Below are 140019 nucleotides of genomic sequence, written 5' to 3'. Positions count from 1 at the left end.
GACAACTTTCTATAGCCTTTTATGAATGAGTCGAGGATTTTTACTTAATAAAGAAAATTTTATTCTCATTAATACACCGAAATTTAAAATTAGATATCATTAAGGTGATTGAATTTCTCATTTATCATGTCCTATTAAGTGGGGAGAGGTTATTATATGTTTAACAATTCAGGATCCTTTCCTTTCACCTGGATGATAATAATACTAAATCTCCCCTGAGAAAACAAGATTTTGAATATATTTTTAAAATTTGACTCTTAAATAAAATCTTACAAAATACCTAAAAAATCTTTTCAAATGCTCTTATTAAGTATATTGTCTGCATTGAAAGTTTGCCTCAAAACAAATGTTAACACGGGAAAACAGGGTCGAATTAGAAATAATGATGGTTAATAATAATTCAAAATTTAATTTTCTATTTTATAATACATGTAATCATGTGTTACTTTACTTCAAATGATCAGATGTCAGAGCTTCATTGCAATAAAAAAAAATACATTCTACGTAAATAAAAATGAATTAAATGTTATGTTAGTAAAAATATCATCAAATTTTTAAACGATATTTATATCTTAATAAATATTCCAGATACAGACAGTGATTATGTAATAGCCCTTGGCTTTCTTTTTAAATATCTGAATATTGCAATAAGAGAATCATTTGTAGCATGTGAATGAGGTATTGAAGTGAATCAATAATTTGTTAACTCTCCCTTTGCTCAGATATAACTTCATCTAATAAAGATTTCTACCCCAAAACGCAGCTAGATTTCATTAAAGAAGATATACCAGAACAGAGAGCAGTCTGGAGAAGTTCTTTTACGGGACTTCATTAATGAAAGGCCAAAGATTCAGCTCAACGTTTACCGTCACGACACCTGAATTTCCTCAAACTCATTTAAGGTGAAAGGCCAAGGTAATTGTTTTGTATGAGACAAAATCCGTATCAGAATGTAGTCCGCCATCAAGATCGAGGCAGTTTCTATTCATGTGTATAAAGTTCTTTGTTTCATTGTATTTGTTAGAGCAAAGTCAATGCAAGACGTTTCTTAAAATATATGAATAACTTGTCTTTAAGACTAGTTTGGTTTTACTGAAATAAGTCATTTTTCAAAGGTTTTGTAGAGGTTGCGAATTTGTATCATGAAAGGCAATGATGTGGTTAATTCATCGAAATTTATCTTTAATACTGGAGAAAATTTGCAGTCTTAAAAATAAAAAAAAATTAATTATTGTATATGTGTATTCTTCAAGGATTGCTTACATTTAGGGAATCACTGTCTAGTTAGTATAGTATGCCAGGGCATCAACGATAGTGGGAAACATGGGATAATTTGCATAACGGACGAAGCCCGTTTTGCGTAAAGAAGAAGGTATGGTTTTAGCTTTATTGCGCCCTAAAAATGTAATGACATCAAAAAGTTTTGAAACTGGCTTAAATATTAGTTAAATAAATGACTCTGATAAATCAGGAAAGAATATGGCATGAAGGTTTACCATTTCAAATTTTAATGTGAAGCATTTCTCTATTTTCAACAGAAAAAGCCTCAAAATGGCACATTTCAAGGGTGATTTTCCTTTAGAAAAGAGTGTCCACAGCCGTCGCCCACGTTAATTTTTTGATATTTTGTGTAAAATTCAATAACAAATCACATATCTCAAGATCTTTGTGGGCGATGCCTGTGGACAATGTTATCTGAACGAAAATTCCATTGAAAATTGGTGTCTTCTGCAACTTTTTAAGAAAATACGGGAAAATGCACATGTTTATGACGTCATAATTAGCATTTAAAAACACATGTGAGAAAAATGACTTGTATGATTTTTCTGCATTGAATTTCAATTATTCAAAAAGCATGAGTTTTTATTTTTTAGAAAATCACAGGGCAAAATTTGTATGGAAACCATACCTTCTTCTAACCCCATGTTTCTTTGGGTTCTTAACAAGTTTTACAGCAGCTTGAATGAAGCGTTTAATTTCACTCTAGTTTACTGATTCTTTACCATTCATTTTATGCAGTGTCTCGAATAGCCCTTGTTTTCCAGCTTCTCACAATGAAATTATGTGATGAAAAGTGGTCACATAAATTGTTATCAATCCAATAAAGATTCAATAATGCGAAAAAGTCAAACTTAATGTCATATGATATATCTGTATTGTATGTCATACAGTTCAGGACATTATTTATTGAACAGCCCTCGTATAGCTCTGTGCACATTGATTCCTCAATTTTAATCTTATAAGCCACTTTTAATTTCTTATTATGGAGTTTGAAATAAAAGATGCCACAGAGTTTGACACAGATCATATTTGGATATTTTACTCAATAAAAAAGTTTATTGTAACGCGTAACAACAAAGATATATGAAACTTGATGACTTCAACTTTTCAATCGTCACATCCACTACTTATATTGCGAAATATTTCCATTTCTAATTTTTTTTTCTCTGTGATAACTCTTTGAAAGTTAGCGGAGTTGATTTCTTGATAAGTCTACCGGAATGTAAATTAGGCTAGTGCTGTGCGATATTACCAGTTAACCGGTGTATCCCGATTTTGTTCTTCACAATACGTATCGCGGTATTCTTTTGTGAATACCGGTTTGGGTTCGATATGTTATAAATTGTTATAAAAAGAGTTATTTGCCCCTTTTCAAGGTAAAATATGGTGGCAAGCGACGTGAAGTGTGATCAGAGACCAGAGACATGTCTCTTTCAAAAACGAAATGACGACAACTGTTACATGAAACCCCTTCATGTTAAAGCTGATTTCTAATATTACAACTTGATTTATTTCAACAAGTTGTGTCACAAGAAACTTAGCTTGCCACTTGCGCCGACATAACCCAATCAGGATATCAACTTGAGAATACATGTAATTTGAGTTTGTGTTTTCATTTAACCTTGACGAAAAGCAAAAATTATTAAATATTTTATATCGTGATATATTGCAATACAAAATGTAATATTGCAATATATCGCGATACGATTTTTCAGCCGCGATACCCAGCACTAAATTAGGCAAGTCGATAGGTCAGGAGCTAAGGAGACCTAATATGCATGCAAATCCCGTGCGCATCTGTCTCTGTGTCTGACGCTAAGGAAGCCAAATATGCATGTAAATCTCGTGCGGCTGCCTAAATGTGTTTGACGTCAGTGGACGAGGACTATTGAAATTGGCATGGGAGTCCTCGTTTAATTTAAATCTAAGTCGACATTTTTAAGGTCTAACTCTACAATTTTATTTCACATTGAAATGGAAATATAAGGAATCACTGTCTAGTTAGCAAAGTACGCCAGGGACATCAATGATAGTGGGAAACATGGGATAATTTATGCATAACGGGCTTCGCAAATGCAAATTATTGGGGTTTATCCAATATGGATCAACCTGGTTATTTCGTGCAGCTTAATGTTTTACATGCAAAGATAGATAACTCTTAGTTTCTTAACATTGAACGTCATAAATCATCGGGCTCGGTGCTTAAAAAATTCTTGATAATTCTTGTATGCGCATGTCTTCTAGAATATTCCTTTTGAATCTGTAAATTGAACGAAGCAGACGCAAAGATTTTTTAAAAAGAATCAATCGATCATCATCTGCTGATTATTGTCAAATACAAGTAAATATGTTACGTGTATCAAGAGCTTCGAAGGCCAGGAGACCTTATTCCAGAGAAATCACAAGAAGTTCCGTATCCAGACCTAAAACATAGAGTAGGCCTAGCTGTAGCAACTCATGCACCGCCACGTTCTGAATATGATGTCGCTATTGTCGAACAGGCACCTGACTCAGAGTCACTGTAACTTCCTTAGTTTCCCTGTTACCTGCTATTCCAGCTCAACATAATCGAGGTACAGTTCAATTTGACCCAAATCCTTTTATTAATTATCATATTTTTAATTTTTACGAATTTCCACACAATGCGAGATTCAAATGACGTCATACTTGTTATCAAGGGGAACCCTATGCATGTTTTCTGACGAAATATGACCCCTTTTTCCACCACTGCCATTTGCCAAAACCAATATCGAGTGAGTTGTGTATATATATTTCTGCACAATTGGGAATTTGCCTAAATCTAACACACGTGTATCCGTCGTGGTTTAAACCAGAATTACAAACTTGCTTTCCAAAAACCAAGACCCTGCATAATGCCATTTTTATATAATTTTCAAAGAAAATATCGGGGTTTGTTAAAAAAAAAAATCGTCCCATTACATGTACATAAACATTCAATTTCTTTAAATATACATGTACATGTACATAGAATTTATTTTTAAAAAATTGAATTAATCGAATAATTAATCGTTTAACAATTTTTTTTTTTAAACGACTCCCAAAATAATTAAATAAATAAATAAAAATAAGTTATCTAGACTTATTGATGTGTAATTAATATTAATTTTATTTCTTGGGAATTTTAATTGTAGGACATGTCGCACCATTTCCTAGTCGTGTATGGCAGGAATAATCTATATAATTAATGCACTTCAATTTTATTTAGATAGTTCACTTCAATGGTTACGGTGTGGTGTTTAGTAAACATTGGTGTTGCCCACATTGACCTGTTGACTGGCCTGAGGAGTATTACAGGGATATCGCCTTCCTAGAACTTGTATCTGTTGTATTAAGGATTATGATCTGGGCTGAAATTTTAAATTAAATTTAAAAAAAAAAAAAAAAAAACCTTCATATTGTCAATTTTTTCTTTGGTTTACAGCAATTTAATCACAAATCATCTAAAAACAAAAGAATTATGGCATTTGTCGGGATGTTAGTTATGCAGAATTTTTAAGTTTAATGTACATTTAAAAGCTCAACATATACAAGGTATATTATAAAAATGATAATAATAAATGAATTCCAGATGCTATTTCTCGGTTTCTGTGGACCAGGTTTCATTACAGAACCTTTTTCCCTCCATGTACATGAATCTATTCAGTTTTGCAGAGCTATTCAGGAGCTAACTGTAGCCAGTCTCCTTCAAACCGGTGAATCTCAAAATACAGAAAGTAAAAGTTTGTTTTTTTTCAATTTCAGTCAACAGGTATCATTTCAGCAGATCTGGTCCCCTCCTTTTGATCATATGATTAATTTTATAGCATATATGTCAGAGAGTATTATGGCTTTTTCTACCGTCAAATGTTATTTATCAGGAATCAGTTTTGTCATCAACTTACATGGTTGGCAGAATCCAATCGATTCATTTATTATAAAGAAGTTATGGGCTGGTTTCAAGAGATGTAACTAATGCGTCTCAGGATATAAGAAAACCATTATATTACCTATGTTGGATAACATTGTCAGTGTTTTGCCATATTTGTGTTCTGATTTTGAAGCGGCTTTATTTAAGTCTGCTTTTACATGATTTTGAAGTGGTTTTATTTAAGTTTGCTTTTACATGATTTTGAAGCGGCTTTATCTAAGCCTGCTTTTACATGAGCTTTCTTTGCATTACTATTAAAGAGTGAGTAAAATAGTGGCTTTGGGTATCAAGCATATAATTGTCTCTTGTGATACTATTCAAGTGTTTGTTACAACATTTTAGACTGGCCAAACTGGTTCGGGGACATGTTTGCATGTTGAAAAATATTACAATGTGATTGTTTCAATCTTTGCAGATTTTTGCTGTATTATGTACAAATATTAAAAGGGCGTCTCAATTTTCACATTTAAACTCAAAACCCTTATCCCAATATCAGTTTCCGTCCATTTTAAGGTATTCAATGTATAATGAAGGAATTTTCGACGATTTTAGATAAAGATAAAAGTGAAATGAACCAAAATTCGAAAGACTAATAACATGTACAGAGACGGTCATTTTGCACATTGAAAGTTTCTAAGAGTTATCTGGCCTTGATTAAAAAAAAAAATTAATTTATCTAAATTTCTTCGGTATAAAGTTCATTTTATATCATATTTTAATAAACAAACAAACGCATATTTTCACCAAGAGATAATACTTGGATTAGTTTGAAATTCAGACTACTTCTTAAAATATCTTACAAAAACATGCGCTGTCCATAGACTTGAATATTAAAATCAAGGTGCAATTAATTGGTTAGTAATCAACAAGTAAATTCCTTGTTGGAACATTTTTGTTTTACAACATCTTCAAATTATGACTAAAATATTGCTGACTTGGCGTAGAACAATAATAATTAATCAATCAAAATATTTTGCTACCATGATTTAAAATATCGGACTATTCATTTCTTAGGTACAAAATATGGTCGTTATACATTGAATAAACTTTAAACAAAGCTTTGCAGTTTTGAATATTCAGTCAACTGAAGTTAAGACGCACTGATTTTTCAGACTGGGGTTGCAACCCACTTGTATACAAAAGTATATTACGCAGATGGGAAGGTGGCAGTCGGGCGCCAGGGCTGTGTATTGAGCAAAAAATTTAGATACGATACAATAATTTTTTTTTTTTTCTTAAGATATATGCGATATATTGGATTCTATAACAAGTCAATCATAAAAGGCTTATAAATCATTTAACGTATGAATTTAAAAAAAAAAAATAAGTGTTTCATTGTCATTATAACTTACACCTCAAATTAAAACTTTTAATGACTATCAAATCAAGACTTTTAATGACTGTAAAATCAACATTTTAAATTAAAATTGCCTATGCTTTAGTAATAATTCTAAAAACTGTGTTGTTGCCTTAAAAAATTGAATGATTATTGAACAGATTTAATTCAAAAAAGTGAAATATGATCTTTGGTGATTGAAGTTCCCATCTTTTTAACAGAATTAGAAGAAAAAATGCCTGTCCGATACGTATTGGAAGTTAATTTTCGATACTATATTCTTCTTGTATATTGATACGTATCGATAAATTGATAAAACCCAACAGTCAGCAGCCTACAAATCTTACATAAGACCATTGTCGTAAATTTACCTTCTGTTTATATATTGTTTTATATTATGACACAACGTTGCAATTCAAATATTGCTTTGACATTTACTGAGTATTCCCACAAACTTTTATTACATATATGGTCACATATTTTGCCTCAAAATAATTGATAAATTGCCTTGCAAATGCAGAATGACAGAAGTGTAGACATAGGGTTAATAGTGCATCAATCAGTTATCCACATATTAGGACGCATTGCAAGGGAGATAATGGAGTTCAATTTTCAGATTTGGGAAACAGAATTTTTATTTGTACTTTGAGAAATTATATCAATTGTGTAATTTTGTTTTGTGAACATTTTTGCGATGCTTGTCATGAGCCCCATTGTGTGCGAGTTGCACATTTATCATTTTCAATGCAATTTGCATTTATTTTAAAATTTCAATCTTAAGGCGCAATTTGTGCCTTTCACTTACCAATTTGGTTATTTGGCGCAATTTGTACCTAATTTGTGCACGATTTGTGCTTTTATTGTTGATCTGGGCGGCAAAATCGCCGACCCAATTTTAGTTTGAGACGGATGGGTCATGCGACTATGTCCCTTGACCCATTTGGCTTAATACATATATTTTGGTGCGATTTGTAATTTGTGAATTTGTGCTGTTGTTACTTTGGGCAGCAAAATTGCCGATAATTTTAGTTTGTGGCGGAACACAATTCACGTGACTTTGTCAATTGACCCATTTGGCATAATTTTGCAAAGAATGCTGTCTCCGGGGGGTACTGTTTTTTCCAGACTCCTTGGACAATATGGTATTTCTTTGCTCATCATCTATATTCATTTACCTATGCTGCCATATAATCATAATGATCGGCGCATACATTGTGTTATATCTCATTTATTATTAAATGGCCATGACAAGCACGCCAAAACAAATAAAGTCTTCTTTTTATTGACTGTATTTTCAGATTTCTTAAACCTTTTACTGGGGTTAGTCTGATCAAGTGTGTTTCTGTTATTGTCTTAGTCCAATGTCACGAAATAATGGGGTTTATCCAATATGGATCAACCTGGTTATTTAGCTTAATGTTTTAATGCAAAGATAGATAACTCTTAGTTTCTTAACATTGAACGTCATAAATCATCGGGCTCAAATGCTTAAAAAATTCTTGATAATTCTTGTATGCGCATGTCTTCTAGAATATTCCTTTTGAATCTGTAAATTGAACGAAGCAGATAAAGATTTTTTAAAACCCACCCTCCCTCCCCTTAATTTTATATTTTATCCCCCTTTAGCACCTCTGCCATTTTTTCTAATGCATTTTCATTATAACGGTTTTTTCCGGTTGTTTTTCTCGTTTTCTTTTAATTTCTCGTTTCAGCGTCATGGCATGGATGAATCTTGAATAGGATCCAAGCTTGTTGATGTGCTTTGCGGACCTTCGATGTTGATGTGCTTTGCGGACCTTCAATGTTCCAGTTGCGTGTGGCTATTGACTTTGTTAGGCATAATTTTGCAAAGAATGCTTTACGGGGGCTACTGTTTTAAAGAATCCTTGGATCAAGGTAAAGTATTTCTCTTGCTCATCATCTATATTCATTTACCTATGCTGCCATATAATCATAATGATCGGCGCATACATTGTGTTATATCTCATTTATTATTAAATGGCCACGACAAGCACGCCAAAACAAATAAAGTCTTCTTTTTATTGACTGTATTTTCAGATTTCTTAAACCTTTTACTGGGGTTAGTCTGATCAAGTGTGTTTCTGTTATTGTCTTAGTCCAATGTCACGAAATAACCCATGTTTCCCACTATCGTGCCCTGGCATACTATACTAACTAGACAGTGATTCCTTAAATACCCTTAGCCTCTGCATACCGGGTTAATTTATGTCTCTTTAGTTAATTCGATACGCAAGAACATGTTTTATGTACGAACAATTTCTAAAATATAAGTAAGTTAGTGACACACAGGTTGATGACACAATAATATCAACAGTCTTGTTAAGTTCGACTTATCATTTTGCATGTTCTAGGCTCGAAATTTTTCAATATCTTTAATAAATTTTTCATACTAATTGTTAGGCCATTTTTCCACACTGTATTTTGTCTACGAATTTTTCGGGTTTTTTCGACCGTGACAAGGGACACACGGAGGGTGCAACAGGTCTGCATGGGATGCTTACTCCTCCTTGGCACCTGATCCCCCTGTGAGTTTCAGAGATCCGTATTTGCTCTGCTTCTGATTTAAAGTTGCCATAATGGACTTTTGGGCTTGATTTCTGTTTATTATCTCCAAATCTCATTCTTTGTAGTAATAAATTGGCGATAATTAATTCGATTATTAAGTTTCCACGGAAGACCAGAGTTTTTAAAGAGAAGTTTTTCTCTTGTTTATCACAGATAATACAGCTGGTAGCAATGGTAATACAGTATGGCAGTGAACATCTGGTGGTGGTTTAACAGGTACTAGTATTCATCCTGTTGAATTTCTATACTAATGGGTGTATTTTAACACCTGATGATGTAGAGCGAGAAAAGAACAGAAATATTTTCAGTTATTTATTTTTGCTTATATTGAACAAGTTTATCCTTTTATTTACTTACTTGCCACATTAACAAACATGTTAACAAAAACTTTAACAAATTTGATACAATTTTTTATAAATACCCTGTATATTCGATCTGTCTTGAAGCCTAATATGTCATAGAAATACAAAACCATTTTAAACTGCTTTAAGTTCATTGTCAACCATCCAAGTTCGTTGACCCTTGTTGATTATAAACGTAACATCCTGTATAGTAAGTAAAATCCTTTGCTTTATAATAGAAGTAAGGTATGCATGACAGTTAAATTAAAAACAAAAATGATCCCTCCATGTCATACAAGGAAGAGAGAGCTGTTCTGTATGGCTTTAAGATACTCTCATGTCGTTTATTTCTAATTGCTGAGTTCTATTTTTATGTCGTATTTTTGCACATTTCTCTTCACTTTTTATCCTTGAGGGACATCATTTTATTGGGAAAAGTTTGTCCTTCTACGAATCAATTTTGACCTCTGAGTTAATAAGTCGTACTGTGTCATTGTGGACACGAATTTTATTTTATGGCATGAGATTTTTTTTTCTCTTCAAGTATAAATATTCATCGTGGTGAATCAGTTAATATCCAAATTGACAAAAAATGGATGAATTATCGTTTTTAGTCCTGTACGTGACAAAACTGAGAAGGTAAACATCCTGAAGATGACACTAGTATATAAAAAATCAGCTTTATTATCAACTTTAAGGCTAAGTTTAGTTGATTGCAGAATTAAAGTTTACATTAGAGGACAAAAGCAAGTGCATCAGTGTTAAAAAAATTATCAGATGACTTTTTATGTCATGCCGAATAAAATTTAGGAAATTCAATTTGCTTAAAATAATCAATTTTCATTTATTTGCACTTTAAACAAATGGTCAAAATTTTAACAGAAAAATTTAAATTCTTACAGAGGCGTAATTTTATTGTCTTGAATTTCTAATCAGTCTATAGGTTATCAGTACTAAAACTAGTGTGAATCATGTTTGTAATATGAACTCAAAAATATCATGCTTTGTGCTTTCTATAATTATTTCTTCCCACTTTCAGGAATTTTTATATATTGTGATAATCGTTTATACTTTTTATTCCCTTTTACGGAGTAAATCTTCCATGACATGCTAAAAAGATTAAAACCTACTCAGGAAGCTGGATCACGAGCCTTGACTATGTTTTGTGTATTTGTTCTTAGTAATGGTGACCTGATGTAGAGCTCTTAGTATTCTACTTCGGTCAGTGTGAAAAATTGCAATTGGCTTTTTTGAAAGTAAAAATGTACTCTATGGCACATTTTCTACGAAAATAATATACTGTCGCGAATTCAGCTGTGAAATATCAGGATTTGGACCAAAATGCTACATTTATTTTATTTTTGTTTATAAACTTTCTCATTACTGAACCAAAAAAATGATAATCTGTATTGTCAGTGCTCGTTGAAATAATTAGGAATAAACCCTTAGTTCACACTTTTCACATTTATTTAAAGTTTTGGGCAATTTTTTTTCAATAAAAGTATTTAAATACAGGATATTATTCCTCTAAATTGTGGAACCATGCTTAGCTACTTTCACTTGGCTACACGAAGTTCCCCAATCTTGAGCCAGCAAACTAGATTTTATCTATAAAGTTATCATTTTCTTTAGAGTCTATATATCATCATTTTTTTTCTCTTCCCGGACATAATCGACCAAAATTACGTTTTTATTAAACGAAAATTTCAAATGATTAGACCGTCAATTCATCGAAAAAAAAATTATATCAGGTGACTTTTGTATTTCCCGATTCGTCAGAACAAAACATACATTGACTTTCGTTGGTGACTTAGGAGTGGAACCTAAAAATTTGAAGGAGAACGCATAAAAACTGAAAATTTAACATTTTTTCACTCCTGGCTACGTAAAGAAAACTCTGGTTTAATCTTTAAGGCGCCATTTTATTGTTTTTTAATTAACCGCTTTTTGTCACTAGGTTCCGAAATATATATAAATGTGCTGGTGACAGATTCTGAAACCAGAGCCATATTTAAATCTGGGGACTAGAATTCTAGTCTTTTGCTGTCTTGCTTATCCCGTTAATAGTTCCCTCAGCCCAGGAACAAGACCACACTGACTAGAACGTGTACAAGTTTAGAACTAATGATTGTAAATGATGTTAAATATTCCGTTGCTCATCCATTAAAATAATGTAAGAAAGATTGTTTTATGTGTTATCATGAATGTCGGCCTAAATATTTATGAATTATTTTAACCTAGTCTTTTCTAAATGTAGGTCGGAGCAGCGCAGTATCTTAAAGTGTTTTCTTGCAGTTTATGCTAAATTACACAACTTAAGTTGGAAGTTATTATTGTAAAAAACTAAATACAGGATTTAAAATTGGAGGGTCTTATTTGTGAAATCAAGTTTCTCCCACAAATATTTTTTTTTAATTTCTAAAATTCATTTCATTTCAATCCAAAAAAGTATATTTAAAAATTAATATTGTTATAAGTTTTTAAGAAACAAGAAAATTTATTCCAGTAAACTTGAAATGAAAGATAAAACAGAGTCTAAAAATCTGTTTCAAATTTCAATATTTTTTTCTTCAAAAAGATATGTTTAATGTGATTACTTTTCTATTGTCATTTTTCTCAACTTATGTAACAATAATATACCTTATAGTCTGCGTATAGGGGGTTTATGTTTACGAGTTGATACAATACGCAAGAGCTTTTCTACACACGAACATTTCCGAAAATGAGCCAGGCTATCGACAAACATGTTGATAAAACGAGAAATCAATAGCCTCGTTCAAAACCAGGATTTTGTTAGCTCTGTTGGTTGATAAAATGACCTTGTTAGCAAATATCATCTATCATTAAAACATTTTTTGACAGAAGTCAGTATTTTTTATTTCCTATCTAACAAGCCTTTTTGCATTCTTCCAAAACTTGTAATTTTTTGTATCAACATTGAATTTCAATACAAAAAAGCGAAAAAATGTATTTGTGCCATAAATTAGCTCAAACTCTTCCATGTATTAAAATCATCTTAATATAAAAACAACGAAAAACGGTAGAAAATGAACCAGCATCTAAATCAAATGCGTTTATGTGCATCTCTGGATAAGTCCCCTATGCAAGTTGACATCATCTGAAGCAAGTCTGGTAGTGTCCATAATCAAAAGCATCGTCCATGAAGTTTTCATTCACCATAGGACTTATGGTTACTTTGGAATGAGCCCTCCCCTGAACCTGTTCATTTAGCTGGAAAAATCTCAAATATGGTTAGCATTCGTTGCAAGCCTTGTAGTATGCATGCCGGATCCATCACATAGAGTTAACTGTAAATGAAACCTGCTGCTAAAATCCTCTCCAAAAACATTAACTTGGTCATCATGAAATATATATCGGCTGAAAATGCAGCGTCTGACACCTAATACATTGAAATATACTAGATGCACCTTCCATGCTACTCTGATCAATATGGAAAATATAGATAAAATTCAAAAACTTAAACCTGAGACACCTAAAAAATGCTTGTGCGAATACCTATATGCATATACTATAACGTGTACAAAAGGTCAATTAAAGCGGAAGGTAATCTGACTATATTTCTGACTGTTTATAAAATAATCCGATTAATGCAAATATATGACAAAGAAAAAGAAAGACAACTTAGTTTCGGAGCATGCATTTGCATATTGCTGAGTCTGATCTGAACATTTTCATAACATTCAAATTAGTAGAATAGGAATTACTGAGTATATAAATATTAGTTATGGTTCTCATCTTCGTGGTAAAATACAATGTATTTTAGCTTAACAGTATCAATAAATTGTTTTATTGTGAATATTTGGAGCAAACACAGCAGCACAGCAAACAAGGACCTCTAAAACATCAAAGATGGGATCAGGTGCCATGGAGGAGTGAGCATCCCCTACTGACCGGTCACACCGCCATGTGCTCCTTGTCATGATCGAGAAATAACGGGAAAATCCGTAATGGATTCATTGTATAAATAATGGACAAACAATAAGTATGAAAAACGTCAGTAAGCTTTTTGACTCAATGATAAACTGTATTTGCTGACAAGGTCATTGTATCGACCAAACAACTTACGAAATGATGACTTTAAACGAGACTGCTGATATTCTTGTTTCATTAACTTGTTTGTCAGTAATTTACCTCGTTTTAGAAATTGTTCATAAGTAGAGCATGGTCTTGCGTATCGAATCAACTTAAAAAATAAGATAACATTTTTAGAGTTTAATTGGGATGTGACATGAAGTCGGTCACGTGATCAAATTCTATAACGCCCGAAGGGCGATATAGTAGATTTGATCACGTACCGACTTCATGTCACAACCCAATGAAACTCTAAAAAAATGATATTTTATTTCTTATATTTATATTTTTATATATTATATTCGTGTTACAAGGAAAAATAGGCGCTATTTGGACATTGTTATAGAAATGTTATAACATTTGTTTTGACTTATTTGTTTTGAATTTTTTGGTTAGTTCGTCATATGACTATTCACGATTAATTGTAGTTTTGTAGTTAAACGTACAGTACTGATGTGATTACTGAATTTTTATCTGTTAACTGCATGTCATTGAAAATTGAATGTCAAATTTATTTATATTGTGTGTTTGACTTATTTCATTTGTTTAAATGTAAATAATTTGTTATATAAACTTCACAAAAAATGCAGTGATGAAGGTATATTGATGCACAAGTAAGGGAAGCATGACAGTTTCAGAAAAGTTAAATTTATTTATATTTTATCATATAGTTTCATGATCTGTTCAATCGTTATGCAAACTGGAAGTTTTAAAGAATTTCCAAGTAATAACTTTTAGGAAATCAGAATTAGGTTATAACAACAAAAATAAGATTTACTTTAGAAATCACAACTGTGCTGTACGGAAGCCCTGGAGGGACATTGACTTACTTGTTATGACTTACTTGTTATAACTTTTTTGTTTTGACCTATTTGTTGTGAATGTTTCTAAATGTTAAGTGTAAGAAAGCTATTGAAAACCTGTTGCTTGGCTTACTTTTATGATAAAAATGATATTTAGTCACAATTTTAACTGTGGTTTTTGATTACAAATTGTAGTTTAACTCCAGTAAGTTGTGATTTTTAAAGTAAATATTCTTATTTGTTATAAAACATTCTTATTGCATTATTACAATTTTATATGTAACTTCCAGTTTGATGAAGAAAATAAAAATCACTGCATTTCATTTTTATTGAAATATATATCTATGATGTTTTCTGAACATAATTCTCACTTTATAACTTTTTAAATTAATATTGTCATAACAAATTCAAAATACAAGAATTTAGTTAATTCATAAGAAATAACAAAACACATAAGAAATAAGTCAAAACACATAAGAAATAAGTCAAAACACATAAGAAATAAGTCAATATCTCTCAAGGGCGTGTAATTAACAGTAAAAATTTCAATCACCTTTTGATTTATTCAATAAAACATGTTCAAAGCAAAACACTTTTATAATCAAAAAAAAATTCAAAACAAATGTCATTATAACAAATAAGTCATAACAAGTAAGTCAATGTCCCTCCAGGGCTTCCGTAGTGCTGGACGTTAAACTACAATTCGTCAATCAAAAATCACAGTTAAAATAGGACTAAACATTATTTTTTATTTAAAAAGTACGCTAAAATAATTATTTAGCTACGAAACATTCATCAAATAAGTCAAAACAAAAAATTATAACAATAAGTCATAACCATACAATGTCCCTTTTAATTTGGACATTGTTATAGAAATGCAACATAACGTAACTACGGCGTCATATGACGTCACAACAACTTTACAATAGATTGACTTTGGTTGCATGTTTTGAAAATTGAATGTCAAATTTATTTATATTATTTCACAATTTTCAAAAATTTAGGCTCCATTGCTAATCATTACTATACACTAAGCATGTTTAGTTTGGTTACTTAATAAAAGTGCATAGCACTTTTATGTTAATTTGGGAAAAATGTCAAATAAATGCATTTTTCAAAAAGACTTTAATCAGTAATAATTCAGAATTTTTAAAAATATTCAAATATATTTCTCTTTACCACACATACAATCCGTTACCCTTGGTCCAGGAATAATTTTACCGCAAAGGAACGTATCATAGAATATATAGGTAGTTCATCTGTCAAAACAATCGATAAATAAACTTATAAAGACTTAGAATGTTGTTTAAGAAACAAACATTTTAAACAATTTCTGCATTTTCTCTATATAACCAATAGAGTAAACGACAACTCTAACAACAGAACCCCTGACCCTGGGGTCATTTGCACTTGGTTTGTTCAACATCATAACTATGTACTTAGTTATTTGACTAAATACCCAAGAACAGAGAAGAAGATTTTTAAAGAAATAATCTATTTTCACTATATAATCAATAGAGCCCAGCCCTTTTTAAAATTCACACTCGTGATCGAACAGTGACATTAACATTTTCATGGCTTCCATAAAATTCACAATTTTGTTTTAATTAATTAAATTTGAAGTCATCATAACTATATACTTACAGTTAAATAACTTTTCGTTGTTTATAATAAAGCAGCAGAGAAGAAGATTTTCAAACAATTTCTGCATTTTCTCTATATAAAAAATTATCGAGCCCCGTAAAAACACCAGAACCCCTGACCCTGGGGCCACAAAATTCACAATTTTGGAAGAAGCATTCTTGTCATATAACTATATACTTAGTAAGTAAATAATACTTATATATACACGGATGCAGGATGAAGATTTTTAAAGAAATAATGCATTTTCACAATATAAAAGTTAAAGTCATCACGTTTATCATATAGTTTGGTTGTTACCATTAACGTCTTTTTAAAATTCACAAATTTGAAAAGGCATTCTTCTTCATCATAACCATGTCCTTACTTAGTTTATTTAATACCCAGGAGTAGAGAAGAAGATTTTTAAAGAAATAATGCATTTTATATATAATCGCATAAGATTGTGCACAAATTCTGCTTCATATGAATACAAAAATAGGTCTGATAACACTTCTTACACAACTTCGTATTTGTTATAAAACATTCTGATTGCATACACAATTTTAGTACTTCAAACTTGATAAGAAAATAAAAAAGATGCATGAGTTTCTTATTGAAAATATATATCTATGATTTAGAACATAATTCTCCCTTGTATAAGTTTTTAAATTGATATTTCTATGTACTACATGTTTTTCCATTGCATGACATATACTTAGTAGTTATATTTAAGGAGAGGAACTCGTAAGTTGTAAGAACTTGTTTTCAATCCCTTTGATTTATTCCATAAAACATGTTCAAAGCAAAACCCCTTTATAATCAGACCTTTTTGTATTCATATGAAGCAAAATTCATTTGCAAATCTACATGAAAAGAAAGGATACGTCTGTGGCTTTTAATTCTAAAATAGATATTTAGATGGCGGTTTATCAATTAGAATTCATTGATATTTCTATATTGATTCGATACATCCCTTTTAACTGAAATAAAAGATACCACAGATTCTTGTATATTTGTTTCATTTTTGAATACTAGTATTTGCCTCGAAAAAAAACTCATGGAAACATAACAATAAAACAATGATAAACATGAAGGTTTCAACTTTCTATCGTGAACTTTTCTTGTTTATGGAGCAAAAAACCATTGACACAGGAACTGCATAGAGTTTACATCTCCCAGTTGATTCGATACGCAAAAGCTTGGCATGGCCTACTCGCGAACAATTTCTGAAAAATCAAGCTCGGGATTTGAAGAAAAAAAATTATGAAACAAGGATATCAAAAGTCTCGTATAAAGTCAACATTTCGCAAAATGGTCGATACAATAATCTTGTCTGAGTTATAATTTATCATAAGTCAAATGTTGACTGACGTTTTTTAAATAATTGTTATGCCATTATTTTAATACTAGCTACGGATTATTCCGTATACACGATCATGACAAGAAGCACACAAAGGGTGTGACGGTCCACAGGGAATGCTTACTCCTCCATAGCACGTGATCCAACCTTTGAGGTTTTAGAGGTCCGTGTTTACTTAATTTGCTCCCGATTTGTGTTGTTTCGATAGACTTGAGCCTGATTTCTGTTCATTATCTTTTTACATCAAGCATTATTTTTAGGTTTTTAAAATCATTGCTGTTTATTTCCGTTTAGTTCAACAAATTTGGCCGGCAAAAATATTTTTCTTTTGTATCTACAATATCAGTGCATCAGCTAGTGTTTTCTCTACATTAACAATATTTTATGTATCTCGTTTATAATTTTATGAACATAAAATGCTACCAGGTATTAAATTTCCATGCCATTTATGTCATTTAGAATGGTATTGTTTTACATGGATTCGATTTTCACCTTTTAAGCTACTAGTATAGTAAGTTATAAAGCTGAAAAAATGAAATAAACCATTTTTTGTGCGACAAAACCGGCCGAAAGCGTGGTCAAAGAGAGGACGGACTTCATATTTCTTTCTTTTTTTTTTTACCTCCGCAGTTTGCAGGCGATGTCAATAATTCGCTCCTCATATTGAGATAGTAACTATGTTGTGGTACTTCAGAAAAAGGGATTAAAAATTTCTTTGTTTCTTTACTTTCAACGACTGAGTTCTACTTACATTTCATTGAATTGATCCACTTGTCTGTAACATTAGCATGAATATTTCATTACATATGCTATTAAATCTGAAGAAGTGCTACGATGCTAGGCAAGGCCGTGATCCATTTCTGATAAAAGCATCACAAACTAAGAAACCCATACAACCGCAGAATTATTACAATTTACAATTGATTTGTGTGAATTCTTTGATTTGGAATTTTTCGGTCTGTTTAAACGATAAAAAGATTTCAACGGAGTCTTGCAAGTTGCAAAAGTTTGAGTATATGAATTTTAAAAGACCTCGCTGCATTTTTTTTAAAATCAATTTTCCTTTAAAGTTATTTAAATTTAATTTTTATTCTCATTGAAAAAAAAATTCTATGGTTATAAGATTAGGGAAATCTACAGAGTATTTAATTTTAAAAATCAATAGAGATTATTGTGGGACGAATAATAGAAAACGGGTTAAGCTACCTCAAGTAGAGTTACATAACAATTAATTTAAAAGAACTAGCAAACATATTTGATCCGTGTTCCAAGTCAATGAACTGTAACGTAAACTCAATCGATCACTTGTATCCAAGCATACAGGAAGTGACAAACGATGCTAGCTTTTTAATGAAGGTAAGTCTATTTAACACCTTTATTTGCACACACCGATTTCTATATGCACATTTGTGTAATCTTGCGTGAGGTTATTTTTAAATAAGCTACAATTTTTGCGATCTTATAAAAAAAAAATATTAAGCGCTGTATATACAATGACATTTACGGTGGTATATTTAGGACACGCAATTATTTTATTTTCAAATACCAGAAAAAAATTATCTTGTGAAAACGACATAATCATCTTGTGAAAACGAGATATTATCTTGTGAAAATGAGATAATATCTTGTGAAAACGACATAATATCTTGTGAAAACGAGATAATATCTTGTGAAAACGAGATATTATCTTGTGAAAACGAGATATTATCTTGTGAAAACGACATAATATCTTGTGAAAACGAGATATAATCTTGTGAAAACGAGATATTATCTTGTGAAAACGAGATAATATCTTGTGAAAACGAGATATTATCTTGTGAAAACGAGATATTATCTTGTGAAAACGATATAATAATATTTTTATTATATTATGTCTTTTTCACAAGATAATATCTCTTTTACACAAGATAATAAGTCGTTTTCACAAGATAATCGTTTTCACAAGATATTATCTCGTTTTCACAAGATAATATCTCGTTTTCACAAGATAATTTCTCGTTTTCACAAGATATTATCTCGTTTTCACAAGATAATAAGTCGTTTTCACAAGATAATTATGTCGTTTTCACAAGATAATTTTTTTCTGGTATTTAAAAAAAATAATTGCGTGTCCTAAATATACCACCGTAGACATGAATGGACTGCATTTAATCATTTTCATTATTATTCGATTCTAATAAATGCAACGGACTGTTCAGCAGAGAACAATATATATTCTGAAGCATAAACCATCATATACGGACTGCTTTAAAAGTCAACACTCTACACATACAAAAAGTCTAAGTAAACCTCTTAAATCAAAATCTTTTTGGCATTGTTGAATGGATGAAACAAACATTGACGCTCTCTTAAACATGCACATCTTTGATATAAACACCTTACTCACTTTTATAAAAGGAACATCGTTTATTCTATGATGTAGGCGAGCCTTAATTTTATCCACCATTTAATCTTCTTTATAATATTTTAATATCATTGAATGTAAATATTATAATTTAAACATTATCATATATTCTAATTTCAGGCAGAACATCTGGCTTAAGCTAAAAGCATGATAAAAGTAAGTATATACATTTTTTCACCTACCATTAACTGCATGGTAGAATTTTTTTCCTTCTCTTCACTTATTCAGGCTGTCAAATTCAAACGATCGATGATATATATTATAACTGATTTAAGAACTATGTGACATTTACAGAGAAAGGTTTATGTACGTGTTGTATTTCTGAAAGTCGGCGAAATCGACACAGTGAAGGAAAAATACTGTGCAGACGTTTTTGTCCAAGCAAGATGGAGGGAACCATCTCTGGATTTCTGTCAAGTATGTGTTTGTGGAGGAGGGGGGGTCTTTTAAAAGAGGTTTGAGATTAAAAGAAGAAAACAAAGCATAGGAAATTATGTCTTATATATTCCTAATGAATGTGCTTGTTAGCATTGTCTCTATGAAATGTATACAAACAGGTTTATTTTTTGGTAGCATCTTCGGAACACAAAATTGGACAATTACTGGGATCCTAAAATGTCAATTCAGAACGTGATCGACTCAAAAAAGAAGAAAGTGTTAAAAGAGTTGACGTTCGGTCCCAATGAGGAGGCATATATCGTAGAGAAGATAAAACTAAGCGGAAACTTCTCCGAGAAACTGGAGCTTGTGGATTTTCCTTTTGATCATCAGGTACAGCAGATTTGCAAACTATTATTCATGTGTGAAATAAAATTTATAATGCAAGAAGCTGAGATATCTTTTGATTTTGTGTTTTTCTAAAAGAAGCAGCGCAAAAATCAACTAGCTGCAGCTAGGTCCTCTTGTCCTTTGCACTCTCTCGTCTACTTTTGATGTCTGTATTATCTAATTTTGTTTCATTCCTAAATATGAAAGAGGGGATGTTTTCTTTAACAGATGTTATGAGCTGAGTTGATTTATCAGTATTACTTACAAACGTTATCATTTTTTACAGTATTTGAACCTGATTATAACGTCAGAAATTCCCGCCAGTGAGTTAGAATTTGTGGAAGACACAGAGGAACTGAGTACGATTAATGTGTCTTGCTTTGTGGATGTCCAGGAGTGGTCACTTTATGACTATGTAGACTTTGTTCCTTATACAGAAACTAAATTGTTCTCACAGAAACGAAATGTCAACGCCAAGTTCCCGGGCATTTCTGTCGGCTGCTGCGCGGTCAGACGCGCGGGATTCTTCGTATGGAACGTTATCGTGATTATGGTGAGGCAAAAAACTACTCACGTGTCTTTCTGTTGTGAAATACAATGTATCATTATATAACCATTCTATTTTGATGTACATTCTATCTTTGAAATTTGTTTTATTGTTACAGACACTCATATGTGCCACTTCTCTCGCGACGTTTGCCGTTAGTCGTAAACTACCTCAAAACCGATTGCAGTTATCCATAACATTGATGCTGACGGCAGTTACATTTAGGTTGATGACAAATGCTAATCTCCCAAAGATATCATATCATACCCGCCTTGTAAGTGCAATAAATGCAAGTCTGCTTAATTAAAATATATCAGTACGGTACATATATGTATGATTTAAGTGCTTTTGAGATGGCAAAGTAAAAAAAATTCTTTGTTTAGAAATTATTGAAAAGCAAATATTTTTGTAGTTTTATTCCCTTCGGGAAATTTGTCGTCTAGGTACTAAAATTTGAGCGTTCTAATGAAATTGCAACAGTTTCAATAAATGTAACAGTAACTTACGGTATATTTTTTTAGGAATCGAATATCATTTTAATACATGACGACGTTTTCAAATTCAGTGTAATTCTGATATTCAGATGTTTAATCTTATTAGAGGTTTTAAAATGGGGAACGAATATTAATATTCATAAAATAAGTTTTGCCACTTATATTAATTAATCTAATTGAAAGTTTGAATTTTATTTGATTTCACAAGTACTAATTATTAATTAAAACATATTAAGTCAATCGTTCATGATAGTACATGTTTGAATTCTGGGTGAAAGTATTAATTTGTTTTGACACCTGCTGAGTACCCTTCTTTTTATAATGTACAAGTCAAACACATGGTAAAGAGGTGGGGGGGGGAGGAGGAAAAGTGGTACTCTTGTGAATAACATTCACATACTTTAAGGCAAAATAGCACTAGTTTTAGTATATAAAAAAGCGCATATAGTCCAAATCAATTTTAACTATCTATATTCTATAATTCTTAAAACAAGCAACAAACAATTGTAAATTAGCACAAAATTGAGTAAGACCACATACACATGTGGCAACACACTTTGAAAAAATTACGCATCTTGAAAAAGATTTTTAAAATGCGTTAAAATTATGACAAAATCAACGCACTTTGACAAAAGTGCGTTAAATTTGGGACAAAATCAACGCAATTTGCACCAAGTCTGACTAGATTTTGCAAGGGGGGATAAAAAATACCCCTCCCCCCAATGATATGCGCTAAAATACACCCATGTGTAAACTTTTAATATATATCATAAAAATTGTTTACAGTGTGTAAATAGGCACATGTGAATGTAGCTTAAATTAATTAGTGTAATCAACTGAAAAACTATGTCTAGATCTTGTTTAGTGAATTTGGTATGTAATATATACATGTACATGAAGATATTTTCTTAAAATTTTGTATTGGTGCCATTTACACTGTATCTCTTTGACTGTAGGATAAGTTCATTCTTACCAATATGTTCTTTAACTGGTTGGTGACGGCATGGCACGCACTTGTTACAAGATTTGAGTACGATGAATCTCTTCAGGAGACCATGGATAACTGGGCTTTTGTGGTCTTCCTCATCTCTTACGGTGTATTCCTACTCGTCTTCGGTATCCTAGTTCTAGTAACTGTAAGTCCGAACAATCCATTAGAAACAAGTACATGTACATAAAATAATTAGATTGAATATAAGTGTTAATTTCAGCTAAATGAAAAAAAAGTGGTAAAGATTCTTTTTTCTTGTATATTTTTCAGTATGTTATAAGAAATAATGAATTAGAAACCAAACTACACAAGTATGAGGTAAGTATCACTGTACACATATCAATATTTTTTTAATAATATATGACAGAACAGTTTTCAGAGTATAATCCTCGTTAAATCTGAATAAATTTAACTTACAGGAAAAAGCTGAGAAATTGATGGGTGGACATTGGAAGGACTCCCGGGAAAAAGACCACGAAAAAGTCGTCGTCAAGGTATAACAATACCAGTAGAAATAGAATATTAATGTAAACATACAAATTTTATAATTATTGTATATCAGATTTATGATATATTTTAAAACGTAAATGTTTTTAAGGGGAATACTGTATGATTTCTAGAAAGCCTTGCTGAAAATCTATATTAATTATGTTGAATAATTATTGAATAGGTAAAATGTCTAAAGTAAGACATCTATTCGGTCTAGAAATGTAGATGTTCGTATATTAACCAAGCCTTGGATACATGTGTAAGACTTGTTTTTAAACAAACATATTGATTTATTTCTCATGTTAGCATATGCGTTTTCAATACTATATATAACCAAGTGTGATACTATTTTAGAGACGAGCCGGGTTATCCTACACAACCCCTGGTACGGCAGCAACTGTGTCCCCAATGCATGCCTGATGCCCCAGCGATGTCATCCCAAAAGCTTTACAGGATACATATTAATTCATTCCATCCTTACCAATAGAACATAAGGTTTCATTGATAGAAACATGGACTGACTTCTTTAGTGCTCAATATTTCGTCATTGTTGTGAATATGCTCATGTTTTATGTGATATGCAATAAAAAAACTGAAACTTCTGTTCAGAGGTAGTGAAAAATTCAACTTGAACTGGAAGTCTTGTGTTGCGGAAATTGAAATAAACCCAAGTTTACTGTTAGCGAAAAAAAAAGTGGTCACTTTCCCGTTCCGGTTTTTTGAAACATTTTTAAAAAAATTCCAAATAAAATATTGATATTATGAGACAAAACAAGATGCTAAAGAGCTTTGTCACCCAGGTATGATTTTGATGGAAATTATGACTTACCCTCTGTCATTAGCAGCACAGAGAATATTAGTTGTCTTCATTTACATGTACCTGTATTGTATTTGTCTCATGAGGCAAAAAAACTTTATTTTCTTTGAAAGTAGACATAGGTATCACTCTTATACATACTTTTCTAAAGGCTTAATTTTAAGATTTATTAAACATAATAGAAAAGCAAAAAAATAACAATACAATGGAACAAGTACCGTAAATATAAGAAAACAAAGTAAAAAAAAAAAACACTAGATTCTTATAACACGTATTAATACAATTTTGAGACAATGGTCATATTCAAAAGATGTATATATCATATATGGTACTATTTCAAAATATGTAAATTGATAAGAAATATGTTTTTAAAAAAACAGCTTCTCATAAAAAGCACAGAATAATATACAATAAAATAAGGTTGACTAGGGTTAATAAATCACATGCAGCATTTTTGATATGTTACCTCAGCTCTACATTGAAAATGCATGATGTGCTGATTTGTGAAACATATATGACAAGGAATTTTAAACATTTTTTTAAATACATGTACTCTTTTTCTAGAAAAATCATCATTTAAATTGATGTTTATTTTCTATATAACAACTAATAAACACTGTTGAAAACTTTTAGCATTCAATTAAACTTCTATTTTTTTTTTTACATGCATTGTGTCATTACATGGACAAATGTGCTAAAAATTAAAATTATGACAGAATACAAATCAAAATTATTGATTATATATTTTTATATTCTCAGAAAATATCTTCAAGGCTCAACATTGTCCTATTTAATAATAAAATTGAACTGCCACATGTCGACTTGTTTACAAACTGCAAGGAGCAGCAAAGAATGGGATACTGATACCAGGCAGTAAGCATAATTTTTATTGAAAATACAATTTTGGCGATATTGATAACATATTGAGATCACTACTGTTGAATAATCCTGACAATTCATTCACTATCAATGGTAACAGGTATTTATCTCCAAATCACAAAAATTAGTGATAATTCTATCATTACAAACCAAACCTCTATAAGCTGTCTAGTATTCCTCCCTGCTAATAATTCTGACTTTAAAGGGTTTAGGCTGGACGGCCTGTTGATAGGTAGACTCCAGGTAATGGGTGGTCCCCTCTGGTCTGACAAACAGCTGATGCATGATGTGTGTGAAAAAAATAAATACCTCCACCTCAACCAGGCTTTCCCCGGGGCACCGCCTGTCCCCCAGTCCAAAGGGAATAAAAAACTCAGGAATGTGAAGTCCACCACTGGAATCTAGAAATCTTAAAAAAAAAATAAAAGATCACATTGATTATTTTTTTCTCAGGCCAGATTTTTCAATGCATCAATATTCATTAAATATTTAAGAGGAAAAAATCAGCAAATTTATGCTGAAACAAAGAATTAAATTCTACATTATGTAATATAATATGGATTTTCAAACTTCTATTTTCCTTATTAAACCTTAAACTTTATCCAGTTGATATTACATACCGCTCAATATGAATGTGTGTTCTACCTTGATGGATTAAATTTGGAGGGATTTTTCCAGAGCTTTTTATCATGATGTAGACTCCAAACACTGAACATCATAATGGTGTTTTTAGGAATGTTGTACCCTTCAATAAAAAACAAAATTAAAGTTTAATAAAATGATTTAAGGCCACACCAATTTAATTTCTTGTTCATTTTAAAAAAAAAAGTTGTAAAAATAATGATATTTTTTTTGTGGGCTTTTTGAAAAAATCAGATTTGCAGAGTTGTTAAAAGTCTGGAATTTCAGGTGCAATTTTAAATTAATATTATTTGTGTAGTTTAGTTTAAAATCACTTTTATTGGTGTGGCCTAAGTCAGTTTAATTGTACAACATACTTCTTTATAATCAGATTTTGTTATTTAACATCCTATGTCTAAAAGTGGTAAATACCTTGAAATAAACAGTTTTTTACGGCTCTGTGTGGATGAAGAAATGGAAACAGAGTGACAATCCTTTGTACTTCTAGTATAACAGCCATTGTGTAGGGTAGGAAAGGTTGATCAGCTAATGTTGGAAACCTTTCCCTACCAACAACTTCATCCATTTCTTTCTGCATTTGTGTTTGAACATCAGGAAAAGCTGCCATGTATCCCATCAGCCAGGTCAGTAAGGCTGGCACAGAAGAAAAGCCACCACCTGCCAACTCCAGGAGGATGCAGTCCATGTCATCCGAATCTAACAGTTCTCTGTCCTCGCCAGCCTCAATAAAAATCAGAAGCTGGTCAACAAAGTCTCGTAAATCATTCGGGTTGTACGAGTCCTTGTGCTGATTCAGAAGAATTCGTTGAAATTTAGTCAACAAAGCAGCTCTCTCTTGAACTTGTGTAATCTGTTGTTTGAAAAAGGGTTTCAAAAAAGGAAAGTAATTATATAACTGAATTTTCATAGCTTCTTTTCTGTCCTCCAAAGAATCATAGATTTCATGTGTTATAGGGTCATCTACATTATATGCATCCTCAAATAGCAGTGTCATCATGATGTGCAAGTGGGCAAATTTGAAGCACTCTGCAGGATCAAAGGCTCCCCCTTCATTCAGGAAGAAACACATCAGACTGAGAGTCTCCTTCACTACAACTTTCTCTATAGAATAAGACAGGTGCCCTCTATCGGGATGATTGCTCCAGTGGCTGTTGACACTGTTTATCACAAAGTCTCTCTTAATTTGAGTTTTCAGATCAAAGTCTGCTGTAGAAATGCCTAAAAATAAACTTTGCCATTCAATTACTCTACATGAACTTCAATCTGTAAAGTCTCTAAAAGTTGGGATCCAATTTTTACAAATATATGAAGAATTTTAGAAGTATATAAATATCAGTTTAATGGATAATTTGATAATGCTGATCATGTGTTACCTGTAACTGCAAACATTATTTATAACATGCATATATTAATCTTATTATTATTATGTATTTTACTGTTAATTTTTCTGCTAAAAGTAAACACCTATTTTAACTTTGAAAATGTCCATACCTTTTTGTCTGTTTCCCATAAACAAATTATGGAAAACCATAAAATTTGGTCTACCATCAAAGTTGTTATCAGGATCTGTCAATCCTTCTAGAATTCCTTCCTGAGAACACACAACAACTAGGTTCCATTTCCCTGCTTTAATACTGAAAATATCTCCATACAATTCTCTTAGATTTGCTACCCGTATATGGGATTTTGATTTAAAGAATTCTAAATTTCCAATAAATGGTAAAGATACTGGACCTGGAGGATAATTAGTTCGTTGCTTTCTCCACAGATACACAAGGCTAACACAAAATGTCAATAATAGAAAGACAACGTTTGGGGCTCTGAAGCTATATCTTGTCACATACGACTGGAAAATCTCATCTGATGAAAGTATCAAGTTCGTAACAGACTCAATAAGGGTTTCGTTCATTTCCATGCGAATTTCAGGACGTTTGACAGGAACAGAGAAAATTCGAGCTGCAAATAAATACACTGTTAAACGATCTCTCGAAGTTATTGGATAAACATCTTTCCCACAAAAAATAGTCAACTTTTACTTCCATATAATTGCAAAAACTCGTTGAATGACCTTTGCAAAGTTACGGATAAAGGCTCATATTGATTTTTGCAGAGACAAGGAACGCCGCTTTTTGTTTACATTGTTTACAAACGCTTCAAAGACAAATCAACGTTGGTTAAACGCATAGTTCCTTGCACCATTAAAATAAAAATGATTTTAAAAATAATTTAGTATCGATGCCCAATAGTTTTTGACTTAAAAATCTTAGCAATTTAAACGAACTCAGGATTTTATAATAAATATGATTATGTAAATTGAGAACAAGCAATGCCCTTTAACAACGAGGACCGCTTATAACACTACAAGGGTAAAGTGTAAACATTTTCTGCACACTGCATGTTCCTAGGATGTTTCCCAAGTTGAAGCTTTGCACCAGGTATGGCATCACATAAATCATAATGCATTTGTTTGTAATTATTTTTACACTGCTTTTATGAGTTTGATTTTGTTGAGAAATCTATGAATATCGAGGAAAATATTAGATCAACAGATTTTAAAACTTTAATTAATTCTTAGCTATATGCTGACATGCACTGCAAGTATATCATGCAGTCTTGATTAATAGTGACATTTATATCATGCAGTTTTGATTCATTAATTGGATAAATATTAGATGGGAATAAATGATTAATTAATTTTTTAATTTTCTTTTCAACAGGTTTTCACCAACTGTTAACCAGTTAAGAAAACTTAGCAGTAAAGGTCAGCTCTTCTAATTTATTGCATTAAATTACATTGTACCAATTTAGTATTCAATGAGACAGAAAAAAATAGCATAATAATTTATTAATTTCAAAATATAAAGTTTTACATAATTTCAGTTGACACAATCAAATGGTGTACAAACTGTCCAGTGAAAGTTCACTAGAAATCTTTCAAAAATCCGCTCCTCCAGCAGTTTTTGTCTTGTTTCACTTTCTAGTATTTTCTACACAAATAGAATAATTCTTACTATTAATTTTTAATGCCTCTGGCCCACTGGCCCATTGTGAAAATAGTGCCAAATCACTTATTAGATATCTTTGTAATGTCTTTCTGTCCTTCTGTCCTCCTATCAAACTTTGTTTTTAGCTTAATTTCAATTAAAATGTTCAAGATGTTTTTATTTAGCTGATATTATCTGGTGCATTTATTACTGTGTGACTGGCATGATAGGTGTGTGCAAAAAGTACTTATATGCTAATATATAGTGACTTATTTGATGCAATTGCTGAATAAAGAAAATTATAATATTATACATGTAAGAGAATCATAAAAGTGCTCACAACAGGGAACTGATATAATGAAGCATTTTCTTCAATGAAATTTTAATTAATTCATACATTTTTTTGATTTCAGATGTAACCCCAATCAACAAAATTCTGATTGCTAATCGTGGAGAAATAGCGTGTCGTGTAATTCGGACTGCTCGTCGTCTTGGTATTCAGACAGTAGCAGTCTACAGTGATGCTGACAGGGAGTCACTCCATGTGGCTATGGTAAATAAAACAAAAATGATATTTCCAAGTCAAACTTTTATTTTATTTGATCCAAAAATGTATATTATCAACCCATATCTTACAGTTTAACCAGTGTTTTATCGGATTAAAATTTTGAGACATACGTGTACTTTGGCATAACAAGATTTTACACTGTAAATGTGAGGTTGGTATTCCTTCTATTTTAGGCAGATGAGGCCTTCCACATAGGACCTCCAGCAGCTGCTCAGAGTTATCTCCAACAGAAGAAGATCATCCAAGTAGCTAAAGAATCAGGGGCTCAGGTAAGCTTTACATTAGAGTTCTAAGTTATCTAAGCAATCAGGGCCACAGGTGAGCTTTACATTAGAGTTCTAAGTTATCTAAGCAATCAAGGGCATAGGTGAGCTTTACATTTAGAGATTTAAGTTCTGTTAGTAATACACAGCTAAACAGTCTAGTTCACTTTAAGGTAGACGGTGATAGCTTTGTTTAAGTATTAAGCAAATATTGAAGGGAGTTGATCCTTCAAAACTCAGGTTAGCATATAGAGGCTAATGTGGTTTCCAAGTAACATACTGTACAACTTAGTAATGGTTGTCTGTCAAGTTTGTACTAGGCCATATGCCTAGCTGTGTTTTTTTTTGGTTCTGATTTTCTTATCATTTTTAACAGGCCATACACCCTGGATATGGTTTTCTGTCAGAGAACACAGAATTTGCTGAGCTGTGTAGTAAGGAAGGGGTGTTGTTTGTGGGACCCCCAGCTTCAGCTATCAGGGATATGGGAATTAAAAGGTAATCCCAGATTTACTCAAATATTGCCCTAAAATGTACATTTATAATGTGTTCAAAGGATTAAAAATATTTCTGAACTCCATAGTATGTAGCATTTATAACTTCTATCTGCAAAATCTATGGGAGTGAGAGCCATTCATTACCCTTTAATTCATGAACTTTTTATTTGCAATATACATTGTACTTAAAAAAAATAATATTTTGTTTAAACTCTGACATTTTCATTAAATTTTCTGGCATTTTGAGTTGTATGTAAGATTTAATATTGTTTACTTTTTGTACATTTTTTCACCCACTTCCAACGAGGGCGAAAATTGCAACTTTTAATTTTTTTGTAAATTTCAGTATACATCAAAAAACCAAAAGGATCATATTTTTGTTCAAACTCTGGCATTTTCATTTAATTTTCTGGCATTTTGAGTTGTATGTACAGGAAATTCTAATAGGTATCTATTTTGTACATTTTTCTTATAAAATTGCAAATTTTAATTTTTTACAAATTTCAGTACATCAAAGTCAATCATGGCTGGAGCAGGAGTTCCTGTCATAGAAGGTTACCATGGTGAGGACCAATCAAATGAAACACTTAAACAAGAAGCAGCAATGATTGGTTACCCTGTAATGATAAAAGCAGTAAGAGGAGGAGGTGGAAAGGTATTAAACAGGACAGCTCAAGTTTTTTTTAAATAAAAAATTAGATTTTTCTTTTGGCTATGAATATTATGAATGCTAAAAGGTGACAACTTTTGGTTTATAAGTTTTATGTTTCCCCAATGTTTAAGAGATTGATCCATTGAAAGATCGTTAACTTCTTGGGGATCATCTCATACTGTTTTCTCAAACTGTATAGCTGAAAAGACTTACCAATTGTTATTGCATTTAGTATATATTTATGAAGATTATGATATTTATAGACAATTGAAAGAAAAATTTCCTTTTTTGCTCAGTAAATTTCTTTCTCTTGTGGATTAATATTTTCAAATAGGGCTATTTTATCCCATTTGGCAACTGATCCCAATCTGACTGAGACTCTTTTGAGATACCTTTGTGTAAGAATTGAGGTCTTGGAGGATTATAATCATCTTCCTATAACATAAATGAGAGAGAAAAAGAAATGAGAACTTTACTTTGATGCAGGGAATTTCAATGAGAATTCTAATCATAAGTATAAAAAGTTAGTGATGTCTTTGACATTGTTATAGGGGATGAGGATTGCTATGAATGCTGAGGAATTTGAGAGCCAGCTGGAGTCGGCCAGAACTGAAGGCAGAAAGTCCTTTGGTGATGACGTTATGCTACTGGAGAAGTTTGTACAGACACCGAGGTATGACACTCAACTTTATTCTGAGGATATATTCTTTACATTTTCATGCCTTTACATGTAGTTGAAACTTAAATGATTTGCTTTGTTCATCAATATTTGTGGTTATTTCCAAAACTGTTTAGTGGAAGGCTTTGAAACATGAAACTGAAAGTCAAAGGTGGTGTTTTTTCTTTTAAAAATGTGCTTTGGTTCTGAGGTTTAAAATAACATTTTTTTTAAAGTTTATTTTTTTTAAATCATTTCCTTTGAAAAATTTTCCTTCTTTGATTAGTAAGCACATGAATACATTTACAAGGTCTTTTAAATATAAGATGAATAGGTTTGTCAAAGAGTTGTATGGATTACTTTACTGAACAGAATTTCCTCTGATTACAGGCATGTAGAGGTTCAGGTATTTGGGGATAAGCATGGGAATTATGTGTACTTGTTTGAGAGAGACTGCAGTGTACAGAGAAGACATCAGAAGATTATTGAAGAGGCACCAGCGGTATAATTTATGTCATTGTGTACTTCTAATGGTATACCTTTTAGAATTGACATACTGTATTGTATTATCAGCTGTAGATTCCTAAACATATTCAAGGAAATAATTATTGCAAAATTGCACAAGAGGCACCACTTAGGAAATAAAATTACTTTCTTTTATTTATATGATGTTGAAATCCATGTAAAATCTCTTGACTAAGCATCTACTTGCGAATTATTGTTCTCATGATTTTATATCGAAAACCATTTCAAGATAATAAGTACTCATGAAAAATTAATATAAATCCACAGTATTCTTTCCTTCCAACAGCCTGGTCTGACAGAGGAAGTGAGAAGAGCCATTGGAGAGGCTGCAGTCCGGGCTGCTCGTGCTGTGGATTATGTGGGGGCTGGTAAGTTATATAGCTCTGTCTGTCTCTCTGGGGAATCGATTTCCACCAAATACCGTACACGCCAAATAAAACACATTTACAATATAATATATAGATGCTAATTTCTGAGCGATTCACATGTTCACAGGTATGTTTTATGCTATTTAAGGTACTGTTGAATTCATCATGGACAAAGATCAGAAATTCTATTTCATGGAAATGAACACAAGACTACAGGTGGAGCACCCAGTAACAGAGATGGTCACAGGCACGGATCTAGTGGAGTGGCAGATCAAGGTCAGAGCTAGGGTCTAGGGAGAACAGGGCAGTGTAGTTTCTGAATCAAGATTACACAGAAATTCAGTGATACATGTATATACATGTCACAGAGTGAACAGATTGTAAATATCAGTCAATATATCTGGTCTTCAGTGGAAAGAATGCTTACTGTCAGAGGCCTAGGGTTCAAAACCCAGTTGAGACCTTATTTTTCATCATTTCTGGCATTTGACACCCAGTGTATATGTATCACAAGCTGTTGTAGAATCTTCCTTCCTTGATTTGATATATTGTTTATTTTGATTGTCATCTCCCTCGGGAGATGACACATTAAGATTGTATGCCGGAAGTGAAGTCTTAGTGTAAGCCTCCATTAATCTTTCGGGAGTCCTTGATGTTTTACAGAGTTCCAAGTAGCCTGTAAACTGGTTTTCTTTTAGAAGAACTAGCTTAGGAGTGAGTGATCTACTTTCGGTTTAGGCCTATTTGAAAGCCAAGGAAAATTTAGAAAAGAAGTACGATGCTTATAAATATCTATAGTTTATTGATCCTCAGTACTATGCCTTATTAAATGGGTAAGCCACACAAGGAGAATTGACAATGACGTGATTTCTATATATAGATTTGTTGACGGGAAGGGAAAACTGGTTCTCGCACAAAAGAACAAGCTTACAAGTAGATTCTGCAAAAAGTGAATGAAGAGTGGTCAACGCTAATTTTATGTTAATTTTTTAGTCTGTAATTGGATGTATTAAATTAATTCCTGTCAAACTTTAATGATTAGCTGCTTTTAATGAATTATAATTATTGCTGATAATTCCGTATTGTGTTAAGAAAATATAGTTCAAGGAAAGTATTTGAATTTAAGTAAATTGTAAACACCCAGAACCACAAAGACCGCTAGAATGAAATTTCACGAAAAATCGCCTTGGGTGCTCTCGCAGACGTCCATGCTTTCCATATATATACTGCGGCCAAGAGAAACTGCGTCATTTAGGAACTTCAGGTGTAATAATCCATATATTCATTGCATTAAAATATCTCCCATTCTGTTTTATTTCTTTGATATATTGACATTTCAGGCTTTCTGGAAAGCCAAACTTGTCAATGTTATCTTTGATTTTGTTGCATCTGACCCATGTACATTAAACTACATTTTAATATGAACTTGTATGCAAGTATTGTGCAAAATGCAGATTATGTTACTGAATAAAGAATCTAACACTGATTGATTAACTGTAAATATTAGGTGGCTGGTGGAGAGCCTTTACCAATCACACAGGAAGAAATCAAACTTAAAGGGCATGCGTTTGAAGCTAGAATTTATGCTGAAGATCCAAACAATGCATTCATGCCTGGAGCTGGTCCCCTTGACTATCTAAGAACACCTAAACCTGATAAAGATACTCGCATTGAAACAGGTGTAAGGGAAGGTAGGTGTGTGTATCAGTAGTGAATTCAAAGCTTTGTACAACAAGTCTGTTCTGTCCAATGTATTCTGAGAAATGACATTGACTGATTTGACAAAGCTGTTTTATTTGACAGGAGATGAGGTTTCTGTTCACTATGATCCAATGATTGCTAAACTAGTGGTCTGGTCTGACGATCGATCATCTGCACTCAGACGAATTCACTCTGCACTGTCTCAGTATCATGTGGGTATTAGATTTTTTAATGTGTGTACATAGATATGTCCAATACATGTATTTTGACAAATGTTAAACTGGGTAACACAGATGTAGCATTTGTACTAGATTGCAAGAAAATTGTATATTATATGAATTCATGATATAAAGAGTGTACACTTGTGAACAATTTCAATAGAAGTGAACATATAAAATTGATGATATGTATGCTTAATTGGCCACTTTTCCACAACAGGTTCTTGGACTAAGTACAAACATCCAGTTTTTGATGGACCTGGCCAGCCACCCTGAATTTGAAGCTGGCAATGTCCACACGGACTTCATACCTCAGTTTAATGATCAGCTGTTTCCTGTCCGCACGTTATCAGACAAAACCGTCTGCCAGGCAGCTATTGCACTGATGTTAATAGAACAGGAAAAAATCCATCAACATGCTTGTAGCACTCTAGGTACTCTATACTGTATCAAGTTCAGTCATGGGGGGGGGGAGGGGAGCAAAAACATTGATTTATAGGAATTTATATTAACAAACGTATTACATTAAATGGTTGATTTCAAGAGTATATACAGTACATGTAGGCGTATTTATGTATTTCAGATCCATTCTCTCCATTTTCTGCCTTGTCATCAGTGAGAGTGAATTCCTCAGCTGTACACAAAATGTCGCTGCAGGACGGAGATAAAAGTAAGCTTGGTTGTAATCTCTCTACTGATTTAATAAAAACATGTAATATAAAAAAATGAATTACCAGTATTGTTAAGCTTTTGTGATTTGACGTTGTTGTGTTGCTTATGAATAGGTACTTTGTCAACATGCTTGTTTTCATTTTAGAACTGGATATAGTCATTCAGGCAAACATTGACAGGAGCTTCAGTGTGACATTTGGAGGGAAAACTTACCATGTGACTGGGGAGATACATGGGGAGGAGGCAGGTGTTAAACTTACCTGTAGTATTGATGGCGTCTTCTCCAAAGCTGATGTGGTCGTCAACAATAATACAGTCCATGTCTTTACCATTGTAAGTCTTATTGATGATAAATACTTCGTAATATGTTCCATATTTTTGTAATATTTTGAATGAAAAATGTGGAATTATTTTTACTTGAAGGAAGGGAAACATGATTTACACTTGCCACTTCCATCATATCTCAAGTCAAAGGATGAATCAGGCTTTTCTGAGGATGTGCTCGCTCCCATGCCAGGAGTGATAGAAAAAGTACTGGTGTCCCCTGGTACAGAAGTTCAGAAGGGTGACCCACTGCTTGTCATGATAGCCATGAAAATGGAGGTAGGAATCTTCTTTTATGATATAAGGCAGCACTTTATTTCATATTTTCTTTTATTCTATGTATAATATACATTTAAGTTTAAGACTACATGTAATATAATTTTATTTGTTTGCTTTGACTTGTAGTATATCATCAGAGCACCAAAAGATGCCAAAGTACAGACCATTCTGTATAATGAAGGAGAGACAGTAGCCAAGGGAACTACTCTGGTTCATTTTGAGGAGGAACAAGCCACAAAGGACGATGAGTCAGAATAAATCTCAAGAGCATTTTTATTGGCATTAACTGATGTTCAAATAATTATTATAGATTGTGAATAATACTCTGTGAAATAAAATGTATATAAAATCCTGTGACTGGCCATTTTTCATGTTGATAGAAACTTTCTATTCTAAAAACTGGAAGAGGTGACATCCTGGCAATATGACCCTACTGTACATAAAAGACTACAGTAAAACTCGGTTATAGCGAAGTCCTGGGGACCTGTGAATTTAATTCGCTATATCCGTAATTCGTTATATCCGTATAATGAATTCGTATAACCATTATAGAGAATTCGCAATATGCATGTTTTCCTTCGAGTATTACTACCAAATATGTTAGGGAGGCAAATATTACAAAACATACCTTCGATAACGAAGGTTTTATTATGAATTGAATTTGATATAAAAATGATAAAAGGAAAAAAAGTCAGTTCAATTTATCATTTTTTAGCTCACCTGAGCCGAAGGCTCAAGTGAGCTTTTCTGATCACATTTTGTCCGTCGTCCGTCCGTCTGTCTGTCCGTCCGTCCGTCCGTCTGTCCGTCTGTCTGTCCGTCTGTAAACTTTTCACATTTTCGACTTCTTCTCAAGAACCACTGGGCCAATTTTGACCAAACTTGGTACAAAGCATCCTTGGATAAAGGGGAATTTAAATTGTTAAAATGAAGGGACATATCCCCTCGCAAGGGGAGATAATCAAGAAAAGACAGAAATAGGGTGGGGTCATTAAAAAATCTTCTTCTCAAGAACCACTGGGCCAGTAAAGCTGAAATTTATGTGGAAGCATCCAGGGGTAGTGTAGATTCTAAATTGTTCAAATCATGACCCCCGGGGGAAGGGCGGGGCCACAATGGGGAATCAAAGTTTTACATAGAAATATATAGGAAAAATCTTTGAAAATCTTCTTCTCAAGAACCACTGGGCCAGAAAAGCTGAAACTTATGTGGAAGCATCCTGGTATAGTGTAGATTCTAAATTGTTCAAATCATGACCCCCGGGGGAAGGGCGGGGCCACAATTGGGAATCAAAGTTTTACATAGAAATATATAGGACAAATCTTTGAAAATCTTCTTCTCAAGAACCACTGGGCCAGAAAAGCTGAAACTTATGTGGAAGCATCCTGGGGTAGTGTAGATTCTAAATTGTTCAAATCATGACCCCCGGGGGATGGATGGGGCCACAATGGGGAATCAAAGTTTTATATAGAAATATATAGGAAAAATCTTTGAAAATCTTCTTCTCAAGAACCACTGGGCCAGAAAAGCTGAAACTTATGTGGAAGCATCCTGGTATAGTGTAGATTCTAAATTGTTCAAATCATGACCCCCAGGGGAAGGGCGGGGCCACAATGGGGTATCAAAGTTTTACATAGAAATATATAGGAAAAATCTTTGAAAATCTTCTACTCAAGAACCACTGGGCCAGAAAAGCTGAAACTTATGTGGAAGCTTCCTGGTATAATGTAGATTCTAAATTGTTCAAATAATGACCCCCGGGGGAAGGGCGGGGCCACAATGGGGAATCAAAGTTTTATATAGAAATACATAGGAAAAATCTTTCAAAATTTTCTTCTCAAGAACCACTGGGCCAGAAAAAGTGAAGCTTATGTGGAAGCATTCTGGGGTAGTGTAAATTCTAAATTGTAGGAATCATGACCCCCGGGGGAAGGGTGGGGCCATTTTAGGGAATCAAAGTTTTACATAGAAATATATAGGAAAAATCTTTGAAAATCTTCTTCTCAGGAACCACTGGGCCAAAAAGTTGAAACATATGTGCCCATGGAAGGATCATGGGGTAGTGTAGATTTCAAAATGTCTAAATTTTGATCAGTGGGGTAGGGTGGGGATGCATTATGTATAACAAGGGTGAAATCTGGTAAAGAACAGAATGGTCAAAGCTTCTCAGGTGAGCGATGTGGCCCATGGGCCTCTTGTTTTAATAATCTTTCAAAGTTAGTTATAAAAGATGTAAATTTCATTATATTTAACCTCAACGGGAGTCAAAATCAGTTCGCTATATCCATAAATTCGTTATATCCAAGTTCGTTATAAGCGTAACATTTTACAAAGATTTGTCAAGAATTTTGCCGAGGACCCAGGAAAACTTCGCTATATCCATGAATTCGCTATATCCGTGTTCGTACTAAACGAGTTTTACTGTATGATTAAAAACTGGTATTTGCCGCATTAATTATCATAAACGAAATTCCAAGTACTACAGTAAAACTCTTTTAGTATGAACACAGATATTATAAATTCATGGATATAGCAAAGTTATCTTTGATCCCCAACTATATAAATTAAACGAATTCCTTTGGATATAACAAAATATGATACATTGAAGTAATTTCATAGGTCCCAGTGACTTCATTATAACCCAGTTTTACTGTATGCACATCTCTGAAATATGCATAATTGATCAGCAAAATAGAAACATTCTTGAAGGAGGAGTTATCTGGACAAAAGATTGACTCTATATATTAAAAATATTTTGCACACCTTTTTTTGGATAATGGCGACCTCTTGCAATCTGTTTTTGTCTGTCATGGTTCATGCAGTTTTGAACATTTTCACCTTTCTCTTGGAACCACTGATCCAATAATAATTTATGACATAGAGCATCTTTGGGAAAAGGGGTACAAACATTACAAATTTCATAATCCCTATCATTTTTGGGCCTGAGGGGTCGAGCCAAAGCCATCAAATTAATGCGATTTCAATTACTTCTGTATACAGGGCTATTCTTACCCCATTTTATTTTAAGCCCTTTCACACTTGCAGACAATTGTGCCCGTTTAAAATTAATTCACCCAGTCATACTTTTGTTTAAGAAATTATACCGCATTCTTTGAATTCGTCCCGTGTTAAATTCGCCCAAAGAGAGGAAGAAAGAAAATAAAATGAGGGTGAAAATTTCCCTCTATACAGTAATTAAACTTTTTTTTTTTTTATAGAAAACCCAGTTAATAAAATTTCACAAAGTGTTTATTCACAAATGTGTTAACATAAGAACCAAAAATACATACAGAGTAAAACAGTATGTATTTAAAAGGTTGTTTATATGTCCCTGGTATTTGTTGATAGCCATAACCTTTAGTTGACCTTTGAGCATCTCCAGGTGTCTTTTAATAATATTGTTACAAGTTTCTGATAGTCCTCATTGACATTCTCATGATTGTCCCTAATAACTTGGCACTGAAGTCTCCCATGTGAGTTTGCATGAAATACTCCTCAACTTTGTCAATTTTTTTTTATTATAAATCCCCACAAAGCTTTTAAAATTGATTACAAATTTGATTTTATAAAACTTTCTGCCTCATTCAAAACTTGTTGAAAGTCTTTGTATTTTTCCACATATTTTAATGCAGAAGGAAGATTGAGCCACTTGTAGTCAATGTGTTCTTCAGATAACTTGATTGGTATACTTGGGTTCTTCAGTTCCGAGAGCCAATACACTACTCGCTTAGGCTTCCCCCGCACTTCATAGTTCAAAGTCCTTTGGAAATTTTCATACATATTGAAGTCCTCTTTTTTTAACCCTGCCTCTTCTTCTGTTTCTCTAAGTGCAGTCTGTAATTCTGATTCCCCAGGGTCTACATGACCTGAAATGTATTGAGTAGTAAATTCTAAATTGCAAAATACAGTACAACATGCTTATAACTAAGTGCCAGGGACACATGATTTTTCCCTCATTATAAACATTATATTTATTGAATTCACTATTAATTTTAAAGGCATGGTCGTATATAAATCACTTTGCTATAAGGTTAAAATTACTAAAATTGTGTGTTAGCGTACATGTTTAACCAGGTATTTGCATTGAAACTATGTATTTGGTTATGAGATTGGGTTTGTGGTTGCATGGACTTGGGTCACCATCAGTGATGGAGTTAATTTAGAGTAGACAGAGCACCTTTTTAAAGTAAAGCATGCTACTTACTGAAAAGTTGATTTTACAGGAATTTCTACAACCTTGTTGAAAGTCAGAATTTCTTAATTCTTTAGTCATTATAATGACCTTGTTAGAAAATATATATCCTGATTCCTATCTTCAGGCTGTCTTTTGTTTGACTTGTTTCATACCAGTTGCTGGGCCTTTGTGTTTACACTGAATTGACTGTGGAAAGTTCTGTCTTCCTGATCAATAATATAGTCAGAGTATTTATCCAAAATCTTTAAACATTGCAATTTTTTTTAAATAAAGGAGGCTTCCAAAAATTTATATACTTCAGAAAAATAATGATTTCTAATTCAAAATAGCAAAAATAAAAATTTTTATTGGTTGAACAATAAATATCATAAATCCGCATTTGGACACTCCAGTAAAGGGCCATTACTTTTGGTTGAAAGTTTTCTCTATGCCTATTGTTTAGGAGATTGATCCCTGAAATTCCTATTCTTGGGGATGTCTTACAAACGTTTGACTTGTTTCAAAAGTTGCTGGTGCTTTGTGTTTATGATATTTATTGCAAAAATAAAAATTTTCAATTTTTGCACTGATCAATAATAGCCCATTTGGAGTTTTATCCATACAGCAATTTAAACACTGCATATTGTTTACAGTGTTACTTTGATGAATCCTGTGATCAAATTACAGCTTGCAATAGGGCTTCTGGCGGGTGTGATCGGTCAAAAGGGATGCTCTCTCCACCTAGGCGCCCGATCCCATCTCTAGAATTTCCAGTGGTGTGTTTCATTTCCTTTTTACATATAATTATGTATTGTTTACAGTTTTTTTTTTAGATCAATCGCTGTTCGTTATGAATGATAAAATTGGAGGCATTTAAATAAATTAAATATTCATTTACTATGATTACACGTACCTTTAGGTGGCGTCCAGTGATGTTCGCCATACGATGTTTGAAGCAATAAATACTGTACTTCTTTCTCAATTCGCCTGAAAATAATAAAACCTGCAGCTACTTTCTGTTTGGGATTCATTTTTTGTCCTTCCTCGACAGAAGAGGGAATATTTAAAGGGCGGTAATCGGCAATGAAAGAACCCAATATATATTTTTTTAAAACTGATAATGTTTCAAATGTTTGATCAAATAAAACTTTCTAGATCAATTATTTTTATTCCAATAATGAAGCTGAAGTGGTAATTTTAACATATTTTATAGCTAAAGTGTACTCAAATCAATATAGCGGTGCATCTGTCTTAAGGTTTAAGGTGCATTAGCACCAGTTTAAGGACAACAGCACCCATGTCGGGACGGTGCGTTCGCTTGTCCTTGTGTTTAGTTGCCCTGCACTAGCGCCAAGTACATTGAATTGAGGATACATCGCAAAAAATAAACTCCATCAGCAACGATTATCATTTTCAAAAGTATGATTACATGTACACAGGTGAAAAAAAAATTTTTGTTTGTGAGTATGTCTGTGTTTGTTTGATTTTCAATAGGAAGGTTGTGTGCAGTGATATTTGTCTAGTATTAGACTAATCTATTATTTCATATAAAACAGGCCCGTAACAACAGTTTTTAAAGGGATGGGCTTGAAAAAATCCCAGAGGAAATAAAAATATTAAAACTGTTCAAACTCAAATATCCTTTTTTTTTAGGAGGAGGGTTGGGCCTTTCCTTTTAATAATTTTTTAAAATCATTTTTATGCTCCTTAATTGAAGATCGGAGGTATATAGTTTTTTCCCCTGTCCGTCTGTCTTTTTGTCCGCATAAATATTAACCTTACCAACATAAAGCTTTATTGGTTGGAGCTATGGTTTTCATATTTCACAAATTTAGAGGCGTCGGAAGGGGGAAGGGCTTAGCCCCCCCCTTTTAAATTAATATAGACATAATAAAGGCTTTGAACGTTGGGACGTAGGTCTAGTCCCCCACCCCCTTCAACATGCACAGGTTGAAGTGTAAAGAAGGGTATACCACAGACACTTGTTTCAGAAATAATTTTTTCCCCATAGTATAATGATAACTCAATGTATCTAACTCCGAATTACACATAGTACCCCCTTCCCTAAAACCACACTCCTTTCAGGGTGAGTGTTTTGGCAATATGTTTATTTCCATTGTCTTGTACGATAATTGATCTTCACAACCATATATATGGGATGAATATCTCTTTTTCTTTTATCTCCGTAAACAGCGTCAAAACGCTGTGACTCCGACCAAAAACTGCCCCACCTCTCTAAGACACTGGGATCCGTCACTGATCCTGAAACCAAGTGCCTATGTGGTCCTTGTCAACTATAAAGAAAATATTATAAGTTGATGACTTTAATTGGTTAAACAGGATACCCCGTACGTATGACAGCTTATAACGAAGACTGTTCAGTTTTTAAGGAGGCTGGTGGGTCAACAATTTAATCCCAAATTAACCACCAGATTTAACTTATTTTTTTAGATACGGTATCTTTAGCTGTCAACTATCATTTGGCAAAGAAAAAATTCATATATTTTAGTTTTAAAATTTGATCATTTTGTATATCTTTATATGGAGCTCTCCTTTTAAAGGAGATTGAAATAGTCTAAAAATGGCTGCCACCCCCTAGCCTCGTTAAATCCCCAAGTCAAAATCCGAGGTCAAGATCAAAATTAAGGTCAAAATTGTTGGTATCCAGAAAAGGTCTTATCCAGGAAAACACTGTGAAATGCGAAAGTCTTAGTATTAACTGTTCAAAAGTTATGGCCAAGATTAAAGTTTTTTTAAGTTGGCCAAACTCTGAAGTTCAAAAGGTAAAAAAAAAATTAAATTCATTGAAAGGTCTTGTCACAACGATTACCCATGTGACTAAGTATGAAAGTCCTAGTACCAACTGTTCAAAAGTTATGGGCAAGGTTAAAGTTTGGGGGATGAGGGTAGAGGCCAACTTTTTTCATTGCCAACTTTTTCCAATACCAACTTTTTTTTTGCATACAGTACTACATTTCCCATATATCACTTTACTATAGTAAAAAAGGGGGAAGGGGGCAACCAGTCTTTCAATGAAAGGGGCAGTCCCCCCCCCCCCCCCGTTGGTACGTGCCTGACATAAAAAGGCTACTGTGTTTTTAAACAGGCACTATTTATTCTCAAGAGCACAGGTATGCCTATATAATGCAAATGAGAACGAAAATTCTATAGGAGATTTTTTCTGATGTTTTTTTAAAAACATGCACGGACCTAATGCTGATAAGAACGAATTCTATTGGAGTTGCAGTTTTTCCGGATATAAAATTTCTGCCCGTCACTGACTTCGATGTATATTTCATCTGGCGGGTTGAAAAGTGAGAAGTTTAGAAATTTATTAAAAGAAAGCAAAATATAATGGCAAATGTGGAAGAGGTTTGTTGGAATTGTTAGTCAAAAGTGCAATGGTGTGTGAATAACTAGATTTCCTTTAGGCCTAAATGAAAGCAGCTGGAGTTTTTTTTATTATTGCACAGAAGTAGACTAAACGGCAAGCGGTATATCTAGTCTTCCCGACTCCCGACGCCCGACTCCCGACGGTCCCGGATTTGGGATTTTTAGCGATTTCTTTTTTACCGGTGCACAGATTTTATTCAAACTTTTCAGGCACAATTTCTGCGTTTATATGAATTCATTAGTGCATAAAAAAAATTTAGGAAATTTGTCTTTTTATTACTGAATCAGCAGTATCACCTGCCAAAAAGGCGGTAAATCTAGTACTCTGTTATAAATGTTAAAACCAAAAACGAACCGATTTTTCTAAAATCGCGATTAAAACAACAAAATGAAGAATATATTTTTTTAACAAATAACTGGAAAACCTCATTTAAATGCTAAATAATTTGTTTTATTTTATTTTTGTACGCACTGAAACTCACATATTTTACTTTTTTTAATTAAGAGTTATGCTTATTAATTATCGATACATAGCGATGAGCGGAGACCGTAGATCATAATACTGATATTATTTGGGAAGATATTTCTTCTTTTAAAAAGATGGAATTAGTGTTTCAGTGAAATTGAAGGTGTTAGAAAAGTATGAACAATTTAATTTCATAGATTCCAGCATCAAAAGGACTTTTAAAGTCGGGTTCCTTTTAAACCTGTTAATGAAGAAGATAATCACTTATTATAAAAGCTTTATCAAAGCAGTGTTAGCTTGGGTAAAATAATTAATTTCCTAATCACTTGGCTGATACAATGAAAGTGGAGAGATATATTCTGTCAAATTAAAAAAAAGTAATTATGTATTGTAAACTGCTTCTAAATCAAAGCTATTAGCTATTAGTATTAACCATGACTTGTTAACATAACATGTAACCGGGGACAAACCATGGTCCTTAAAATATTACTGGTAATCTGATAACGATTTTGTCATTGTGTAGGTTTTCATACGATAAGTGGAATTTAGAGTTATAACTTAAAATCAGTCAACAAAAAGTAAAGTCAAATAAAAATAAATTAATTAATAAAGGGGGGGGGGCTCCGACGTATATATGTCAATGTCGTACGTAGAGCCTGTGAACATAATGTGGCAATGGACGATTTATACACGGAAAAAAAGAAATTATATGGGTGTTTTTATGCGTACAAATTATGTGGTATGTAAATGAGGTTTTCCGCTTATTTGTTGAAAAAATTATTATTCATTTTGTTGTTTTTAATCGCGAGGTGTCCGTTTTTGGTTTTAACATTTATAACAGAGTACTAGATTTACCGCTTTTTGGCAGGTGAAACATTTTCAGTAATAAAAAGACAAGTTACCTAAAGTTTTTATGCACTAATGAATTCATATAAACCCAGAAAATGTGCCTGAAAAGTTTGAATAAAATCTGTGCGCCGGTAAAAAAGAAATCGCTAAAAATCCGAAATCCGGGACCGTCGGGAGTAAGAAATATAATTATATAAACTAAGAAATATAATTATATAGTGCATCAGTTTTTCATTTTGATAATTTACCATGGTTACAAAATATAGAATTTTCTATGACATTCCTTTGACAAATAATCCTCATTTTAAGAGTGACTATTATTTACTCTCACCTTTGACTACTGACAAATCAAATTTCATCTCTTTTTTTTTATAATGGTCATCTTAATTGCAGTCTGGAGACATTCCACCTTTAAAGAAACAGCCGTCACACTGTAGACGTGGTCTAGCTGCCAGATTAGCTGCTAAAAATAAAAATGTCACGGAAGACAAGTCGTCAACAGAGATCTCGGGGGAATCGGCTGTATACTCCACACAGGTGGCACGGATGTTAAACAAGAGAGGACTCCCAGATGTTGAACATTTTCATTGTGTTTTGTCAGGTAAACTGGAAGAGATATGGAATGATATTATCTTAGTAATATACATGTAGATTTATTATTATGGCTGTATGGTGCAATCTTTTTACAGAAAAATTATGAGAAATCTTTCACATGCAGACCATACAGCTTTAAGTCTTGAACTCTTCAAAGACAACCTCAAAGCTTGTGCTATTGTCATATGTACAGCTTGTTTAAAGTATTTGTTTTATGTTAGGTGAAGATAGTAATGATGAAGATGAAGATGATTGTATCACTCCCAGCAAGAAAGCCAAACCAAAATCTGATACAAGGAACACAGCAGAGGTCTGTAGTCTTCTGTCAGACGATGAAGAGGAAATCCACTGGTATGTGAAATGGACGGGAAATTTTCTTTTTCAGTTGTTACACAGTGCTCCAAGTTGCACTTACTTTTAGGTCGCTAAATGGCGACCTAAAACATTTTTTGGTCGCCATTTCAGAATTTCTGGTCGCCATTAACAAATTTTTCACTCACCATGATGAAAACATGTGAATAACACATGAATTTAAACAATGATCTAACATCCACATGTGTTATGTTTTTATTAAATCAAAGATTATTGATTACTGTGACTAGAAATCTTTTGCTAGTTGAAGGATATATTTTTATTAAATACAACCACCGTTTGTATGGTACACAGAAGAACACACATAATCTGATCCTAGAATTAAAGTTTAATCAAAAGAAAATAAAACTTTGACAGTTGTTGAGACAGGACTTTGCCAATTGTTTATCATTTTTACCTGTTTACTTACTACTATGTATCTTACACATAGCGCAGTCGTTATCAATGCTGCCAAAATAATTAATTGTGATATGCAAGCCATTGACCAAATACTTTAATAACCAGGTCAGAGAAACTCTAAAAAGTTTACGACATTTGGATGCCATTCTCTCAGAGACGTTATGTATATACGTTTCTGGTTCAATCAAACTTTACTATTACAGTATGCTGTCATAACATTACGTGATCCAATTCCATACGACGCTTTGTAAAGTGTGTTAAAGTGTATATCTTCAAACATTGTCTTGATAGAGAATCTTGAAAACGTAAATCTCGATCCCGATCATAAAAAGATGGACGTTGCCAGCCCAAATTTTCTCAGTCACGAAAATGCGACTTAGTTTTAATTTCTAGAAGCAAAACCAATTTTTTGGTCGCAAATGCGACCATTTTAGTCGCAACTTGGAGCACTGTTACAGTAGATATTTTCAGTTTTCTTTGAAATACTGACAGTTAAGCGGTCAATGTAAATTTTTGATTTTTAAAATTTCATTCACTCTTATTCCATCTTATAAGTTTCAGTTAGAAAAGTTCCTTTTTATCTTGATTTACTTAATTGTATTGGTTGTGAACTGTGTTTGTCGGCAGATCATCAAAGAATGTCTTGCATTTTTGAAAAAAAGGCCTTGAAAAATACATTTGATTTAAAAACATTTTTTAAAAACAACTTGCCTTTACAGGTTGATAGTTAAGACATTTTAAGAATGCACATTTTACATTTCATTACACTTGAACCAATAGTAATATTTTAGAAATAAAACACTGTTGAAGGAAATCCCTTTACCAAATAAAGCTACTCTGTATCTGATGTATAATATCCACCACATATATGAGATATAGATGTGGTACTTACTGCCAGTTTTTCTATGTTATAGCACACCTCCGGACAGACAACCGATTGTGGTTGACTCGTTGAGATCTCCCTCTCCACCCCCACCCCCTGAACCCCTAGATGTAATACCAGTTCTCACCAAACAACCGTCAATGACTAGAGCCATGAAGAAGGCCATGAAGTAAGTGTTTATTGGGGAAAGATCCAGTAAGATAGTGCCAAATCAACAGAATGAGATATATTGATGAATTGCTAATCAGTACAACATAAAATGTGCACCAAAAAGTATTAATTCTACACAAATTATATCAAATCTATTTTACACACTTAAAAAAATCGGTGCTTACATTTTCTCTGACAATATTGTAGATAAAGGGAGATAAATATTGAGTCATTTCAAAGTACAAGTAATGCTCAGGCTCTTTGCAAAATATTTTCAAATATTTATCTGAATAGTCATATAAAAGGTATATGGATTTATGATGTGAGAACAATATGTTTAATTTAATTTATGCATGTCAGTGGGTAGGAGAGTATTATTATTTCATTGTGTTTCTTTTAGACAGCTATCAGAAGCCAAGTCCTACCTCCAGAGGGACACTACGGCCTTAAACATGTCCTATGGAGATGATGTCATTTGTCTAGACGACTCTCTGGATGAAAACTCTGTGTTCTTCTTTGTCCAGTGTAATGCTGAGTTACAAAAGCATCGAATGGGAAAGGTGACATCTCATGTTTATTGCTTTTACTCTTTCGTAACTACATTGTCAGTTCTGTACAATTTTATTTGTGGGGGGTCAATGTTTATGGGCAAGCAAGTTTTACTGGTTTGTGGGAAGGTCATTTAATGGAGTAACTCATTTATGTGGTAGATTCAATAAATCAATACCTTGGTAAATTAATGGTTCATTGGGATGTAAATTTGTGGATATGAATGATCCAGGAAATCCACAAGCTTGGTCCTCCCTGAACAATAATGGATTCCACAGTTAGCATAATTTTATTTTCAGAACAGGAGGAACAAGAGATTTTAAATTTTTTTGTTTTTACTATTTTGCAGTTGGAGCCTTTTAAGAATTTAGTGGACCATTTGGCTGTGGAACAGAATATTTCTGCTGCTGACGTAATGCTATCACTGAATGATGTAACAATTCGCCCCTCAGATACACCTCTCTCTGTCAATCTCAAGTCTGCCAATATCATAAGTGGGTACCACACAGAAACGATATTATAAGTTGGTACCACACAGAAACAATATTATAAGTGGGTACCACCCAGAAACAGTTGGTTGCAATTCCTTTCATTTACAGAGTAAGGGTACCAACCACAGATGTTATGACAACCTAAATGTTAAGATTGGATATATCCTTAAACTTTTTTTAATGTTCTTTACAGGCCATGAATAGGCCATATAATCTCTATTAGGACTTTCTTTCCATTCGTTTATTATTTTTCAACCACCACTTCCATTTCAATAAAAAAAAATTCCTGAACTCAAATACAATATTTTCAGCAAATTTCATGTACAAGCACGTATTCTTAAGAGAAATTCAACTGAATAATTTTATAACCTTGGCCTTCCAAAGCATTGGCCTTAATTATTATAATCAAAGAAAATGTATTAAATATTTTAATCAAACTACACAACGGTACCAACACACATTCTGTACAAATACATGAATTTTTTTAAAGCGTATTCTGTACTTTTAAATTTTATACATGTGAATTTATATAAATGACTTCAGAGGTATGTAGACACAGAAGCCTATATACATTGTACATGTATACTTCAAACTATTTTTATTTTTCAGTGATGTACAAGAAATCTGTAAAAGATAGTTGTGAACCAGACAGCTCAGATCTCTCAGGAATTCAACTGTTTGTTCAAAGTCGAAACTCCAAAAAGAAGCTAGATTTTAAAATTGATCCAGTAATTTTTTTTCATTGTTGAAAGAGTTTCTTAACATTGATATTGTAGATGTCAGTTAAAAATTTTACAACAAATTATATGAATAAAATCAATTGGCCATAATGATCATGGCTTAATGTAGCTTCGATTGTAAGATTATTAAAAGTCCCTTTGATGAATTAATTTATTTTCCCTTCAGCTGGCCCCTCTACAGTTACTTATCAACAAATACTGCATAAAAACTAAGAATGATCCCGGGAAATATCGCCTGCAGTTTGATGGAGAAGACGTCCACCCACAAGACACAGCCACGGACCTAGAACTAGAGGAGGGATATTGTCTGGATATTATAGAGATCACGTGATATTTAACCCCATTGGTATGCTAATTTCTAAATCTGGGCATTGTTCAAGAAACTGACTTGTCAAAGAGAAGGCAGTGTTGTTACTTGTTTTTGAACCCAAACAGCCATTCCTTTGTCCAAGGTAATGGGTACTTGAACCAGATCACTTCAGGTTTTAATGACTGTGCCAAAGCAGTATGAATATTGTGTTGGTATGATACATGTATGTTTCCGTAATGCTACCATTAAAATTGCATTAAATGCATGTACATTGTATTTCATGTTTATGCAATCTACTGTTTTCACTGTTAACTGAAAGACACTCCTACTTTCAACAGAAAGCGTCTTAATATCAATATCTGTGCAAGCCTTTAAATAATTTCTATTGTCATATGTATGGCCTGTTTTAAGTGCATTTGAAAGGGAAGACAAAACATCTTTTTTATAATGAGAAAATGAATACACTGAAAAACTGTAATTTTACTTGCCTTGACCCCAGAAACTTTGCTAACATCATATTCTTATCAGTATGTATAAGTGGTGTACATTTGAATTTTTAATTGTTATGTAAAGAATCTGTAATCAATTGCATTTGCTGCATGTGATCAGGAAAAATCTTTATGAAAGAAAATCAAGAAATGGTTATCATTTTCAATGTTACATGTAGTTACCTTTATTTTGTGAAAATTCTGTGGTAATCTGAAGAAATCATCATAAAATTTTATGTAACTTTAATTTATTCACTCATATTATGTCTTATAGTGTGAATAGATTTTGGTTATGCATTGAAAAACAAAGAGAACTAACAAAAGAAAGCTATAAAAAAATTGTACTTTAATATTTAAATATTTTCAATGTTAGCCATAATACATGTACTCTCAAATTAGCTTATATAAATGTTTTGCAAATTTATTGAATTTGATACATGATTTATTGCAAATGATTGTTCCTGATACAAATTGTTCCTATTATGGAAATTGAAATTACATGGCACTTACATGTTCATGTTAAGGTTTTTAATAAAGTCAAATTTACAATACTTAGCCTACATTATTTTGGTCATCATTTCTTATTGACTCAAGGCTTGTTTCTCAAAATAAAAGTGATAAGGTTGATAATTATTTGCTGTTTTCTTGCATATAAAACTGCTTTGTGTGTGTTGTGAAATTAATTTCTTACACAGCTCACCAGATTAAAACAGCATTTTCTCTATTCATCCATATACTTTTTTGTTGCAAAATTATCAATTTTGACATGCCTGAGCTGAAAAGCTCAAGTGAGCTAAAAGAATTTTTCTTTTCACATTTTGTCCTTTTTCTTTAAGGTTCCACATTTCTCACTCCTTATCCTGTTCCTCTGGTCCAGAATTTGCTTTAAAGCATTCTTGGTTGAAGAGATTCAAGTTTGTTCATATGCACCCTTGCAATGCCAGGGTCCTGAGTCAACATGTTGCCATTGGACCTCTAGCAAATTTCATTCAATAAAAAATTGCATCAATCTTGATTGTTTTTATCTCTCAACCGATCACATTAAGCCATTTTGTGATTAACAACTTGTAACACATGTATCCTTTTTGTTTACATTATCTAACTATTTATGAAAGCTTAAATTTGATTGGTGTTTCTCAATAAAAGAAGCAAGCCCACAAATATTGAATGAAATTTGCCATGGATCCAACTGCAACATGTTGACTCAGGAACCCTGGGATTGTTAGGATGGTTCTAATGGAGGGCCACACCTTGCATGCCGAGATAATAACGAATATGTGAACATTTAGCAACATCTAAAATCTTTCAGAACTACTAGGCCAGAATTAAGCTTGTGTAGTTGGAAAATAGCTCTTCAGAGCTAACGTTTTTTGCTAGTTTACCCGACTTTAAAAGCTTATAATAGAATAAAAATGTTTCTCCTCAAGAACCACTGAGCTAGAGAAACCTGAAGCTTGTGTGAATGCATTTTATTGAGTAGATTTAAATTCTGTTAAAACTAAGTTTGTTAAGCCCTTCATCATATTCTGAATGGATCCCAACTTCAGTATGTTGTTGCACCTTGCTTAGAACCGAGACTTGATACAAGATGTAAAGTTCAATATTACTTTGAAAGGGTATTTAATTTTGAAGGAGTATAATACACAGTCTCTTGATCCAACTGATCTGACTGAATCAAGTTCATTTACATCAGAATATCATGGATCTTTTTAAATCTAATTTTGCTTCTAACCTATGTCAGAATGTTTTATATCAACAAATACATGCAGATGTTTACAGAGGCTTAACTTTAAACTACTTGACTACTTTTTAGGACACCTGAGCCGAAGGCTCAAGTGAGCTTTTCTGATCGAAATTTGTCCGTTGTCTGTCGTCGGCGTCGTCGTCATAGTTGTTGTAGTCGTAAACCCTTCACGTTTTCATCTTCTTCTCAAGAGCCACTGGGCCAATTTCAACCAAACTTGCCACAAAGTATCCTTAGGTGAAGAGGATTCAAGTTTGTTCAAATGAAGGGCCACGCCTTCTTCCAAGGGGAGATAATTATGAATTATTGAAAATTAATGGCATTTTTAAAAAATCTTCTTCTCAAAAACCGCTGGGTCAAGAAAGATGAAACTCATGTGGAATCATCCTCAGGTAGTGTAGATTCAAGTTTGTTCAAATCATGACCCCCGGGACTAGGGCGGGGCTACAATGGCCGATCAAAGTTTTACATAGGAGTACCGGTATATAGGGAAAATCTTTAAAAATCTTCTTCTCAAGAACCACTGGGCCAGGAAAGATGAAACTCATGTGGAAGCATCCTCAGGTAGTGAAGATTCAAGTTTCTTCAAATCATGACCCCCGGGGTAGGGTGGGGCCACAATGGCTGATCGAAGTTTTACATAGGAGTATATAGGGAAAATCTTTAAAAATCTTCTTCTCAAGAACCACTGGGTCAGGAAAGATGAAACTCATGTGAAATCATCTTCAGGTGGTGTAGATTCAAATTTATTCAAATCACGACCCCCGGGGGTAGGGTGGAGCCAAAATGGCTGATCAAAGTTTTACATAGGACTAGATAGGGAAATCTTTAAAAATTGTCTTCTCAAGTACTTCAAAGCCATGATTAGTGAAATTTATATGCATTATGGAATCAATCTCAGGTAGCGAAGATTCTAGTTTGTTCAAATTATAACCCCCAGGGGGTAGGGTGGGGCCACAATGGCTGATTTTTAACCTAAAATATATTAAAAAATCTTCTTCTCAAGAATAGCAAAGCCTTGATTAGTGATACTAGTATTTATATGGAAGCATTTTTGGGTAGTGTAGAATTAAGTTTGTTCAAATCCTGATTTAAATTTATTCAAATCATGGCCCTTTGGGGTAGGGAGGGAAACAAAGGGGAATCAAATTCAAATTTTTATGAAGTTAATATAGGAAGAAAATGTTTTTAACAAATCTTTTGTATCAAGAACAGCAAAGTAATATGCTGTATTAATATGAAGGCATTCTCAAGTACAGGTGACTCTCGAAGTTCAAGGGACTATAAGAAAAGTTCGAGAGATCGAGGGGTTGGAGAGATAGGAAGTAAATAAAATCTTTACATCATCAATGTTCTACTATTATAGATACCGGAAATATATGTAATAAAGTCATTGCACGTTTTCAATTGATTTACTTGAAGTCAACAACAATGATCGTATTTTGAATAAATAAAGCGATTTCCTAAGGGTTTAATATTTATTTGTCCTTATTTCATGATTACATGAAACCTTAATAGCAATTGTCGGTTTGTAGATTCTAGTGTTGATTTCTCACAATCAGTATCAATCCTCAGGGATTTTCTGGGTTTGACATACTGGAATTTTTTTAAAAGTTAAACTGTAATAAAAGATTGTAGTCTACGGGAACTTATTGACAAGTACGTTTTCAAATTATTTTCTAAAAATAGCAAAGCCATAAGTTAGTGATAGCGATATAATTTACCAATTATAAGCAATTAATTATACCTACACGGACAACCCACAGGTGTAGTGTCAGTTTGTAAACACCCAATCCACCTCCATGCCAGCCCCTGGCATTAAATTTATTCAAATACAAGCTGCATTAATTTCCTTTGGCGTGTATACACGCGCAATCTAAACTTCGAGAGATAGGGGAAAACACAATGAAATGTGTGTATGAAGTTACAGAGATAGGAAGAAAGATATGTTTTTAGATCAAAGTCTTTTGCTTAGTTATATAGAGCAAATTAATATGCTGTATTAGATATGAAGAGATCATTCTCACCTGTAGTATTAAATTCACCCCCCCCCCCCTCCTTCAGTAAACTTTTCAGTTCTGATCGGATTTGTGCTTTTTCCCAGCCAATTTGCTCAGGTGAGCGATGTGGCCCCTGGGCGTCTTGTTGCACTTTGTTGCTTATTAGTTATAAAGACATTCTGACCAAAAACAAGTGAATGTCATTGTATGAATTGCTTGGCCTATAATATTGTCACAGTTAACCAGTGATTAAAATGCACCACTATGAAATGAAAACACTTCACTGTATCATTTTTATTAATTTTACCCATCACAACATTTACACTTCCTCTCTCCTTCCTCAACATCAATGATGACAGATGAATGAAATAAATGTATATATACACTGCATGGAATGATGTCAAAATTGCCTTATAGCACCACTTGAAACAAAAAAATTCTTTTGGTAATCCAACAAAAAATGTTCCATTCACTCCTTCTCGCATACAACACGTAAACAAAGAATTGTAAATCAGCCGAGACGTGGACAGGAATCTCTACCAGGAGGGTGCTGTGTTGGCCAAACGCCTCATCCTCCTGAAAACAGAAAAGGGTCCAATACATTGTCTTAGCCAAAATAATATTTTTAATGTTAATACAAGTACATCACAGTCACTTTTATTTAGATTTCTAACATCATTCAAGAAATGATTTTTATAACTAATCTGTTAATTTTTTTTCTTTTTTTCTTTTAAATACAAAAGGGCTTCCTTACATGTAAAAATTATTTTATTATATATGTACCTTGTGTTTCTATCTTGATCTCGGATCTTCTTTTCCATTTCTGCGTCTGTAAGTGTTTCTAAGAATGGACACCAAGTATCTGCCTCATTCTGGTTTCTAATTGCTACTTCAACAATGGGCAAAGGCTGCTCACTGCAGAAAACATGAGTATTAACTGATTAAAGTGTTATACATGAAGATCTTAGTAAACTTCTTGTAGCCAGATAATTCATTTAGCCAATATAAACTGATTTTTAACCATCAAAATTTTTAAACTCTCATTGGCAAGTTATTTTGAGTTTACCTAAAGGCATAAGTTCTTTGGTGCCAACTTAATTGGCCTCTGATGCTGTAAGCTATACATGTAATGAATTCTCCACCAAGGCCTGAAATGTCAAATTTAGTTTAAATGAAAGCCATGCATTGTTTTACGCATCAAAAGGTATCGGTAAAATATTTTTTCCCTTAATGCATGTACCTAATTCTGCACACAAGGTCTTGGCAAAATCTTCTGGTGAGTTATCTGGTTCAGACATGTCCCACTCAAACTGGTCAACCAAAGATATGTTGCCTACATGGATATTTAACTGAAAAAGAGCATTTACATGTTCAGTCTTGTACTTTAATATTGGATATAAATCACTGAGTCAATGACACACCATTTGGCACTTTCAACAAATTTCAGCATCAGAGTACATAATGTATAGGAATATAAAATTTCTGAAATATTTTAATGTTTTGACAACATTATCCAAATGTGTCAGATTTAAGTGTCGTACAACATTTTTGAGGTGTTAACAAACCTTGAGTATCACTCGTTGGTCTTTTTGTTCGTCTAACAAGTTTTCCTGTGGGTAGGCCTCTATTTGTTGTCTGATGGCTTGTGAAATGGCTGGGATGAAGTTGATTGGGTTCAGATCTAAATCATCACACAGTATCTCTGCAAACTGTTCAGGAGTAATCAGGCTCTCTGAAATATCAAAAAGATGAAAAATGTTGTGATTCTGATAACAGGTTTATGATAATAAGAGTTGTTAATACTAAAGTGAAGGCTGGTATCAAGCACACTGATATTTGAGTACCACGGATATGTTGAAACGAGTTCATTATTTTTTGGTCCCATCAAGTTCAAGATATCAAAATTTGACTGAAAGTTACACTGAAAATGTTGCTAGCACACTGGCATGTTGGGCAGTAGTACCGTTTTTATTCCACGTGAAACAGTCTCTGAGTTTCTGGCCCTCGTATTCCATGTCTAGTCGGATAGGGACCAGCTGCTCCTGTAGGTTGGCATTATCATGAATGCTGGCAGGATCCGTGTCATCAAAACTGAAAAGAATAAAATAGATAAACCTATAGTATAGTGAACGAGTAATTCCTAGACACTTTAACCTTATACAAATTATCCCATGTTTCCAATTATCACTGAAGTCCTGGCATTCCTGACAAACTGAATAGTGATTCCTTATATTAACCTTGGCAAATGCAGTATGTTCTTATTCTTTACAAGGGAGGTTCAGACCTACTACATTGTAAATAAGTAAGTTATTGATTTCAAGTCCAGAATATACTTACCACATAGGAAAGGTCCGCACTTGCTTTTTCCCCAGTCTGTTCCTGTTTATTGGGGTGGCACACGGAACAGCATCTAGATGATGTGAACTGCTAGGAACTGTTGGAACCCAATTGTTTCTCTTGGATTTATAATCCCTGTTCCTATAAAGGTCAAATGACTTCCTATAAAACTCAGCTTGAGGAGTAAAATGTATCAATTTACAATTATCTATTGCTTAGAACTCTGAATTATGTAGAATTTAATTTGGCCTTACATTTGGTAAGAAGAGTCACTGTTGATGGAGACAGTTTTAAACATATCATCATTTCCTTCAAAGATGGCATCCACTTCACTGGCCTTCAGGAGTGTAATGTTTGTAGCTAAGGATGGGGCTCCAGTGTCTGAAAGTAATTGTCAGGAAAATTAATTACTATATTTGTAAACAAACCTCTAAAAATACATGTTTACATCCAGAATACTTGTAATTATTTTAAAATAAGGTCTAATGATTTTGAACTATTGACTCTTACAGGTTTCACTTATGAATTACTCATCCAAACTGATGTAAAATAATGTCATCCCATACACATTTCTCATAATAATGGGTCACTTTTGTCCATCACACAGTTTTGAAGTTATTATTTACAAGTTGTGTTTTGCACTGGTGAGTTGAATGCTTTACACAGAAAATTCTCACACCTCATTTCTATTTTGCTCCCTCATTACAAGTAAATTGTTTCTCTTTCCAGATACACAAATAATCTGGTAAATCCCAGTGTGTCTGCCAGGCTATACTGGCAACACATAGGCCTAATAAAAAATACGATATCACATACTGCTCAAAGAAATAAGAACATGTAATATTTACAAGTAACTCACCTTTAACTAACATGACTTTGAAATATATGAACTTTGTATAAAGTCTAACATAATGTCTTTATATATATATTAACTTACTAAGCTCCGAGATCCTCTTCCTCTCTTCCACAGTCAGCAGTCTCCTCCACATGGACGGATACTTCTTGTATAGAGACCCTCGGAACATCCGCAGATAATTCCCCACCTTTGTAAATAAAACAGTCAGCATTATTTACTAGTAAAATAGATACAGTAATCAAAGATTACAATGTTTACTTCAATAATTATACAAAGTCTCAATAACTATGTAAGATCCACTAGAAACAAGTTTCCAACCAGACCTTTCATTTAAATGTACATACAACTGCTTTCACATTGATTTACCGTCATATTCTGAGAATGACAACACGCAGAAAACTACCATAATAATTAACATAACAGATATATATTTGTTTTAGTAGGAATGTATGTTCATTTGCCCTAAAACGTATTTTACCTTGATGCCTTTCACCCTTATTCTCATTCACCCAGTCTGTTGGCTATAAAACTCATTTGCGCAAGTTCTATTCACCTTCAATATTTCAGTTATTTAATTTTCTTAATCTGTATTAATTATTTAGAAAATTAAATAACGAAAATATCTTCACTGATGAATTGTTATATTAATGAATTTTGACAGGGTTCAAAAGATAAATGGTGAACAGGTTAAAGGGAGAACAGGATTTACAGCAAATGAACTTTGAATGGACTCATGTGAACAGGTAAATGGGGCAAACGGACCTGATATGATTTTGCAGATTAATTATGTACTGGTGGTAGATTGAATCGATGTTGTTTTATGTCCCATTCCAGAATTTTACTATTTTATTACACACTTAGTAATAAATACAGGTTTTTTGCATATGCGATATGGCTGACGTCACAATAGCCGTATCAACCCTGCAGGGCTGATATGGATTTGCGGGGCTGATATCCGTATCAGCCCTGCAAATCCATATCAGCCCTGCACTGATACGGCTATTGTGACGTCAATATCACACCCTTAGTAAATTAAACCACAATAACAGTACTTGTGATCATATTTTTGGTGGGTTCATAAATTTTAACTTTTTGAAAATAAGGTTAATCTTAATTTACAAATACATGTAATGCTATAGAATTTTTCAAATTAAGGATCAAATGCATTGAAATTATATGAGACATGGTACATGGTAAGAAATTGAATTATTTACTTATTTTCTTCTCAACTGAATGTGTTCTGTATTTTATGTATGTAATAAATATAATAAAACATACCACATCACATCCTGTATCAGAATTTTATATTGGTGTCATACTGTGATATGGAAAAGGGTATGTATTATTCTCTATATAAAGAGACTTCACCATAATATACTGGTGAAGGGTTTAAAATTTTTGAAATTTACATGGCACTCATGGCCATTGAACAGTGAGGTATTTTAATGTGCCAACATCTATCCTGACAAGAAGCCTCTGTTTTCAAAGTCTTATCCAAATGACCTGCAACTATGAGTATGACTTCAAAGTGCATGTCTAATGCATGGCATATCACATAGGAACAGTTGCTACCATCATCAGTCAAGATTCGAACCCAATACCTTCCAATCATTAAGCCCAGTCACTTTATTTAAGCAATCACTATTCCGACTGAGCTACCACGGTGGTTATTTATATAGTGGAGGAAAAATTTTGCTATGAAACACTTATACATTCATTTTCCTAGAATTTTTTGTTCAACACATTTTAAATTTCATGATTGGTAGTTTTAAACTTTTGAATGATGCATTCTAACAGGTCTGGTACAATCACTAGATTTAGCTACGTAGCTTGATTTACCTACTTAGCTTGATTTACCTACCTGAGGTAGCTTTATTTAGCTACCAAATCAATTTATTTCTATAAAAAGCATTTTTCTCAGGATGTGAAGAAAATTTCATTTTGATGCAGTGATCATTTTCAACTTTGAACTCATCTGAAAACAATTCATGAAAAAATCACTCTTGAAGAAACGTCTTTTTCTGCGCAACTGCAATCAAAGTTCTAAAAGTTTTGGGGCTATGTATGACAGTTAGAACAGTTACTCCCTGAATGAAATGACAAAGAAGTCCAGTTCTGGTTAACATGATAATAGGTTGGTAATTATTCAGCACAATGAAGTCATCATACTCAGTCATGCCTCACCACACCCAAGAGAGAGGACAGTTACCCAAACAATGGAATTACATGTTTCACTCTAAATTGTCCAAACACAGCAATTTATAAACTATCTCTGCTTTGAATTGTTCTTTTTTAAACCTCCCTAGTATAAATATTAGCGAGCGCAACGAGCGCCGCAATGCGACGCTCGTCACTGCAAGCTCTTAAAGCACCGCCTGTGCGAAGAGAAAATTCGGACTACTGCACATTCATTCGATAGAATTTTTTGATGCAGTAATTTGGACCCACAATGCATCACTTGTTAAAGCTACGTTCTCACGAGAATAGCAGCAAAAGTTCAACTTAAAGTAAAGATGCCGTGATTTAATGGATAAATATTGAAGATAAATAGTAATTAACGAAACGTTCTTCATTTACTTTCAGCATTGTTCAGGCTTCTTTTTGGAAAAGTAACTTACATACGATGTCATGTGACGTCAGAGTCTAGATGCACCAAATATTTGCATTGAAATAGCTAAACAAAGCTACCTGAGGGACGTAGGTAACTCTACCCAGGTAGCTAAATCTAGTGATTGTACTGGACCTGTCTACATTTCATATTTGTACAAAGAGCCATTACCAGGTCCAGTACAATCAGTACATTTAGCTACGTAGGTAGAATTACCTACGTAGCTTTATTTACCTACCTCAGGTAGTTTGATTTAGCTACCAAATGAATTAATTTCTATAAAAAAGTATTTTTCTCAGGATGTGCAAAAACTCTCATTTTGATACAGTGATCATTTTCAACTTTGAACTCATCTGAAAACAATTCATGAAAAAATCCCACTTAAAGAAATGTCTTTTTCTGCACAATGGCAAAGTTCTGAAAGTTTTGGGGCTATGTATGACAGTTAGAACAGTTACTCCTTGAATGAAATGACAAAGAAGTCCAGTTCTGGCTAACATGATAATAGGTCGGTAATTATTCAGCACAATGTGAAGTAATCATACTCAGTCATGCCTCACCGCACGGACAGATAACCAAACAATGGAATTACATGTTTTGCTCTAAATTGACCAAACACAGCGATGTTTAAACTATCTCTGCTTTGGAATGTATTTTAAAGTCTCCCTAGTATAAATATCAATAGTCATTTAACTGCGATTTTTTGTCTCTTTTCCATAAAAAGAAAAGTTACATTGAAATAGCTAAATAAAGCTACCTGAGGTAGGTAAATAAAGCTACGTAGGTAATTCTACCTACGTAGCTAAATGTACTGATTGTACTGGACCTGATTACATATGCAAGGGTCTTAGGTGGAGATTTTATTGATAATTATGGAAACGTACTATGTGTCCCTGATTCAGTGATTGTTTTGATCAGAGACCTATATCTATATACTAACTATACTTAGACTAGTATATAAGTCCCCGTTTTAATATTGAAAAATTTCAGATGTCTGCGAGTATACGCACACATTTCTTACCCAAGTTACCGTCCAAAAGATAGTGTAAATTGATTTTTAATTAAATGCATAATTACAGCTTTTATTTACCTCCGATCCAATGTAATAAAACTCGCCATCTTCCTCTATTTGAAAGGGTCTCGGTTTTTCTCCAAAGGTCTTTGTGCCGAACACCGCCATGTTGAACGCAAATCTGTGAGCGCCCTCTGTTGGATATTATTTAAATTAACTCGTCCCAAAATTCATTCAACTTAACACGTTATACGCCTAATTTTGTCTTTTTACGAATCTAATGCTTTCAAAAGTAATGTTTGTTTCAGTTTCAGAGTGAATATGACATAGGCCTACAAAGCAAAGGATTATTGAACAGCAAGAATCGCACATATTAGAGAGAGCAGACAAATCTTCTTTCACTTTCACTCTTACGAAATGTCAATAAATGACATGGAATGCAAGGTTTATTTTTTAAAGAAACTTCACACAGAGGGTCAAGGTCGGAGTTGTATGAGAAGAACATGTTCAGCCCGTGATATTTTGTACATTTCTACGTACATCTTTTGATCAGTAGATTAAGCTGGAAAATTACAGTAGTGGACTGTGGAGTGTAGACAAACTAAATAGTGCACGGGAATATCAAAAACCAGCAGGTAAGATAATACAGTCATTCTAATCGAATATCATATTCGTCTCCAAACTTCCAAAAACAGATTTTAATTAGTTATCTCTTGACTCTGCTAATGAATTATTCTTAAATGAAGCTATAGTATAAAAGAGCAAGAGCCATCTTTTGCATAAAATGGCCCTGTACTTATATCAATTAATTATCTATCACCCTCTTTCCATTTACATATATCAAAATAAAGTAGACACTTGGTGCTTTCATGTTCTATAATGAAATTTCGTTTTGAGAATCCAAATATTTGAAAACAGGCTTTGAGAAATTGCAATGTTCTTGAAATTTGCAGAAAACATGCATATTTGACTACCTTCAGCAAAGAATTTAAATATGAGCACAGCCCACGATCCAAAAAATAAAACATGTTTTTTGATCTTCAGAAATAGGCCTTTCATTATGTATTGGCATATTTTGGATCAGAGGTTGTGCTCTATATGAAATATTGAAAAAACGCTTCATCTTTAGGTCATTTTCAAAGGAATTTACAGGATATGAGGAAAATGACGCATTTTATGACGTCATAATGCATTGACTAGATGTGAAATTACGTCACAATTAACAGATATGTGGTCACCAACAGTCCAAGTGATAAATACTGCATTTGCAACCTAAACTGAGCGGTTTTGAATTTTCAGAAATTCTCAGGGCCAAATATAGCCCAAAGTGGCTCTACCTCTTTGATATTGCAGTATCATACTATAAGTTAATTTCAAAAATCAAAATTCTAAAAAGACAAATGCATTGGCTTGATCTTAATAAATTCACAATCCCCATAAATAAAATATATAAACAGTATACCAAATAACAATCTTTTTGAAAGAATGATACCTTTACAATTTAGTTTTAACAGATTTGAAATGTTGAAAAGGAATTATACATGTACATTTAATATATTGATTGCTTTTAGTAAATAATCCATTTGTATTTTGGGGTTATTTCCCCTAACTCTTGAAATAAGCAGAATCCAGTCAGAACTAGTTACTTTGGTAATCTAGAGACTGTATTGATTTCATTTATTATAATATTAACCTGCATCAGCGTTTAAGATTGCAAGAACTCCTCTCAGCCAGCAACTACACGCATGGAAATATCAAGAACGTGACAAGCCTAGCAATGATTAGTGAAATTGAGTGAGGGAATTCATTCTCTTCTATTAAATACAATTTTTATGGAAAAAAGGATGAGTATAAGGCTTGTGTAAAATTTACAGAGAATGAGAGAAAAGAAATTGAATTTCCAACCCACTAAACACTCAATAGTATAGCCCCCAATTTTTTTAGGACAATGTCCACTCCTAAGAAGCTCCGCCTGATCACTTACCTGTCCCCGGGGATCCCCATTGAGGTGTTTGAGCTCCTCCTGCACTACCTGGAGGAGGTGACAGGGCTGGAGGGGTACCTGATGACTGAGTCTCGCTGGCAAGGTCCGCCCCCTGACAGGAGGGACCCCTTCACAGAGGACGACGCCGATATCGGTAAAATCATCTGAACTTTAGAACCTATGTATTCAACTCACAGATACAGTTTTATTAGAACCAACACATTTTATTAAATCAGGATTTATGAGCAGTTCAGCCTACTTGCGTTTGAAACAAGAAGGGAACAAATATCTAGAACTGTGTTCCGCAGCTCCTGTACACCCACACACTAAGGGAGGTAATGAGCCAGTGTACTACTCTGATGTGGTGGTCAGTGGTAGTAAAAAGTAAGTACACAACTTTAAGAACTCCAATTGAAGTTTTTTGTTTTGTTTTTAGCTCACCTCGATGAAGTCGAGAGGAGCTTATGCTATACCCCCGGCGTCGGCGTTAGCGTCGGCGTCCCGGTTAAAGTTTTAGGAGCAGGTCCATTCCCAAGTAACTATAAGCCCTACCTGGACCAAACTTGCATGGATGATGCATCTAGGGATGGACACTACCAGACTTGCTTTGGATGCTGGATCTGACCTACATTTTCCAGATGAGTGACCAGTTAAAGTTTTTGGAGCAGGTCCATTCCCAAGGAACTATAAGCCGTACCCGGACCAAACTTGCATGGATGATGCATCTAGGGATGGACACTACCAATAGTAACCATACTTGCTTCGGATGCTGGATGTGACCTAAATTTTCCAGATGAGTGACCAGGTTATAGTTTTTGGAGCAGGTCCATTCCCAAGTAACTATAAGCCCTACCCGGACCAAACTTGCATGGATGATGCATCTAGGGATGGACACTACCAGACTTGCTTCGGATGCTGGATGTGACCTACAATTACCAGATTAGTGACTAGATTATTCCCAAGTAGCTATAAGCCCTACCGGGACCAAACTTGCATGGATAATGCATCTAGGGATGGACACTATGAGACTTGCTTCGGATGCTGGATGTGACGTACAATTACCAGATTAGTGACTAGATTATTCCTAAGTAACTGTAAGCCCTACCCATACCAAACTTGCATGGATGATGCATCTAGGGATGGACAATCGAAACTTGCTTTGGATGCTGGATCTGATTAACAATTTCCAAACGAGTGACGAGGTTAAAGTTTTTGGAACAGGACCATCCCCAATGAATTTTAAGACCTATTTAAACAGAACTTGCTTGAATATTGTCAGAATAAAAACCAACTGTTAAGAAAATATGATGTGAGATTTGCATTACCTAAACTGATAACATTCGTCGAGGTGATCTTCATAATCTTTGATTACCTATGTTTCTAGTTTTGTTATGCCCCTCAAAGAAGGTAGGGCAAATTGTTTTTTTGCTGCTGTTTGTAGGTCAGTCTGTTCACTTAGTTTCTGTTCATTTTCTTCACAACCGTTGCACATACTGAAATGAAACTTGGTATACAGATTTATCACCAGAATATATTTAGGTCAAGTCTGGTTTTGGGTACGATTGGCACATTTTGGACAGAGTTATGCCCCTTGGACTTAGAAAAATTCCAATAATTTGCAGTTTCCCATTTTTGACAGAGTTATGCCCCTTGGATTTAGAAATGGGGGATAGAAAGGGGCGGCCATGTACAAAGGAATAGATAAGAATCCGTTAAAAATCTTTGTCTCGAGAACAACAAATCCATGATAAGTCATATTATACAAGAGCATCCTCAGGTATTGTAGAATCAAGTTTGTTTAAATCAAGACTCCAGGGTAGGGCGGGACCACAATAGTATATGGGGGAAAATGCATAATGAACATCAGAACCATATAAACTCAGGTGAGCATTAAGGCCTTTGGGCTATTTATTTTACAAGGTACCATGCACAAAGTTTCATTAAAATTTTCATTTGGAAGAAAAAAAAACAAACAAATTAAAAAAAGGCATGAAATTTGATCGATTTTGTTTTAAATATGTAGGGCAAGTTACACCACATTTGTGGACCTAAAAGGACAGACCTTTGCTTTCAATGATCCAGTCTCATTGAGTGGAAGTCTGATAGTTCTAGGCAATCTCAAAAAAATGGGCTACAATTCCAATTTCTTTGGCAACATGCTGCATTCAGGTATGTCAGATGGAACTGTTGATTTGTTAAGGGTTCATTCTCTGTTGTCATCTATGATTACCAAACTTAATGATCTTTCTGGATTGGTGTGTATTACTTTAAAGCTTTCAGCCTTTGTTTTACAGGTTCCCATTTGAACTCCATACGGATGATACTCGACAGTAAGGCGGATGTGGCAGCCGTTGACTCTAATGTTCTGCAGTATTATCTCAAACAAAATCCACAAAACAGTGAAAACTTGTCAGTCTTAACTTCATTTGGACCATTGCCAGTTTATCCTATCATCTTCAATTCGCGACTTAGCAGTAAGCTTTCTATTTATATCTTAACTTTATTCTATAATTACACAGAACAAAGGTTACTACTTCTTTAAAAAATCATATTTCACATATTCTAAAAATAATAGCGAATTATGCAGGCATATAAACAAATACCAGAGAATGAAAAAAACTGTTTTTTTAAAGAGGAACTACACGTATAATTGAAATGGAAGCTCCTCTCCTCATTTTATGCAAAAATTCATTTCTTGAACAGTGTGATACAGAGTAATTTGTTTATATCCTTTAGTGGACTTCAAGAAGCAGATATCAGATGCCTTGCTGAGAATGCATAAGTTACCCGAGTGGCGATCCCAGATGAACGAATGCAACATTCAGAACTTTGCGGAGATGGACGAATCTTTATATAACCTTGAAACTGGACTCATGGATGTTGTCAAGGGGCTTAGCTTATCTAATGTCTACTATTGACCATAACAACATTTTTATTTGCTGAAGTCTGCTTTCAAAACAAATTCTCTGTTCATTATGATGGTCAGATTTGAAGTTTGAAATTGGCTACTAAAAGTACCAAAGAATTGAACTCATGAAAAGAACTGTCAAAAAATAATCAGGTTGTAAATGGGACAAATTTTTATTTACACACCTACATTTTTACCTCTTTTTATTATGCATTTGATGCAGATATTTATAAAAGCCACCAATAATATTTTTGTGCCATTTATTTTTATGGGGGGATAGTGGGCAAATAGCAATATTTCATCATCCTGTATAACCGCATGAAATATCAATGATAGTTATATGTCATGATAAGTATATTTTTGCAGTTGCAATTGTAAACTCTACATACATGTATATTTATAAAAGGTTGTTTTTACACATTCCTGATATTGTTGATTCAGGTGGCATTAATAATAAAATATAAACTTTTAAGTGTTTGAATTTATTTGACATTTATTGCAATGGTAAATATATTTGGCAAACACAAATCTATACGGTTTATTACATAAGTATCACAGTTCTCTGTATTGTGTAGCACAGTAGTCGTTTGGCCAATTGACTCCACTATCGTTTTTCTCTTTTATGAAAAAATGACAGGAAATTGATTAGTTCAACAAGCATGTTATACAGGTATTAGTCTTTCCAGAACTAGTCCAGGACCACCAGAAGAGATTTAGTTGCTTTTATCAGCTCCAACAGCTAAGTCACATATGTCAAGTGCTTGTTTGAAATAATTCTGGTTCATCTATGAGGCACATTTTTTTTTAATCATATATCACAGTCTTGTATATAACCTCTCTACACCAAAACTAACTGAGTAGCAGGTAGTTCTTGTAACAAACACAACCTATGACTCAAAGTTTTCAACCAATTCAAATATCCCATAACAGAAGTTAAATTCAGTCTAGTTCTTCACTGAACTGTTGGTAGGATATATAAAATTCACTCCAATATGGTTTGCATCATTTGAGCCTGGGGTCTTGGTCGGTACAGATATGGGTCATTGAGCATATAGGACACGACAGAGCTTGGTCTTCCCTGAAGAATTTCATCAGGGGCAAGAGTTTCGACAACTGACATGGCATTGGGAGAAATGTGGTGAACATCAGCTGCTAGACTGTCTTGTACAAAGCGCATCATGTGTTTTACTTCTTCCAGTCGGAAAAGAGTCTGTGAATGAAACATAGTTCTGTTAGTTTATAAAATAAGCATAATCATTTGAGTATTTTAAATTGATAGAAAGTAGATCATGATGTCACATAAATGCAGTTAGGATTTGGGAGGTAATATAAGAAAAAATCTTGTAGGTTTTTACTTCATGGAATTTCAATTATTCAGAAAGGATGAATTTTCATTTCTTAAATTTCTTCCATATTTTATAAAATTGCAAGATTACAGGGCCAAATTTGTATTGAAACTGTACCTTGTTCTTTAAGAAAAAAGGAGAAAATCATCTGAATATGTGATTGGATGAAAATAGCACAAGATGAATCTTTCTCTTCATACCGGTACTTAGCACACACAGCATAAACTGACTGTGAAAGTATCTACTATATGTGTCTTGCCATGTGCATTATTTTGAAAGTTACCTCTGTATTGAATGCGAAGTAGAAGTTGTCCAGTCTAGGGTCCTCCTCAATGCAGGTTTTGAGTTTAGCTTTTAGGAATTCTGTTAAGGGAGTTCCAGTCATGAAGATTCTGGCTTGAGTGACCTCCACCAACTTCTTATGGAAAACCATAGTCATTCTTCCAAAGATTGCTTCATCCACTGTGCACTGAATCACAAGACCACAAAAAGTTGTAAAATGGCTAATAATGATAGAAGGAATTTCCATCATTTCATTTTATACCTATCTTCCCAAGAAAGAAACAATTCAAGCTGAACATTAACAAAATCCCAACGATGAAATGCATTAATTACATAGGTGTATTTTCATGTACCTCAAAGTCTGGAATCACCCCATAAGGCAGAGGTTTGCTGGGTGTGCGTCTCTTTCCCTGACTCTGACTCTGGCTGTTTGCTGTAGCCTCCCTGCTGCGATTTTTACTGATGTACTCGTGGGACTCCATAGTGATGACCAGGAGATCCTGTAAGGCGTCGATCATAGAGATGAGGTACTCCACCTGCCCCGCCATGCTGTGTAACATCCTCCAGGACTCCACAAGGTGGACCTGATCCTGTGTATAAGGAGAAAATTTACAACTGTTATCATCAGCAAAATGTTTACTTCATTGTTTGTTTAATGTCTGTCTGGTCTGTCTTGATTTTTTACACTTAAAATTTTCAAAATCTCAAAAACAATTGCAAATAAACTTGGCATATACATGTAACTAGCAAGTAATAGGTAAAATTACCCGATTCATCAGGCTTTTGAGCAGCAGCCCTCTGTGGACAGTCATCCAATCACAGCGGTCCTTAGATACAGAGATCATCTTATCCAGAAACTGCTGGGCATTCCTGACATTAGTCGTGTTCATAGGATCCCCCCCATTGGAAGGTCCACCATTTTGGTAATGGAATGCTGCCTAAAAATAAAAATTTCAAGACTGCTTATCCAAACTCTCCTGAATTTTGAAATATTAAAAACCTCAAAATTTGGGATTTTTAATTAGATATTTGACTTTTTTTTTTTTTTTTTTTTTTACAATTATTTACCCTGTCTCTGGAGAGGAAGACACTCTGATGGAAGGCTACAGGGTTATCTGGATAGAAGATCTCACCACTTCAATAGTCAAAATCATACAGATATGAAAATAAGTTACCAATCAAGGAGACAGAACGAAAACCATTGTACATGAATAAAAAACAAAATAATAAACACTGTATTAGCCATGAAAAAAATCAACAAGAGGCCCATGGGCCACATCGCTCACCTGAGAAGCTTTGACCATTCTGTTCTTTACCAGATTTCACCCTTGTTATACATAATGCATCCCCACCCTACCCCACTGATCATAATTTAGACATTTTGAAATCTACACTACCCCATGATCCTTCCATGGGCACATATGTTTCAGCTTTTTTGGCCAAGTGGTTCCTGAGAAGAAGATTTTCAAAGATTTTTCCTATATATTTCTATATAAAACTTTGATTCCCCATTGTGGCCCCGCCCTTCCCCCGGGGGTCATTATTTGAACAATTTAAAATCTACATCATACCAGGATGCTTCCACATAAGTTTCAGCTTTTCTGGCCCAGTGGTTCTTGAGAAGAAGAATTTCAAAGATTTTTCCTATATATTTCTATGTAAAACTTTGATACCCCATTGTGGCCCCGCCCTTCCCCCGGGGTTCATGATATGAACAATTTGGAATCTACACTATACCAGGATGCTTCCATATAAGTTTCAGCTTTTCTGGCCCAGTGATTCATGAGAAGAAGATTTTCAAAGATTTTTCCTATATATTTATATGTAAAACTTTGATACCCCATTGTGGCCCCGCCCTTCCCCCAGGGGTCATGATTTGAACAATTTAGAATTTACACTATACCAGGATGCTTCCATATAAGTTTCAGCTTTTCTGGCCAAGTGGTTCTTGAGAAGAAGATTTTCAAAGATTTTTCCTATACATTTCTATATAAAACTTTGATTCCCCAATGATTTGAACAATTTAGAATCTACATTATACCAGGATGCTTCCACATAAGTTTCAGCTTTTCTGGCCCAGTGGTTCTTGAGAAGAAGATTTTCAAAGATTTTTCCTATATATTTCTATATAAAAATTTGATTCCCCATTGTGGCCCCGCCCTTCCCCCAGGGGTCATGATTTGAACAATTTAGAATCTACACTATACCAGGATGCTTCCACATAAGTTTCAGCTTTACTGGCCCAGTGGTTCTTGAGAAGAAGATTTTTTAATGACCCCACCCTATTTTTGTCTTTTCTTGATTATCTCCCCTTGCGAGGTAATATGTCCCTTCATTTTAACAATTTAAATTTCCCTTTACCCAAGGATGCTTTGTACCAAGTTTGGTCAAAATTGGCCCAGTGGTTCTTGAGAAGAAGTCGAAAATGTGAAAAGTTTACAGACGGACAGACGGACGGACAGACGGACTGACAGACGGACGGACGACGGACAAAATGTGATCAGAAAAGCTCACTTGAGCCTTCGGCTCAGGTGAGCTAAAAACAGTTAACTTTGGTTTCTGTCCTACTTACTCTAGCTCATCATCTGTGATAAAGTGGAGAAGGAAGTACTTTCTGACAGGAGTATATCTCCAGTTATCCATCAAAATGAAGGCCTGAAGGAATATTAAGAATTTAAGTACATTCTATAAGGTTCATCTGCTTTATAATTTCGTTATTCCATGAAAGAAAAAAATGCATCAAGGGGAGTAACTCTATTATATATTTTTGCATCCAGAAGTTCATAATTTTAGAACAATCATAAACTTTCTTTCTTTTTTCTTACCAAGTACATTTAGATGCTCATGCCTTCAATGTTTGTTACCTTTAAGAAGACAGGTTCACTCCTGGTGGTAGCACCAACCAGCATGTCCATGAAAGCTTGCTTCCGAACCAGGACCTCCTCCCAAGACCACTTCTCCTCCCCGAAAAACACCCCCACCACAGGAATCGTGTTCTTCATCACCATGTCATTAATGTGGTTATAAACTGAAACCAAACATTGACCTTAAGAGGATATCAACTGTAATCAAATTACTACGAAACAAACTTTGAACATCCGAGTATTATGAGGAATCAACACAAATTTTACTCATCAATCATTATAACTGTAAAAATCAATCTCTTGAAAAAAGAATTACATCAGAAGTGCTTATAGATAAAAGATGGTAATAACAAATGTTTTGTCAAAATTTTAAAATAAAATTAAAATTTAAAAACACTTGTAATTTATAACTTTATAATCATACCCATTAGAGCAAACAGCTGGATAGCGTCCCCTGAACAACCTGGTGGGCCTTGTATGTAATAGTGTTCATGCAGCTCCACTTCATTCAAGAATGGTTGCATCTTGCCATATAAGATACTAGGACCACTCAAAGCAAGACAGATTCCAGCCTATAACAGGTACAAAGTGATTACTTGTTGGGTTTGTTAGTGACTTACTACTGAAAAAAAGGATTAACAGTACTATAGGAAACCCTGAAAGGAAACTTCACTGCATATGTACATGTATCGTAATGAATTTTAATCAAATTTATTCCGACTTCTTATTCTTGGAATTACGAGTCTATACCCTGTAAGCTCCTTTCCTCTGTATGTAGTTTTGCTGGACAAAGAGCTGAATAATCTGCCCCAGTGGAAGAAATGCAACAGTGTCTAGTATTCGAAGAGCACTGGTGGTTCCTAGAAATCAAGACAGTAACAAGGCATTAGCTTTGATATATAGAACAAGAGGCCCATGGGCCACATCGCTCACCTGAGAAGCTTTGACCATTCTGTTCTTTACCAGATTTCCCCCTTGTAATACATAATGCATCCCCACCCTACCCCACTGATCATAATTTAGACATTTTGAAATCTACACTACCCCAGGATCCTTCCATGTGCACATAAGTTTCAGCTTTTCTGGCCCAGTGGTTCTTGAGAAGAAGATTTTCAAAGATTTTACCTATATATTTCTATGTAAAACTTTGATTCCCCATTGTGGCCCCGCCCTTCCCCCAGGGTCATGATTTGAACAATTTAGAATCTACACTACCCCAGGATGCTTCCACATAAGTTTCAACTTTTCTGGCCCCGTGGTTCTTGAGAAGAAAATTTTCAAAGATTTTTCCTATATATTTCTATGTAAAAATTTGATTCCCAATTGTGGCCCCGCCCCTCCCCCGGGGGTCATGATTTTTACAATTTAGAATCTACACTATCCCAGGATGCTTCCACGTAAGTTTCAGCTTTTCTGGCCCAGTGGTTCTTGAGAAGAAGATTTTTTAATGACACCACCCTATTTTCGTCTTTTCTTGATTATCTCCCCTTGTGAGGGGACTTGGCCCTTTATTTTAACAATTTAAATTCCCCTTCACCCAAGGATGCTTTGTACCAAGTTTGGTCAAAATTGGCCCAGTGGTTCTTGAGAAGAAGTCGAAAATGTGAAAAGTTTACGGACGGACAGACGGACGGACGGACGACGGACAAAATGTGATCAGAAAAGCTCACTTGAGCCTTCGGCTCAGGTGAGCTAAAAATAAATGTATTCATAGAAATATCTATTGTTTAATAAAAATATGTTCAAGATTAAACTGGTATTTTATTAGGTGTACCATAGGCATCAACTCCATTGACTGAGTAGATATAGTTTTCTGGGTCAGATATCTCCATTTGTGTAGCCAGTAACAAGCTCTCTATCTGTTCCGGTTTCTCAAAAAATAGGTCCATCCTACAAAGATTACCACCAGCAATAAGATAATATCATGGAAAAGTTTATCACAAATGAACGGTTTAAAGTATAGATCACAACTTTTGTTGGTTTACTGCTTACTTCATTGCCTGCTGTCGGAGAAGGGAGACAAATCTGGGGTAAGGATTGGGTGGGTAATACTGGCCTCGGGCTAGCTCCAATAAGTACTCCTTCCACACTTCATCCAAGTGAGAGTCCAACATATACTAAAACATGACAGAATGTAGGAAGTCAGTACAGATGTAACAAATTTAATGATCTGAAGACTCAAAATCATTTTAAATATACCGGATATGATTCTAAGAAAATTATGCAATTTGTTGTAAAAAAGCTACAAACTAGATAACAATGAATAAATCACTAATAAGAACCTGAATAAGGACAGCTTCCTTTGCTATTGCTTTGCTGTGTTCTCCATTTTCAATGCATTCATCAACATTTATAACTAAATTAAAAAAAATAATAATAAAGTTAAAATCTTTCCAAAACTTTTTCTTAATGAGCAAGTTACAGAAAGCCATATTTAAATTAAGAATTTCCTTCAATTTCAAAGTAAAGTTAATCAACTGAAAAATGAAGTAGACCAATGTGTTGTTTGTTTTTTTTGAATGGTAATCATAATTCATGTATTTTTAATATGATATCAATAAATTAGTATTTATATAAAAAGAATTGTTTCAATGACATGTTCATTAAGTTTTCACTTAAAAGAACTCACTGAGCTTTTCATGAAGCAGATCCTTCATATGTTCATGTTCCAACCCATGTGAAACATTGGGATCCATTTCAACACCCTAAAATCACACAATATTCCTACATAAATATGGGACAAATACAAGCCATCAAACTAAGAGAAACTGTTATGTTTCATAAAATATTGAATTTCAATGTTTTCTAAATAGTGGTGGCAAGCTGTCTGACTGCCCTCCACTTTACCGTTGGGTCACGTCTCTCTCTATGTCGGGTCAGAGGTTGTGGAATGACCTTGGGAAATGTGTTCTTCATTGCAATCATAATCTCCTACAAGCAAATAAAGCTTGTTCTCATATTCCAATAACTCAAATGTTACAATGGTCCATATATTCCGATTCAGTTTTGCTGTACCTGATATGCTTTATAATACCTGTGTTTACATACCTTGAGTATTGGAGTCTGACTGAGAGAGTCCTCGGCAAGCTGTATCAATAATGTCAGACAATACCAGTTAATGTCCTTTAAAGTTTTCAGAGCCTAAAAAATTAAAAATAGAATGAATCAATCAAGCCAATCAAAAAAGAAATAAAACTTATTACATGTATTATACATACCGGGTAGTTTAAAAAAGGAGATATTGTGCCCTTTTTATAACATGTGAATATACTGTGCAAATGACGTTATGCTCAGATGACTTATTAAGTCTCACCAGTTGGACATCCAGAACAGACTCAAATGTGAACCCCTCCCGTGGCAGAAAATCCTCCACCTGAGCCACAATGACCTTCCCCGCAGTCTTCTGCTCCAGACTTCTGTCATTTCTGTAATTTAAGGTAAATATACATTTATTAAGGGCTATTCCAGAAAAAAATGTATGGGAGGGTTGGACGGCAGTTCATATATTTTTGTATGGGTAATGGGGACTGTAGCAATTAAATTTGTATGGGTGGTTGTCCTCATCCGATATATTTTTAGATGGGTGGTTGCACTTACCCTCACAAATAATCAACTGCAAAGAACTTTCTTTCATTTCATTTTGTATAAACCGGTAAATCTTGATATCTATTTTAAAAAAATAATAAACTCGTCCTGAACAGTTGTAAAACTGTGTTTACATTGAAAGTGAAAGTAGAATCGAACAAACCAAGAATTTGATGGGTGGTGGGGGAGAAAGTAATTAAAAATGTATGGGTGGTGGGGTAAAAATAAAAGTGCCTTCCAACCCCCCCCATACATTTTTTTCTGGAAGAGCCCTAATGAGCAAGAAATATTCATGCAGTTTGCAATTGACTTAGTTTGCAATCAAACAGTTTTCTCTCACTGCATACTTGAACTTCATTTTTTTATAAACAAAACTTAGCTTTTTAAAAAAACTTTCAAATATTTAAAATATGATATTTACAGAGTGCTTTGGAACAGTTGAATCACTGCTTCTCTGTACAAGGCTAAGTTTTCCCTTATCACTTCCAGCTGACTTGTCTGAAGAAGGTATACATTTGAAATTTTATTTGAGATAATCAGATTAAGTTAAGAATCAACTTTCCATCTTTAATAACAAATGCTATAAATAGTTATAGTTTTTATAGTTTGAGCAACTTACATTGGAAAAGCCCTTCACCATGTATCTGACAGATTTGTTCTGTTCCATCAGTAAGTACATTTGTCCTACAGTACTGTGCAAAAGTCTGTATAACTCAAATGGAAGCTCCTGTGCATAGGAATCTCTAAAATAGGTAGAAAAGGTAGAAATGACAAAGAATTACAGGCTAAGAATCTTAATATAGCATAATAAATTTACAAGTCATATACGTTTAATCATGCAATATGTTTAATCATGCATTAACATCTAAAATGTCTTATAAATCAACTAAAAGGATCAATTCCGATTGAGTGACTGATATACATGTACTAGGTAATATATTTACCTGTCTAACAGCAGCAGTATAATGGTACAGTAAATAGCATCACAGAGTTCAGCATGCATGTGGTGTCCTGCTACCCTCTTCTGGAAATGAGATCTACAGAGGAACATTTACATCTCATTAGTTAGACTGAAACTGGGAATACATAACTTGTCAACATGCAATAAGTGATACACTTACTTGATTGGAGTTGTAATCTGCCATGCATATGGTCCATATGAGTTCTCGTCTCCGATGCGGAACCCATCAATTCGGACTTTCCTGGGCATGATATGAGTGGTCCTGTCGTAGACGTGTCGTTTGATCGTCCTGATGTCCTGGTCCTGTGCCCTGGTGGGCAGTCGGTTCCTGCTCTGTCGACTGTAACTCCGGGGACCTCCTATCTCCAGTTTATCTGGCCTCTCAGGCTGGCCCACTGAAAACACATACACCATTACAACACTGTCAATACCCATTACCCAACATAGAAAAGAAAAACTTTTTTGTATTAATTTTTATTTCCAGGTCTTACTTGCAGATCTTGGACCATCATTCTGAAATGGGTCAACTTGTGGAGAAAATATAGATATATACTGTTCTGCATGGGATCTGTTTAGAAACACCCCTTCATGTAAGCAAGCCATGGGAAACTCACAGAAACTTACAATCCTAAAATAGCAAGAGCAAGCACACATAAATGTAAATTGCATTCATTAAATTTTGTAACTTTGCTCACATTCTATAGAATATCATTTTCTAAATATCACAGTACACGTATCGACAAGATCAAACAATGGTTCTATTAAAAGTGGATAAACCCATACCCCTCTTCAATGTTATCTTTGCTGATTTCAATGAAGTTGAGTCCAAACTGTATCTGCCCTCTAATGTACTTAGGATAATATGGATCAGCTCGTAATATACACTCCATACATATGTACTTATTACCAATAACAGTGTCACTCAAAACCTGCAGGAACTCCTCCTACACAAAAAAAACTTTCATTAATGTATACAGATTGCACATTGATTGATTAAATTTTATTGATTTATTGATTAAAATCTAAATATTTACTTCAGTGTCCATTGATTTTAAGTTAGTACCTTCTCCTCTTGGATTTTGTCGGGGTCCCACAGATCATACACTGTTATGTCTGGGTACTCCTCGTCAATGTCAGGGATATTCACACCTGACAAGGAAATTTAAATGTAAATCATGAAGTTAAATTTATTTGTATGATATGAAACAGCCAACTATTTTTTTCTCTCTCTCCCAGAAAGTCTGGTAGGTACATTATTCACTTCATTTACACACCAGATCTTGAGGGTATAATTTAGTATTTTTGTTTTGAATCCTTATTTGTTCATAAAAGACAATTTACTGTGTTATGACAAGATATATTACAAGTTTTATATATTTTACCCATGAGGAGATGTCTAGGATTGGAGTACATAGCATCAATATAAGCCATCACACTGTTCACAAATACTGCCACACCCTATAATCAAATGTTTTAAAAATCATTCACTGAATGTGTGAGAAAGAGGCAAAATAACTCAGTATCTACTTGATATATCTTCACATTAGTCTGACCTCCTTGACATCCGGGCCTGTAATTAAATGCTCCATTCGGATTTGAACGCTGTGAACATAAGGATAAAAAGTTCCATCAAACACCGCTGGGCCAACCAAGGCTAGCATCACCTGATTCTGAAACAAAATTAATGTTATAATGACAAAAATCTATATACAACATGCACATAAGTAATTTCCCATAAAATACCTCAGAATAGTCCTGTTTTATGTGATAACTTACAGAATAGTCCTGTGTTGACATGATATCCTCTGGGTGTGGAGTGATGTCCTCCATCAGCCATTTATATTTCTCCAGGGAGGATGGGTCAACGGCCCGTAGAATACTGGACAGCCCCCACACCGTGTCATGTCCCCGCACACAGAACAAGTTAGGGAGATAGGTCTCCTGCAGAGCGTTCCCTATTGTGTTTAAAATCATACTTTCAAATCTCTCCTGAATGTTGTTCATTTATTTTAATTCTAATAATGATTAAAATCCTCAGATGTGCTGTAATTAACTTCTATTTCACTGACATTATTTCCATAAAAAAGTGTTATGGCCAACAATCTGAATTTATATCCAAACTTACTTAATGTTTGTTGAATTTTCCCAATTGATTCTTGTTCCATATGAAATCTGCAGTAAAATTGTGCAATATGCAAATGATATGAAAAGTTTATCTATTTGTAAAAGCTTAACATTATATTATCTTCATTATGAATACATGTATTATGAATTTACAATATATTTTTTGATGAGAATGAAAGATATATTTACTTACTTTTCTGCAAACTGCCTGAACCTCAGGACAAAGCCTGGATAGGGGTTGTAGGGGAGGGTGGGCCGATTCAACAACAACTTGACCAGCTTTCTAAATGTCTCCTCCACTCCAGTCTCCTTGAGGTAAGCCCTGAACTGTTTCATGGCATCTGTGTCATATCCATCCGGGGGAATGTATGTTCGCCTGTCTATGGGGGCCTCCTATGTAAGAATAAGTTTCATACAAATCATTTAAAATAATCCATAAACATCAGTTTACAACATCCGGCTACATCTAGGTCCTTCTAAATCTTTAGGATATATTAATTAATTAATTAATATGAACATGTAGGTTTTTGTTTTTAACATATTTTATTGATTAAATCAAAAGGATTGGAAAGCAGTTCTGTACAACTTACTGTAGGTTTTTATATACAAATCTCTTAATTAATGGTAAAATTTACAAATTAGATTTTCTCCTATTGTTTTATAACAATATGTCTTACTACAATGAAATAAAATGAATTAAGAAAAGAGTTTAAAATTAACAGTATTTTAACTTACCCTGCCCTGTGACTGTGCTCTAGATGGAACATTACTTCTCTGTCCTCCTCTCTGTAATGTTTGTTAATTATAACTTTATAGTGAAAAGCAAAAATAAATACTACATACACATTTAAGATCTTCCAGCAATCATTAAAACATTGTTAAACAGAAAAAACATACTTTTTCAATTTATGATACATGTATTAATTTTAAGAAATTTGACTAAAATGAAATATTGCTTGAAATCCAAAAACAAAAATAAACCCGACAAGGCATGTAATTTATCTCAAATAAAATTAATAAAGATACCTTTAAAAAGAATCACTGACCATTTAGTTTTATATGTAATCAATGGTTAATAAGCCTTCAAATGTTAAGACTCAACTGAACAACATATCAACCATTTACATTTCACACTTGATTTCATTATATTTGTTTGGATCGAAGCAGACGGTACAGCGCAAAGATAAGTTGTTAATGAAAATAATTAAAAAGCAACAAGTTTTTTTTTATAAACTATGTGATCATGCAATGAAAATATAAGCATGAATGAATTGATCATATTTGTCAATTCATAGGCCTATACCATTATTCATACAGCATGCCTGAAATTTTTTGCTTGAAATATGTTATTCAGTATGCATGAACACCTGCATGTAAACATATGGTAAAATCTATTACACATTGAAAAGCAAATATTAATTATTAAACAGTTAAATGCATAATTGTAATTCTTTATTCCAATCCTGTCCATGCCATTGTAAATACACATAAACATCATTTAGATTCGATTTATGCAATGGTTACATTCACAAATTCAGTTATTCGTAAGCATCTGAACAACCCTGTCTTACCTGTTGTATTTATAATCTTTAAAAAAACATAACTCAATGTTTTACATATACCAAGATTAATTTTGTTATCTGTTAAAATTTCCCAACTCGAGAATAGAACTTTTTTTTACAGATTTGAGGAAATTCGAATTAACTTTTTTTTTTACTGCTGTACTTTTAGACCCATTAGGAATAATATTCTACCTGTGACTGTGATGTTGATTGTCTTGACATAATCTTTTACTTTTCTTCACGTGTCAAACATTGTTTCCAATAATCTTTTTACGCGTTTCTCATGTAAACAAATAATTTTGATATACTTCCGGAATTTTAAAAGGTAAGAATTGAACACGCCCAAAACGATTTTTTCCGGATTCCTTAAAAATGATTCCATTATCTGTTACCATGGTTATTCCATTTTTTTGGTCTTAAACAAGTTTTTTAATTAAAATTAAATAAACGAATTACTGGTAGTCAACAAAAGGCCCATGGACCACAATGCTCACCAGAGTAGTTCATCAGATTTTCCCCTAGGTGAGCTAAAAAAGCAATAATTTGGGGTTACTTAATTGCTTTTGAAATTTTGATTTTCAATCCATCTTGTCAAGTAACTGCAAGCGTATCTTGCAAATTGCAAACCAGTCCCTTTGTATTGCAAGTTTGTGAGCAGATCAAATATTTTTAATGTGTTGTGAATATTTTCTTCTTTTCTTGTGAAAATGATATACAAGTTCACATGCTTTGCTAATTAAATAATAATGTTGTGATTTTGTTATATTCATAAAGTGGGATTAACAGAAAAAATAGACCACCCATGTTCAACAGGAGCATTTTGTGTGACCAGTTACTGCCAAATACCGGGTACTGTGAAATTTCCTTTACATTCATAAAGAAAATAGACAAGTGTACATTCAATGTTTTATTTTTCAGTTTTTATTAAGATTTTCAATCAACAATTAACATTTCATATGGTTCCACAGACAAGTATACATTCAATACTTTATTTTTCAGTTTTAAGATTTTCAATCAACAATTAACATTTCATATGGTTCCTCCTTTTTAACAAACATATGACAATAAATACAAATTCTCTTATAGTGACATGAAGAAAAAATAACATACACATCATCCCTTCTGTCATCTTACATATAAATACTACCGGTAGTAATTTTATCAATGTCATTTTGATATCTGACTTTTATCAATCGCTACATGACTAGTATACCGTATAAGTGGAAATTTTAGCGAGACGTAAATCTAGCGATTGCTACCTAAGAACTGGTATTTTATTTTTAACGAGAAGTAATTTTAGCGATTTTAAATTCTGACTAAAGAATCTATTAGAAATAATACGCAATTATTTTTAGCGATGTCAGCACCCTCGCTAATAAGGCCAAAATTAAATCCTCGCTAAAAATTCTACATATACGGTATTTCAATCATGAGCATGCATGTTAATTCATACAGTACATGTAACAGTAAATTATTTTTTTTCAGATTTATGTTAATCAGTTGATGCATAATTTATTATCTCCATCTCAACACCCCATAAAAAGAAGTATACAAATAATACATTTACATATCTGTGTGCATTTGTAAACGAACCAGATCAAAGCAGGATTCTGAATGTAATAAAATACAGATATTACTTAATTTATAATTTATTTCATTGTAATCTGAAATAAAAAAATCAGTTTATAATACATTGTATTGTTAAAGCCCTGTCCTTACTTAATGTAATGAAACATATAAAATGATATAAAGAGTTTTGGTCATAAAAAAAATACCATATAGTACATATATACCTTTAAAGATAGACAGAATCTTCCTTATTCTGTAATTGGGTGTGAATTCAGTTTGTGGTGTTTTTCTGCTCCTACATAACAGCTCAATATCTCAAAAATAGTAAACAACTGATCAAAATAGATCATACACCCAGTCTATAGTAAATTGTCATAATGACAATTAATTCATAAAATCACCATTTGCAAAAAAAGGATACAATAAATTCTCACATTCTTACACTTGCACATAGAACACTGTACAAAATGATGGTCTTCTCTACTGTACACATTAAAACACACTGATCTACAGACTACCATCTCTCTAACGTACTACCAGTGTTACATCACAACTCTAGGATATACACAAAATTACATGAACTTACAATTTTTCTGACAAATAATTCACAAATGAAAGCAAAACATACAGCACATTATTTAACAACAAAAACATATCATTGCACAATTTTTTATAAAAATACATTAAAATGTATTTTCAGTTAATGAAACCTTTTTAAAGCCTAAAAACTATTTATCAATTTTGAACTTAGTTCATCAGAACAGATGCCTGCATAGTTTTAAGACTTTTTTAAGAGAAAAAAGCTTTTACCTGAAATAGAACATAATTTCTTTTTTTATATATACATGTACGTCATTTGTCAAGATTCTACCTATCATCCGTCAGAATAAAAAACAAATCTGTGTACAAGTATTCTACACAATGTAAGCATAGAAAGATACCAGTGATGTAATGCCAGATGACTTAACTGTTCTTCCTTCTAAAACATACACCTACTAACCTACATATCAGTATGATGTTAGAGCTCTCAGCCCCTAGTGTCTCTAACATACTTAGTAGTTGCATTAAAAAAATGTCCACACTAAGCAATCAGGAGCCAGAAAATAAACAGAATTGCTACCCATAAAAAGACTTTAGACAGGAATTGCTCTTCTTGGTGGTGGGCGGTTCCTGGCTGGGCTGAAAAATAAAACACATCTTTATAAATATAAAAAAAGCTTTCATTGACTGTGAAATTAATCATACCTGTACAGTGTTCAAGTATAAATTCTTCACAACCCTAACAGTGGGACCTACATTGAACGTCTGTCCTCCTGTCACTCTATCTCTTTGTTTGTAAGTCTGTATGTTCAACTCTGTTTTTTAGACTCTTTACATATGTTGAGAAAAGTTTTGGCACGTGTCTCTATTTTGATGAGATACAGATCACATTCACCTTTCATTTTGTTTCAATGATTTTCTGTACTAGGTTTACAGCCAATACTAAAGAAGGACTCAGTACTGCTGAGATGCCATACTTTCAATTCAAAATATTGATTTGGATTTTCTTTCATCTCTTTTCCCCATTACTGTATCCAAATATATTAACTCTTTAAGAAATATTGAACATGTACCTGGGCCTGGTCTTCCATCATTGAAGTTTAGTGTTGATGCAAAGATTCCAAAGGGAAAAGCTCCTATCCCAAAGGACATCTGAAAACCTCCGTCACCACCAAAGGCAAAGCCAGGGAACCCCTATTGGTAAAAAAAAAAACACAGTAGTGATCATTTTCCTTCTGTTTTCCAAATAAACAGAGAACGATCATACAATCTGAATAAGTTTACAAAAGAGCTAATAAATGACAAGAGGCCCATGGGCCACATCGCTCACCTGAGAAGCTTTGACCATTCTGTTCTTTACCAGATTTCCCCCTTGTTATACATAATGCATCCCCGGCCACCCTACCCCACTGATCATAATTTCAACACCTTTTAAAAACATTTTAATTGCAGACATTTTGAAATCTACACTACCCCATGATCCTTCCATGGGCACATATGTTTCAGCTTTTTTGGCCCAGTGGTTCCTGAGAAGAAGATTTTCAAAGATTTTTCCTATATATTTCTATGTAAAACTTTGATTCCCAATAATGGCCCCGCCCTTCCCCAGGGGGTCATGATTCCTACAATTTAGAAATACACTACCCCAGAATGCTTCCACATAAGCTTCACTTTTTCTGGCCCAGTGGTTCTTGAGAAGAAGATTTTCAAAGATTTTTCAAGTATATTTCTATATAAAACTTTGATTCCCCATTGTGGCCCCGCCCTTCCCCCTAGGGTCATTATTTGAACAATTTAGAATCTACACTATACCAGGATGCTTCCACATAAGTTTCAGCTTTTCTGGCCCAGTGGTTCTTGAGAAGAAGATTTTCAAAGATTTTTCCTATCTATTTCTATATAAAACTTTGATTCCCTATTGTGGCCCCACCCTTCCCCCGGGGGTTATAACATTTGGAACAATTTAAAATCTACATTATACCAGGATGCTTCCACATAAGTTTCAGCTTTTCTGGCCCAATGGTTCTTGAGAAGAAGATTTTCAAAGATTTTTCCTATATATTTCTATATAAAACTTTGATTCCCCATTGTGGCCCCGCCCTTCCCCCGGGGGTCATTATTTGAACAATTTGGAATTTACATTATACCAGGATGCTTCCACATAAGTTTCAGCTTTTCTGGCCCAGTGGTTCTTGAGAAGAAGATTTTCAAAGATTTTTCCTATATATTTCTATGTAAAACTTTGATACCCTATTGTGGCCCCGCCCTTTCCCCGGGGGTCATGATTTGAACAATTTAGAATCTACACTACCCCAGGAAGCTTCCACATAAGTTTCAGCTTTACTGGCCCAGTGGTTCTTGAGAAGAAGATTTTTTAGTGACCCAACCCTATTTTTGTCTTTTCTTGATTATCTCCCCTTGCGAGGGGATATGTCCCTTCATTTTTACAATTTCAATTCCCTTTTACCCAAGGATGCTTTGTACCAAGTTTGGTCAAAATTGGCCCAGTGGTTCTTGAGAAGAAGTCGAAAATGTGAAAAGTTTACAGACGGACAGACAGACGGACAGACGGACAGACAGACGGACGGACGACGGACAAAATGTGATCAGAAAAGCTCACTTGAGCCTTCGGCTCAGGTGAGCTAAAAACTCTGCAAATTATTTCCTAGTTCACTGTTCTCACTAGTTTTTTTGAAAAATATTAAGCTAAAATTTCTTTCTACTGATTCAGTCTGATTGTATAGAAAACAGTAGACAGATATTTATCATGCAATTTTAAGAGCTTCTCTCTAACCATCTATAAGTACTATACATGCAATAAAGAAATATTTTCACCTAGGTCTTGTGCTGGTAACATACCCTATACAGTGTACAGTGTGCTAGTTATTTTATTGTATATATAGTGTGGTAGTTACTACATACCCTATTGTTTTTATTGTGCTATAGTCATAACATATTACCCTTTTATATATTGTATACAGTTATAATATATAATATATATTTATACACAATGTAGTAGTTATAACATACCCTATTTTTTATGTTTACACAGTGTAGTAGTTATAACATACCCTATTTTTTATGTTTACACAATGTAGTAGTTATAACATACCCTATTTTTTATGTTTACACAGTGTAGTAGTTATAACATACCCTATTTTTTATGTATACACAGTGTAGTAGTTATAACATACCCTATTTTTTATGTTTACACAGTGTAGTAGTTATAACATACCCTATTTTTTATGTTTACACAGTGTAGTAGTTATAACATACCCTATTTTTTATGTATACACAGTGTAGTAGTTATAACATACCCTATTTTTTATGTTTACACAGTGTAGTAGTTATAACATACCCTATTTTTTATGTTTACACAGTGTAGTAGTTATAACATACCCTATTTTTTATGTATACACAGTGTAGTAGTTATAACATACCCTATTTTTGATGTATACACAGTGTAGTAGTTATAACATACCCTATTTTTATGTATACACAGTGTAGTAGTTATAACATACCCTATTTTTTATGTTTACACAGTGTAGTAGTTATAACATACCCTATTTTTTATGTTTACACAGTGTAGTAGTTATAACATACCCTATTTTTTATGTTTACACAGTGTAGTAGTTATAACATACCCTATTTTTATGTATACACAGTGTAGTAGTTATAACATACCCTATTTTTTATGTATACACAGTGTAGTAGTTATAACATACCCTATTTTTTATGTTTACACAGTGTAGTAGTTATAACATACCCTATTTTTTATGTATACACAGTGTAGTAGTTATAACATACCCTATTTTTTATGTATACACAATGTAGTAGTCATAACATACCCTATTTTTTATGTTTACACAGTGTAGTAGTTATAACATACCCTATTTTTTATGTATACACAGTGTAGTAGTGATAACATACCCTATTGTTTTCTGGCTCTGATCTCTGGCCCTGAGGTCTGGGTGGCAATTTCTCTCTACACAACATTAAAACTGAACAAGTTAGTGAATGAGCACTCAAAAACTTACCGATTTTATTATGCACATTTTAAAAGTCAACAAGAAAATGGAACATCATAATTAATTCATTTATACAAGTATTACCAAATAACCATCACTTTTAACATATAGTTGACGAGTATACATGATTAATTTGTAAACACAGTATACAATTAACACAAGCAATGATTAGAGGAAGAATAGCCTGAAACATTAAATGTGCACTTTTACTGCAAATATACCTCTTTCAAATATGTCTTTGATGCTTATGATATTTATTCATTATTAAATACAGACTGACCTGGGGTCCGTTTGTTCTGAGGCCCCTCTGCCGTATATAGGAATCACCTTCTCCTTACTTATACCAGCCTTACAGACAGGACACGTTTGTCGGTTTGGTCTGGTCTCTAACCATTGATGTAAACATGGCCAACTAAAACATTGTTCAAAAACATATAATGACCTGAAGTAAAGAGGTGTAATTTATTCATATTGGAATAGTGAGGTTATTAGAATATCTTTTGAAACCAAGACTATACTACATTGTCGCGAGGAAAGAAAACCCTGTAAGATGTAAATAATTGAATCGTTCCTCACCAAAACAAATGTCCACACATGCTAACAACTGCGTCTTTTGCTGTATCAAGACAAATATTGCACTCAAAGAATTCCCTGCCGTCTTCTTCAGATCCGCCTGTAGCTCCCCCTGGCCCGTTGTCTTGTGAAGATTCAGACGCGTTCATATTTAAAATCTCTTCACCTAAATTACCCAAAAAATCATTAGGAATCACAAGGAATGGGCTTTACATCTGTGTTGATGTTCTTTCTTTTGCATCATCTAACGTCAGAAAGTTCCGGAAGTACACGCAGCTCAAATAGAGGGGCGTGTCAATTCGTCCTTATACGTGTTCAGTCCGGAAAAAAAACAATTCTCGTATTAGCTGCAGACCTGTAGCGTTATGGTTTTATATATTTGTCTTTGACCATAACGCTACAGATCCCGTAGTGCAAAAAAACGTGCAATTTACGGCACAATATTTTTTGCGCATTTTTGGGGAGAATTTCTCCACTTTTCAGCATCGGTCAATCAACCACCTTTCACTCCCTAAGTCTAGACACATTCTGTAGCCAATGTTTACAATTTATCCACCTTCCAACCCTTTATATTTGTCTCTACAGGCAATAAACTCGCTTGAAGTGAATTTTCAGCAATCTAACAAATAATTTTAATCAAGCGAGTTTATCACTTGTAGAGACGACTATAAAGGGTTGGGAGATGGATAAAATACACAGATTAGTTAGATAATGTGCCTAGAATTAGGCAGTGAAAGACCAATGGTGAAAAGTGAAGAAATTCTCCCCAAAAGTGCGCAAAAAATATTGCGCCGTAAATTGCACTTTTTTTGCCTTACGGGATCTGTAGCGTTTATATGGTCAAAGACAAATATATAAAACCATAGCGCTACAGATCTGAAGCTATTCTCGTATATATACGAAAGTTTTTGAGGCATGCACCATTAAAGTGTAATACAATTAAATGATTCATTACAAATATCAAAAGTTATTTGATTGTTGTATGTCATAATTTTTTTTGTTATTTTGTGAAAGGTTGCTGAGACATTAATAAAATGTTATTAATGTCTCTGGTTCATGGAATTGTGCATGTTTGAGTGCTTTGTATTGTTTTTTCATCATCACCTCGATGGTTTTTTTTTAACATGACCATGCATTCAGCATCTGACAATGACCTACTTTTTATTTGACACAGTCCATGACCTTGACTGATCGAGTCAACTGAAAAAAAGATATATAACCAAGAGCTTCTTATAATCTGCACTATTGAAATCAAAGTGAAAAATTCTCAAAACAGGTCAAAGATTTACTTTCTGGTTGATATACTGCATTTATTAGAAACAAAGAACAAGGAATTTTCAATCTTGAAGTGACCTTGACTCTATGCCCTTTGCCCAAGGGTGACAAAGTTTTTTTTATAATTTTTCCTTTACAATTAAGGGTCGCATTGAGATATGTATATTCCAAAAAGCTGATACATGCCACATAAACGGCCATAACATTAGCTATTTGAGCCTTTGGCTCAGAAGATTTAATAAATCTATAACTTGGCAAAAACTTGGGTACTTCTCTATAGACTTCAATAAGGAAAACATTCACTAAAATGTTAATGTTATGACTAATTTTATTGATTGAACTATATTTTCACTAAATGAATTGGATAAGGTTTACATTAGTTTAATGAACAGGAAGATTAAGAGGCTATATATCAAAATCAATGGGTATTTAAAAATCTGGATACATTTTAAAGTCAGATTTCAGTTGAAGAAAATTACATTTCAATGTAGCTGTGAATCATGATTACATGTTTACATCTTCCTTCCCTTTATTTCTTAATATGTCCATTCTCTTCAAAGTTCTAGTATCAATTTCCTCACAACTGAGACAGAGAGATTATACCATTTTAATTTCACAACTTGTCTCCTTTTTAAAAACTTCTTCACATTGTTTTTCTGCTTTTGGTTTTACAATATGTCTTTCCTCCTTTTTTATACCACCTTTCCAGAATAGAATAGAAATAAATCTGTATATGTATGTATTAATTCAATTAATTCAATTAATATTCTGCTGTTTTCCTCATTTTACATGTTTATCCACCTTGAAGCTTGTCATGTCAAATTTCATTCTTGATGGTGGGTGAAAAATAGTACTGTTGTTTCACCAATGTTGAAGGATACCATGATCTTTATGCAATAACAAATAAAATACTTGTGTGTCTTTTGATACATGTATTTTCAATATAAATGACCAAATTTTAATTAAAAAATTATCATCTCTAATCACAATACATGTATTAATTTCCCCCAATCCCTCAATTTAAAATGTTGTAATAATGGTTTAAACTGTCTTCCACACATATTATTACATTGATTAACATTGTAAACATACATGTACATATAAAAAAAGTACATGTCTGATGATCTATTCTGTTTTTGGTTTTGTCTGAAATTGATGTATCACAAGCTAAATTCATTACAAGAGGTAGCAAAAAAGATTTAACAAAAATGTATGACCATCCATTAAATAACTTAAAAATGAATAAATAAATACACATACTTCATGCCCTGTTGGCTAAATATACATATGCACAATTTCGGTATACAAGTTTCTTTTCAAAAAACTCTGCAAGAACACAGTCACAAATAAAGCTAGTGCAAATATTTCTGATTTGATAAATTCATAAACCATTTAATTTTTATTTACTTCAGACAAATCTGAAGGAAATTAAATAACTGTGAAAAAAAAATCAAGTATTTCTCTTCTTCTGTCAGAATGAAAACAAAACTAAAGATGGCACATTATGTCCCAGATTTTGAGTCTCTTATAGACATTTACATGTACTTTATTTTGCCCTTTTGAAAATTTCAAGAAACCAGACAAAATAACTTCCTTATTAAATGAAGATCTTGCCTTCAACTCGGTTGATAGCTACATGTTTGCACCAAACATTTTACACAAATATGTGATGAAAGGTGATTAAATTCCAGTCCATTATAATTAAAAAAGCAATGCGTTTGCACACACACAAAAAAATTGTTGTTTCTTTTGAATCAAAAACAACAAAAAATATACAAATTACACAACAAAGCCATAATAAAGATATAGTCGGTGAACATTCACTCCTTTGAGTTTGTGAAACACCTATCACACTTCATGAATCCCCGTAGCATTTATTAAAGGGAGACAACTCTATCACAGCTCAAAGCACTGTCTCCTTAACACCATGTGGGCCAACTTCTGATTGTGTACAGGCTGTTATGATGCAGTCATTATGTTTATGTTCTTTTTGCCAATTTTCTCAAATTTTCACTGATTTTCCCCCAATAAATGGACATTTCTTTTCAAATCTGATGAAATATTCAACAAAACACACTAAAAACAAATAGAGATGGATAAGATAATGAAATTTAAACATAGGTATAACATACAAAATTGAGGTAAAAATTGACAAAAATAAATTATAAAACCTAACATTTAGACAACTGTGATATATAAATGCCTGGTATGAGTTTATACTTTAAATAAACATGCAAATGTGAGCATCACATGCAATATTATTATATTCTGTTGCACAGTCACACAAAACACAGCACATGTGCTATAATTTCATACATGTCTATAAGACTATACAATATTCCAGAACAGTGGTAAATTCAATACAGAGTTTTCATTAACAAAATTTCCTTTCTAAAGATAAGAGGACGCTGTTTAGCTTGTGCCTCTCCTTCAAATTCTCTACAGGAGCTCCCTAGAAAGATGTTCCTGAATAGTAACAACCGTTCACAGCTCATGCCCTTATGAGGTGCCTCTTCAGGTAGATGGGAATCTTCTTGGTGAAAACTCACTGAGGCCCCTGCAGGAACGTTGAGGATCTTCCTTTCACTCACAGAGGTGCCTACAGGAAGATGGAGATCTTCTTGGTGATCACCCGCCGACACATATGACAGTTCCGTAGGGATTCTCCGCACACGTGACAAACCATGTGTCCGCACAGAAAGGCTGTGTCCTTCTTCCTCTCCATACAGATAGTACACAGTGTAACATCTTCATCTGTTGTCATGGGATTGTCTATAGGCTCAGACACTTCCTTGTCACCTGAGAATATCACAAGGAAAACAGGCTCATTACATGTATGTAGCATCAATACTAAAAACTATTAAGTGTTGAATATGCCCTACTTGTCTAGAACACAGATTCTCCAAATTTTAAGCTCAAATTACAGAAAGAAAAGGTGTGAATTTACAAATATGTTTAGCAACTAAATTTTTAACAATAAAATGATTTTAAAAAATTCTTCATATAGGCTACAGTACCTATTTTTTTGGATTCGATGTTGGAGCGACAGACAAAACAGCGTTTGATCTTCTTCATCCTCTGACAGCAATCATGGCACACTGCCACATGTCCACACGGCTCAAACTTAACGTTGGCTTGCTGGTCCTCACAGATAATGCACTCCTTCTCCTTCTCCACAGATGGGATGTTGGTGACACTAAAATATAAGAGTTTGTACTCTTTATTTTTACAAGATTCAAAGAATTAGGTCACATTACATTTAGTGCTGGGCTTGGATGTTCATCATGATTTTTAATACTCCTCCCTAATCAAAAACTTAATAGATGGTACCATCCCTTATTTACTTCATTTTTAGGGAACACTACAGGGTTCTTTTCCATTGTCCCCCTGTAAATAGAACACTTACTTTCCTGTGGCATACTCCTGCACCACTTCCTCTGTTTTGGCGTCCCCTATGATGTTGAGTGGTGTTTTTCCTTGGTGGTTTTTATGGTACAGATCAGCCCCTTTCTCTGCCAGGTAACAGGTCATCAATACACCCCAGGTGATCTCCTCTAATTCCTTATTCTCTAGGTGTTCTCTTATCTGAAAAAGTTCAATGTCATTGTCATTCATACTGTAGAATGAAATGCACTTTAAGAACTTTATCAATAAACTACTGTGGAAGAGGTTTTGGTTGTTAATTTTTCTTTTTTTGGTTTAAGGTTCCCTTTACATGTTCAGAGCTCCAGATAAGGTGCGTATTAGCAGAAATATGCATTGAATTTTACAAAATACGAATTGAAAATTAAAATACGGCGTACAATTATTCATTAGCAATCGTAGATAAGCATTACACCATGAAAGTACTGCATACAACAGGTTGAAGAATACAAGTACAACTTACTTAATGAAATGAATTGAAGTTAACTCAGGGTTTGATTTTTCTCCAAACAAAGTACAGATTTAAAAGCCTTTTAGTGACCAGGAATATTCTAGTAATGGTGAGGACAATCTCCATTTCAGGAGGAAGAATCAAGAGATTTAGATTAAAATCATTTTCTATAAATAGAAAGACTATGCACAAGGCATAGCTTTTTTTATTATAGGTTCATTGCCAATTTTTCATTTCTCTTAACTTGCCATATTAACGAAGAGTCTTTTCTCTAAGTGTACTCTTGATACAATATCATCTTAAATGGAGGAAAAGTTCTGTGTCTCTGACTCTATGGTACCTTGACCTACTGTATAATCTTCCTTGTCAAAAAAGAATGCTTCCCAATTTTAGCAAAAAGTCTTGTTGGTATTTTCATTTATTTAAATAAATGCAGGAACTAACCTTTGTAGTTTTTTCCCTCTTCAAAATCACTTATATTTCGATTACAAGCTCAAAATCAAAATTAAGGTCGAAACATTTATATATGAAAATAAAATACTCCTCAATCATTTTGCTGAAAACCAAAATCTGCATTAATTTGAAAATCAGGGAGTAAATACACTTTGGGATAAAAAATTATCTGGAGCTCTGCATGTTCATGAAGACAAAGTTTCGTATGCAAAGGTCTTTTTTATGAAAGATAAATCAGAAAATATGTCTCCAGTGAAATTTCAAGATTCCATAGTACAAGTTTTCATTATTATGGAATAAGCAGATAAGGCTTCATATAATTTTAAAAAAATTCTTCCTCATTTTATCATTAATTCCATAGTTCATTGTTAATCAAGTATCAAACTGGATCACTGAGCACAACAAGCACAACAGGGAATAAGTATTAGGTTCATACTTACAGAGTCTAACATGGGTGTGTTCTCTTGCTCTGTGGTCACACTTTGTCTCATGAGGGCCAGATGTAGTGCTGTGTCCCCATCCTCATCCTCCACCTTTAGATCCGCCCCACTGTTGACAAGGAGCTCCACAATAGAGGTGTGACCCTGTGACACCGCCAGAAGTAAAGGCGTCTGTTGTCGGTTGTTTCTGATCTCAATGTTGGCTTGACCCTGAAATGACATGAAATAAAGGGTCAATTCACTTCAATTAAACCTTAAAAAGGTCTTTTATGACAAACTTTGATATCCTTTTGCTGTCCCATCTCACATTCTGGGTCATGGTTTAGACAAATTAGAAATTTAAGCTCATTTGAACTATATTCACTTGGCTACTGTGAGCTTAAAACAATTTGGTTAAAATGAATTTTTAAGATGCTGCATATATAAGGATTTTACTTTCTGATAATTCAAACCAGTATATAAAATTAAGAATAAATTCCTATTGATTTCATAAAAAATAATTATTAAAATATGTTTTTAAGTTTTGTGCTATATTGTGTATCTGTTGATGCCACTGACTTGGGTCAGGAGAGAGTGAGTGACGTCCCGATGTCCATTGAGTGCAGCCAGGTGAATGGCAGAGAAACCATCATCTTTCTTGATGTCCACTATCTGTCGGCACTTGAGCAGGATCTTCTCTGTCGCACTGTTAATTAAAAAAGAAATACTGATAACATTCAATTTCAATGACCAATTAAAAGCTTAAAATAACAAGCTTGGGTATGCACATTAACATGTAGAAGAATAGAAACTTTCTGTGGACAGATTTGAGAAATAAAACTCACAAACTGTTTCCCTTCAGAGCGGCATGATGTAGCACATTGAATCCTCGCTTGTTCTTCAGAGTGAAGTCAATACTGGGGTAGTTAATGAGGCCCTCGATGATGTCCTGCTTCTCCTTACCTATAGCATCGTGAAGAGCTGTGTCTCCATAGGAGTCCTGTCATAGGGAAAATCAAGTCAAAAATAGAACTCTCCATTATGTACATTACAGAATTGATGCATTTAAAAAAAATAATTATGCAACAGTATATTAACTAGAAATATGTCCATAGGACATGAATGCCCCGACGAGGATATATTAGTAAAGCAACATGAAAATTCCTATGTGTATAAATTGCATCATCCATGCAAGTTTGGTTCAGGCAGGGCTTATAGTTATTAGGGAATGAAAATATAGGTCAGATCCAGCATCCGAAGCAAGTCTGGTAGTGTCCATCCCTAGATGCATTATCCATGCAAGTTTGGTTCAGGTAGGGCTTATAGTTACTTGGGAATGAAAATGTAGTTCAGATTCAGCATCCGAAGCAAGTCTGGTAGTGTCCATCTCTAGATGCATCATCCATGCAAGTTTGGTTCAGGTAGGGCTTATAGTTACTTGGGAATGAAAATATAGGTCAGATCCAGCATCCGAAGCAAGTCTGGTAGTGTCCATCCCTAGATGCATCATCCATGCAAGTTTGGTTCAGGTAGGACTTATAGTTACTTGGGAAGGAAAATATAGGTCAGATCCAGCATCCGAAGCAAGTCTGGTAGTGTCCATCCCTAGATGCATCATCCATGAAAGTTTGGTTCAGACAGGGCTTATAGTTACTTGGGAATGAAAATATAGGTCAGATCCAGCATCCGAAGCAAGTCTGGTAGTGTCCATCCCTAGATGCATCATCCATGCAAGTTTTTGGTTCAGGCAGGGCTTATAGTTATTAGGGAATGAAAATATAGGTCAGATCCAGCATCCGAAGCAAGTCTGGTAGTGTCCATCCCTAGATGCATTATCCATGCAAGTTTGGTTCAGGTAGGGCTTATAGTTACTTGGGAATGAAAATGTAGTTCAGATTCAGCATCCGAAGCAAGTCTGGTAGTGTCCATCTCTAGATGCATCATCCATGCAAGTTTGGTTTGGGTAGGGCTTATAGTTCCTTAGGAATGGACCTGCTCCAAAAACTTTAACCTGGTCACTCATCAGGAAAATGTAGGTCAGATCCAGCATCCGAAGCAAGTCAGTTAGTGTTCATCCCTAGATGCATCGTCCATGAAAGTTTGGATTGGGTAGGGCTTATAGTTCCTTGGAAATGGACCTGCTCCAAAAACTTTAACCTGGTCACTTATCTGGAAAATGTAGGTCAGATCCAGCATCCGAAGCAAGTCTGGTCCCTATATGCATCATCCATGCAAGTTTGTATCAACATGTGAAGTTTGATAACACCATCTTGAATGGTATGTTCAAATCTGAGCTAAACACTAATTTAAGAAAAGTGAGGTCAAGGTCAAAGGAAAGGTCAGGGTCAAAAAATGTTGATGCAGTTGCATAGCTTTCATCAATATCTATCAGCATATGAAGTTTGATGAAAATATCTTGGATAGTTTCTTTGAAACTTAGCTTTGAACAGAGCTAAACGCAAAGTGTGAAGGAAGGACAGAAGGATGGAAGGACGGAAAGATGGAAGGACAGAAGACGGACATGACAAACACTATATGCCCTGGCCATATTCATGGCGGGGCATAAAAATGAAGTTCTAACAATATATTCTTCTAATATATTATGCTCAAACAGTATACCTCTTGATATAACTAATTCATACAAATATTCATTGCCTTTTTTTCACACAAGTTTCATTCCACATAAGCTACTTTTCAATTTTTCAATGAATCAGATTCATGCACTATGCTAAAAACTGTAGTCAAAAACTCAAAATCTGTACCTATCAATATATCTAGCTTGCATATCAGCATGTTAAAATAAAACAGTTCCTCTATATGATCATATTACTTAGTGCTGTGCGATATTACCGGTTAACCGGTGTATCCCGATTTTTTTCTTCATAATACGTATCGCGGTATTTTTTTGTGAATATCGGTTCGGGTTCGATATGCTATAAATTGTTATAGAAAGAGTTATTTGCCCTTTTCAAGGTAAAGTATGGCGGCAACTTCGGGCAAGCGATGTGAAGTGTGATCAGAAACGAGAGACATGTCTCTCTCAGAAACAAAAAGACGACAACTGTTACATAAAACCCATTCATGTTGAAGCCGAATCTGAATATTACAACTTTATTTGTCAAGTTGTGCCACAAAAAACTTAGCTTGCCACTTGCGCCGACCAACAAGAACAGGCAGATGCAATAACAACTCGTGAATACATGTAATTTGAGTTTGTGTTTTCATTTGACATTGACGAAAAGCAAAATTTATTAAAAATTTTATATTGTGATATATTGCAATACAAAATATAATATTGCAATATATCGCGATACGATTTTTCAGTCACGATACCCAGCACTAATATTACATAAACTGACCTCATAACATTTTACTTCTATTTACCAATACCTTCAAATAAATAATCCTAACTTTATTACACCTTATTACCTTTAAATAAATAATTTTGAGAGTAAACCCGTCACAGTCTATATATCTCATTAACATGTAAAAGAAACCGAGTGTTGTATGCCATTTACCTGAATATTGACATTACACTTGTATTTGAGCAAGATTCGGACACATTCTGCATGCTGCTTGTTGACTGCTACATGCAATGTACTACATCCCCCATTGTTCAATGCATTAATTTGAGCACCTTTCTTGAGAAGCAATTCCATTACTTCAGGTTGGTTGCTGGTTGAAAATAAATAAATCCATAATTAGAAAAAATGTGAAAAAATCTTTTAAATTACTAAACTTTCACAGAACTTTAAAGAAAATCTACCTCTCTATTTCCCTAATGATACATTTTCATTATCATATTGCTTTTAAGTATTCTAAATATTTTTTTGAATTTTGAACACTTGTAAGGATCTTTGTGTTTAGATTGATCTCTAAATGACCCACGGTGATCCTCTCCTTATCAGACTGACCCGAAGGCTGAGTAATGGAGAGCTGTGTCCCCATCCTCATCCTGTACGGTGAGTTTAGCGTTGTGAGCGAGCAGGATCTGGACGATCTCTTTGTGTCCCTGATGACTGGCCACTTGTAGTGCAGACTTCCCCGAGCTCTTCTGGTCCACCTGTATTATAAAAACACGTAAAAATTCCTTAATTAATGTTTCAATAATCGTTTATAATCTAAATCTGACAAAGTTCAAAATATTTTTTGGTAAAGAATAAATGATTAAAACAATTTTTTCTAACAGACAAGTACCATACACCCATTTGTACGAGGTTATCATTAATAATCACCTAGGAAGCCTCGCTTACTTTATCTGGGTGTTTCGTGACAATGTCCTTGACAGCCTCTGCGTGACCTTGAGCTGCCTCTCTAACCAATCTCTCGGGACCAGTGGTATCTGCCCTTATGTCCATCAACTGTTCCAGTAAATCTGACAGAGTAGCTGTAAAAATAATAATTTACATGAAATTAATATCATTCAGATATTAAGCACTGGATTCATAATTGCACTTTACTGTCCTTAACAAATCATGAGCATGAAATAATATTCTTTAGAGGTGACTTACTGGAGTGATCATGCTGATCATGTCCTCCATTGGTATTATTGATGTCTGGTTCTATTGAAGGAACTATAGAACAACAAGCTGGGTTAAAAGTCCATGTCTGATTGGCCACTGCAACTCGAAGGTCACCATCAGCGTACACCTTCAGCACTCTCCCCACTCTTCCAAGGGTCTGAAACAAGTGTTTATGTAATAAATATTAATTGTAGTATACAGAGACTTCTAATGTAGCTGAATATTAAACATTAAAAACTAAAAATTTAATTAAAAAGGGAAAATGAAGGAAGGAGGATGGGAGGATAGAAATCCCACACTTTGAATGTACCTGTAGGGCTACAACATTGTGGTGGTTACTTACAGTTCTCATATTCTCTGTCCATTCTCCATGACTTTTTTGAAGTTCTTTGACCTGATGTATATTGTCCGAGATCCTAACACAGTCATTGACAGCAAAAACATGCACCTGATTAACAAACAAATTTTGAATTACTGGTAGTGACTTTAGTTATATGTTCCTGTGAAAGTCAGCCTAAGATAAAATTTACACTTTAAATACTGAGGATTTTTTTGTCATTAGATCCTACCTTTGTGAGTGCCCCAGGATGAAATGTCCACCTGTTGGTACACCCTTCATACTGTACCCTAACATCACCCCTCTCTGTGATTCTGTGGACAGTGCCAACTTTCCCAATGTACTAAACAGAACACATAGAATCAAAGATCATAATACACATTAAATCTCACAATATTGTATTAGTGTTAATACTCTTCTTTTTAAAATACTCTCATAAACAACAATAAAGTTTTTAGTAGCAAATAAGAGTGTCTACCTCAGCCATGCGTGGGTTCCATCCTCCATGCCCTTCCTGCATGCACTTTAGAATATCTGCATCTAAGTCAACACGGACTTTATCACCAACCTTGAACTGGCAAGGAATCCCACCCTGGGCAACAACATCTGGAAACTCTCCTACAAGATGAATTTCATAATAGATATTCTAAAAGTATGAAATTTAGTGAAAGATATTTCAACACACAGAATTTAAACAATGTTGAGTTCACAAGATATCATCTCTAATTAATCCTTTCCACGGACATTGACATCACCCCTCTGTTGATCCTCGTTACATATGTACCTAGTTTACCTAGAACAGGTAGGTGTTCCTTGTAGTAACTCCAGCCAGGGGCAGCACTGATATATTTCAGGTCCACCTTCCCTTTATGTCCCACTCTGTATACGTTGGTTGACCCAGATTGCCAGGTCACATGAGCCACACTCCGACCTGATTCCGAGTCCCATCCTCGTATGTCGGTAGTCTTACCTATCTTCCCCTCTCCACCTGTGACAGATTAAAGACATATTTCCTTAGAGTCTGTATAATTTATAAACTTAGTTGATCAAATGTTTCACATTTCTAAGGATCTAAACTGAATAAGGCCAAGCTTAAAAAATTCTTTGTTTGCAGTTGCCGACCTATAATTTTTAGACTGGGTCGGTATGTAGGCATTCTTTTTTTTTTTTTTTTTTTTTGGAAAAAAAAATCAGATTTTTGTTAGATAACAATTAAAAGAGGTTTTCATACACCTACTAGACATGAATAAGCTCACCTCTTGTTACAAACTACTGAATGATAAAAAACGTGTCAAAATTTGAAAAAAGAAACGGTTTCATTATTCTGAAAAATTGGAAAAAAAAATCAAATTACAAAATGGCTACAAAAAAGTTTGGGTTGGGTGCAATTTCAGTGGGTCGGTAGGCAACTGCAAACAAACTTAATTTTATTTTAGGCCTAAACATAATTCATCCTTGAAGAGAAAGTAAAAGTAGGAATATTTGGTGGTCCTACCGTCCTGGTTTCCCCAGTCCCAATCCGGCCCTCTTATGACCTTAGCACCAGCGAATATGCCATAGGACTGCAGTTTGGTGCTATTCTGAGTGTCCCTTCTCTTTGGCATCTTTTCACTACAATCAATTCATGATAGAATATTTTAATAAATAAGAGTTGCAGATATGACTACTGATATATCATACTCCCGAACGCAGCAAAGACTCTAAATAATCCAATGAGTGTGTTTGTCTGTTTCTAATGATTTAATGATATATATTTTGGGACAATCACTTACCCTCTGGAAGCAGCATTTTCTATTCTGAGAAAGGCATGCCCCAGATCATGTTTGTCTGCCATATAACAGGCTGTACAGAGGTCAAAGTCGTGACATTTGGTGCACTTCCATCTCATGCCCTGGATTCCTTGTTTCTTACAGGCATCACATATTATGTTTTGATGCTTTACACCTGTCAAAACCAAAACAAATTATAACATATATATGATAATCTATAAATGACAATAAAACTGAATTCTATCTAAAATTATCAAAACTGTTAATTGTATTAAATTGTTTTAAGCATATTTGCCACAGCAACATCACGCTCATCTCAACTGATGCAAATTTATAGATGGTTTCTTAATTCTTAGTACGACTTTGTTAACATGATACGTCTATTTTTATACCTATTGGTGCATTGTCCAACACTCGGAGGTCATATGCTCCTTGATAGCCCACACGGTAGTTTGTCCTGGAGCCAGAGTCCCACTGCACGACCACTGTTTTGTCTGGTGAGGTGGAGCTTCCTGGTTTTCCTATTTCCACCACGGTCCCCACATGACCCTCCCCATCGTCCTGGTTCCCCCACTTCCAGTCAGGGCCTCGGACAACCCTCAATCCAACCTCCATCAAGTCTGTGTGTAAAACCCCTCAACATATCAGTCTAGTATAGTAACTTACTAGGTTAACAAAATTAAATCCATATATGGAAAGAAATTAGTGCCATCTTATTTCTTGCCATATATCTAACTTGTAACAAAAAATTCAGAGTTTGTTACAAGTTGACATCCCCTTTTTTGTCACTAGATGATATATTGGGATGAAATTGACTAGTATAGATTAGAATACATATTAATATGTGATTAATAGCTCAATTTTGCAGAATATTTATTTGATCGATCGTCTAATATAGCTAGAGCTCTATATGATTCTTTAGAGTTCTCTTATGGAAGGGAATTACCGCCAAAAGTCTATGTATCTTGCTTTTATTCTTATTCTGCCTACTTCTTTATGCTTTGTTATTATTGTAACTATATGTCACTTTATTGTTTTCATATTCGTCTTTATTACATTTCACTTTGACTTTTATCCTTCTTCATTTTGCCCTTATTTCTATGTTGCTTTATTCTTGTTAATTCATTTTACTTTCTTTTAAATTGATACAGTTTCTTAAATGATGATCTCTATTACGAACGTTAGTTCAATCACGCAAACAATGAGCATATTCAATGAAGACGAATACAAGTTGTCAAAATTTAGTGCGGCATTATAACGCTAGGTGGCAGGGGTATTCGCTACGAGTGTTGGTAAAATTAGGTAAGCAAACCCGGGCCGGGGTTATTCGACATTTTTCAATTTTCTGCCTTACTACTTTATCAATCGAACTTAGATTTTCAAATGACTGATGTTTGTTATAAGTTCAGGTACTGTATGTACCCGATACATGCCATTCCCTCGGAAGTCTCGCTAGATGGTAAGATTTCCCCTGGGAGACTGACTACATAGTGATGCTTCCTTCGGAAGACTATACAGTGGGACTTCCCCTGCCCCGGGGAAGTTTCAATATATAGCTAGTCTTCCGTGGGAAATCTGGCTATATATAGCAATTCGCACCCTTCATATCAACCACTCCCCCGAATAGTTTTTTTAATCGTAAAACAATGTTTATATACTAACGTTTTCAGTTTTTAAGTACATGACTTTTAATATATAAATTGACTATTAGTACTGCAACAAAAAGTGTAAGGGATGGGGGCAACAAGCCTTTCGCTGAACTTTTCCAGTAATAAAAAATTACGTTTAAGAAAACGTTTCGTGGCCACTCTCCCCTCTACCGGTGAAACTTAACCCATAGGAGGTCGTCCACCTGGAAGTCAGTAAATATATTGAGACTTGGGGTTGTGATTGTACATTGTATAATGTCCCCTTCGAGAACTTTTCACTCAAATGGAGAAGCCACCTCTTGCCGGTGGAGAGCTGCAAATTTGTCCTATATACTCGGCACTTATAGCCATTGAGCAGTGAGGGATCTTTTTTTGTGCCAGCACCTACTGCGACACGGGAACTTATAATACGGTCTATATCTCAACCGAATGACCGAATCCACGTCCTACAGTGGGATTAGAACCCATGACGTATTGATCGACTCCTTAAAAATGTACTTCGTGACTCTAGAGCAGATGCCGTAACCACAGTGCCACTCGGGCGACTGCACCCAGGAGGGGGGGGGAAGAGTCATTATCCATATGTACTCGTGAAGATTATCTATGTTTAACTAAATGGTTCAAATGATTTAATGGCATGCATATGAGTAAAATTTAGTACTGAAAAAAAGTTGACGACCTCCCCCCACCCCCCCTTTACCTCCACCAAATAGAATTTTCGAGTTTTAAGATTTTTTGAGCTCTCCTGGCTGATGACAAATACGGTGCATACTAAAGATAGTAAAATTTTTATGTCAATTAAACTGGAATTCAATTATCCAACAAATAACTTTAATAGAGTTATATTTTTCAGGTGAGAGAACAGTGACCTAGCATCGCTTTTGAAAGTGGGGAGGGGGGGGGGCAACAAGAGAATAAAAATTCAGGCGGCTACCCAGCTGAAAACAACTTGACAAGCAAAAAAAAAAAAAACAGGAAACTGTCCAAACTTGAAAATACATAGGCGTCAGAACTGGGAAGGGGGGGGGCTTAGCCCCCACTTCTTTTTTTCTGAAGATAGATTTAGTACATGTATAGACATTGAACATTCCTGCGTAGGTTTAGCCCCCCCCCTTCCATGGACACGATGCAGTATGGGTTTGAAATGGGGAAAGTGGTGGTGTTTTGAAAAAAATTTGGCACTGGAGTTTGAACCTAAAAACATCCCCCCCCCCCCCCAGAATTAGGATTTTTGTGTTTGGAAAATGAACATTTCTTTTTTTTTCTTTTTTTTTTCTTGTCAGGTTTTTTTTCAAGGTCTAAAAAAATTCTTACACTTAGCAGCCCCCCTCCCCCAACTTTCAATTTGCTTCTGACGCCAATGAAATCCTATTTCGGGGGCGGGGTGGGTTTTGGGTTAGATTCAACTTCTTCTATAGAATCAAATTTAAATTTTCTTCCTACTAAACGTACTCCATTAACTTATTTGACCCTTACTCTTACAAAACGTGGGTCGGCCTTTCAATGAATATATTCATTATGGTATAAAGTTATGTCTGAAAAAAGAGGCCGCCATTCCTGTGTGCCCAGAGAAAATAAATAATTATGGAGTTTCCATCATTGGATCGGGTGAAATCGGATCAGGTCTTCAGAAGTTCGATTGATAAAGTATTAACGCGTATTGAAGAATCTCAAATAACCCCAGCCCGGTTTGCTTACCTAGTTTTACCAACACTCGTAGCGTACACCAAACCACCTAACGTTATAATGCCGCACTAAATTTTGACGGTTTGACAACTTCCATTCGTCTTCATTGAATATGCTTCATTGTTTGCGTGATTGAATTAACATTCGGAGTAGAGATAATCCTAATAATTTATTTATGAAACTGTATAAGTTTAAAAGAAAGTAGAATGAATAAAGCAACATAGAAGTAAGGACAAAATGAAGAATGATAAAAGTTCGAAGTGAAATTTAATAAAGACGAATATGAAAACATCAAAGTGACATATAATTACAATAATAACAAAGCATAAAGAAGTAGGCAAAATAAGAATAAAAGCAAGATACATAGACTTTTGGCAGTAAATTTCCCTTCCATATTCCATACCTGTCAACTCTCCCGAATTTATCGGGAGTCTACCGATTTTTAACCATCCCTACCGACTGTCTACCGAATTTTTTTTTAACGGACGTTTCTACCGATTTTGAAAAAATCCGGATTTTTTACCTACTTGGGTTCGTAAAATACCGACTAGTCAACACAAAAATGGAAGTCATGCAGTGTTTATCGGTAGCTATTCTGTTTATTGCCACTGATAACAGGTTATCAACAAGGTGTCAACTGTGCTAGCAGATGTGATTACAGTTGTAATTGCTCCTTATTCTCATTAAAAGTGTATATTATCAAAGACAGAGATGCCAGATGTGAAAATTTTTACAGAACATGACGGTAAATAACGATATGGAAGTACTTGATACTTTGCTGCAAACAAGTTAACAAGTACCTAAGACAAAACTATTTCTCCATAAACAATACAGTGATCAGGAAAGATGTAGCTACAGTACTCTATTATTAATTTAACAAGGAGAGGGAAATAATTCCATGGAAGCTAATATAAATGAAGAGTCTGAAGATTTCCCCACAGATTTTGATATTCAATGTCTTAGTAAATCTGCATCAACATCAGCATATAACAGCCCCTGAAACTACAGAGCAACAAGACAGTGTCTTTAGAAGACTTCTTTAAATTTACAAAGCTAAACAGGGTAATGCATTTCTAAATTAAAATATAAAATTTGCACATTTAATAGAAATAAAGTCTAATATTTAAAAATTCTGATATATGTTATGAGATTAAAAGAAAAAAAATACAGTGTCCATGTATTTCATTCATACTAGATTACAAATTATTTTAAGAATATAAGCATGAAGTTTTGACAATTATTTCAATTTCAGATCTTTAAATCCAGGACACAACTCATGTTCCTTAGACTTGGAGAGAAATATCCATTCATACATCTAGTAAAAGCTGGAAACTCAGACTATCTGCAGAACCTTATTAATTTTTCTAATTCCCAAGTTAAACTACAGCATTTGCCATGAATATTATATAAATGGTGCTCTTATGGACCGGCAGAATATATAGTGAACATAAATTTTTATAATTTCAAAATTAAGTCACATTGTACGAGTTTCTAAACAATGTATGAATAAACAGTAAGTAAATGTTGTGAATTAATGATAATGTTAATATTACTAATAAAGTTTTATCTTGTAAGTTGTTTATTTTTGTTCTATAAAACAGTGAAATGCGCGACTTTTTGTATTTGCAAAGGGTCGTCGCGCATTTTCTCCCCCGAAAAATTTTGGCCATGTTGACAGGTATGATATTCTCTAGGGTTCTCTAATTAGTAGGACTGTTTTATCATAATTATGGGTTAGTCATGCTTCAAACTGCCTTAATTATGAGTTTAAATACCTTTTCAAAAGTTTAGATTCATTGCAGTGTTCATAAACCAAAATACATGACAGTACTTTATATAGAAGTCTCATATCTGCGGTGATTTTATCCTTTCAAAGTATATTTAACTGGATAAAGCAACTTTAAGCATTTCCCATATCAACTTTTAAGACATAAAACGCTCAAAATACTGAAAGAAATAGTTTTAAAAAAAAATAATAAATAGGGCTTAACATTCAATCAGACACATTCTATTCACCTGTTGATCAAGCTTATGAAAATACTGCAATATGAACTGTTTAAGAAATCTACACATAAACATGAATATTACCTGACTGCTACACTTGACAAACTGTCTTATCATGAACAGCGTTTTAAGGAGACAAAGTCTGACAGTTTCTCATTTTTGATATGGGAAAAATGTACCGGAAGTAGAATTTTCATCTCAGCAGTAAATAAAATGAAGAGTCCTCGAAAATGCTAGTTTTACGTATTGAAATCATGTTAAATGTTCTTCTTTCACCTAATTTTTTTTATTTGAATTAACATTTTGTCAATATGGAGTATTTGGTGGACGCAACATTTTATGATACTTTTTGTTTACAGAAATTTCCGTCAGCTTACATACGCCCTTGTAGAATGTTGCATTTATGAAAATTCAAACGCTTCATCAATGTACACATGTGTTAAAATTTGCATCGTGTTATTATATGCAAAATATTATGTTTGTTTCGTTAAATACATTTCTTGGGATATTTCAATTTGGCATAAAAAAAATTCAGCATTTGTCATCGCACTTTAAAATGAGGGTCATAAGGAATCTTTCGGAAACGGATTTTTAATTGAGTGTTTCATAAAATTTCTTTTGATAGTTAACATTAAGACAAAACTTATACCTCATAAAAATGAATGATCGTCATTGAATTTCAAATTTCTTCCATAAATATAATTAATTCTGAGTCTTATTTTTTCATACAAGACCGATTTTCGGAATCAAGAATACCTTCCCTTCGGTTCACTTACTAAGAGATCTACGGGGCAGCCATTTTGATTTTAATTGTAAACAGTCATTGTGGAATTTTCTCTAGATTTCTCCTTCCTTCGGGATGGAAGAAACAAAAATTATATACTATATTGACGATGAAGATACTCCATATCTAATTAAGCTACCAATACCTGCTGATCGAGTTACGTTAGGCGATTTTAAGAATGCATTGAATCGACCGAATTATAAATTCTTTTTCAAAAGTGTGGATGATGACTTTGGGTGAGTTTCGTTGTGGTCTGCATGTTCATTGTGCATGGAGATGATTGTATTGGTCCAAGTAACACTGTCATTTTAAGCAGAATACAATCAATAAAATGACTGAACTTCATGCATTTTACACCTCATGTGTGCTGCTCAACCCACTAGCTCAACCAGTGTGCTAAAAATTAAACACTTCTAGGATTTGAATTCTTAAAGTGCATGTTATATGTCAAAAGTTTATTTTCATAACTTTTGAGGCTTAAGCTTCGTATATATTTTTTAAATTGAATCTGGCCCATCATGATCGTAACAAGTGGTCAGTTAGAATGATCTGTGTCTCGGGACAAGCCCTCATCAAAGTTAGAATATGTCCTGTATACTTTCAATGTAGATAATCTGAGCGTGTCCATGCCGAAATGAGTTCAAAGAATACAAAAGGGGTTGCACTTGAATTAACTACCAAATTAATCATAACAGACCTTTTTGAGATTATGTATGCCTTTTTTCCCCAAAAAATAATCCATATGAAGATGAAAATTCAATTAATTTTCACAGTGTTTACACACCATGTTTACATTCGGAACTCTCTGGATTGTTCATTGAAAGTGCACTGAGTATGAGTTATCGCCCATATTTATTTTGCTACATTGCAAATACACGGAACAAAGTCTATCGTTAAACCAGGTCCATAGGACAATATCATTTTAACAGTATTTAATGATGGAATGTTCTATCTAAGTTCAGTATATCTCAAATCACTTTGTTTGGATCTCATATGAGATTTTGAAAACGAAGACAGTGCAATTCTTTTAGTCTCAGCAAATCTCACTGAAATAACCAATTTCCATTTGCTCATCATTAAATTGTTAAAGTATATGCCCAACATTGATACTTACATATGCAATGGCCTAAATAGGATTTAAACCATCATGTACTTCTGAAAATTAGTTGAAAATTTTAATATATCAAGATTGCAGAGCTGATTTTGAAAAGAGAAGCTAAATATAACCAATGATAACAAAGAAAACGGTACGGTTTGAGCTTTATTGTGCCCTTAAGATTTAATGCTCTTAAAAAGTCATGAGATTGGCTTTAACAATAGTTGAGTAGATAGATATGATAAATCATTAAAGAATATGGGATGAGGAAGGGACTTTCTTGAAATATGGCGTCATAAATTTGTTACATTTTTAAGTTTAATGCAGAAAAGCTTCAAATTGCCTCGTTTTTCTGCTAATTTTCCTTTAGAAAATAATCCATATGAAGCTTTAATTTTTGGATATATTGTGTAAACTGCTCTGAAAAATCACATATCTCAAAATCTTTCCGGGTGACGGTGGCAGAGTATGTTTTCTGAAAGAAAATTCCATTGAAAATTGATGTCTTCTGCAACTTTTTAAGAAAATACGGGAAAATGCACAAGTTAATGACGTCACAATTAGCATTTAGGAGGTCATATGAGAAAAACCAATTGTGTATTCTTACTGCACATAATTCCTATGATCCAGAAAGAATGAATTTTAATTTCTTATATGACTTTTATATTTTAGAAAAATATTGGGCTTAATTTGTATTGAAACTGTACCTTCTTCTTTATAAACATCACATCAAGATTAAATAAATCATTCTACAGACAGATGATACAAAAAAAAAAAATGAATGCCGGGATTGGTATATATTTTCTGAACCTATTTTGATTGTAAACATGATGCAAGTAATAAATTTATAAGATAGTAAGAATTTGTAAACTTTCTATGATATTCACAATTCTATCTTTCTGCAACCCCTCCTCATTAATCTAAACAATATTTTGTTGCTTAAAATCACATTATTCAAAACTGCAAAGCTTTGAATAAAAATCTAAATCTATGGGGTTAAACTTATTCATTTTACTTATGTAATTATGACTAACATGGTTACAATACTTCAAAAAAAAATTTTGTAAAAGTTTGTATCGTCTGTCCCTAAAATAAATCTTACTCAGTGGAATGGGTATTGGTATTATTTCTCATAACAAATTAGCAGAAAGGAGCGAATTTAAAAAAAACACCTACATAAGTAAGTGATTGTAAAAAATTTAGTATGCTCACATGTTTAACTTAACTGTATTTCTGATAAAATTGCATGTTCCAACAATGGTTTTATTCTGGTAATGTATGAGTATGACTTTAATTTTTCTTTTACTAAGTTTTAGTTAAATAGATAAATCGTAATAGATGCAACATAGATGTCATATATAAAAATGTGTTAATGTATTATTTATAATCATGATAATGGTTTGGTTTTTAAAATTAGAAGTCAACTTTAGGTGAAAAAGCAAAGGAATCTAGAACATGGATAATAATGATAGCATTTGTTCAAATTAATGTATAAGAAAGCAGAATTAGCTTTAATAATGTTTCCATACATTATATATTTTGTACATGTAAGCCATGTAAGCAGTGATCATAAAAAATCTGTTGATTAAATTCTGGACTTGCAGATTATGAAGTATTTAGATAAATATTTAAGCACAATTACAGATGTGTTTATACATATTCTATTTTTTAAATTAAAATTGTCTTAATTATAGTTTAAACATGGCATGATTAAAAAAAAAATGCATACTGAATTGTTTTTTTCCACTTGAAATGTTAGGATGGACACTGTTAACCTATTGTACTGTCTGATTTCATTGTCAAAATATATTTTTATTTACTGTCTAAAGTGTTTTATTAAATTGAATTACACTTGATGTTTTAGGGTTGTAAAAGAAGAGATCATTGATGATGAAGCTAGGTTACCATGTTTCAATGGACGTGTTGTTTCATGGGTAAGAAATCAGTTTTAAAACATTTGTTGTTAATTATGCCATGTAATGTCAGTTATGTCAGCCAAAGAGAGAAATATCTTGAAAGCTGATTGATGTAAAACACTCAAGTGTTACGTAATAACAGACATCTTCATAATGGGTTGAAATTTTTTTTCTTGGAGTCTGAGGAGTTTATTGTCTTAAAAACATTTAAGAGTGTAAATTTTGATGAGAAACAACAGATTTCACCAGATATTTGTATTACAGTGATATAACTATATAATGTGTTGTGTGGATTTTGATATTACAGCTTGTTCCTGCAGAGAACAGTACATCTGATACTCAGTCCCAGTGCACAGATTCAGGGACAGGTGATGTTCATGTTCCACCAGAGAGGGTGGGCGGTATAGGAGACAGTAGACCACCGTCATTTCAGTAAGTGTCATAATGATTAAAGCTGGTCAGTCAAGATAGATAACTCCTGTAGGCCTAACCATAAAATGTCAAAGAGCTGCTGATAATGTTAATAAACCAAGGAATAGAATTATGAAATAAGCTTTGAAAATATATCTCTTTTTTTTTTCTTTCTTTCTTTTCTCCCTATGTGTATGATTGTTTGACATGAGAATACATGGTTATAACCTTGAAGTTGTGTTTATTCAGAAGATTCATATACAAGAGTAGATCAAGATATCAAAGTAGTAAAGGATTACAGTTGAAAAAAAAAGACATTATCATATTTATACATGTTCATTTTCAATTATAATAATTGGACTATATAAATAAATATAGCAAAAATTATTTTCCAACACATTTGTACATGTATGTACATCTGATTTCACACCATATTGGATTTTTCCTGTGATTCTCCAAGCATTTCCTGAATTTTGGATAATATTTTGCTTCTCATTGTAGTGCAAATGCATCTGTTGTCAGTCGTGACCAAACCTGTGATACCTGCACAGAAACTGATTCAGTTCTAAGCTCGCGCCGAGGTGAGTTCTGGGAGAAACCTGTAATATTTGTAGTGTATAATATAAGTAGTATATGTTAATGCACTGCATGGTTTGAAATTTAATTTATGTATCATGTACTCATATAGTGTAAGTAGAGTAGAAAGTTCGAATACCATTATTTAAAAATCACTTGACAAAAATATTTTTTGTGTAAATCTGCACCACACAGTTACTAGGGCTGGGTATTGGAAGAAATTTTTCGATACGATACATATTGCAATACAGAGGTGCGATATGCAATACATGTTGCCGATACAGACAAATGAGAATACACTATTTTTTGCATGTTGTTTTAAAGAGGTGATAGTATTTTTTTTATTAAAGCATAAATTTCCAATAATAATACGTTTTAAATCCTTGTTTTTTTTTTCATTCTCTTTGAATGGACAAGTGTATGACAGATTAATCTTATTTGCCCATATATTTTTCAGAAAAATCAAAGCATCGATCCGCTTAGTCAGGTTTCAGACAAGTCCTTGTGCATGTAAATATGTTGCCACTGGTGCTAAATACTCGTTCTGAAGCCACAGACGACATCACAACAATGACCTGTTTGACTGTGTTGATACTTCACTTGATGTCGTATTCGTGGAAGTAATGGCAGATAAAATATTTTACCAAATTGTTTTGAGTTAAAATAAACTATGACTTATTAATGAAAATTCTGATTGATATCTTATTATCGGTTTACATTCCATGACTTTTTTTGGAATTGCCTCCAAGTTTCACAGTAGCAAACAGGTCAATGTTGCGATGCCATCTGAGATTAATAATATATAGGCTCGTTGTTCCACCAGAACTTGCGACTTCTTGTTGACAAATATAATTACATTTTGCCTTTTTGCTGCTAACTTTTACGTAGCGACCCTACACTTTTGACATGTTTACATGCGTTTAAACGATTTTAGATAAGTCGTTCGTAATATTAGTCACTTTGAAATTAAACATTGAAATAATCAAGCAATACGCATGCTATCGATTATGTAAAAAAAATATATACCGATTACCGATATATTGATCCAGCCCTAACAGTTACAGTGTGATTTTATAGAATTAGAACTTGCATGTTGGATTTTGAGATACTTGTTTGAATTGCCTTCAAATGATACGCTTTTCAACCAGATTTGAAAAAAGAAAATATTAATTCAAAGACAAGCTTACTCTAAAGTATCAGATACTGTGTCAGTCGGGTCTTTTAATATCAGTTGGGTCCCACTGATCACTCTGTAAGATTGCATTTCCATTTTCTTGATTTGAAAAATCAATTCTTGAGATGGTTATTCCCATAAATGTTGATGCCATTACTTAAAGACATGATTGATGTCACTTAGTCTTAGTGTGTAGAAGATCATAAAAACTTTCAAATCTACAGAGTTATATACACTACATTAACATCAGTTAAAATTTATATACGAAAGATTGCTCCCACAAATCTTTGGCTATCATAATGCCTATCTTAATATGAACTATTTCAAGGCAGAAAACAGCCAAATCACTACTCCTTGATAGCATCTTTCAGTTGTCTCTGACAGTAAATTTGTTTCAATGTTATGTTTAGCTCTTTTGTTGGTGAGATGTTCACAATTTCACATAGTCGTACTTAGTCTCCAAACAGTAATAAGTATTATAAATCAGGATAGGACTTGGTAAATATGTCATTAGACCTAGGAAAAAGAATTATTCTCAGTGAGTCGTTTAATACAGTGGGTCGCTATGGCAGTTTTTACTCTATATATCAGAATTTAACCTTTGAACATGTATATAAAATTTTAAAAAATCAGTATTTGTTATTTGCACCTTGCACTCCTTATCAAAACCAAGTTTTTAGGTCACCTGAGTCACTCAGGTGACCTATTGCTATCTGTTTTTGTCCGTCGTCGTCCGTCTTCGTCGTACGTAATATCGTTCGTCGTTCGGTCGTAAACTTTTGAACATTTTCAGCTTCTTCTCTGTAACCACTGAACCAATTTCAACCAAATTTGGCACAAAGCATCTATGGGTGAAGGGGAACAAAAATTGTGAATTTCATGATCCCTGCCCCCCTGGGGCCTGGGGGGGTGGGGCCAAAACAAAAATTAATGCAATCTTCAAAAATCTTCTTCTTTACTCCTGGACATCAAGCAGTCAAACTGTTTGCATGATTGTAATCAGCATTGAGTCTTGTGAAATTCATGGTGGGGTATTCCCATAAATGTATATAGTGAAAATGCATTATGTCTTTGAAAATCTTCTTCTCTGCTCCTGGGTATTAAATAAACTAAAGACATATTATGATGTCACCAAAATTGTGAATTTTATTAGTGTGTAGAAGGAAATACATGAATTCTTTGAAAATCTTTTTACTCCTGGGTATTAAATAAACTAACTAAGTATATAGTTATGATGAGCAAGAGTGCCTCTACCAAAATTGTGAATTTTATGGCCCCAGGGTCAGGGGTTCAGGGTGGGGCTCTATTGATTATGTAGTGAAAATACATGAATTCTTTGAAAATCTTCTCTGCTCCTAGATTTTATATAATTTAACTAAGTACATAGTTATGATGAGCAAGAGTGCTACCAAAATTGTGAATTTTATGCCCCAGGGTCAGGGGTTCTGGTTTTAGGGCGGGGCTGTGTGAAAATACATGAATTCTTTGAAAATCTTCTTCTCTGCTCCTAGGTTTTATATAAACTAACTAAGTACATAGTTATGATCACAAGAGTACTACCAAAATTGTGAATTTTATGGCCCTTTCAGTTGTCTGTGAGGAAATACATGAATTCTTTGAAAATCTTGTTTCAATGTTATTAAATAAACTCTTTTGTACATAGTTATGATGATGCCTCTGCCAAAATTGTGACTTTTATGGCCCCACATGTATTGATTATACATGTATAGTGAAAAAACATTAAATCTTTGAATATTTTCTTCTTTGCTCCTAGGTTTTAAGCAGATGAATGTATATAGTATTATAAATCTTCAGAATTGTAAATTTCAAGGCCCCACTTGGTAAATATGTCATGTACTGAAAATGAATGAATTGTTTGAAATGTGCTCTTTGGTAGAATTATTTTCAGTGATGCCTTTAATACAGTGTGGTCACTATGGGTTCAGTGTGGTAGCGGCACTTACTGATTACTATATATTAGAATTTGAAATGCATTTGAACATGTATATAAAATTTAAAAAAATGCTAAGTGTAGTATTTGTTATGCTTGCATCTGGCTTAAAACATGCACAGTCACTTTGTTGATCAAAACCAAGTTTTTATTGAATCAAATCTTGATTGGCTGTATTTTTCAGATTTAGTGGAATCTTTGTGGTTGCCCTATATTTAAATTATTTTACAATGCAGATCTTAACTTGATTCAATTGCATCCCAATGAACAAAAGGAACAGGATTCCCCCTATGCATGTGGTTACATTTTCATATATTAACTATGTACTAAAATATTAACTTTAATTCATAGATTTAAAAATGAAATATTTTAAAATTGCAACTATTGATATAGATCTACAAGATTTTGTGGAGTAGATATTTTTGTAATAATTTGTAATACAAAAAGTGGATTCCTACATTTACATTGTGTAAATTGTTTCCTTTGTCACATAATGTGGCATTTTCTTGAGAAATTTTGGCAAAAGGGTTCTCTTTTAACACAGGCAAGTAAATATTATTCTGGGCCAGTGACAATTAAAAGGTTGATGGCTAGGGCTGTAACAGTTCCATAATTTTTTCAGGTCGGGTGGGTTCTCAATTTTTTAGGTTTGGTTTCGGGTTTTTCGGTTCGGGTCTATAATAGAATAAAAACTCATGACTAAATTCTAAGGATGAAGGTTCATTGACACTCTGATATGGGAGACAACTCCATTGGAATCAATGTTTATTATTGCTCTAAAAATTGTCATCTGAGGCTATCTAAATTTAATTCTCTGGTTCTCAGGCCAATTTTCTCCAAAACATATGCGGGAAGGAGGCATTTTATCATTTTATTGGCAATAAAGTAGATGAGGGAAGTATTTTTTTAGTTTTAATTTTCGAATTTTCTATAAAATAAAGATATTTTTTTAATCACAGATATACCTTCCATGTCTGATTAAAAGGTATTCTTTATCCATTGCTTATCAGCGTGTGAACATCGTAGGCAATGTCTTTGAATGTATTTTCAAACGAAGTAGCCAAAATCTCTTTGAAAATGGCTACCGGAAGTGATATTTGAATACTAAACTACAAAAAAATTAGGACAGAACTTTTTTTTCTGGATTGGTCTCCGCAATTCCAACTTTGTATTTTATCAAAAATACAATAAAATTGGCAATGCGGCTACCTCAAAATGGATGCGTGCGGGCCTGAGAACCAGAATTTCAATTTTAGGTAGCCTAAAAAGACTATATTAGTAATATTTTGTCATATATTTATCCTGAAATTGTGTGCAGTTTAAATATATAGTTGATTTCTTTTAAAAATATAAGCATTAACGCAATTTTTTGTATGAGTGAACAGAGGAAGAACGAACTTTTTAATCCCTGCTGTCCTTGTCATTTGACCATGAGAATAAGTAGAATTGCCTTTCTATATATGTGATGTCTCAGTATGGTTTTCTCATTTAAATTCACGTGTAAGGGATTTTTTGATTTTATAAGCTTAGAATTGGCAATTTATGTGCAGGGGTGTGCATTTATTTTAATTTTTTTAATGAGCAGTTACTTTAGGTCTTATCCCAACATTCAAGATTTTATGTAATCAAAAATACTTTGCAGCCTTGCCATTTTGTCATTTTCATGTTTTATATTTGTAAATGGATACTTTAAAACATATTTTCATCTTCTGTTAAAAATATTTTTAGGTGTTTTAAGTGCATAAAATATTTTAATAGGTTATAGATATGCATCACAGTTTAATGCAGATCATTTCAAAACTTCTGCAATTAAATGGCTCCAAACAGTAGTGATTCGTATAAAAATAGCATTTTTTGTTTCATTGGCAATGCAGCAAATATTTGATCTGGCAGGAAATTGACATATGCATATTTTTTAAATCCCTTAACAGCCATCAAGATGTTTATGCTGTGGAAAGAAAAACAAATTGAAATAGTAATTCATCTAGTAATGGATTGTAACTTTGTGTTGAGGAACATTATAGGGCTTTTAGAAATATCTACTTGAATATAAATGAGGAAAATGGGAACAAAACATGGGGAGTGCTTTTTTAAAGATAGTTTTGTTGGGTTAAGTCATCTCTAGAACAGCTTGAGATGGTTACACAGTTACTCTGACAGCCTGATAAACTTTACAACAGACCTACTAATCCCCCAAACCTATGACTGTTTACAAAAGTAAATATACACAAAACAATGATTGAACTCTCAATTGTCATCTTTATGAAGGATATGTGAGAAACCTGGCTTTTAATCAACTGTTGATCATTAAATATTTGCCAAGCGATATGATCACTAGGAATTAAGTCTTCAGAGGGATTTTCGCCAGTATTAAATGTAAATTTTTCTCCCCATACCTTTTCCCAGTTAAGATAAGATGTCTTTATCTGCCTTTGTACTGAGCATTCACTGATCCAGCTGTCTACTGAAACAGTTGGGATAATTTTCTTTGCAGATATTGGAAAACTAAGACAGTTCTATCTTTGATCTATTTATTCAGTATAAGAATCTGATGAAATTAAACTCCTTATATCAAATTTAAGACTTATGATTGACACAAAATTCATACTCAAGATAAACAGTATTTATTCAATCACCTTATTGTTTGCCATAGATTTATAAATAAGAGATGTCTGAAAACTGCATTCTTCCATTTATGTTCAGAATATTAGTCAAAACATTAATCCCAGAATCTAAGAACAAAATTGAGATTTATAATGTAGAATAAGTTGTGGAGGTGTTTTTTCAAAGATTCATCTTTCAGTTTTCTTCACTTGTAACAATGTTCAACTTGCAGATTTGAGGTCAAGTGAGTGAATGAATTAGGCTCATTAGAGAAAAAGAATCAAATACTGGTATCTTAATTTAATCTGTTCCTTCAACCTTAAAGCGATGCAACAGAGAATGTGAAATGTGACATAGGTTAAATTCCATGTGGATAAAAACCAACAAAATCTGCTACACAGCTACAGTTAGCATGCTCAGACAGATTTAATTAGACCAGGAATTAGAATATTCAATACTGGTACTTAGACATAAACCATCAATACTCCATTTTGTCTCTGAACACTATCTCTTAGGTCTATATTACGTTCCTTTATGGGGCTACAGTACCACAGCCAAGAATAGGTTAATGAATATGGCGGGCCACTTTGAAGTGAAAGGATTTGACAAATGTCAGAAGGGATATAAAATTTCTACCCTGCCCCCTTTCTCTGTTGCTCAATTTTCCAGACAGCTAAGTGTAGCATGGCTAGGCTAGTCATGTTACTGGAATTCTTAAGCTCCTTTGATGACACAAATAACACTTGGTTCTTAAAAGACATTTGACTATTTGAAAAATCCAGGCTTAAAAATTCTAACACCTCTGTATATGAATATGTCATAAAAGAATAGTTTGATTAAATTTAAAATCAGAGTCCATGTCTCTAATGTTAGGTATCATGTACAGGTGTACAATTTACCACTGGGCTGCAAAAGGGGTGGACCTATTGTGTAAACTACCCAGCTATCCACCTATTGTTGCTCCATGAAAATTAAATATCAGGTGTGATTTCAAAAATTTCAATAAGGTCACAGGGGTGTTATTTATCAACAAGACAGGTTGTCGTTGAGGTAGAAACAATTTTGATGGACTTTGATAAAGGTGCAATTTTCCTGTTTTCTAACGATTACATATCTGTTCATCTTCAGGAGAAATTTTTAAACCTTCCAGAAAGTATTTGTTCCTTACTTGCCATCCAGCATGCAATGTGTGACAAAGAGAGAGTTGTTTACTAATTTAGTTGATTGAATAGTGGGAAAGGAGAAGCAGATACTATCGACTGAGAATTTAAACTTCTGCGCTTTTCAAACATGACCATTATATCTATTGGAACCTTTTGGAAGTGTAGAGTAAAGGTGTATAAAGGATGAGGAATTCACTTTTAGAACTACACATTAACATACTGTGACTGATGTGGTCTTTGTAAATGTTTGTGCGTTTATTGCTCTGTTATTGATAGTGTTGGATGGCTTGGTTTGTAATCTCTTGCTCTAGAATTGATGATTCGGACAGTTTAAAGAAAAGTCTGCTATCACAAACAGGTAGAGTCTTAAACTCTTTAACTCGGACTCTTACCAAGTTTTAGTAATTACAAACATGTTTTATTGTTGTAGAAAGTTTGTTTTCTTAAAATTTACAATGGATTTTTATCTTGGAAATAATTATTATGATATTGATACATGTTTACAAAACAAGATGTCGTGAAGATGATATTGGCATTGATTGCATGAAGATGGAAAATTTAATTATAAAATTTAATTATTCAATAACAAACTTTCAGGATGAAAAAAATATAAACAAGGCAGATTATTTATGAATGAAAATGATTGAAATGTGAAGTTGTCATCATAATTATTTTCTATGCAAAGTGAAATATGAATTTCTTTGATAAATTTTTAAAGTAAAAGGGAATAATGAATTTTGAAGAAAAGGGGGGATAAAATAGTTTTCAGCCCAATTTGAAGTTATATTTACTTGTTGTACAGTACTTTTAAGTTATTTGAATCACAAAAAAGCCCTAAAGTGCACATGAATGAGTACAAACCCCCAGTGTGTATTTACTGAGTAGTCTGTAGCTAATGTTTTTGTTTCAATAGATGGACGATCTAGACAAAGTTATAGCCATTATAGAAACCACCATCGCCTTAACAATGAATCTAATGGTAAGCTTTGTGTAGCCTCCATATTCCACCATGTCTGCACCTAACCTTCATCTACCCACTGACACACTGCTGCTTATATCAAACACCTAATCTGAATATCAATCACTGCTTACCCCGCAAACAATCATCTAACATTCATCTGTTATAAACTGGAATATGAATGAAGATCTAATGGAAATGTTAATTGTAGTTACTTGGGATAATCATTTTTTTTATGATTTTTGCATTTACATCTAGTCAGCTTCGTAAAGGTTGTTTCTTGATAAAAACAAATGCATGTTGAATAATAGAACAAGAATGATATTTCTTGCCGTGGGAAGCTCAGTAATGAACTTAATTTGATTGTAGCTTCAGACATGCGGGGCTTGTTATAATTACCCCACCTTGATCCAGAGTAAAGAAGTATACACACTGCTTCAGATATGATTAGCTACCTTGATTGAACTGTTAAGTGTAAAGTTGACTAAAAGATGTTCATTTTAAATGATTTATCTTACTTAGTTGTTATCTTGTTAATGCAGCTATTATTAAAAAAGGAAGGTTGCAGACAAGAGAATAGCCAGTTTGTACAAATACATTTTAAAATAGTCATACCCCCCAAAAAAGGATTTAAAGTTAAGATCATGATCTAGGCAGAAGTTTCAGGTTCATTAGAATGTTCCTGTGTTTACTGATGATGTTTTCTGAACTAATTTTGATAATTTATATGCTCTATGGTACCAGTCCACCAGATCACTTATTTGCTTGTCAAGTAAAAAAAGTCCCTCATACTTATTCAGTAAATAATTAATATTCGTGCTACACATAGAGTAAATATAGATATTTGCAAAGTATAAGAGAAATAAAAAGAAAATGGGTAAGGTTTTACGTAATGTTTTAAATTCTGATGTAAGAAGGCCAAAAAAATATATGTAATATCATATTGCTATTTGTTTTCAGAGATGGTGGGTGTATTAACGGGGGATATTTTAGAATCAAACATTTAAATATTTTAGGTTTGGTTTTTAAATCTTCAGCTTAAATGTCTTATTCTATGTGAATGTACTTTACATCATTATTTTATTATGTAAACAGGATGCCAATAAAATCAGATATTAAGTGCATTTGCTTTTTAGAGAGGCAATTAGGTATTCATATGCAAAACAGATAATTTATTTGTATCTTTAATGTGATAAAATTTTATAGATCTTGAATAACAATTGACTGGCATGACCATTTGCTTAGACGTAAATATGTATGTAAATCTCAAACTTGATTTATACTAAGCATAAATTTCAAATTTAATTTTCTTCAGAACTGTTTTAGTTCTCTGGTTCTCTTCTAAAGATACTCTGTGACTTCATGGCGTAACATGGCATAGCAGTATGTTATTTTTTGATTAAGTGCAACATTTTGTCAGTAGTGTCACTAGTATTTTTAATTGTTGTTTTGTTTTCTTTCAGCTCCCCGTCACAATGGACACCCTAAACATGAGAGGCACCGACACATGTACGGCGACACGTCCACAATGGCTAGTAGTGACCTTGACACAACCAGTTTCTTTGACTCAGAGGATGACAGTCGATTCTCAACTGTAACGGAAACAACCAACCGATCCTCCTCACGTTACGGGCGACATCGGCGAAGGAGGCGGAAACATAAACTGCCACCAATCAGCAGAGTAAGAATCAAGTGTCGCAGAGATAAAGTCTGGTAATCTCTGAAATAAATTAGGCTCCTGAATCAAGTGATATCAAATTAATGAGAGTAAGAATGGAGTAAAGCAATATTGAAATAGAAATACAGTAAATAAAAGATTTGCAGGAACAAAAAAAAGCTTCTTCTTAGTTACACATGTTTCAGGTGAAAATTTATCACATTTGATTGTTTTACTTTACAGGCGTCATCTTTCAGTAGTATAACCGATTCAACCATGTCTCTAAACATTATTACGGTGACTCTTAATATGGGTAAGTTTTTATTTAAAAAAAGTTGTAAGTGGTAATTGATGCTTGTTAATAATTTTGATTAGCTTGTCTAACTTCAGCTGTTTATCTTTCCATAACATGATAAAATCTGTATGTATCAGTGACACAAGTTTAAAAATGCTCAAGATTGAATCATCTTTTAAGAATCATGAATTGATTTTTTTATTTTTATTTTTTTAGATACAGTTAATTTCCTTGGAATCAGTATTGTAGGCCAAAGTAACAAAGGTGGGGATGGGGGAATTTATGTGGGATCCATAATGAAAGGGTAAGTAAGATTTCTGATAAAGATTTATTACATGTGCTGTAAACTATATTTGTAATAATATTCTTTTCAATATTTGAAGCATATGTATTCATGAACAGTGATTTAATTGAGATACACACATAAAATCATCATAATTTAATATGTTGCATGTGTTTATTTTTCCAGAGGTGCTGTGGCCCAGGATGGAAGGATAGAGCCAGGAGACATGATTTTAGAAGTAAATGGTGTTAGTTTTGAAAACATGAGTAATGATGATGCAGTACGAACCCTCCGAGAAGCTGTAACAAAACCAGGGTCAGTCCTAACTCTAATCCACATCTCAACTTGTTCTGATTGGCTAATAAATTGTGAAAACTTTTACATTCTAATTACTCAAATAAAGTGGTAATGTGAAGTAAAGTTGATGTAATTAGGTCTTGAGTATGTATTCTACATAGTAAGATTGATGTAACCAGATCCTTAATATCTATTCTGTGTATTTTACAGTCCTATAACTCTAGTCGTAGCCAAATGTTGGGACCCTAATCCAACCAAGGGATACTTTACAGTACCACGTCAGGAACCTGTACGACCTATTGACCCCTCTGCATGGGTGGCCCACACTACAGCCATGCAGAGAGAGTATATGACTCGTATCGGGGGCCCTGCCCCATCCATTAGCAATATGACTTCCACAAGTTCTTCACTAACAAGCTCAATACCAGAATCAGAAAGTAAGTACATGGAATTTGAAATTCAGTTAATGAAAGAAATTGATTTCCACTTTATCACTATTTATTAATTAAATGAAAGTGACTGCACATAATTGCTCCGATTTGTCAATTTGAAATTTGGGATGTGTTTGAGTAAATTTTCATATAGAATAAATTGTGATATTAAAATTGAAGGATTTGCTTTCATAATGCATGAATGACACAATGTTTGGCAAAAATTGCAGAAATAAACAAATGTATTGTTAATATATACATATAAATTATGAAGAAATAAGGATAGAAATCTGTAGAGTTGAATGTTTGTTTTTGCCACAGGATTGTACAGTTTATCCAAGAATGCTCATAGCTTGATTATTTTATGTTTGCAGGGTTTGATGATCTGAACCTGTCCATCAATACAGACATGGCTACAGTGGTAAAGGCTATGGCCCAGCCTGACTCTGGGCTTGAAATCCGTGATAGAATGTGGTTAAAAATTACGATACCTAATGCATTTATAGGTAAGCCTCTGTATGAATAGTTTGATCAGTGAATATCCTGGAATCATCGTTTTAGGGGGACCAATATTGTCTTGGTTCACTTTTATCCATGAATCTAAATCCTCAGAGGCAGTGTTTCGTACTTGAGTTTAGAAACTATTGTATGCCTTTCTGATAGGGGGAAAAAAATCAACATTAATATTTAAATTAAGTCCGGTAAAAAATGTGTCCTTATCAGTTCAAAAATTATAAAGGACATTATGTCAACCAGGAGAGAAATGAAACAAAAATGATTGTTTTGTGTGTTAATTAAAGAAATACCATTTAATTAAAATCAAAAGACCCATGTTGACATCTTGATTATTATTGAATATTCAATAATTATTCAGTAATGAACATATAAGTGAATATTAAAGAACTGATCATCTTATTGAATTATAAAATAAATACTGTTAACCAATGCTTTTCAGGTTCAGACCTAGTAGACTGGCTGTTTACACATGTAGATGGCTTCGCTGATAGGAGAGATGCCAGGAAGTATGCCTGTAATTTACTGAAGGCAGGATTCATTCGACACACAGTCAACAAAATCACATTCTCCGAACAGTGCTATTATATATTTGGGGATATTTACGGAAGTGAGTATATCACATACACAATCTTTGATGATAAAAATGATAATCTTGAAAAAGTGAAGGGGAAAAATGAGTATTTTTATAATGCATAACCAGATTTTAATGTGAAACTAGGAGCTTGCTTAATATGAGACTTTTTGATAAGAGATACTTTAACTTGTTTTGGTATCAAGCGATATCCAGTACAACTGAGAGGTAGTTATATTTCTATAAGATCACAGTCTCCCCATCACAGGGCAATCCTCTGCTTCACTTTATTTCATCAACCAAAAGAATATCCTGAAAGCACATGGAGGTCAATTTTTCAGTTCACAAAAATATTAAGAAATAAATTAGAGCCAGAATTATGTTTCCTTCATCAGTTTCTTCAGCACAAGTTTCCAAGGAATTCTCAGTTCCTCAATTATCCTTTGCTCCTTGAGCACACAAAGTTAACCAAAACTTTATTGTCCTTGTAGATGGGCCCATGTATCCAGGTTAGTAGGTCAAGGTCGTGACCTTGTATGGTTAGATGTAGTAATGCATTAGTATCTTGTGGTCATTTTCTTCATACTTTAATTTCTACAGTTTACAAATGACCACAAGAGAAAATGTGAAAATTTAGTCATAACTAAAATTAGGCTGAGTTTATATATATATTTACATGTTTATAATTGCATGCATTTCATAATCAGCTTGCTCTGTCAAATCTTGATAAAGTGTATACAATGATTGTGAATGATTAAATTAAAATATAAAATTATATCGTCTATCCAAAAAAAGTTATGTTTTTCAATTTTGCATGTTACTGCTACATTAAAGTTTTGTTCGTTTAGTCATTACTCATGTACTTAAAATTATAAAAATTCATACTAATCTGCCTGTTTTCATTTACTAACTTTTTCATTTTTCTGTGCTGACATACGATAAGTAAATACTGGTATATGGTTGCTTCTGCTTGCATGTAATGAAAATTTAACCCTTTTGTGAAGAAATATACACGGGTTCTGTAAGAAAGTTTGTGGCTTTGATTAATTTTGAATGTACAAATTTTCAAACTAAGATATAGATACATGTAATATGTATATTGCTTCATTTTTTACTGCTTCAGTCATCTACTCAACATTAAATTTCATTATAACCCCACCCCACTTGAAAACTTGGGAGAATATAGTCCATCTTTACATACTTGCACATGTCTGGTACACTTGGGATAGCCATCCCTTATCCTCAACTCCTATGCTTCTGAATGAAATTTTATGAAATTTTTAAAGAATCTTTATTACATTGTGCACCTCTATGTCACATTTTGATTTGATGCATATTTGGATTTCCCACAGCAAAAACTGGACTTTCCCATTATACTCATATAGGATTCACTTGATCAAGGAGTACAGTTTGTGAGCTCGGTTCTCACAATATCACTAGTTTTCTTTTCTAAATTCTCAGCATTTCTGAGCTTTGTCACTTGTATATCACAGGGCTTTTTGTATCATTTCAAGAAGATATGATCACAGCATATATCATCACTGCTTTAAGTACAAGTTCATTTCAATCAATATATGTTTCATTTCATGTATCATTTTCATCATTATTATTAATTACAGTTCATTATAAAAGGTGTTTCATCATTAAAAAAACAAGACATTACCAAGTTATGCTTTTACAAGTACATGTTTGCTTCTGTTTTGTTATAGTGATTTTTTTGGTGATGTTTTACAGATTTGTCAGCATTGAGTCTGGAGGATGTTGACTCGGTATCGGAGGCAGATCGTGACACTCTGGCCCCCCTGCCGCCCCCTCACTGGAACAACCAGTACCCCTACAGTGGTAATCCTATGTACCTGCCTCCGAACCTCAGCTATATCCCTCCCTATAGCTACACCAGCACAGACTCGCAGAGTTACATAGGGAGCTTTGTGGACGGAGACAAGAGTCAGGTCAGTGGAATGACGGGGCTCACTGCGGGAGCAGGAGGTGCAGGAGGGGGCAATAACAGTGCCGGAAGTGTCCACAGTGCCTCAGGTAGGGTGTCACATTGCATGAAAATTATGCAAGAGATTCACTTTTGTCTGTATTTACATTTTGCAATTTAAAAAAAATGCTTTTAGTTTTTAAAATTCTTATTTGCCATTTTGTTGACTGCAAGACTTAACTGTTGTCTATATGATTTGATAAATAGCTTTATTTTGTGTGCTAGTTTGTCACGCGACTAATCCTGTCAGCTTGTGATTTAGTTTTGTACTGAAGCTTGCATGTTCCATGTTTTATTTTTTTCCAGTCGCCCCCAAAGACTGCACATGTATACTCAGTACTTACAATCATATCCGAAAATTATGGACAGACAAAGATAAAGAACTCTATAATCATCAACACCAACATGTTCATAGCACGGGGACCCACACAGGGGGTGACCCACCCCCCACAGATCACCGGCACGATCACGCCAGGACACAGGGGACGCTGACAGGGGGAGCTAACTCTCTATCTGACCCCAGGATCCAATCCGCCTATTCCAAATCCTCCTTAGCTAGCTCCACTGGTAAATTCACATTTAATTAACAGACTTTTACTCTCAGTTATTCCAATAGTACCTCCAGTTGTTGAATTTTTTAATCCCTTTAGACACAGTATGCATGATTTAGTGCATGGATGCAGTTTTTGGGGGTGGTGTGTTTAAGAATAACAACATACATGCATTACACTTTTGTGTACTTCTATGCTGCTATAGTCAAATCTGTTAATATATGCTGTACTTTACATTTATATATGGGTCTACACAGGATTTGTGAATTGCCAAATTTCAATATTTTTTCTCCTTTAGATATAAGCATGTATGTGATATTTACAAGACCAATTTTAAAACTAACATTAATGCTAGTTAAGGACCCTCTATAACATTTCTAGTTCCTGCCTTAACTCTTTGTCACTCTTTGTGCTATGTGTGGTGATGATTTCTTTGTTCATTGTTAGTTGTTGTATACTTGTTTCATCAACTGCAAACTTGAAAAAGTTTTCTTTTTCATGAATCTATGTGCTTTGTCTCAATTTCTGTTAATTATTGATGAAAAAAGACTCAATCTATTTTAAATATTGCTTATTATGTTTCGGTCAACTCACTGTGCCTTAAATTGAAGCAACGTTTTAGGGCTGGGAAAATACATCTTCTGTACATGTTTTTATTTGTATTAACTATCAACAGTATTTGTTCCACAACATGATGCATATCAGGATTTTTTTTAACTGGTTAAAAATTATCATTCCGTATTGAAATGAGCAATACATTTCTTCATAAATAAAAAGAATTGTTCTGGAAGCTGTATGTTTGTTTTTTAAAAGGGGCTTTATTTTCTGAATATTTTATATTTATATATTTATTTTATATATGAAATGCAAAATGTTAATTAGAAATGAAAAGAAAAGAAAATAGTTTGTAAAATTTGTTTAAGATGTCGACATACATATCACTATGCATATCATCACCACACAGAATCCACATTTGGAAAAATTCTCTTAGCCCTCAATCATTAGGGGACTGAAACAAAGTTTACATGCCACTTCTCCTATGAACAATTTTATTTGGTTTTTGGAAAGTGTTTCAGAATTTGTTATCTGTATTTTAAAAATTTAAGGGAATTTTTTTTTTAAGCATTTATGTTCAATCTTTATAAAACAGCACGATAAATTTGTCTACATTTATAATCACAATGCATACAATATATTTACAGGATCACATGAAATTTTTATGTGTAAGCATGAATTTAAAGAATTTCCTTTTTTTATAATTTTTCTTTCAAGAATCTTTGTTTTTTTCGTCATACAAAACTTTTAATGTTAAGGTTAGTGGGCACTCCTTGTAGAATGTGATGTCTCAGTTTGATCCTATACCCTTAATTTTTGGCAGTTCACAATGCCTGTTGTTTGCCAGTAAATCTACAACCTGCTGCACAAAAACTTTTCTCAAAAGCATTTTGTGAGGGAAATGAACCAAACAACAATGTAAAAAGCAAAAAATCTGCAGACACAACTAAAGAAATTAAAAAGGATGGGGAGGAGAAAGAAAAAAATGGGAAAAAATCAGATGAGGCCAAGCTGGAAAATGTCACCGAAAACAAAACCAAAACACCTAAGATGGTCAGAATACAAGAGGCTCCTGAAGACAAAGTTGAGGAAGGTCAGGAGGTCAAGGCCGAGTCACCTGATGGTGATAAGGTTCACATCTTCCTGTAGGAAGGTACCTCTGTTTACTTGTATGCATGTGTGTGGGATGAAGTGAGCAGAGAGAGCTTCAGGGGGAAGTAATGCATGGCCTTCTATTAACTCTGTAGACACTGACCTTCGACCCACCAGAGCGTAGCCATGACAACCTGCTTCATTGCTTCTGTCGCCTCCAGCACACCACTCTCACTGAGTGCCCGTCTGTCTGCTAGTGTTTGTGCAGCAGAACACAAGGATTAATGCAGTGATGACTGTTCATAGAATATTGTAGATATGGTTCCGCATGGAGTTTGCTATAATATGTCATGTATCACTGGACTCTGTACTCTGTTGTTTGAATAAGTTTTGACTAGTCTATTAATGAATTAATGTTTACTTAATTGTCGTTTTAGGGAGTAGTGCTTCTGGGAGCAGTCGAAAAGAGAAGGACAGGAAGTCTGGAAGTCCAGCAGGAAGTGGTAGTGACTCAGATAATGCCAGCTTGGCAAGTGCCAGGAGGGTAAATCTTGTACCATCACCAAGGGATCTATCCAATATGCCACAAGACCTTAGTGGTAGTAGACAGTCTTTCAAAATGGCAATGGGAAATCCTTGTGAGTTCTTTGTGGATGTCATGTGATCAGTCATGTGGCCCCTTTACAGCCAATCAGATTTCATACAAAAGTTTGCATGATCTTTTCTCTTTTCTTAAAAAAACCCCTTAAGTATGAGTTTTGCTGCGATATCAAAAGTACACTGTCATTACAACTGGTTTGTACACAGGACAGCCAGAGACTTTGTAAACTTTATGTGAGCATTATGATACAAATCTTTTTTGTATATTTAGAACAATTTTATAGTTGCATGATAATTCATTTTATTTGTCCAACATATAATTGATGTTTTATAGCATGCCAGCAGAAGTATTATTTATTTAGGGATATTGTGAGAAAGTGAAAGGTGTGGAAGTGAGATAGGAAGAGAGTTTTTTTTTCAAAGTGAATGTTACTTGTATAATTTTATGTTTGTTTTATAAATAAGTGTTTCAGAGTGCAATTTCCATGTATTTCATTTGTTGTAAACTTGGTTTGTTAATCATGTCAACTCCTGTATTAACCATTACCACTTTCTCAAAAACTCTTACATATTCTAAGAAAAATTTGGTGCTTTCTATTTTCGCTTATGTACAAGAAATCTAAACTAACGTCTCTATCCAATAATTGTAATTAAACTTTGCTGATGATGCTGACTTTTCTCTCCTGTAGGCGACTCTGTCATGGATTCATGACCTTTGGCCTTCCTAGATCTTTCTAGTGTCCATGGCAACGACTTCCATATATGGAGTGGCTGACGTGGTGCATGTCCTGCTGCTAGGAGTCTCATGCTTGGTGCTGAGTGGTTGGCTGATATTATCTTAGAGAAATTCTGCAACATAATCTGTCTTCATATTTTACTCTTTAAACTCCCACATGTGATGAAATATTCTTTGTTGTGGCTTCATCTCAGTTGGCATGTCTCTGTCCTCCTCATGTTCATTCTTTACACCTGGATCTTCTTTTTTTATTTCATTTGACAGTTTCTGGATTTTTTATGGATTTTTCTTTGTTGGAAAAGTATTTCCATCAATACTTTCTAAAAATTTCTTGCATGAATCCAACCTTTTCTCTAATCTTCTGCCAATATTTTGTCCAGATTGAGTTTTGCATGTGGTCTTTGATATAACAGTGTCTTGGTATAATTTCTGTCACTTAGTTTTTCTAAATTTTCATTGTTTTGTTGGTTTTCACCTTATTTTTGGTGCTGATTAGTGTGATTTAATATTTTCAAATAAAACTGTTCCTATGGTAACAGCTGCCAAAATAGATTTTTGTACAAACTGTTGTGAATTGCCCACCAAACATATCTGATCGTCAAATATGCAAGGCATTGTAAACCATCTTGGTTGTATTTCACATGTGAATGAAGTGATTGATTTCCATTCTGCTCTTGACAATGTATAACCTTTTTTACCCCAGTGTCACAGACTTACAAATGTACCACAGTCACATTTCAGATCAAAATACATTTCAATGGTATTCACCATATTTGCTGCTTCAGAAAGGTTGTAAAGTCGTGCCTTTTCAATGTTGGAACATTTCTTGGTTGCTTAAATACAAGACAGTGTTGTATAATAAAAATTTCTCATAATATTCATAGTTCATTCTTCAAAAAATAAATTGCCAATATATATACAAATTATCCAGAATCATTTGAAAACTTCAGATGTTCTTTGAAAAATATAGTGAATTTTCTCAAACATCCACTTCTGATACTTAATTCCCTCTCAATATAGTGAAGCAGGTCTTCTAGCTGTAGTTTCTTTGGTAGTATGCCATTTGTAAAACCAATTGTAGATGCATTGAAAAGACCTTTGACACAGTTCTGACCGTTTTCAATGAACCATGTCACATGTTTATCACTTATTCTATCATCACTCTAAATAGTATTATGCTGAAATTGTAGAATGTACATGAGGGTCACATGACCAATATTAAAAAAATATTTCACAAACACTGAGTTTTTGTATCATCTTTTTCATTTAGTGACTGGTCCAAGCAAATTACAAACCCATTGCAATCTTGAGCCAAATATGAGTGTTTCTCCGAAGTGTTCCTTTCAGACACCTCTGCAATAATTAAGCTAATGTTAGAACTTTTGATGAATAGTTAATAAAAACCAAGATGTTTTGTGAAACAATGATGCCCCAATATGGTAGCAAATGGAAAGGGTTGGAGTTTCTCGAATGCAAGTCAAAAGGTCAAGATCAAAAGGTAAAAAATGTTGGTATCCAAAGGAAGGTCATGCCACATAGAATACAGCTGTGAAATATGAGAGCCCTAGTGCTAACTATTGAAAAGTAATGGCCAAGTGGGTCAAACTCTTAAGTTCAAGGTAAACAAAATGTGTTTGTGAAACACAGATGCCCCCATATGGCAACATAGCAAGATTAAACTTCTTAAATGCAAATTTAATATATTGGTACCTAAAGAAAGATATTCTCACTGGAAATAACAATTGTGAAATATGAAAGTAGGCCAAGGTTAAAGATTTTTCATTAGTACGTAAATCTGCAAGGTCAAAAGGTCAAGGTAATTGGTATCCAATGACAGGTCTTGTCACAAAGAATACATATGTGAAGTATGGAAGCCCTAGTCCTAAAAATTCAGAAGATATGGCGAAGGTTAAAAATTTTAAAAAGTAGGTCAAACTCCAAGGTCAGGGTCAAATACATATGTGAAGTATGGAAGCCCTAGCCCTAAACCTTCAAAAGTTATGCCAAGGTTAAAAATTTTAAAAAGTAGGTAAAACTCCAAGGTCAGGGTCGAAGTTCTTGATATCAAATGAAAGGTCTTGTCACAAAGATTAAATATTTACAGCATGAAAGCACTAGCCCTAACCCTTTAAAAGTTATGGTCAAGGTTTGCCTTTTAAAAGTAGGTCAAACACCAAAGTCAAAGGGTTGAAATTCTTGGTATCCAAATGAAGGGTCTTTTCACAAGGATTACCTATGTGAAGTATGAGAGAACTAGCCCTTAGCGTTCAAGAGCTATGGCCAAGGTTAAAGTATTTTCATAACTACGGAAATCTGCAAGGTCAAAAGTTGAAGGTAATTGGTATCCAATGAAAGGTCTTGTCACAAAGAATACCAGATTGAAAGAAGACATATGTGAAGTATGGAAGTCCTAGCCCTAAATCTTCAGAAGTTATGGCCAAGGTTAAACATTTTAAAAAGTAGAATAACTCCAAGGTCAGGGTCAAAGTTCTTGATGACAAATGAAAGGTCTTGTCACAAAGATTAAATATCTAAAGTATGAAAGCATTAGCCCCTACGTCAAAGATTAACCTTTTTAAAGGTAGGACAAACTCCGGGGTCAAGGTCAAAGGGTCAAGGTTGTTGGTTTCTAAAGAAAGGCCTTGTCTCAAAGATTACATATGGAAAGTATGAAAGTGCTGGCCCTTACCGTTCAAAATTAAGTTATGGCCATGGTTAAAGTTTGTAAAAAGTAGGTCAAAGTTCTTGGTATCCAATGAAGCGTCTTCTCACAAGGATTACATATGTGAAGTATGAAAGCCCTAGTCCTTACTGTTCAAAAGTTATGGCTAAGCTTAAAGTTTTTTCATAAGTACGGAAATCTCCAAGGTCAAAGTTGTTGGTACTCAATGAAAGGTCTTGCCACAAAGAATAGTCAAACTCCAAGGTCAAGGTCGAATTTGGTGGTACCTAAAGAAAGGTCTTGTCACAAGGAATGCACGTGAAATGTGAAAGTCATAGCTCCACTAAAAAGTAATGGGCAAGGTTAAAGATTTTGTGGACAAACAGACAGACGGACGAACACGACAAAAACTATATACCCCCGAAACTTCGTTTACGGGGGCATAAAAATACTGATGCAATCAAATTATATAAATCATAAAAAGTGTGATAAAAATATCTAACTTTTATTGAAGTATAGCTCAACACACATTGAAGTCAACGTAAAAAGAGTGCAAGATCAAAATTACTTTTTTTATTGAACTAAATACACGTTTAAAGTAACAGTAAAAAAAAGTCAAAATTGTCGGTGCATTTGAAAGGCTCTCACCAAAAGTATCAGCATAATAGTAGGTTTACTTAAAATGTCTTGAACATTCTGTGAAACTGATGAGCATATAGAATACCTTTTAAAGATGAGGGAGATGAAAGTCAGCGGAAAAGCCAAGGTCATAAGATGTTGATGCAGTTGAACAGCTCTCATCTATATATTTCAGCACATGAAATTCTATATGTTGCATAGGTGTCAGAACCTGGGGGGGGGGGGGGGGGGGTAGACACCCGACACTTCAACAGGCAACATTGCAGTGAAGTCGAAGAAAGGTAGAAAGCAGTGTTTGAAAGGAAAATTTGGTACTGGAGCAGTTCGATCTAAACCTCACCCCCACCCACCCCCACGAAATAGAATTTTCTTGTTAGGACAATAGACATATTTTCCTTTTTTTTTTTTTTTTTTTTTTTTTTGCTTTTCACGTTTTTTTCTGGTTCGATTTTTTTTCTTTTTCACTTAGCCCCCCCCCCCCTTCAATTTGCTTCCGACACCAATGGGTTGAATAGTTTCTTTGAAAATTCTGCTAAACACAAGTTTTGGAGGTGGCTGAAAATTTAAAAAAAATTGGTGAAGTTGAATAGCTCTTATACATATATTATGTATCAAGATACATGTACATGTATAAGGTTTGATAAAAATACCGGTATATTCTGAACAGTTTCTTTGAAAGTGAGCTAAACACACATTTAAGAAAAGTAAAGTCAATGTCAAAGGAAGCGTCAAGGTTAAAAGTGTAGGTGCACTTTAGTTCTTCTATGTATCAGCATATGATGTTTGATAAAAATACCTTGGATATTAGTACATGTAGTATCTTTGAAACTTAAATCACTGCAAGATGTGAAGGAAGAGCAGAGGGAAGGAAAAAATTACTGATTTCAAAATTTTCACACAGGGGGCCGTAACATTTTTTTCTACACTGTTGATTTCAGTAAATCAGACATCCTTTCCCAGTGACCTTTTGATATAAAAAAAAGTAGAAGTTTTACTAAATAAATTACATTTTTAGTTCAAAGGTCTATTCAATCAATACAAATCAGGAGCAGAGCAAAATCGGTCCTCTAAAACATCAGAGGTGGGATCAGATGCCATGGAGGAGTGGATATTCCCTTTCGACCGGTATAAAACCCGGCGTGTGATCTTGTCATGATCGGGAAATAACGGTGAAATCTGTCGACAATTCAGTGTGTAGATAATAGCCTAACAATGTAAAGTATGAATTGATGTCTCAGCATAAATTTTGACTCAATGATAGATTTATATATTCGCTGAAGGTCATTGTATCAACGATAAAAGTTACGTAATGATGACTTCAAACAAAACTGTTGATATTCTTGTTTCATCAACTTTTTATGTCAATAACTTACCTGGTATTAGAAATCATTCATACGTAGAGCTGCAGCATGCTCTTATGTATGAAAGAGATAAAACCCAATACGCAGTTGATTTAGATATATTGCTGCATAAGTAAGGGGGGTGACAATTGAAAATTTAGTCATCACGTTTGTCATAAATCTTTGATGTAAGGTTACCATGTAAGCCTTTTTCTAGTAAATTTTAAGAAACAGATGTGTCAGACTCTGTGGTACCTCCTGGAATATATCGTGTTGACATAAGAATGAAAATAACAATAATTGATAACAAATCGTTGACATATCTAATGTCGAGTTAATTAATATTTAAACCATATATATAATCCAGAATATTCATAATTAGAAGGATGAGAAAGTTCTAAAGTAATGTAAATCAGTCCTCAGTGATGTGCACAGAGTATAAAAATTGAAAACACCCGATAACAAGAGGCCCATGGACCACAACACTCACCAGTCACTCTGGCCCTACTGTTCTATGTCAGATTTTATCCAAACACAAACTTTTTCCTCTTTATTTGTAGCCCCATACTATACTCGGGGGCCTTGATTTGACCAAAAATGGATCAACACTACAAGAACATGGTTCCACATAAATACGATCCATCAAAGAGTTTCCCTATATAATCCCTTTTAGGACCAAATGACCCCAGGGCCATTGATACAAACAATTTACAATCTATACGATCAGTTTCAGATTTCCTGGCCTAGTGGTTCTTGAGAGAAATATTTTTTTTTTTTTTATTTCGATGTAAACTTTGATTCCCTGTTACAGCTGTTCATATTAAGAAAAGGATCAGCAAAACAAATGTAAAGAAGGGTACGGGAATTGATGGTATATCATCCAAATTACTCCATTTAGCAGAGCCCGTTATAGTAAAACCTATTACAAACATTATTAACTTGTCTTTATCATGTTCAATTTTCCCCGACAAGCTTAAAGAAGCTCAGGTTACACCAATCCATAAGAAAAATAGTGCTCTTATTAAAGACAATTACAGACCTGTCAGTGTGCTCCCTGTCATTTCAAAATTTTTTGAAAAAGCCATTCACTGAAAGAAAAACTTAGTGAATTTAACTAGTATGTCTCGTAAAGCATTTGTCGTGATTAGTAAACTTTCAGTTTACTGGTGAAGATAGTGGGTTGTGGAAAGGGGATCGTATAGATACCTAGATACCTAGTGAAACTTACTCATCAATTCTAGATTTACTAATCTTATCTATTGTAAATATACCCAATACTTAGTAAAACTACTCTTAAGGTAGGTCGCGGGTTTACTGCATAAAAATTCTTACGAGAATACATATCCTGAAAATCTGGTATAATGTTCCTTAGACTTTAAAGCGTATTATCTGCAATTTTTATAAAATTTGCCTACATAGTTTTAATGCTATATTACTGTAAACGCGGCATAGTTAAGGTCTTCCGTCTTCACGGAAGACCTTATAGCGATTCCATTGTTTCTTATTAAGGTCTTCCGTCTTCAGCGGAAGACCTTCTTGTTATTCTTAGGTTTCTTTTCCACTATTTAAGGTCTTCCGTCTTCAGCGGAAGACCTTACTGTTATTCTTAGGTTTCTTTTCCACTATTTTTATTATTATTATTGTTTTTTTTCTTACCGATTTTGTGCACGCGAGTTCTCGAAAACGGCTCGCTCGATTTTCATGAAACTTTCAGGACTGATAGAGCATGGAAAAAACTAGATATACTAAGTATATTTTTTTGTTTTGATGACGTCACTTCCAGTTTTGATATTTCCGCGTTTTAGTGATTTTCAGAGGGTCACTTTGTCCGGCAGTTTTCTCAAAAAGCACTTAACACAGAAGCATGAAATTTTCAGTGATGCTATAGCAACCTTTGGAGAAGTGAATTTCGTATATCACTCCCACCGGAAGTACGGAGTGCCGACGCTCGCTATTGCCCGAAAATAGTCCTATCGTGAATTTCAAAATTTTTCACACCTTTTCTACGATATCTTTTTACCTGGAAATATTTTATTAAAACATGCAGAACAAAAAAAGTGTAGAATTTGAAGATCTTTCAAATGATACCTCGGAAAAAGGGCTGGCCCCTTAAATCAGGGGCTGAGAGGGGCCGAAAGTTTTTTCTTTATATCTCAAAAAGTATTCAGAATTTGTAATGCGTCAAAGAAGCAAAGTTGTTCAAAATGTCAAGCCCAATCTACTGAAGTCGTCAAAATACGTCCGGCGTCGTCACTTCCGGCCAAACCGGAAGTAGTCTGAAAACGCGTTTTTTTGCCGTTCTAGACAAGGTTTGAGTTACATATGTCTCTGCGAGCATAAAAAGTAATTTTTCCGTCCGTTGTCGTCATTTCCGGTCAAACCGGAAGTAGCAAAAAAATGGCTTATTTTGAGGTTTTGATGCAAAATTGAAATTATAAAATAACTGGAGACGCCTAAGCTCATTGCTTTCTTTTGTTCCGTCACTTCCGGCACTTCCGGTCAAAACCGGACGGAAGATCTACTCGTTGCTCTGCAACGAGCTTTGCTCTAGTTTTATTATTTTTATTGTTTTTTTTCTTACCGATTTTGTGTACACGATTTCTCAGAAACGGCTCGCTCGATTTTCATGAAACTTTCAGGACTGATAAAGCACCAAACAAAGCTGATATATAATTTTTTGTTTTGATGACGTCACTTCCGGTTTTGAGATTTTTGCGATTTAGTGATTTTCAGGGGGTCAGTTTGTCCGCGAGTTTTTTCAAAAACGGCTTAAGATAGAAACTTGAGTTTTTTTAGCAATGATAGAGCAATGTCTGTAGATGTGACATACCCATTTCATTTTCACCGGAAGTGCTGCACGCCGACGCTCGCTATGGTCCAAAAATGAGCATGTCAAGAATTTAAAAATTTCTAACACCTTTTCTTCGATATCTTTTCACATACAAATATTTTGTTAAGACATATAGAACAAAAGAAGTGTAGAATTACATGATCTTTCAAATGATATCTCGTGAAAAGGGCTGGCCCCTATAATAAAGGGCCAAAAAGGGCCGAAAGTTTTTCATTTATATCTCAAAAAGTATTGAGAATTTGTTATACGTCTAACAAGCAAAGTTGTTCAAAATGTCAAGCTTAATCTGTTGAAGTCGTCAAAATGCGTCCGGCGACGTCACTTCCGGTCATACCGGAAGTCGTCAGAATATGCATATTTTTGCCGTTCTTGACATATTTTTGGGAAACATATGTATCTGGAAGCATAAAACTTCATTTTCTGTCCGTTGACATCACTTCCGGTCAAACCGGAAGTGACCGGAGGTAGCCAAAAATAGCTTATTTTTGAAGGTTTAAATACAAAATCAAAATTATAAAGTCAATGGAGACCACTTAGCTCATTTGCTTTCATTTGTTGACGTCACTTCCAGTCAAAACAGGACGGAAGACCTACTCGTTGCTTTGCAACGAGCTTTGCTCTAGTTATTATTATTATTTTTCTGACCATCTAATTTTGTGCACGCGATTTCTAGAAGACTACTGGGTGGATTTTCACAAAATTCTCAGAAACAATGTGTTGTTATCTGAAGTTATTTTATCCGAGAGATTTTTTGGAAATTCCCTTCCGGTGCCAAGTTACAGACGTTTTCCTGATTTTAAAATGACATTTTGTCTGTGGTTAATCTCAAGAACAGTAAAAGATATCAATGTGAAACTTTCAGGGATTATAGATCGTGATAGATACTAACCAGGACGCAACCCTTCGTTCGTCGTCTATACTTCCTGTCGTTCGGAGATGAGAATTGAAAAAAGCGTATTTTCTAACTTTTTTGTTTTTCAATATTTTTCATTTATTTTTGGAATGTTAATAGAGACCATTCTATTGATATTTACTATATAAGTTGTTTGAATATTGGGTTATCTGAACTCTAGATATTGATATTTGAAAATCTGAAGCGGGCCTAAGATGGCGGCTGCCTCTGTCAACTCCGCCATTTCGCGAGTAGGGGTTTATGGAGGCAGCTGAGCGTTTGATTGAACGATTCTGACATAAGGATACATGAAATGTAAAAAACTACTTCGACTCTCACGTAGTAGTGAAATGGTTGGAGGAGTTACGTCCCGTCACTTGTTTATATTACAATAGCTAATCAATAAAAATATTGTAATTAATTGGTCAATTGACAAAAGAATTATACAAGTATCATTGATAAATGATGTTCTGTTAGAAAATAATAATAGTGTTGCCAAAAGAAAGGCAGCCTGTTGTATTTTATCAATATGATATCTGATAACTTATGATCATTGATTAAGTTGAGGTACAAGGGGGCAGTACAACCAACTGGCTTGTGTTTTCACTATGGTACAGAATCCATTTGGTGTAACGATCAAATCGTATTGTGCAAAGTTGCTGTAGTTGGTGACTAGTTAAAACAGAGGTGTGTGGCGTTAGCTATATGTTTGTCATTAGGACAGAGAAGCTCTTACAAAGTTAAATCATACTTTGTAAGTATATTGTAGCCACTTGGCTAGAGTTATACGAGTATAGTGAGGCAATTATCAGATGGCACCAGGCAGGTGCCGGTATTAACTGAAGATATATAAATAATTATACAAAGCACTTAGGTCATTTGATTTAAAGACACCAGGCAGGTGTCATATTATTATGTGTATATATTGCATTCAATCATATCCCCAGTAAAACTCGGTAATCCGAGCACGGACCTACTGACCGCTCAGATCCGACACGTTACATTAGTACGTTGCAATTGAGTCAATCTTAAAACTTAATTTCCGTTTCACTGCTTCAGTGTAACTGGGCTAGATACGATATGTATTGTGTATAATGTGTTACATATACTTTCTTAACGTCGAAATAAAATAAAGGCGCTAAGAATGTTTTATTTTTAGAATTTAATTGATGCTATCATACCTATCTAATAGATCAGTCCAAAGAAAAGGCGCGAATATTTACTCGTGGCGTTTGGCGCGAAATTATGAATGCTTTTTATAATTCTTAGACAGACTGTTGCAAAAGTACCGTGGTATACACAAGTATATTTAGAGCAGTACTCCGAATAGCTTAATGGTTAGCGCGTTGGGGATATAAAAGTAAAAAAAAAAAAAGCGCATTCACGTTGGCGACATGGTTTAAATCCTCCTTGTGATCAAAATTTTGAATCTCTTTTCAGCTCGATTTTACGTGGGTTTCTTTTCCTAAAACGGACGGAAGACCTCTCGTTGCTCGCAACGAGATTGTATCTAGTTATTATTATTGTTTTTTTTTCTTACCGATTTTGTGTGCACGATTTCTCGGAAACGGCTCGTTCGATTTTGATGAAACTTTCAGGACTGATAGAACATCAAACAAACCTGATATATAATTTTTGTTTTGATGACGTCACTTCCGGTTTTGAGATTTCAGCGATTTAGTGATTTTCAGGGGGTCTCATTGTCCATCATTTTTCTCGAAAATGCCTTAAGACAGAAACATGAGATTTTCAGCGATGATAGAGCAATGTGTGCTCTTTTGTCACACACCACTCTTTTTCTCCGGAAGTGCCGCACGTCGGCGCTCGATATGGTTCGAAAAAAGTTCTATCAAGGAATTAGAAATTTTTGACACCTTTTCTGCAATATCTTTTTACATGTTAACATTTTGTAAAGACATATAGAACCAGACTTGTTGAGAATATCACAATCTTTCGAAAGATATCAACAATAAGGGGCTGGCCCCTATAATAAAGGGCCAAAAAGGGCCAAAAGTTTTTCCTTTATATCTCAAAAAGTATTGAGAATTTGTAAAACGTCAAAGAAGCAAAGTTGTTAGAAATGTCAAGCTTTATCTAATGGGTTCGTCAAAATTCGTCCGGCGACGTCACTTCCGGTCAATCCGGAAGTAGACAAAAATAGCATATTTTTGCCGTTCTTGACAGGTTTTTGGGTAACATATGTCACTGGAAGCTTAAATCTTAATTTTCCGTCCGTCGACGTCACTTCCGGTCAAACCGGAAGTAGCCAAAAATGGCTTAATATTGCATTAATTAATATAGATTTGGAGGATTTAACCATTTTTGAACTTCATTACTCTTTTTTTTTTTTTTAAAAATGAAAGTTACAGATGCACTTCCGGTCAAGCAGGACGGAAGACCTACTCGTTGCTTTGCAACGAGCTCGGCTCTAGTTTAGTACTTTTTTTACGCTTTACTATTGAAATGTATGGAAAAATGACGTTTATAAGCCAATTTTGCAGAAAGAGTTTCTTTTAAAAAGGTTGGATAACTTTTAAAAAACGTAGACGAATTAGTCAGGAATTTCAAAAAGTCAAGATGAGGTGAAATCAAAATTATTGATATAAAAAAAATCAATATGTCTTCTCGCTAGATTTTTTGCTAAATAATTTCAAAGTTTGCTGTTATAATGCCAAAATGTTGCGTTTATGGCGTTATTTATCTCCACAACGTCATATGTTAACCGTAATCACGTTAACAATACGTAAAGTATAAAATTTAAACATTTGGAATATGCAAGATCTAATGCCCTGTTCACACGGAGAGTTTAATTCGCAGTAGTTTGATTCGAATTAGTTTACTTCGCATTAATTTACAGTGGCATCTGACTAAATTTTGCCATTACGCATGCGTCAGAATTTAATTCGAATTAGCTTCGCTTAGCGTTCACACGGAGCTAATGCGAAGTAATTTAATGCGCAGTAAACTAATTCGAATTAAACTAATTCACATTAAATTCTCCGTGTGAACGCTAAGCGAAGCTAATTCGCAGTAACTTTACGTTTAATTCGAATTAAACTCTCCGTGTGAACAGGGCATAAAGATGACATAGATGTAAAATCTTATTCATCATCACTTTTATTCATCATTTAACTTATTGCGGATACATATTAGGATAACGAGTACCTTATTTACACTAATATTGTGAAATTCATATTCTGAAAGTCAGAATGAACTTTATAAACATTCGTCGTGCATGAGACATAGCATCACGAATGATAAAATATTATTTCCTGTATATTTAGGATGTTCATGTTCAGTAAGATTTCAAGCATAACACATGAATTTGATCACTTTATTCGATAAACAGTAAAGATAGATATCCCAGTGAGTAATTGAGAAGGGGGGGGGGGGTCTGGCAATGTTCTTTATTAGTACTAATTACTAGTTTCTTAATCAAATTGCAAAATGTAAAACACTTCCATTTAGCTTATATAAATACACACAGTCAGAGCTTTTTTGTTATATAAAAAAATGATACTTCTAAATTGTTTACAGTGTCGTATAGGACTGATACTCCGGGTGTTTGTATAAATTTATTTTTAAAACGCAAATTACAATTTGTTAGCCAGCATATACATAGCAATTACATGAGATTTAAAAACAAAATAATCAAATACATGTAATAATGATGATGATAATAAATAAAAGTAAAATACATGTAATAAAATTTCACTCGTTTTTAGTGTTAATCGAGGACTGATTTCATCTTGTATACATGTCCCGGCTTTGATTTGCAGTTGCAGTTATGGTGCTACAGTCGCCCGCGTGGAGCGTCGTAAGAGCGTCTGCGAAGTAAGGAGACCGGATGAGACCGAATAAACCGAGGTCTATGGCACGCCGATTGGTTCAAAATTATTTTCTGCACAACGATCACTATTTTATACACGAGCTAGAAGAAAAAATATACACGAGTAAAATAAAAATGCACGTATCGGTAAAAATTGCACATAGTTTAAAAGATTTTTACACAAACATAACGAAAAATACACGAATCCGAAATTTTTTACACTATTAAAGGGTTTAATATGCACAAACAAAAATCGAAAATTGCACAAGCAGAGGAAACTAAAAGTTACACAAACAATTTTACTGCGCATACAGCTGCGCATATCATTACTATGCACATAGAATATTCATAGTGTTCTTGGTTTTCTGTACTCTTTATCTCTTTGTGTATGCTAAGCTGAATGTTATCGAGAATAGAAGTTGCTTTTCGGATGAAGTGTTTCCATCTGATCTATGCGAGAGTATTTAAAAAGCTTTTTGAAAATACTATGTTTTTCTAATATTGACCGAGATCAAGGATGTATTATATGATGCGGACAAAAATTGTAACAAGAATGAATCGGTACGTTTGTGCTACAATGCGGGGTAAAAAAAAAGCACCAATGCGTATGATGCACTCGACTCCGAACTAAAAGTACCTAACGATGAAAGTACAGTACGGCTGACAAGGATCTTGATTTTAAAAAATCATTTGAGGAGATTTTTCCCCATTTCGGAATAGGAAATTAAATATTCAGTTGGCTGGATATATATAAATGTGTACATTTTTAAATTTAAAAAGTGAGGATTACCTTAGATGTACACAACGTATTTTTAATGCCAAACATAAAAACATTTTATTTCTATTTACATATGTATCCAAACTTATAAAATATCCGATATCAATTTTGGTTGAATGTATGTAGCCTACTTTTTGTTATGATTTTTTCCATGATATTTCATATTTTCAGTTATAAACTTCGAAATAAAAACAAGATATTTCTTGTAAGCGTTGCCCTCATTCGTAATGGCGATTACTTGATAAATGTTTTCATTTTTAATAAAAAGGACCAGATAAATAAACGGGGAATATATTAATATACTCTATGCACATGCGCTTTTGTGTTTTGTTAATTAAACTTGTCCAAATGAAATAACAAACCTCTACTCAAATAATCCTGGCTATGGAAAAACACATAATCAGTGGCGGACCTGGTTCGTGGATCGATTGGAGTCCCAATATAAATTTATTTAAGTTTCAAATCGTTGGACCATAATGACACACCAAGACCTTTAAAACATTGTGAATTACTAAATACATTTACATACAATGCTAAACATAAATAAAATGGGAATGGATACTGCAGTTTGATAATAAATGGAAAGAATATAGAACTTGTTATCATTCTTGAAAAATACAAATAAATCATGTTCCAAATAGAGCACAATTTTTGCAAATATTTTCAAAGACAACAAATTCTCTTCACATGTAGAATTCGTATTCATAAAATTTTAATAATTTATTATTTCCCAAACACTAAATTTAAGTTTTTTATGATAACACTTTTCAATCCAAATCTATGGCCATTATAACAAGAGCATGACTGTATAATCAAAAAATGAAATTAATCGGCAAACGGGCCTGTAGAAGTCCCCCTTCCTCCCTACTTTTTTCTGAGTATTATAGACTTTGCAACAGTAAATTGTCCTTATATGCTGGTTGATCCCCTAACCTTCTATTTTTAAATGTTGTTAGGTCGAGCGCAAATTCCAGGATATGGACGGTTAATTACAATATTTATCCTTATAGTTTTAGGTTGAATTGCAATCCTGATTTCGATTGACTACTTCATGTAAGCTTAAATTCATAGAAAATTATTTCAGCCAGTAGCATCAGGAGGGGCATATCCCTCCCCCTTTTCGTTTTCTTTTCTTTGGCAAACATAACATTTTTCTATCGTAAATATCAACTGAAAAGCCTCGTCCCCTTTTTTGTTTGGTAGTTTAAATCTAAGTAATATATGCTTATGTGTTTAGAAAAGAAGGTGGAATATTGAAGGTGCCTCACTACCTCAACGAAATAGGATTTTCGAGTTTGGACACTTCTCACCCATCCCCGCCTTTTTTTCGCTTGTCATGCAATTAGGCTTTTCGGGTAATTTGTCCAAAAAAATTCTAACCCCCTCCCCACTATCAAAAGCGATGCTTTACTGATATTATATGTGTCTGTATATTATAATTTGAAATTGTTTTAACTCCTTTATATGCATTTTACTTATTCAAAGCAAACTCGATAAAAAAACATAATATATTAAACTTAAATTCACATAACTAAATCGACTGCAATTTTCATACAATTTTCTACATTTTCATGGATATTTATGAAATCACTACACAACTTTGTCACATACATAGTTATATAAAAAAAATTAATAATTATATTCGATTGTTTCAATATAAAACTTAAAGTTGCGCAATTATTTGCCTTATTTTTATCTTTTACTGTTTATTTCCAAAAAGTTTTCTGTCAAATTCCACAACCCAGATGATCGCAACAATGCTTCAAAATCTCTGTATGAATTGCTAGTAATCCTTAATCAAAACGTATTATGGATGTGTCAAATAACTATAAATCGATTAGCGTACAGGTGTCTTGCATTCCTTCACCAGCAGGGAGGGTTCTCTCTAAATGAAAAGGTCACGCATCCACATCCTCAATTATTACAGACGTACACACAGTGGGTGGTGGAGGAGAAGAGTTTGATTTGTTGTTAACTGTCTTGTATTACATCACATGCTGTTTTTATTAATTTTTATGAAGACCTTTACTGTATCAATATTTTACACAAAAGAAATTGCTATATAGACAATGATAGAGGAATGACACAATTTAAAACTCTAACAATCAAACACACAACTGGTAATATGCATCCCTTTTACGTTATTTATACATGTGTAGAAAGTTGTTCACATTCCAAACTTAAGATTATGTGTAAATTTATACATGTATAAAACACATTGTACATATTCTTGAGAGTCTAGCGAAATTCCAACAGACTGAATCCTTTTTAAAAAGATTAAATAAATATTACTAACACGTTACTAATTTATAGGTATATGTTTCAAGCATCCAAGCCACTCTGAGCTGTTCTCTAATGAATATTAATGAAATGTGCGCAATGAGGATGCGTCGTATACTATGTCGATGTTGTATTCTCACTCGTGCAGTTTTCGTTTTAACGTTTGTGTAATTTTCTCACTATATCGTGTAAATATTTTGTTGATTGTGTAGTTTTTCTGTAGTTTGTGTAAATTTCAATAACTTTGTGTATACTTTCCTCACTTTGTGTAAGTTTTTACCTACTCGTGTAATTTTTGTTTAAGGTCGTGCAGAAAATAATTTTGAACCAATCGGCGTGCCATAGAGGTCCCTTGTCGCAGTAGGTGCTGGCACGAAAAGACCCCCCCCCCTGCTCAATGGCCCCAAGTGCCGAGTATAGGACAAAATTTGCAGCTCTCCACTGGCAAGTGATGCATGGCGTCTCCAAATGAGTGAAAAATTCTCGCGAGGGACGTTAAAAAATATACAATCAAACACGGTGTTACATGTATAGGACGCACTATCCCTTTGTGTTGAAAAAATGAAGTCAATGCGCACACACAATCCTTCAAGTTTTGGGCTTAGCAATTTTATTTACGATTATTTTTTTTTTGTATACAACAACTTTTACGTTGTCTCATTTTGATTGACTTTAATTGAGCAATTTTTTTAAGCTTTCACTTACGATATTAATTATTCCCTTC

The 140019-nt window shown here is 33.8% G+C and overlaps 11 protein-coding genes across 19 annotated transcripts; 5 read left to right on the top strand and 6 right to left on the bottom strand.

The window, feature by feature from the left end:
- The first annotated feature begins 18619 nt into the window (after nucleotides 1-18619).
- On the top strand, nucleotides 18620-23977 carry LOC134283001 (gamma-aminobutyric acid receptor subunit alpha-2-like). The gene is made up of 10 exons (XM_062765423.1): nucleotides 18620-18706; nucleotides 19875-19910; nucleotides 20049-20171; nucleotides 20328-20525; nucleotides 20809-21075; nucleotides 21188-21343; nucleotides 22520-22699; nucleotides 22825-22872; nucleotides 22974-23048; nucleotides 23398-23977. Exons 2-10 carry the CDS (start codon nucleotides 19902-19904, stop codon nucleotides 23461-23463), a joined length of 1122 nt encoding a protein of 373 aa, XP_062621407.1. The 5' UTR covers nucleotides 18620-18706; nucleotides 19875-19901; the 3' UTR covers nucleotides 23464-23977.
- Nucleotides 23978-24583: 606 nt separating this feature from the next.
- Nucleotides 24584-27459, bottom strand: LOC134283035 (cytochrome P450 2F5-like). Its single transcript, XM_062765471.1, has 4 exons — nucleotides 26873-27459; nucleotides 25793-26599; nucleotides 25385-25484; nucleotides 24584-25148 (listed from the first exon to the last, which is right to left on the bottom strand). Exons 1-4 carry the CDS (start codon nucleotides 27294-27296, stop codon nucleotides 24908-24910), a joined length of 1572 nt encoding a protein of 523 aa, XP_062621455.1. The 5' UTR covers nucleotides 27297-27459; the 3' UTR covers nucleotides 24584-24907.
- A 251-nt stretch (nucleotides 27460-27710) lies between these two features.
- Nucleotides 27711-35444, top strand: LOC134283034 (methylcrotonoyl-CoA carboxylase subunit alpha, mitochondrial-like). Its single transcript, XM_062765470.1, has 17 exons — nucleotides 27711-27816; nucleotides 28099-28142; nucleotides 28779-28918; nucleotides 29107-29202; nucleotides 29573-29694; nucleotides 30201-30348; nucleotides 30897-31018; nucleotides 31394-31505; nucleotides 31815-31896; nucleotides 32045-32172; nucleotides 33404-33587; nucleotides 33700-33809; nucleotides 34036-34249; nucleotides 34399-34485; nucleotides 34633-34820; nucleotides 34911-35090; nucleotides 35217-35444. The coding sequence occupies exons 1-17, from the start codon at nucleotides 27788-27790 to the stop codon at nucleotides 35346-35348; spliced, it is 2118 nt and encodes a 705-aa protein (XP_062621454.1). The 5' UTR covers nucleotides 27711-27787; the 3' UTR covers nucleotides 35349-35444.
- A 2877-nt stretch (nucleotides 35445-38321) lies between these two features.
- On the bottom strand, nucleotides 38322-40344 carry LOC134283000 (bis(5'-nucleosyl)-tetraphosphatase [asymmetrical]-like). The gene is made up of 2 exons (XM_062765422.1): nucleotides 40178-40344; nucleotides 38322-38956 (listed from the first exon to the last, which is right to left on the bottom strand). The coding sequence occupies exons 1-2, from the start codon at nucleotides 40293-40295 to the stop codon at nucleotides 38640-38642; spliced, it is 435 nt and encodes a 144-aa protein (XP_062621406.1). The 5' UTR covers nucleotides 40296-40344; the 3' UTR covers nucleotides 38322-38639.
- A 2201-nt stretch (nucleotides 40345-42545) lies between these two features.
- On the top strand, nucleotides 42546-49504 carry LOC134283028 (NFATC2-interacting protein-like). 2 transcript variants are annotated; one of them, XM_062765458.1, is made up of 8 exons: nucleotides 42546-42668; nucleotides 44366-44573; nucleotides 44788-44917; nucleotides 46252-46389; nucleotides 46771-46930; nucleotides 47269-47413; nucleotides 48020-48138; nucleotides 48317-49504. In XM_062765458.1, exons 1-8 carry the CDS (start codon nucleotides 42666-42668, stop codon nucleotides 48479-48481), a joined length of 1068 nt encoding a protein of 355 aa, XP_062621442.1. In that variant the 5' UTR covers nucleotides 42546-42665; the 3' UTR covers nucleotides 48482-49504. The 2 variants fall into 2 exon arrangements, with proteins under 2 accessions (XP_062621442.1, XP_062621441.1); XM_062765457.1 differs by having other exon boundaries at nucleotides 42547-42636.
- Nucleotides 49505-52971: 3467 nt separating this feature from the next.
- Nucleotides 52972-59700, bottom strand: LOC134282999 (SWI/SNF-related matrix-associated actin-dependent regulator of chromatin subfamily B member 1-A-like). Its single transcript, XM_062765421.1, has 10 exons — nucleotides 59584-59700; nucleotides 55967-56072; nucleotides 55284-55410; nucleotides 55030-55170; nucleotides 54656-54783; nucleotides 54258-54424; nucleotides 53933-54041; nucleotides 53759-53840; nucleotides 53476-53607; nucleotides 52972-53268 (listed from the first exon to the last, which is right to left on the bottom strand). The coding sequence occupies exons 1-10, from the start codon at nucleotides 59671-59673 to the stop codon at nucleotides 53229-53231; spliced, it is 1122 nt and encodes a 373-aa protein (XP_062621405.1). The 5' UTR covers nucleotides 59674-59700; the 3' UTR covers nucleotides 52972-53228.
- Nucleotides 59701-59962: 262 nt separating this feature from the next.
- LOC134283027 (uncharacterized) lies at nucleotides 59963-64869 on the top strand. The gene is made up of 6 exons (XM_062765456.1): nucleotides 59963-60140; nucleotides 61450-61643; nucleotides 61726-61873; nucleotides 63513-63658; nucleotides 63784-63963; nucleotides 64226-64869. The coding sequence occupies exons 2-6, from the start codon at nucleotides 61454-61456 to the stop codon at nucleotides 64405-64407; spliced, it is 846 nt and encodes a 281-aa protein (XP_062621440.1). The 5' UTR covers nucleotides 59963-60140; nucleotides 61450-61453; the 3' UTR covers nucleotides 64408-64869.
- On the bottom strand, nucleotides 64864-77389 carry LOC134283026 (uncharacterized). The gene is made up of 30 exons (XM_062765455.1): nucleotides 77314-77389; nucleotides 76295-76345; nucleotides 75753-75952; nucleotides 75561-75607; nucleotides 75212-75390; nucleotides 74989-75105; nucleotides 74818-74893; nucleotides 74499-74584; nucleotides 74219-74379; nucleotides 73927-74063; nucleotides 73596-73830; nucleotides 73419-73511; nucleotides 73094-73217; nucleotides 72896-72972; nucleotides 72203-72314; nucleotides 71938-72030; nucleotides 71737-71820; nucleotides 71519-71594; nucleotides 71172-71245; nucleotides 70882-71006; nucleotides 70664-70779; nucleotides 69640-69749; nucleotides 69314-69461; nucleotides 68890-69053; nucleotides 68598-68680; nucleotides 67094-67160; nucleotides 66793-66963; nucleotides 66379-66615; nucleotides 66027-66212; nucleotides 64864-65607 (listed from the first exon to the last, which is right to left on the bottom strand). The coding sequence occupies exons 1-30, from the start codon at nucleotides 77341-77343 to the stop codon at nucleotides 65380-65382; spliced, it is 3687 nt and encodes a 1228-aa protein (XP_062621439.1). The 5' UTR covers nucleotides 77344-77389; the 3' UTR covers nucleotides 64864-65379.
- A 626-nt stretch (nucleotides 77390-78015) lies between these two features.
- LOC134283036 (E3 ubiquitin-protein ligase RNF185-like) lies at nucleotides 78016-84108 on the bottom strand. The gene is made up of 5 exons (XM_062765472.1): nucleotides 83835-84108; nucleotides 83539-83670; nucleotides 83161-83215; nucleotides 80304-80424; nucleotides 78016-79869 (listed from the first exon to the last, which is right to left on the bottom strand). The coding sequence occupies exons 1-5, from the start codon at nucleotides 83978-83980 to the stop codon at nucleotides 79772-79774; spliced, it is 552 nt and encodes a 183-aa protein (XP_062621456.1). The 5' UTR covers nucleotides 83981-84108; the 3' UTR covers nucleotides 78016-79771.
- A 1308-nt stretch (nucleotides 84109-85416) lies between these two features.
- LOC134283025 (E3 ubiquitin-protein ligase MIB2-like) lies at nucleotides 85417-102004 on the bottom strand. 2 transcript variants are annotated; one of them, XM_062765453.1, is made up of 18 exons: nucleotides 101905-102004; nucleotides 96874-97101; nucleotides 96485-96656; nucleotides 96208-96323; nucleotides 95497-95700; nucleotides 95191-95330; nucleotides 94945-95055; nucleotides 94719-94823; nucleotides 94364-94532; nucleotides 94106-94239; nucleotides 93767-93915; nucleotides 93371-93527; nucleotides 90698-90852; nucleotides 90432-90558; nucleotides 89874-90083; nucleotides 88513-88691; nucleotides 88124-88302; nucleotides 85417-87905 (listed from the first exon to the last, which is right to left on the bottom strand). In XM_062765453.1, the coding sequence occupies exons 2-18, from the start codon at nucleotides 97094-97096 to the stop codon at nucleotides 87706-87708; spliced, it is 2730 nt and encodes a 909-aa protein (XP_062621437.1). In that variant the 5' UTR covers nucleotides 97097-97101; nucleotides 101905-102004; the 3' UTR covers nucleotides 85417-87705. The 2 variants fall into 2 exon arrangements, with proteins under 2 accessions (XP_062621437.1, XP_062621438.1); XM_062765454.1 differs by having other exon boundaries at nucleotides 95506-95700.
- A 582-nt stretch (nucleotides 102005-102586) lies between these two features.
- LOC134283023 (segment polarity protein dishevelled homolog DVL-3-like) lies at nucleotides 102587-125264 on the top strand. 7 transcript variants are annotated; one of them, XM_062765445.1, is made up of 17 exons: nucleotides 102587-102840; nucleotides 105565-105634; nucleotides 105924-106048; nucleotides 106529-106608; nucleotides 114409-114474; nucleotides 115917-116134; nucleotides 116354-116423; nucleotides 116622-116709; nucleotides 116875-117003; nucleotides 117196-117422; nucleotides 117791-117922; nucleotides 118372-118539; nucleotides 118995-119012; nucleotides 120238-120540; nucleotides 120797-121057; nucleotides 122420-122749; nucleotides 123126-123264. In XM_062765445.1, the coding sequence occupies exons 1-16, from the start codon at nucleotides 102680-102682 to the stop codon at nucleotides 122743-122745; spliced, it is 2442 nt and encodes an 813-aa protein (XP_062621429.1). In that variant the 5' UTR covers nucleotides 102587-102679; the 3' UTR covers nucleotides 122746-122749; nucleotides 123126-123264. The 7 variants fall into 7 exon arrangements, with proteins under 7 accessions (XP_062621429.1, XP_062621432.1, XP_062621431.1 ...); XM_062765448.1 differs by lacking the exon at nucleotides 122420-122749 and having other exon boundaries at nucleotides 123126-125264; XM_062765447.1 differs by lacking the exon at nucleotides 114409-114474.
- Nucleotides 125265-140019: the final 14755 nt, after the last annotated feature.

The sequence above is a fragment of the Saccostrea cucullata genome, unplaced genomic scaffold (assembly GCF_032062105.1).
Source record: "Saccostrea cucullata isolate Sc308-1 unplaced genomic scaffold, CSIRO_AGI_Scuc_v1 ctg88, whole genome shotgun sequence".
NCBI classification, from domain to species: domain Eukaryota; kingdom Metazoa; phylum Mollusca; class Bivalvia; order Ostreida; family Ostreidae; genus Saccostrea; species Saccostrea cuccullata.
This window is presented reverse-complemented; position numbering and strand designations above follow the sequence as displayed.

What these genes read in the sequence shown, in the direction of transcription:
- LOC134283001 (XM_062765423.1), top strand. An exon ending in ATTTTCCTTTTGATCATCAG is followed by an intron (nt 20,526 to 20,808) that starts GTACAGCAGATT and finishes CATTTTTTACAG; the next exon opens with TATTTGAACCTGATTATAAC. An exon ending in GTATCCTAGTTCTAGTAACT is followed by an intron (nt 22,700 to 22,824) that starts GTAAGTCCGAAC and finishes TATATTTTTCAG; the next exon opens with TATGTTATAAGAAATAATGA.
- LOC134283035 (XM_062765471.1), bottom strand. Translation starts at nt 27,296, where the DNA reads ATGGAAATGAACGAAACCCTTATTGAGTCTGTTACGAACTTGATACTT. An exon ending in AAAAAACTGTTTATTTCAAG is followed by an intron (nt 25,485 to 25,792) that starts GTATTTACCACT and finishes TTTTTATTGAAG; the next exon opens with GGTACAACATTCCTAAAAAC. An exon ending in TCCAAATTTAATCCATCAAG is followed by an intron (nt 25,149 to 25,384) that starts GTAGAACACACA and finishes TTTTTTTTTAAG; the next exon opens with ATTTCTAGATTCCAGTGGTG.
- LOC134283034 (XM_062765470.1), top strand. Translation starts at nt 27,788, where the DNA reads ATGTTTCCCAAGTTGAAGCTTTGCACCAG. An exon ending in CTAAAGAATCAGGGGCTCAG is followed by an intron (nt 29,203 to 29,572) that starts GTAAGCTTTACA and finishes CATTTTTAACAG; the next exon opens with GCCATACACCCTGGATATGG. An exon ending in AAGTTTGTACAGACACCGAG is followed by an intron (nt 31,019 to 31,393) that starts GTATGACACTCA and finishes CTCTGATTACAG; the next exon opens with GCATGTAGAGGTTCAGGTAT.
- LOC134283000 (XM_062765422.1), bottom strand. Translation starts at nt 40,295, where the DNA reads ATGAATCCCAAACAGAAAGTAGCTGCAGGTTTTATTATTTTCAGGCGA. An exon ending in TCACTGGACGCCACCTAAAG is followed by an intron (nt 38,957 to 40,177) that starts GTACGTGTAATC and finishes AATACATTTCAG; the next exon opens with GTCATGTAGACCCTGGGGAA.
- LOC134283028 (XM_062765457.1), top strand. An exon ending in TTTTCATTGTGTTTTGTCAG is followed by an intron (nt 44,574 to 44,787) that starts GTAAACTGGAAG and finishes GTTTTATGTTAG; the next exon opens with GTGAAGATAGTAATGATGAA. An exon ending in AAAAGCATCGAATGGGAAAG is followed by an intron (nt 46,931 to 47,268) that starts GTGACATCTCAT and finishes ACTATTTTGCAG; the next exon opens with TTGGAGCCTTTTAAGAATTT.
- LOC134282999 (XM_062765421.1), bottom strand. Translation starts at nt 59,673, where the DNA reads ATGGCGGTGTTCGGCACAAAGACCTTTGGAGAAAAACCGAGACCCTTT. An exon ending in GTGCGGACCTTTCCTATGTG is followed by an intron (nt 54,784 to 55,029) that starts GTAAGTATATTC and finishes TATTCTTTTCAG; the next exon opens with TTTTGATGACACGGATCCTG. An exon ending in GATCAAGATAGAAACACAAG is followed by an intron (nt 53,269 to 53,475) that starts GTACATATATAA and finishes TTCTGTTTTCAG; the next exon opens with GAGGATGAGGCGTTTGGCCA.
- LOC134283027 (XM_062765456.1), top strand. Translation starts at nt 61,454, where the DNA reads ATGTCCACTCCTAAGAAGCTCCGCCTGATCACTTACCTGTCCCCGGGG. An exon ending in GTGGTCAGTGGTAGTAAAAA is followed by an intron (nt 61,874 to 63,512) that starts GTAAGTACACAA and finishes TTAAATATGTAG; the next exon opens with GGCAAGTTACACCACATTTG. An exon ending in TGGCAACATGCTGCATTCAG is followed by an intron (nt 63,659 to 63,783) that starts GTATGTCAGATG and finishes TTTGTTTTACAG; the next exon opens with GTTCCCATTTGAACTCCATA.
- LOC134283026 (XM_062765455.1), bottom strand. Translation starts at nt 77,343, where the DNA reads ATGTCAAGACAATCAACATCACAGTCACAG. An exon ending in CAACTGTTCCAAAGCACTCT is followed by an intron (nt 72,315 to 72,895) that starts GTAAATATCATA and finishes CTTAAATTACAG; the next exon opens with AAATGACAGAAGTCTGGAGC. An exon ending in GTGAACCTGTCTTCTTAAAG is followed by an intron (nt 68,681 to 68,889) that starts GTAACAAACATT and finishes ATATTCCTTCAG; the next exon opens with GCCTTCATTTTGATGGATAA.
- LOC134283036 (XM_062765472.1), bottom strand. Translation starts at nt 83,980, where the DNA reads ATGAACGCGTCTGAATCTTCACAAGACAACGGGCCAGGGGGAGCTACA. An exon ending in TCAGAACAAACGGACCCCAG is followed by an intron (nt 83,216 to 83,538) that starts GTCAGTCTGTAT and finishes AATGTTGTGTAG; the next exon opens with AGAGAAATTGCCACCCAGAC. An exon ending in TGATGGAAGACCAGGCCCAG is followed by an intron (nt 79,870 to 80,303) that starts GTACATGTTCAA and finishes TTTATTTTTCAG; the next exon opens with CCCAGCCAGGAACCGCCCAC.
- LOC134283025 (XM_062765453.1), bottom strand. Translation starts at nt 97,096, where the DNA reads ATGGAGGTTGGATTGAGGGTTGTCCGAGGCCCTGACTGGAAGTGGGGG. An exon ending in GGACTGGGGAAACCAGGACG is followed by an intron (nt 95,701 to 96,207) that starts GTAGGACCACCA and finishes AATCTGTCACAG; the next exon opens with GTGGAGAGGGGAAGATAGGT. An exon ending in ATCCTGGGGCACTCACAAAG is followed by an intron (nt 94,824 to 94,944) that starts GTAGGATCTAAT and finishes TTTGTTAATCAG; the next exon opens with GTGCATGTTTTTGCTGTCAA.
- LOC134283023 (XM_062765445.1), top strand. Translation starts at nt 102,680, where the DNA reads ATGGAAGAAACAAAAATTATATACTATATTGACGATGAAGATACTCCA. An exon ending in AGTGTGGATGATGACTTTGG is followed by an intron (nt 102,841 to 105,564) that starts GTGAGTTTCGTT and finishes TTGATGTTTTAG; the next exon opens with GGTTGTAAAAGAAGAGATCA. An exon ending in TACGGTGACTCTTAATATGG is followed by an intron (nt 116,424 to 116,621) that starts GTAAGTTTTTAT and finishes TTATTTTTTTAG; the next exon opens with ATACAGTTAATTTCCTTGGA.